General features: G+C 46.2%; 1 protein-coding gene across 1 annotated transcript; it reads right to left on the reverse strand.

Moving 5' to 3' along the window:
• Window positions 1-24,980: 24,980 nt before the first annotated feature.
• LOC137351424 (cystinosin-like) lies at window positions 24,981-85,151 on the reverse strand. Its single transcript, XM_068015870.1, has 11 exons — window positions 85,069-85,151; window positions 82,489-82,567; window positions 65,178-65,256; window positions 64,648-64,732; window positions 63,915-64,024; window positions 50,726-50,863; window positions 40,355-40,454; window positions 37,809-37,928; window positions 33,973-34,143; window positions 32,351-32,468; window positions 24,981-26,512 (listed from the first exon to the last, which is right to left on the reverse strand). Exons 2-11 carry the CDS (start codon window positions 82,550-82,552, stop codon window positions 26,370-26,372), a joined length of 1,128 nt encoding a protein of 375 aa, XP_067871971.1. The 5' UTR covers window positions 82,553-82,567; window positions 85,069-85,151; the 3' UTR covers window positions 24,981-26,369.
• Between the last annotated feature and the right edge of the window lie 45,037 nt (window positions 85,152-130,188).

The raw sequence follows: 130,188 nt of genomic DNA on the forward strand, positions 1-130,188 counted from the left end.
GCTGTCTGAGAGGGAAAATAATTTTTGCCACAGAGTGAGAGTTTTTTAAGAATAAAACTGACATGATGGGCTGAATAGCCTCCTTTTGTGCTGTAACTACTCGACAAGTCAGCCAGCTAGCAAAGTACCACTGGAATGTTAGTTAGTTAGAGATACAGCACTGAAAGAGGCCCTTCGGCCCACCGAGTCTGTGCCGACCATCAACTTATCCTACACTAATTCCATATTCCTACCACATCCCCACCTGTCCCTATATTTCCCTACCACCTACCTATACTAGGGGCAATTTATAATGGCCAATTTACCTATCAACCTGCAAGTCTTTTGGCTGTGGGAGGAAACCGGATCACCCGGAGGAAACCCACGCCGACACAGGGAGAACTTGCAAACTCCACACAGGCAGTACCCAGAATTGCACCCGGGTCGCTGGAGCTGTGAGGCTGCGGTGCTAACCACTGCGCCACTGTTAAAAGGTGCAGGAGACTGCCGGGAGAGAGGTTCTTTCTTGGGTTACAGGACGGAATTCAGAGGGATCATTCTGTTTTAAATCAAGAAAGAAAACCCAAAGATGTGGGAAGATGGGGTAATTATTTTGTATTATTACATGAATATAAATTGTACTAATTGCACTGAGTGATTCTTGATTATATCTGTTGCTGTCTACACTGGAATAAAGCAGCTTAATGATTCAAACCAAATTTCACCTCATCTAGTATTAAGTTGGTCCACATTTTGGAGAGATTGAAGAAACGTGCAAAAGACACATATCCACATAGGTCACAAAAGGGGCCCTGTTGTTACTCCCCCATGTCCCACTATCGTATAGGTGGATGTAGGTACACATAGGTATAGCTCAGTGTTAGTCAACTCCCATAAAAGAAAAGTGCACAGACTGCTTACAAGAGAGTAATTAGTATTTTTTAATTAGAGGGAGTAACTAAGCAATCTAAAGGTAAGTCATGGCAGGAGAGCTCGCATCCGTGATATGCTCCTCCTGCACTATGTGAGAAATCAGGATGCTTCCAGTGTTCCTGACGACCATGTGTGCAGGAAGTGTATCCATCTGCAGCTACTGGCCATCCGCATTACGGAGCTGGAGCTGCGGGTGGATTCACTGTGGAGTATCCGTGATGCTGATGACGTCGTGGATAGCACATTTAGCAAGGTGGTCACACTGCAGGCAAATGCTACAAAGACACAAAGGGAATGGGTGACCATCAGGCAGAGTAGAGGAAGGCAGGTAGTGCAGGAGTCTCCTGTGGCAATCCCCCTCTCTAACAGATATACTGCTTTGGATATTGTTAGGGGAGATGGCTCGGGAAAGCAGCAAGAGCCAAGTTCATGGCACCAGGGATGGCTGCTGCACAGGAGGGGAGGAAGAAGAGTGGCAGGGCTATAGTGATGGGGAATTCAATTGTAAGGGAATGCGGCTGCCAAAGAAACTCCAGGATGGTATGTTGCCTCTCTGGTGCTAGGGCCAAGGATGTCTCCGAGGGGCTGCAGGGCATTTAGTTTAGAAATACAGCACTGAAACAGGCCCTTCGGCCCACCGAGTCTGTGCCGACCATCAACCACCCATTTATACTAATCCTACACTGATCCCATTCTGAGGGGGAAGGGTGAGCATCCAGTTTTCGTGGTACATATCATTACCAACGACATATGTAAAAAAAGGGATGAGGTCTACAAGCTGAATCTAGGGAGTTAAGACATAAATTAAAAAGTAGGATCTCAAAGGTAGTAATCTCAGGATTACTATTCAGTGCCCCGTGCTAGCGAGAGCAGAAATAGCAGGATATATCAGATGAATACGTGTCTAGAGAAATGGTGTGGGGGAGGGATTCAGATTCCTGGGACATTTTGACCAGTTCTGGGGAAGGTGGGACCAGTACAAGCAGGATGGGTTGCATCTGGGCAGGACTGGGAACAATTTCCTCGGTGTGTAGGTGGGTGGTGGTGTTTGCTGGTGCTGTCGGGGAGAGTTTAAACTAGAATGGCAGGGGGTGGGAATCTGAGCAAGGAGACAGAGGAGGAGGAAACAAAGATAGAAATGAAAGACAGAAAGGTAAGAAACAAAAATGAAAGACAGAGAAAACAAGGGCGAGAAACAACTGGGGCCATAGTGCAAAATAAAGCTAAGAAACAGTGTTAAAAAAACGAGTCTAAAGGTTTTGTGTCTTAATGTGTGGAACTTTCGCAATAAGGTAAATGAATTAACAGTGCAAATAGATATACATGGTTATGATATAGTTGCGATTAGAGAGACATGGCTGCAGGGTGACCAAGGATGGGAACTGAATATCCAGGGCTATTCAATATTTAGGAAGGTCAAGCAAAACGGGAAAGGAGGTGGGGTAGCATTGTTAGTAAAGGAGGAAACCCATGCAATAATGAGGAAGGATATTGGCTTGGAAAATCATGATGTGGAATCTGTATAGGTGGAGCTAAGAAACACCAAGGGGCAGAAAATGTTGGGGGTTGCCCAAACAGTAGTGGAGATGTAAGGGATGGCATTAAACAGGAACTTAGAGACGCATGCAATAAGGGTACAACTGTAATCATGGGTGACTCTATCTACATATAGATTGGTCAAACCAAATTAGCAATAATACTGTGGAGGAGGATTTCCTGGAGTGTGTATGTGATGGTTTTTCGACCAAAACGTTGAGGAACCAACTAGAGAACAGGCTATCCTAGACTGGGTATTGTGCAATGAGAAAGGATTAATTAACAATCTTGTTGTGCGGGGCCCCTTGGGGAGGAGCGACCATAACATGATAGAATTCTTCATTAAGATGGAGAGTGAAGTAGTTGAATCCAAAACTAGGATCCTGACTCTAAATAAAGGAAATTATGAAGGTATGAGACGCGAGTTTGCCATGGTAGATTGGGGAACTTTACTAAAAAAGATTGACGTTGGATAGGCAATGGATAATATTTAAAGAACATGTGCATGAAATACAACAATTATTCATTCCTGTCTGGTGCAAAAATAAAACTGGAAAGGTGGCTCAACCATGGCTTACAAACAATATTAGGGATAGTATTAGATCCAAAGAGGAGGCATATAAAATTACCAGAAAAAGCAGCAAGTCTGAGGATTGGGAGCAGTTTAGAATTCAGCAAAGGAGGACAAAGAGGATGATTAAGCAGGGGAAAGAGAGAGAGAGTAAACTTGCGGGGAACATAAAAACTGACCGTAAAAGCTTCTATAAATATGTGAAGAGAAAAAGATTAGTGAAGACAAATGTCTTCATTTGTCTTACAGTCCAAAACGGGGAAAATTATACTGGGGAACAAAGAAATGGCAGAACAATTAAACACATACTTTGGTTCTGTCTTTACAAACGAGGACACAAATAACCTCCCAGAAATGTTAGGAAACCAAGGGTCTACTAAGAGAAAGGAAGTGAAGGAAATCAGTATTAGTTAAAAAAAGTACAAAGGAAATTAATGGGGTTAAAGGCTGACAAATCCCCAGGGCCTGATAATCTACATCCCGGAGTACTAAAGGAAGTGACCCTGGAAATAGTGGATGCATTGGTGGTCATCTTCCAAAATTTTATAGACTCTGGAGCAGTTCCTACAGATTGGAGGATGGCAAATATAACCCCACTATTTAAAAATGGAGGGAGACAAAAAACAGGGAATATCAGACCGGTTAGCCTTACATCAATAGTGGGGAAAATGCTGGAGTCTATTATAAAGTATATGATAGCAGAACACCTGGACAGCATAAATGGGATTGGGCAAAGTCAGCATAGGTTTATGAAAGGGAAATCATGCTTGACAAAACTACCGGAGTTTTTTGAAGACGTAACTAGTAGAATTATAGATAAGGGAGAACCAATGGATGTGATGTAGTTGCATTTTCAGAAGGCTTTTGATAAGATCCCACATAAGAGGTTAGTGTGCAAATTTAAAGCACATGGGATTGCGGGTAATCTCCTGGCATGGATTGAGAATTGGTTGACAGACAGGAAACAGAGAGTGGGAATTAATGAGTCTTCTTCCGGGTGGCATGCAGTGACTAGTGGGGTACCACAGGGATCAGTGCTTGGGCCCCAGCTATTCACAATATGTATTAACGACTTGGGTGAGGGAACTAAATGTAACATTTCCAAGTTTGCAGACGATACAAAGCTGAGGAGAAAAGTGAGCCATGAGGAGGATGCAAAGAGGCTCCAATGTGATTTGGACAAGTTGGGTGAGCAGGCAAATGCATGACAGATGCAGTATAATGTAGATAAATCTGAGGTTATCCACTTTAGTTGTAAAAACAGAAAGGAAGATTGTTATCTGAATGGTGATAGATTGGGAAAGGGGGAGGTGCAACGAGACCTGGGTGTCCTTGTGCACCAGTCACTGAAAGCAAGCATTCAGGTGCAGCAAGCAGTTTGGAAGGCAAATGGTATGTTGGCCTTCATTGCAAGAGGATTTGCATACAGGAGCAAAGATGTCATACTGCAGTTATACAGTGGCCTTGGTGCAACCATATCTGGAGTATTGTGTGCAGTTTTGGTCTCCTTATCTGAGGAAGGATGTTCTTGCCACGGAGGGAGTGCAAAGAAGATTTACTAGGCTGATTCCTGGGATGGCAGGATTGACGTACAAGAGGAGATTGAGTCGACGAGGCCTATATTCACTCGAGTGAATGAGAGGGGATCTCATAGCAACCTATAAAGTTCTAACAGGACTAGACAGGCTAGATGCAGGGAGGATGTTCCTGATGGCTGGGGAGTCCAGAACCAGGGGTCACAGTCTCAGGATACGGGGTATGAAGAGAAATTTCTTCACTCACAGGGTGGTGAACCTGTGGAATTCTCTACCGCAGAAGGCTGTGGAGGCCAAGTCATTAAATTGGACAGGTTTTCTTGAGTTTAAAACCGGATTAAAAATAATTTTTAAAAATACGCTAAGCATTCACACACACATTCACACTAGAATCTCACACACACAAATAGGTTACAAAGTGGAAAGTAGGTTTTTTTGGTTGGATTAAAGTTCAGAATAAATGGAACTTAAATACACAGTCTGTGAAGTGGATGATCCGGCGGTCTTCTGGCTGAAGTTGTATTCTTGAAGTCCGCGGCTGGTCAAAGTGCATTTTGTGGCTGGCACATTTGACTCAAGGCTTTCTTGGAGGCAGACTTGTAGTTGGTTCTCTTCCCCTGGTCACTGTCTGTAGCAATCTGTAGGCTTGGAGGGATTCAGTCGCAGGCAGTTTTCAAACTTGTGTTATCTGGGGAGAGAGAGAGAAAGGTAGACATGCAGTCTTTTCCTGCTGCACAATCTGAGTTACTGCCCATTTCTTTGGCCAAGGAGAAAAGAAACCCAGCTTCCCCCTGAGATGGACAGATGGTCACATGGCTGCTTCAGGTTTTCTGGAACTTTCGAATGAAATTCAAGGTTAGGAATTGGCTCCACAGGCCCCAGGAAGCCAATGTACATGTGGAGGTTGTTTGCTCTTTCAAAGTCAAGGTATCAGGATTGCCTTGACTGTCATGCTAATGAAGCAATTTTAGGTATGTGGGTGGATCTTCAGCTGCAAGTGGCAGTGGCCATCTTGGCTGCCAATTTTTAAAAAGTTAACTGCAAAGTGTTTTCCCATTAAAAGTTTAATGTAAGTTTTCCACCGATGAATTAAAAATTCCTCATTTGGTCTATCGGGTTTTCTTGACACAATAGTGACGGCAGTCCTCAGGAACCTGCAGCCAAGCCAATCCCGATGTGAGGAACTTAAGCAAGGAGTCAGGAGAGCTAAAGAGAGTCATGAAAAGTCATTGGCAAACAGGATTAATGAGAATCCCAAGGCTTTTTATACGTATATAAAGAGCAAAATGGTAGCCAGGGAAAGGGTTGGCCCACTCAAGGACAGAGGAAGGGATCTATGCATGGAGCCAGAGGAAATGGATGACGTACTAAATGAGTACTTTGCATCAGTATTCACCCAAGAGAAGGACTTGGTGGATGATGAGTCTAGGGAAGGGAGTGTAGGTAGTCTGGGTCATGTCGATATCAAAGAGGAGGAGGTGTTGGGCGTCTTGAAAAACATTAAGGTAGATAAGTCCCCAGGGCCTGATGGGATCTACCCCAGAATACTGAGGGAGGCAAGGGAGGAAATTGCTGGGGCCTTGACAGAAATCTTTGTATCCTCATTGGCTACAGGTGAGGTCCCAGAGGACTGGAGAATAGCCAATGTTGTTCCTTTGTTTAAGAAGGGTAGCAAGGATAATCCAGGAAATTATAGGCCAGTGAGCTTTACGTCAGTGGTAGGGAAATTATTGGACAGGATTTACTCCCATTTGGAAACAAATGGACTTATTAGTGAGAGACAGCATGGTTTTGTGAAGGGGAGGTCGTGTCTCACTAATTTGTTTGAGTTTTTTGAGGAAGTGACGAAGATGATTGATGAAGGAAGGGCAGTGGATGTTGTCTATATGGACTTCAGTAAAGCCTTTGACAAAGTCCCTCATGGCAGACTGGTACAAAAGGTGTAGTCACACGGGATCAGAGGTGAGCTGGCAAGATGGATACAGAAGTGGCTTGGTCATAGAAGACAGAGGGTAGCAGTGGAAGGGTGCTTTTCTGAATGGAGGGATGTGACTAGTGGTGTTCTGCAGGAATCAGTGCTGGGACCTTTGCTGTTTGTAGTATATATAAATGATTTGGAGGAAAATGTAGCTGGTCTGATAAGTAAGTTTGCGGACGACACAAAGGTTGGTGGAGTTGCGGATAATGATGAGGATTGTCAGATACAGCAGGATATATATCGGTTGGAGACTTGGGCACAGAAATGGCAGATGGAGTTTAATCCGGACAAATGTGAGGTAATGCATTTTGGAAAGTCTAATACAGGTGGGAGGTATACAGTAAATGGCAGAACCCTGAGGAGTATTGACAGGCAGAGAAATCTGGGCGTACAGGTCCACAGATCACTGAAAGTGGCAACGCAGGTGGATAAGGTAGTCAAGAAGGCATACGGCATGCTTGCCTTCATCCGTCGGGGCATTGAATATAAAAATTGGCAAGTCATGTTGCAGCTGTACAGAACCTGAGGCCACACTTGAAATGTTGCGTACAATTCTGGTCGCCACACTACCAGAAGGCTTTGGAGAGGGTACAGAAGAGGTTTACCAGGATGTTGCCTGGTCTGGAGGGTATTAGCTATGAGAGGACGTTGGATAAACCCGGATTGTTTTCACTGGAACGACGGAGGTGGAGGCACGACATGATAGAGGTTTACAAAGTTATGAGTGGCATGGACAGAGTGGATAGTTTAGTTTAGAGATAGTCAGAAGCTTTTTCCCAGGGTGGAAGAGTCAGTTACTAGGGGACATAGGTTTAAGGTGCGAAGGGCAAAGTTTAGAGGGTGCGTGCAAGGCAAGTTTTTTTTTTTACACAGAGGATGGTGAGTGCCTGGAACTTGTTGCCGGGGGAGGTGGTGGAAGAAGCAGGTACGCTAGCAACGTTTAAGAGGCATCTTGACAAATACATGAATAGGATGGGAATAGAGGGATACGGACCCCGGAAGTGCAGAAGGTTTTAGTTTAGGCAGGCATCAAGATCGGCACAGGCTTGGAGGCCAAATGGACTGTTCCTGTGCTGTACTGTTCTTTGTTCTTTGTATGGAGGGGCAGGTTCTGATTGGTGAGAGGGATGTCAATCTCTTGTTTTAAAGCAGTGGAAGGGGTGGACTCACTGAGGGTCTTTAATTCGTGCAGACATCTCTGGTCGGGTGCATGCGCCATTCCCCTCAAACACCCACAAATCCTCGGATCATACACGGTTTCCCTGTGAAATCCAGTTGAAGAAAAAAATGGCTCTAGCGTAAAAATATCCAATGAAGGGGGTTTGGGAGGGGGGGGGGGACAGGGGGAGTTGCTGGTAATTGGACTGATGAGTGGTGGCTGGAGCCAGGCTGTGTGGATTTCCCAGGAAGCAGATCAGAGCACGTTCCAGAGTCTTGGATGGTGGGCGAGCGTCAGGCAGTGTTTTTTAGATTTGGTTTACAAAATAAACTCATCCTAAAGGAGCGTCTTAAAGGAGGAAAGAAAGAGAGGTGGATAGGTTTACAGTGGATATTCCAGAGCTTAGGGCCTTGGCAGCTGAAGGTGCAGCTGCCAATGATGTCGCAATTAAAATTATGGATGTTCAAGGAGACAGATATCTCTGAGGGTTGTGGAGCTGGAGGAGATTACAGAGATAGGGAGCGGCAAGGACAAGGAAAGATTTGAAAACAGGGATGAGAATTTTAAAATTGAGATGTTACTTAACCAGGAGGCAGTTATCGGTCAGCAAGTGGGATTTGGTGCGAGGCAGCAGAGTTTTGAATATGCTGAAGTTAACGGAGGGTTGAATGTGGGAGGCCAGCCAGGAGTATGTTCGAATAGTCAAGTTCAGAGGTTATGAAGGCATGAATGAAGGTTTCAGCAGCTGATGAGCTGAGACAGGGTGAAATCAGGTGATGGGAATAAGTGGTCTTAGTGATGGCACAGAAATGTGGTTGGAATCTCATCTCAGGGTCAAAAATGGCACCAAGATTAATAACAGTCAGGGGGGTGGAGTCGGTGGGACGGCGTCGGTGGAGTCGGTGGGACGGCGTCAGAGGGATGGAGTCAGTGGATTATCATGTTATTGTAAAATATGTATTTGATTTTCTTTATTTTGTTTAAAGCTTTTTTGGATATTAGGAATTTTCAGTTACTGAGAATAAAATGGTGGTTTAATCTTTTTCCATAAACCATTTTGAGTGATTTGTTGGGTTCACCAACAGCCAGTAAAATGTTCCAGAAGGATTTTTTCAATTTCAAAATTAACAGTTGACGTAAAAATGTTTGATTTAAAATCATGAGATAGGAAGTGAGGTTTGAGGAAGGACCTGTATACTCTGTTTAATAACCTCTCACTCTGTAAATTTGAGTTGCTCTAATCTGATATCAGGGATCATCACCTTTTGAACACACTTGTTGCTTTTTCTGCACTCTCTGATAAACATATATCCTTTTTTCCATAGAAATTTAACAAGCCTCTTCCATATACTATTTTCCACATCAAAGGGATCTGAGGGCAGTAGTTCATGCCCAGTATCTCAAGGCTGTACAAGGCAGCATCTATAATCCTGTGTCCAATTTTGGTCCCCTCACACAGTGGGGGATATTGTGACCCTGGAGAAGGTCCAGAGGGAGGGGAACCAGAATGATATGTCTCCGGGACAGGCTCAGGGAACTAGCCCTTTTTTCAATGGAGAAGTGAACATTAGAACATTACAGCGCAGTACAGGCCCTTCGGCCCTCGATGTTGCGCCGACCATCTGACCTACACTATTCCATTTTCATCCATATGTCTATCCAATGACCACTTAAATGCCCTTAAAGTTGGCGAGTCTACTACTGTTGCAGGCAGGGCGTTCCACGCCCCTACTACTCTCTGCGTAAAGAAACTACCTCTGACATCTGTCCTATATCTTTCACCCCTCAACTTAAAGCTATGTCCCCTCGTGTTTGCCATCACCATCCGAGGAAAAAGACTCTCACTATCCACCCTATCTAACCCTCTGATTATCTTATATGTCTCTATTAAGTCACCTCTCCTCCTCCTTCTCTCTAACGAAAACAACCCCAAGTCCCTCAGCCTTTCCTCGTAAGACCTTCCTTCCATACCAGGCAACATCCTAGTAAATCTCCTCTGCACCCTTTCCAAAGCTTCCACATCCTTCCTAAAATGCGGTGACCAGAACTGCACGCAATACTTAAGGTGCGGCCTCACCAGAGTTTTGTACAGCTGCATCATGACCTCGTGGCTCCGAAACTCGATCCCCCTACTAATAAAAGCTAGCACACCATATGCCTTCTTAACAGCCCTATTAAATCTCTGAAAGTTGCTACCCAGGTTATGTACCTGGACACCAAGATCTCTCTGCTCATCTACACTACCAAGAATCTTCCCATTAGCCCAGTACTCTGCATTGCTGTTACTCCTTCCAAAGTGAATCACCTCACACTTCTCCGCATTAAACTCCATTTGCCATCTCTCAGCCCAGCTCTGCAGCCTATCTATGTCCCTCTGTAACCTACAACACCCTTCGACACTATCCACAACTCCACCGACCTTCGTGTCATCCGCAAATTTACTAACCCACCCTTCTACACCCTCATCCAGGTCATTTATAAAAATGACAACAGCAGTGGCCCCAAAACAGAACCTTGCGGTACACCACTAGTAACTAAACTCCAGGATGAACATTTGCCATCAACCACCACCCTCTGTCTTCTTTCAGCTAGCCAATTTCTGATCCAAAGCTCTAAATCACCTTCAACCCCATACTTCCGTATTTTCTGCAATAGCCTACCGTGGGGAACCTTATCAAACGCCTTACTGAAATCCATATACACCACATCCACGGCTTTACCCTCATCCACCTGTTTGGTCACCTTCTCGTAAAACTCAATAAGGTTTGTGAGGCACGACCTACCTTTCACAAAACCGTGCTGACTATCGCAAATGAACTTATTCTTTTCAAGATGATTATAAATCCTATCTCTTATAACCCTTTCCAACATTTTACCCACAACCGAAGTAAGGCTCACAGGTCTATAATTACCAGGGCTGTCTCTACTCCCCTTCTTGAACAAGGGGACAACATTTGCTATCCTCCAGTCCTCCGGCACTACTCCTGTCGACAATGACGACAAAGATCAACAACAACGGCTCTGCAATCTCCTCCCTGGCTTCCCAGAGAATCCTAGGATAAATCCCATCTGGCCCAGGGGACTTATCTATTTTCACTCTTTCCAAAATTGCTAACACCTCCTCCTTGTGAATCTCAATCCCATCTAGCCTAGTAGGCTGTATCTCAGTAATCTCCTCGGCAACATTTTCTTTCTCTACTGTAAATACTGACGAAAAATATTCATTTAACGCTTCCCCTATCTCCTCTGATTCCGCACACAACTTCCCACTACTATCTGATGAAGAGTTTCATCAGATAGGATTAAATTGCTAAAAGGGATTAGGTAGATTCTGATTGGGTGAATGAGTTATTTGAGCTGGTTAGGGTGATGAGCAAACAAAATGTTTTAGTGATATTGGTTAACGGATAAATATTGGCCAGGATATCAGGGAAAATCCCCTGCCATAGTATTTTTTACATCCACCTGAGGGCAGGAGGGAGTTCAGTTGAACATTGTATCCGAAAGGTAGCCCCTTTCTCACAGTGCAAGACTCCCTCAGTACTTCACTGGGAAAGTCTCTGCAGTGGAACTTTAACCTACAACCTTCTGCCAGAAGCAAGTGTGCTACCAGGACATCTTGTTTGGCCCTTGGTGGGGAAATGTGGAGGCTCCCTGCATACTAATTGTGTTGGTCCCTCTCAGAGCACGTGGGTATGTTACTGCTCTGAGGGGGCAGTTTATGCTGAGTGAGGCCCCAGACAAACTGATATTTCCCCAATTCCAAACATTACCCATTCTGGTTGGAAGATACCCCGCATGGCAATCTCCGAAAGCTTTGCCACTCCACTTCACTTAACACTCAACCTAGGTCTCATTTGTAGGCTTCCTATTGCTGTTGGAGGTAAGAACAGCAGATAAGCAGCCACATAGAGTCATTAATAGTCATTCATAGCTTTTCTGAATGGAGGGATGTGACTAGTGGTGTTCCGCAGGGATCAGTGCTGGGACCTTTGCTGTTTGTAGTATATATAAATGATTTGGAGGAAAATGTAGCTGGTCTGATTAGTAAGTTTGCGGATGACACAAAGGTTGGTGGAGTTGCGGACAATGATGAGGATTGTCAGAGGATACAGCAGGATATAGATCGGTTGGAGACTTGGCGGAGAAATGGCAGATGGAGTTTAATTCGGACAAATGTGAGGTAATGAATTTTGGAAGGTCTAATACAGGTGGGAAGTATACAGTAAATGGCAGAACCCTTAGGAGTGTTGACAGGCAGAGAGATCTGGGCGTACAGGTCCACAGATCACGGAAAGTGGCAACGCAGGTGGATAAGGTAGTCAAGAAGGCATACGGCATGCTTGCCTTCATCGGTCAGGGCATAGAGTATAAAAATAGGCAAGTTATGCTGCAGCTGTACAGAACTTTAGTTAGGCCACACTTAGAATATTGCGTGCAATTCTGGTCGCCACACTACCAGAAGGACGTGGAGGCTTTGGAGAGGGTACAGAAGAGGTTTACCAGGATGTTGCCTGGTCTGGAGGGCATTAGCTATGAGGAGAGGTTGGATAAACTCGGATTGTTTTCACTGGAACGACGGAGGTGGAGGGGCGACATGATAGAGGTTTACAAAGTTACAAGCGGCATGGACAGAGTGGATAGTCAGAAGCTTTTTCCCGGGGTGGAAGAGTCAGTTACTAGGGGTCATAGGTTTAAGATGAGAGGGGCAAAGTTTAGAGGGGATGTGAGAGGCAAGTTCTTTACACAGAGGGTGGTGAATGCCTGGAACTTGTTGCCGGGGGAGGTGGTGGAAGCAGGTACCATAGAGACGTTTACGAGGCATCTTGACAAATACATGAATAGGATGGGAATAGAGGGATATGGACCCCGGAAGTGCAGAAGGTTTTAGTTTCGGCAGGCATCAAGATCGGCGCAGGCTTGGAGGGCCGAATGACCTGTTCCTGTGCTGTACTGTTCTTTGTTCACGGCACAGAAGGTCCATGCCAGCTCTCCATAGAGCTATGCAGTCAGTCCAACTCTCTGGCTCGATCTCTGTAGCCCTGCAAGTCTATTTTTCTCAGGTGACCATCCAACTTCCTCTTGAAGTCATTGATCGTCTCCACCTCCACCACCCTTGTGGGCAGCGAGATCCAAGTTATTACCACCCACTGTGTGAAAAATTGTTTCCTCATATTCCCCCTGCATCTTTTGCTCAAAACTTTCAATCTGTGTCCCCTAGTCCTTGTACCATTTGTTAATGAGAACAGTTTTTCATTGTCGAACTTTTCTAAGCCTGTCATAATGTTGTACACTTCTATTAAATCTCCCCTCAATCTACTTTGTTCTAAGGAAAACAAAGCCAGCTTTTCCAACCTAACCCCGTAACTAAAATCCTCCACCCCGGAACCATTCTGGTAAATCTCCTCTGCACCCACTCAAGGACCCTCACATCCTTCCTGCAGTGTGGTGACCAGAACTGGACACAATACTCCATTTGGGGCCTAATCAGAGCTTTATAAAGATTCAGCATAACTTCCCTGCTTTTGTACTCAATGGCTCGCTTTATGAAGCCCAAGATCCCATATGCTTTACTAACCACTCTCTCTATGTCCTGCCACCTTCAAAGATCTATGCACATGCACCCCCAGGTCCCTCTGTTCCTGCACACTTTTAAGAACAGTGTCATTGAGCATATATTGCCTCTCCCTATTCCTTCTACCAAAATGCATCACTTCACACTTGTCAGTATTAAATTCCATCTGCCCCCTCTCTGCCCATTCTGCTAGCGTATTTATGTCCTGTCGCAGGCAGCTCATATATCATCCTCACCGGTTCTCACCTGATGAGTTCACCTGACATACATCATACAAGAACACAAGAATTCGGAGCAGGAGTAGACCATATGGCCCATCGAGCCTGCTCCGGCATTCCAAACGATCATGGATGATCTTACGATTCAACTCTACTTTCCTGCCCACTCATCCTATCCCTTGATTCCATGAGACACCAAAAATCTATCAATCCCAGCCTTAAATGTATTTGATGATGGAGCATCCACAACCCTCTGGGGTAGAGAATTCAAAAGATTCACAACCCTTTGAGTGAAATAATTTCTCCTCAGCTCAGTCCTAAATGATCAGCCCCTTATCCTGAGACTGTGTCCCCCATGTTTTAGATTCCCCAATCAGCAGAAATAATCTCTCCGTGTCCACCCTTTCCAGCCCCTTTAGAATCTTATATGTTTCAATGAGATTACCTCTCATTCTTCTTAACTCCAGAGAATACAGACCTAATTTACTTAATCTCTCATCATAGGACAACCCCTTTTCCCCCAGGGACCAATCTCGTGAACCTTCACTCCACTGCCTCCAAGGGAAGTATACCCTTTCTTAAATGTGGAGACCAAAACTACACACAATACTTCAGATACGGTCTCACGAAAACCCTGTACAATTGTAGCAATACACTTTATTTTTTTGTTTCATCATCTCTACCTCCCTCGTCAACCAAAGAGCCCTCTTCTTGGTTCCCCTACCTTTTACCCTTGTTGGAATATTCCTAGCCTGTACCTGAAGCATCTCTTCCTGAAGGATAACCCATTGTTCCGATACAGCTCTTCCTGTCTGTCTTTGATCCCAAACTACCCTGGCTAGATCCCTTCTTGTCGAGGTGAAATTAGCCCTCTTCCAATCTAGACTTTCTGCATTATTGGTCTAAACCTTATGATACAATATCACCCAAGTGCTCCCGCACAGACACTTGGTCCACTTGGACCCACCTCATTTCCCAGCACGAGATCCAGCAACGCCTCTTTTCTAGTTGGGCTGAGAACATACTGATCAAGGAAGTTCACCTGAACACATTTTAGAAATTCCTCCCCCTCCTTATCCTTTACTCTAAAATTATCCCAAATGATATTTGGGTAAATAAAATCCCTCAATATCACCATTCTATAGTTCTTGCACATCCCTGATTTCCCTTCGGATTTTTTCCTCTATTTCTCTCGCTCTATTTGGAGGTCTATAGAATACCCCTACTAATGTGATCCTACCCTTTTTGCTCCTCAACTCTAACCAAATGGATTCTGTCCTTGCCCCTTCAAGAACATCCTCCATTTCCAGCACTGCAATGTCTTCACTAATCAGGACTGTCACCCCAACTCCCTTTTTCCTTCTCTATCTTTTCTGAACACTTTATATCCTTGTATATTAAGCGCCCAGTCCTCACCATTTTTAAGCCACGTTTCCGTTATTGCCACCACAGCATATTCCCACACTGCTGTTTGTGCTTGTAGCTCACCAACCTTATTCACCACACTGTGAATTTACACACATGCATTGTAATCCTGTCTTTGCATTCCTCATAGTCCTTCTCAGTTCACTCCCATCTAATACAGAACTACTCCCTTCTCTAGTACTGTCTAACACTCTCACTCTGACCCCACTTAATACTTTGCATTTTCCTACTCTAGTGTTATCTGTCTATTCCAATTCTCTGTGCATCTTGGAGTTCCTCTCTTGTATTATCTCCTGGTTCCCAAACCCCTGCCATGTTAGTTTAAACCCTTCCCATTCGCACTAGCAAATAGCCCCACAAAGAAACTTGTCCCAGCTGTGTTCAGGTGCAACCCATCGGCCTTTACAGGTCCCACCTTCTCCAGAACTGGTCCCAGTGTCCCGGGAATCTAAAGTCTTCCCTCCTGCACCATCTTTCCAGCCACACATTCATCTGCAATATCCTCCTATTTCTAACCTCACTTGCATGTGGTACTGGGAGTAATCTGTACATTACTACTTTTGAGGTCCTGCTTGCTGATTTCTTATCTAGCTCACAAACTCTTTCTGCAGGACCACATCCCTCTTCCTACCTATTTTGTTTGTACCAATGTGGACCACAACTGCAGGCTGTTCACCCTCTCCCCTCAGGGTGCTCTGCAGCCATTCAGTGACATCCTTGACCCTGGCACCAGGGAGGCAACACACCATCCTCAATGCACATCTGCGGCCACGGATACACCTGTCTGTTCTCCTGACTATCGAATCTCCTATCACTATCACTCTTCCAGTCTTCCTTGTATCCCCACCCCCCGTAAAAGTGAGCCACCCATGGTAGAGGCCTGCTACCCGACCTGAACCTGACAACATGTGTACTGCTTTTGGGCTCAGGTCGAGTTGGGTCGGGTCAGGCCGGGCCGGACACACACAGTATGTGCTCTGCTGGTAAGTATTGAAATTAAAAATCTTACCTAAGCTGGGAGTCCGGGACGAAACTGAGTCTGTGCAGTGAGTGAGTGATGTCAGTATGATGTCATTGCGCATGCGCTGCAGCTTCATGGAGCTGCCCGGTCAGAAGGTAAGTAAAGGGATAGTCGGGTTCGGGTAGGTTGGGGCTCGGGGCAAAATTGGAGGTACACGGGCTGGGTCCGCTGTGGTTCAGTCGGGTTCTTTTTTCCTGTCCTGAGCAGGCCTCTAACCCGTGGTGCCATGGCCTTGGCTCGGTCTGCACTCCCCAGATGAACTATCACTTTCCACAGGACGGAATTTTATGCCACCCCAACGAGCCAGATGGTGGCGGTGGGTGGGGGGCGTGACGTAAAATGGAGCGGGACACTCCGCGAAGCTTTCCCAGCCCACTACCACCTCCACCCCCCCCCCCCCCCCAATCGGGCCGGTGGAGAGGGGTGGGGGCAGCAAAAAACAGCCTGCCAGCTCCAGGCCAATTAACGCCCTTAAGTGGCCACTTAACAGCCACTTAAGGGCCTTCGCCTGCCTCCACGTGGATTTTACGCACGGCAAGCAGGATTCCTGGAGCCGGGAAAGCCACTTGGTAAAAGCAGGCGGCTTCCGATCGTCTGGGGTTGAGGGGGCCTGCTCATCAGGCACAGGGTGTCTGATGGATGGCCACCCCCGCTACCCCAACCACTCCCAAGACCCAACACACCCGCACATCCCCCCCCCAAAGACCACCCTTGCCTTGCTGGGGCCCAACCGATTACCGCCAGCGAGGCAACCAAAATTTACCTGCCTTCCGGGCTCCCAGGCATACGAAAATACAAATTAGGAGCAGGAGTAGGCCCCTCAACCCTGCTCTGCCATTCAATAAGTTCATGGCTGAACTGATTACTCCACATTTCCACCCACCCCTTTGCTTATCAAGAATCTATCCACCTCTGCCTTAAAAATATTCAAGCACTCTGCTTCCACTGCCTTTTGAGGACAAGAATTCCAAAGACTCACGACCCTCCAAGAGAAAAATTTCTGTGCACGCTGGGCTGCAGTCCCAGCAGTGGCCAGCGCTTCTGGTGTCGCTGCTGGGACTAAGAGCTGCCGGCCCGCTGATTGGCTGGCAGCTCAATGAGGTGGGACTTCCTCCCTCAAGCGGGTGGAAGTCCCGCCTCGGAACAATTAAAGCCTGGGGACATGTAAATACGGAATCAGGCTAGGCAGAAGCAGATTCACCACTGACTTTTAGGTCGGAGGTCGGCTCCCGTTCGCCCACCATAAAAGTCCGGCCACAGTATTCAGAACTGAATACCTGTTGGAGACCGAGATGCACTCAGCGGTGCCCTGCATGACCTGCCTGTTTCTTCTTGACTGCCTGGTGGTCATCCATTCCCTTTCTGCCTGCGTACTCTTAAGCTGTGGGGTGATACATCTGTAAACGTCCTATCCATGAAACCATCAACCTCATGATGCTCCGCAGTGACACCATCTACTGCTCAAGTTCTGAAACCCAGAGCTCGAGCTGCTACAACTGACGATATTTCCCACACATATGGTTACCCAGGTCCCGAGAAGCGTCCTGGAGTTCCCACATAGCACAGATGTGCACTGCAGAGGTTTGAGCAGCCCTGCCAGTCCTCAATCTATAATAAATCTATAATATAATAAACCTTGATATTACAACTAAAACCTGCTAATAAACCCTGCTGCTGCAAATACTAATAATCCTTCCAAAAGTAATAACGTTACCAATACCAACATACAAATTAGGAGAAGTACGCTATTCAGCCCCTCTAGCCTGCTCCACCATTCAATAAGATCATGGCTGATCTGTTTGTGTCTGGAATTCCACACTTTCATCTACCCCCGATAATCCTGGATTCCCTTGCCTTACAAGAATCTATCTACCTCTGCCTTAAAATTATTCAATGACCCCACCTCCACCAGCTTCTGAGGCATTGAGTTCCAAAGTCGCACAACCCTCAGAGAATAGGTTTCTCCTCATCTCTGTCCCAAAAGGGTGCCCCCTAGCTCAGAACTCATCCACAAGAGGAAATATCCTTTCCACATCCACCTTGTCGAGACCGTTCAGGATCTTATAAAAACTTCAATTAAGTCTCCCCTCACTCTTCTAAACTCCAGTGAAAACAAGCCCAGTCTGTCCAACATTTCCTCACAAGACAACCCGCTCATTCCAGGTGTCAATCTAGTAAACCTCCTCCGAACCGCCTCCAATGCATTTACATCCTTCCTTAAATGAGACCAAAATTGCACACAGTATTCGAGATGTGGTCTCACTAATGCCAACTGAAGCACAACATCCTTACTTGTATTTTCAATTCCTCTCATAATGAAGGATTCCATTAGCCTTTTTGTTACTTGCTGTACCTGCATACTAACCTTTTGTGACTCATGTACTAGAACACCTAGATCCCTCTGCACCTTAGAATTCTGCAGTAGTTCATGTTTAAGTAATACTCTGCTTTTTTATTCTTCCTGCCAAAGTGAACAACTTCACATTTTTCCACATTATATTGCATCTGCCAGATTTTTGCCCACTCACTCAACCTATCTATATCAGTCTGCAATCTCCTTATGCCCTCTTCACAACTTACTTTCCTACTTATCTTTGTGCCATCTGCAAATTTAGCTACTATGCCTTTGCTCTCCTCATCCAAGTCATTGATATAAAACATAAAAAGTTGAGGCCCCAGCACAGACCCCTGTGGGACTTCATTCGTCACATCCTGCCGATCAGAAAAGGACCCATTTAAGCATACTCTGTTTTCTGCTAACCAGCCAGCCAATCTTCTATCCATGTTAATATGTTGCCCCCTACACCATGAGCTCTCACTTTGCACAGTAACCTTTTATGTGGCACCTTGTCAAATGCCTTCTGGAAATCCAAGTACAGTACGTCAACAGGCTCCCCTTTATCCACGGCACATGTTACTCCTTCAGAGAACTCCAATAAATTGGTTAAACATGATCTCCCTTTCACAAAGCTATGCTGACTATTCCCGATTACCTTGAGTTTTTCTAAGTGCCCAGCTATAGCCTCCCTAATGATCGATTCTAACACCTTCCCCATGACAGACATCAAGCTAACTGGCCTATAGTTACCTGTTTTCTGCCTCCCTCCACTTCTTGAATAGAGGGGTTATATTTGCTACTTTCCAGCCTGGTGGAACCTTTCCAGAATCTAGCGTATTTTGAAAAATTAACACCAACGCATCTGCTACCTCATCAGCCACCTCCTTTAAGACCCTAGAATGAAGCCCATCAGGACCCGGGGACTTGTCAGCCCACAGCTCCATCAGTTTAGTCAGTACCACTTTCCTGCTGATTGTAATTTCACTGAGTTCCTCTCTTCCTTCCACCTCCTGATTTACAGCTATTACTGGAATGTTTTTAGTATCCTCTGTAGTGAAGATAGAAGCAAAGTATTTGTTCATTTCATCCATTTCCTTGTTATCTACTATTAACTCCCCATTCTCACTCTCTAGAGAACTAACACTCACTTTATTTACTCTTTTCCTTTTTAAATACTGTAGAAACTCTTGCTATCTGTTTTTACATTTCTAGTTAGCTTCCTCTCATACTCTAATTTCTTTTTCCAGATTAACTTTTTAGTCATTCTCTGCTGTTCTTCATATTCTGACCAATCATGATCTGCCACTCATCTTTGCACAATTATGTGCCTTTTCCTCAAGTTTGATGCTTTCCTTAACTTTTTTAGTTAACCATGGATGATGGGTCCTCCCCTTAGAATTTTTCTCTAGTGTAGGAATATACTTATCCTGAGTATTCTAAAATATCCCCTTGAATATCTGCCACTGCTTCTCTATTGATCTATCTCCTAGCCTAGTAACCCAGTTCACTTCAGCTAGCTCAGCTTTCATGTCCACATAGTTGCCCTTATTTAAGTTTAAAATACTAGTCTTAGACCCACTCTTTTCTCTTTCAAACTGGATGTAAAATTCAATTATATTGTGGTCACTGCTACCTAGGTGGCTTTACTCTGAGGTCATTAATGAATCCTGTCACATTGCACAATACCAAGTCGAATATAACCTGCTCTCTGGTTGGTTCCAGAACGTACTGCTCCAAGAAACTATCTCATTAGCATTCTATGAACTCCTCATCCAGGCTACTATTGTCAATCTGATTTTTCCAATTTATATGTAGATTAAACTCACCCATGATTACTGCCATCCCTTTATCACAAGCACCCAATATTTCTTGTATACTTCGTCCCACATTATGGTTACTGTTAAGGGGCCTGTAGACCACTCCCACTAGTGACTTCTTTCCCCTACTATTCCTCATCTCCACCCAAACTGATTCTACATCCTGATCTCCTGAACCAAGGTCATTGCTAACTATTGCACCAATACCATCCTTGGTGAACAGTGCTACCCCTCCACCTTTACCTAGCTTATTATTCTTATTGAATGTTATATAGTCCTCAATATTCAGGACCCATCCTGGTCATCCTGCAGCCACGTCTCCGTAACGGCGATCACATCATATTTATTTACTTCAGTGTGCGCTATCAGTTTGTCTACTTTGTTACAAATGTGACATGCATTCAGATACAGAGCCTTTAGTTTTGTCTTTTTGCTATCTTTGAACATCTAGTCTTGACTGTTGGTGTATTAGGATTTTTCTGACCCTTCCTGCCACTCTGATCTTCATTTCCCATATTACTATTCTGCTCTCCAGCCTTGACTCTACCCCTTGATTTGCTCCATCAATGCAAGCTCGACCCCTCCCCCCTATTTAGTTTAAAGCCCTCTCTACCAATAGCATTAATAACCTCATAGAACATAGAACAGTACAGCACAGTACAGGCCCTTCGGCCCACGATGTTGTGCCGACCCTTTAACCTACTCGAAGATCAAACTACCTACATACCCTTCATTCTACTATCATCCATGTACCTATCCAAGAGTCGCTTAAATGTCCCTAATGTATCTGCTTCTACTATCACTGCTGGCAGTGCATTCCACGCACCCACCACTCTCTGTTTCTGTAGCAGTATGTTGAAGAACCAATTAGGGATCGGGCTATTTTAGATTTAGTATTATGTAATGAAAAAGGGCTAATTAATAACCTTGCTGTAAAGGAATCATTAGAAAATAGTGACCACAACATGATAGAATTTTACATTAAGTTTAAAAGAGATATAGTTCATTCTGAAATTAGGGTCTTAAATCTGAACAAAGGAAACTATGAAGGTACGAGGAGCAAGTTGGCGATGGTGGATTGGGAAAATATATTAAAAGATTTGATGATACATTCCTCTAAGACACAAAAACCCAACAGGAAAGATGAATCAACCTTGGATAACAAAAGAAGTTAAAGATTGCATTAGATCAAATGAAGTCGCTTATACGGTCACCAGAAAAAGTGGTAAGCCCAAGGATTGGGAGCAATTTAGAATCCAGCAAAGGAGGATCATGAAACTGATAAAGAAAGGGAATGCAAGCTAGCTAGAAATATAAAGCTGGACTGTAAAACCTTCTTTAGTTATTTGGAAAGGAAAAGATTAGCAAGGACAAACGTGGGTCCATTACAGGTGGAGACAGGCGAATTGTGTTAGAGAATGGGGAAATGGCGGAGAGACTAAACAATGACTTTGTGTCTGTCTTTACGGCGGAAGATGCAGAAAATCTCCCAGAAATACTAGGGAACCAAGGGACTTGTAAAAATGAGGAACTGAAAGAAATTAGTATCAATAAAGAGGTAGTACTCGAAAAATTAATTAGATTGAAAGTTGATAAATCTCCTGGACCAGATGAGCTACATCCCAGAGTATTGAAGGAGGTGGCTACAGAGATAGTGGATGCATTGGTGGTTATCTTTCAAAATTCTATAGATTCTGGAAGGGTCCCTGCAGACTGGAAAGTAGCAAATGTAACCCCATTATTTAAGAAGGGAGCAAGAGAGAAAACAGAGAACTACAGACATGTTAGTTTAATGTCAGTAATAGGAAAAATGTTAGAATCTATTATAAAGGATGACATAACTGGACATTTGGAAAATAATGATATGATTGGGCAGAGTCAACATGGATTTATGAAAGGGAAATCATGTTTGATAAACCTGTTGGAGTTTTTGAGGCTGTTACTTGTAGCATAGATAAAGGAGAACCAGTGGATGTGGTGTATTTGGATTTTCAGAAGGCCTTTGATAAGGTCCCACACAGGAAGTTAGCAAACAAGGTTAGAGCACATGGGATTGGGGGTAATATACTGGTATTGATTGAGAATTGGTAAACAGACAGAAAGCAGAGAGTAGGAATAAATGGGCCATTCTCAGGATGACAGGCTGTTACTAGTGGGGTACCGCAAGGACCGGTGCTTCGGCCACAGCTGTTCACAATCTATATAAATGATTTGGATGTGTGGACCAAATGTAGTATTTCCAAATTTACTGATGACACAAAACTAGGTGGGAATGTAAGTTATGAAGAGGTGGCAAGGAAGCTTCAAGGAGATTTGGACAGGCTAAGTGAATGGGCAAGAACATGGCAGATGGAATATAATGTGAATAAATGTGAAGTGATCCACTTTGGTAGAAAAAAACAGAAAGGCAAAGAATTTATTTAATGGTGAGAGGTTGGGAAGTGTTGATGTCCAAAGGGACCTGGGTGTCCTTGTTCAGGAGTCAATAAAAGTGAGTATGCAGGTGCAGCAAGCAATTAGGAAGGCATATGGTATGTTGGCCTTCATTGCAAGGGGATTTGAGTACAGGAGTAAAGATGTCTTACTGCAATTGTATAAAGCCTTGGTTAGACCACACCTGGAGTATTGTGTACTGTTTTGGTCTCCTTATCTAAGGAAGAATATATTTGCCATAGAGGGAGTGCAACAGAGGTTCACCAGACTAATCCCTGGGATGGTGGATTGTCTTATGAGTAAAGTTTGCAGAAGCTGGGCCTGCATTCTCTAGTGTTTCGAAGAATGAGATCTCATTGAAACTTACAAAATTCTTATAGGGTATGACAGGGTAGATGTGGATAGGATGTTTCCTCTGGCTGGTGAGTCTAGAACCAGGGGACACAGTCTCAGAATAAGGGGCAGGTCATTTAAGACTGATATGAGGAGGAATTTCTTTACGCAGGGGGTAGTGAATCTGTGGAATTCTCTACCTCAGAGGGCAGTGGAAGCTCAATCATTGTGCAAATTCAAGACAGAAATCGATAGATTTCAAGATACTAATGACATCAAGGGATATGGGGATAGTGGGGAAAAATTGGCATAGAGGTAGATGATCAGCCATGATTGGTTTGAAAGGCAGAGCAGGCTCGACAGGATGAATGGCTTATTCCTGTTCCTACTTCCTATGCTCCTTACTTAAAAGCTGTTCATCTTGAACATCTTCCACTTCTGATAAAAAGGTGTCCATCTGAAACGTTAATTCCATTTCCCTGTCCACAGATGCTTGCCTGACCTTCTGGTGAGGTGGTGGCATAGTGGTAATGTCACTGGAATAGCAATCCAGAGGCCCAAGCTCTGGGGACATGGATTCAAATTCCACCATGGCAGACGGTGGAATTTAAATTCTATTAATAAATCTGGAATTAGCCTCAGTAATGGTGACCATGAAATCATTGTTAATTGTTGTAAAAACCACCAATAGTAACAGTCATAACTAGGAAATACTCCCAATCTAATAAGGTTTACTATTAGTAAACTTTACTACTGCTATTAAAACCTTACAATTACTAAAATTACCTGAGTTTAGATAGATAAATGAGACCAATCAACTACCTGTATTCCTGTGACATTACACTGCTTTTTCCTCTCAATGCAGTCGGTTTGCTCTAGCACCGGAGACTGGACGGGCTAGGATAACTCTTTTAAACTTCCCACTGGTCCCACTCTCAGCATGGGGCTGGGGAAGAGAGGTTCCAAAGGTTGGCTCCTGCTAAAGCCTTTAAAGTGTAATCAGGTTCTGGAGACTGCTACATCTGGAGTATTTGATGAGCTCATCAAGGTGATTTTTACCCGCTAGCTGGTGGGAGGGTATGATCTGACTTTCCTAAAGGTGAAGCCCTTCTTCTGGGAGCTCCCTGTGGTGCCACATTGGTGGGGTGGATGTGGGTAAGAAGAGGAGGGCTGACAAACCCTTTAGGGAGGCCATGTTGACAACCGTGTAGTGACAATGGGCTACTTCTCAGCTTGTCTTTTAAATGCTGTGAATGGTGGGCTGTGGAGGTCAGTGCAGCAGATCGCAGGGAGGGGGGGGGGGGGGGGGCGGGGGTTCGAGTGTGCTGGGATGAGGATGTGTCGAGGGTGGGGTGGGGGCACCTGCTGTCCATTCTAGTTTATTTGAATTTTAACAGCAATCTACATCCTTTGATGATTTTAACTCAGTGGATGGCCAAGCTGAATGGTGACCCACTTTAAATGACTACCTGTACTTCAGTCATCCTTTAACTTGCTCAACTTCTGTAACCTCCTCTCAAACTATCTTTTTGTATTCAGGTATTACAAACACTGTGGGGATGAGGTAAGTGAATGGGTTTCAGGGGAGAGAAACCACTTTGCCAAGTTAATTTCCCGTTCACTGCAGCTGACCATCGACCTGCCCCCCCCCCCCCCCTTATTTAAATGCTGCTGGTCCACTGCACCCATTCCCCCCCACCTCCCACTCCAAATGGGTGTTGACTGGTCACCAGCCGCCAAAGTATGTGCCTGGGGGCATGGGGGAAGGAAACACTTCTTATGGGACATAAAGATCCCCTGGCTCCACAATGGAAAGTCTGACCTTCTTTGGACCCCAGCTAAGATCCATTGAGGGAGTAACCCCGATTTGCAAGCCCATTTTAGACAGGCACCTCAGCTATTTAGAACTTGACAACTTAAGATAGCAGGCAACAAAGGTCGGGGAAGGTGCGGGGGGGGTTCAGGGTGGGTAACTAACCTGCCTGGTTTTTGATTGAGGAAGAGTTGGAGCCGACAGTGAAAACCTACCATTACAATCTCAAAACAACCATCAAGTTGGTGTGGCTGAGAACAGAGACTGAGGAAACTTCTTACTTGCTGCTCAGGCGAGGAAACAAAGTCAGATTTCATTAAGAAAAAAATTTAACACTTTTCATTTGACAAATGGTTTACATTTTGAATTTACAGATTAGCAAGAGTATAAAAGTTATGAAGCTTTACTGAGCAGCAATCCATAAAAAAGGATTTCCGTTGATGCCATGGATCCAATAGAGACAATGAAACTGTCCAAGTGTGTATCAAACACTTGAGAAGATGTATGAAGTGCAGGAACAATAGCTTCACCAAAATCCAACCCCCAGAGTGAGGGGTAAACTCAAATCCATCAAACCCAAATCCACTCAGCTCCATGGAATCAATTTCAAACCAAATCGTAAGAGACACAGGAGTTCTTTGAACAATGATTCCTGAGTGGAGGGGGTGGACAGTTTAAAATAGGGGCATTTACCCACAATCATCATTGACGAACTGTCTCCAGGCAGTGTAACTGTTAAATTGGTATGTGTTACCTCCTGAAGACAAATCCCAGTATTCTTTTCTAGCTGAATATACATTTGCAGAGTGGGTTGACAAATTTGTACGTGCTGTTTCAGTACTGCATCCAGCAGAGATCACGAAGCATCATGAATCTAATGCAACCCAAACGCGCACTCTGCCAAGACTTTATCACCCTCTCCTAGCACAAATTGGGTAGTACGCAACTAAAGTAATTTTTTTTTATTCATGGGATTTGGGCGTGGCTGGCTAGGCCAGCATTTGTTGCCCATCCCTAATTGCCCTTGAAAAGGAGGTGCTGAGCTACCTTCTTGAACTGCTGCAATCCATGTGGGGTAGGGATACCCACAGTGCTGTTAGTGATTAAAGAGCTAAGATTTTAACCTAAGAATGCTTCAACCATTCCCACTCCCATTAACACCAAAAACCAGTCTAATTGTTGGATTTGAATTCAAAGATACTGAAGACTGCCTCACCTTCAGTGATGGCCTACTCATACTGCAAACCGATTACACTTTCATTTCAACGTCATTCCACTGGGCTTAAGAGAAATCCCACAGATTTTAAAAAGTGTTCTATGGATGTGAGCAATGCTAGCAAGGCTGCAGGTGCGGCTCAGAACTGGTGGGTTCCAGTGAGTCTGAGGGGATGGCGGGCCTGGGCCTTGGAGATGATGGTGATCAAGATCCAACAGACATAAGATTTTTGGAATGAAAAACAACTGCTTCCAAAGGAGAAACTGGAGACTTGTAACAGCTGAACCTCCAGTCATAATGAAAGAAACACTTCTATGTCTTCCATTTTTAAAAAAAGTGCCTCGGTTTTACCGAATGACATACTGCTATTGCTGTTGTTCCATTCACAAGCATTATTGATTATTTTTGCGTGAAGTTCTTGCGAGTTATACTTTGTCCAATGAATGGTTGCCAGAGCCTGTGTTTCTGCTGCGTTGTGCATGAACAGTCTCAGTTCTCTGTATTCAGTGGCCCGTAGTCGGACTTGCGTCTGTACAAACAATAATGCTGCACGATGAAGAAAATATCAAAAATCATCGAGAACAATCCAAGGCCAAATTTGGTTGGGTCTCCAAAAATCAGCAACCATTCATCTGCAACAAAAAACAATAATTTCAGCGTGAGCAGGTCCAATGTCAACCAACAAGCAGTGTTAAAGTGTAGACCAGGACCAGCCTGCATTCCACATCTAGACCCAAGGAAACACCCCCTGGCCAAGAAATAGACCTGTGCTGCCCATTATCCACTTGGCGAACTGTATACAAGGGTCGTCAGTAAACTTCAGGAATTGCTCTGCAAATCTAGAGGAAAGACTTGACATGATATGGTGTACCTTCCTTAGAATAAAGCTTTATTTACCCAATTGATCCACTAGATCACTATCCACTGCCCAGTGTAGCTTTGACTAGCATCATGTTGATAGGTTACTAATCTCGCTCTCTGCCTTTCCCACCCTTTTATCCATTAAATCCTGAGACTGCTCAGCCCAACCCACTCAGCTCCAAAGCCCTTTCTGGCAGCTGGAAATGCCTTGGTAAAAACTCACTAAGTCCAGGTCAATCTTAAGTTAGCCAACAGATGTGTTGGCTCTTAACTACTTATTGCCCATCCCTAGCTGCCCTTAAAAAAAAAAACGGAGGTTGGACATCCTCTTCAATCACTGCTGATAGCATGAACTCAACTGAGTGGCTTGCTGGGCCACTTCAGAGGGCAGTTAAGTGTTGACTATGTTAGAGCCTGGAGTTACATATAGACCAGAACAGGGAATGACAGTATGTTTGCACCCTAAAAGGACAGTGAACCAGCTGGGCTTTTACAACAGTCTGACAACTTTTTTAAAAAAAAACTGATTTCACGTTCTCAAACTATCACAATGCAACTTGAACTCATGTTCTCTGGAGTATTAGTCCAGTAATTTAACCACGACAATAACATGCCCACTGTTACTAAAGAGAGCCAGCAGGTTCCAAAATGAAGCACGGCACTGAACTACTGCACAGTTTGAGGATATTTCAAGATTTTATTAAACCAGTACCAAGAATAATGTGAGCTGATGCTCTAATTCATTGCATGAGGAGATGGAGAGACAATGCTACAAACAGTAGCTTCTCAAGATAGTTCTGGTCTTGAGAGAGTATTTGTCTAGGACAAAAACTCTGGCACGGGCAATGAAATGGAAGAAAAACCTTGTCTGCATGGAGGTAAAGTGTTTTTCGGAATATAGGAGGCCAATCAGCCCCTCAAGCCTGTTCAATCAGATCATGGTTGATCTGTATCAAACCTTTGTTCCTTAGTCGTTAATATACACACCTCACAAACATAGCTTTAAAAAACTGAATAGCGCCAGAGAGCGCCAGCATGGACTCGATGGGCCGAATGGCCTCCTTCTGTGCCATAAATGTCTATAAAAATCTGTCAATCGCTGTTTCTATATTGTTAATTGACTCCCAGCTCAATAGCTTTTTGGGGGAAAAAGGTCCAGATTTCCATTACCCTTTGTGAATGTGCTTCCTGAACAGCCTGGCTCTAATTTTAAGTTTATGTCTCTTGTTCTGGATTCCCCAAGAGGATTAAATTTTCTATCTAAACTTTCAAATTCTTTAATCATTTTCAGCAAATTCAACAAAGGGGGACCAAGGGATTGATTAAGAAGGGGAAAATAGAGTGAGAGAGCAAGCTTGCAGGGAACATAAAAACTGACTGGTATGTGAAGAGAATAAATTAGTGAAAATTAGTACAGACAGAAACAAGGAAATTTATTATGGGGAACAAAGAAATGGCTGACCAACTAAATGCATACTTTGGTTCTGTCTTCACAAAGGAGGACACAAATATCATACCAGAAATGTTGGGGAACACAGGGCTTAGTGAGAGAGAGGAACTGAAGGAAATCAGTATTAGTAGAGAAATAGTGCTGGGGAAATTGATAGGATTGAAGGCCGATAAATCCCCAGAGCCTGATGGTCTGCATCCCAGAGTACTTAAGGAAGTGGCCCTAGAAATAGTGGATGCATTGGTGGTCATCTTCCAAGATTCTATAGACTCTGGAACAGTTCCTACAGATTGGAGGGTAGCTAATATAACACCATTATTTTAAAAGGGAGGTAGAGAGAAAACAGGGAATTATAGACCAGTCAGCCAGACGTTGGTAGTGGGGAAAATTCTAGAGTCCATTATCAAAGATTTTATAGCAGAGCACTTGGAGAACAGTGGTAGAATTGGACAGAGTCAGCATGGATTTACGAAAGGGAAATCATGCTTGACAAATCTACTAGAATTCTTCGAGGATGTAACTAGTAGAGATGATGAGGGGGAGCCAGTGGATGTGGTTTATTTGGACTTTCAAATGGCTTTCGACAAAGTCCCACATAAGAGATTAGCGTGTAAAATTAAAGCGCATGGGATTGGGGGTAGTGTATTGCGATGCATAGAAAATTGGTTGGCAGACAGGAAACAAAGAGTAGGGATAAATGGGTCTTTTTCCGAATGGCAGGCAGTGACTAGTGGGGTACTGCAGGGATCGGTGCTAGGATCCCAGCTATTCACAATACATATTAATGATTTAGATGAAGGAACTAAATGTAATATCTCCAAATTTGCAGATGACACAAAACTGGGTGGGAGGGCGAGTTGTGAGGAGGATGCAGAGAGGCTTCAGGGTGATTTGGACAAGTTGAGTGAGTGGGCAAATGCATGGCAGATGCAGTATAATGTGGATAAATGTGAGGTTATCCACTTTGGTAGCAAAAACAGGAAGGCAGATTATCTGAACGGCTATAAACAGAGAGGGGAATATGCAGTGAGACCTGGGTGTTCGCATACACCGGTCGCTGAATGTAAGCATGCAGGTCCAACAGGCAGTAAAAAAGGCAAATGGTATGTTGGCCTTTATAGCGAGAGGATTCGAGTACAGTGGCGCAGTGGTTAGCACCACAGCCTCACAGCTCCAGCGACCCAGGTTCAATTCTGGGTACAGCCTGTGTGGAGTTTGCAAGTTCTCTCTGTGTCTGCGTGGGTTTCCTCCGGGTGCTCCGGTTTCCTCCCACAGCCAAAAGACTTGCAAGGTTGATAGGTAAATTGGCCATTATAAATTGCCCCTAGTATAGGTAGGTGGTAGGGGAATATAGGGACGGGTGAGGATGTGTTAGGAATATGGGATTAGTGTAGGATTAGTATAAAATGGGTGGTTAATGGTCGGCACAGACTCGGTGGGCCGAAGGGCCTGTTTCAGTGCTGTATCTCTAAATCTAAAGGAGCAGGGATGTCTTGCTGCAATTATACAGGGCCTTGGTGAGGCCACACCTGGAATATTGTGTGCAGTTTTGGTCTCCTTATCTGAGGAAGGATGTTCTTGCTATAGAGGGAGTGCAGTGAAGGTTTACCAGACTGATTCCTGGGATGGCGGGACTGACATATGAGGACAGATTGAGTCGGTTAGGATTATATTCGCTGGAGTTCAGAAAAGTGAAGGGGGGTGTATCTCATAAAAACCTATAAAATCCTAACAGGATAGATGCAGGAAGAATGTTGCCGATGGTGGGGGAGTCCAGAACCAGGGGTCATAGTCTAAGGATACAGGGTAAACCTTTCAGGACTGAGATGAGAAATTTCTTCACCCAGAGAGTGGTGAGCCTGTGGAATTCGCTACCACAGAAAGCAGTTGAGGCCAAAACATTGTACATTTTCAAGGAGTTAAATATAGCTCTTGGGTTTAAAGGGATCAAAGGATATGGGGGGAAAGCGGGAACAGGTTAGTGAGTTGGATGATCAGCCATGATCATAATGAATGGCGGAGCAGGCTCGAAGGGCCGAATGGCCTACTCCTGCTCCTATTTTCTATGTTTCAACACCTTGATTAGATCACACCTCGAACTGCTATATTCAAAGGAATACAAGCCTAGTCTATATTAACCCTTTTAGCCTCAGTATCATTCAACCTGCACAACACTCTCTCCACAACCAAAATATCCTTCCAGAGGTGTAGTTCCCAGAATGGACACAGTATGTCAAATGGAGTTTAACCAGAGCTGTATATAAACAAACATAACATACAGCCCCAACATTCCTTTAGCCTTTAGGGAAAAAATAAAAGAATACGAGAGTAAACTAGCCAGGGTCAAAACAGATTGTAAGAGCTTTTACAAATATATAAAAAGGTGGGTAGCTAAAGTAAATGTTGGTCCTTTAGTGGGAGAGACAGGAAGGAGGTCGGGAAATGACATATTAGATATTGAGAGTAATCAAGGGGCAAGAGACAGGAACTTAAGGTAATTAATATCAGCCAAGAAAACGTATTGGAGAAACCTAACAGATTAAAAGCCAATAAATCCCCAGGACATGACGGCCTACATCCAAGGGTTCTAAAAGAGGCAGCTGCAGAGATAGTGGATGCACTGCTATGGTTTTCTAAAATTCCCTAGATTCTAGAACAGTCCCAGCAGATTGGAATTTAGCAATTCCCCCTCTATTCAAGAAAGGAAGGAGAGAAAACAGGCCAGTTAGCCGGACATCGGTTGTTGGGAAAATTCTTCTTCTTTTGGGCCTCCTTATCTCGAGAGACAATGGATACGCGCCTGGAGGTGGTCAGTGGTTTGTGAAGCAGTGCCTGGAGTGGCTATAAAGGCCAATTCTAGAGTGACAGGCTTTTCCACAGGTGCTGCAGAGAAATTTGTTTGTCGGGGCTGTTGCACAGTTGGCTCTCCCCTTGCGCCTCTGTCTTTTTTCCTGCCAACTGCTAAGTCTCTTCGACTCGCCACATTTTAGCCCCGTCTTTATGGCTGCCCGCCAGCTCTGGCGAACGCTGGCAACTGACTCCCATGACTTGTGATCAATGTCACAGGATTTCATGTCACGTTTGCCGACGTCTTTATAGCGGAGACATGGACGGCCGGTGGGTCTGATACCAGTGGCGAGCTCGCTGTACAATGTGTCAAAATGCTGACATCTATTAAGGAAGTCTTAACAATGCACTTAGAAAATCATAGTATGTTCAGACAGTCAACATGATCCTGCTCCTATTTCTTACAAAAAAAAACTAAGGACATAAGTCCATTGGCTTTTAGTGATGTCAGTACTTGGATCCCGAAATCTTTCTGCTCTTCCAGAATTCTCAGCTTCTCGCCATTTAGAAAATAATGTTTGTGTGGTGGAGGGTGATTGGTCACTGATTGGGTAGCGCGAGTGGCTTTCTGGATCACTACCCCCAACACGGGGAAGCTGCTTCGGGAGCACTTCTTGTACATCAGTGGATTAAATTGCGCAGCAGCATCCAGACGTCAGTTAAGGTGACAGGCGTGGTGGCATCTGCCTCTGCTACAGAGACTGGGGGCAAAACGTGAACAGGGTTTCAAAGCCTTAGAGGGGATGCAGAGAAGTCTAGAATGGGACCAAGGATGAGGGACTTCAGTTATGTGGAGAGGCTGTAGAAGCCAGCTTTATTCCCCTTGGAGGAGAGAAGGAACAGAGGTTTGATACAGGTGTTAAAATCACAAAGGGATTTGATGGAGTAAATAAGGAGAAACTGTTTCCAGTGGCAGAAGGGTCAGTAACCAGAAGTGACAAATTTGAAGTAATTGTTAGAAGAATCAGAGGGAAAATGAGAACTTTTTACACAACGAGTTGTGATCTGACATGCACTGCCTGAAAGGGTGCTGGAAGCAGTTTAAATAAAACATTCAAAAGGAAACTGAACAAATACCGGCAGTGAAAAAAATGACAGGGCTTTGGAGAAAGAGCAGGGGAGTGGGATAGCTACTAATTAGAAGGAGCACGACAGGATTTCTGTTGAGTACGTGGTGTAGAAGAGAGATGGTAACATGAGCAGCCAGTGTTTAAGGGATTCTGATCCCAGCACTCACTCACACAGCACGACTGTTCACAAATTCAGCTATTTCAGAGCAAATATTTCATTCCCAGGTCAGCTCAACCATTACCATTGTTATAAGACTGTAAGAACATCTGCACGATGCTGAAACTGCCTCCAGTAAAATCTAAAAGCACATTCCCAATGGACCAACCAACTGTGCTCTTCCTTCGATAATTCATGTAGGCCTGAAGAGAGAGAATCAAATCAGTAACATCTTGTTCAATCAGTAGATGATGAATCACCACTTAGAAAAACAAACAGGACACACTTCAAACACTTTGCAGTGAGCCTCCAGAAGACGTTGCAGGCTGGTGTGGTGGGCACTGACTCTCTGTATACCCTTAAAATGGATTTGGACCATTTCCTAACTGGGGCAGAGATCAAACCATTTAGAGAGAAGGTGTCTTTAACAAATTTAATCACTTGGTCCAGGTGATTTCCTGGACTGGTTTCCATCATCGGAAGGGGTCAGAGGGGAATTTTCCAGAGCACTTTTTCCCCTTATTGGCCCTGGGTCTTTCTCCTTTTTGCCTCTCCCATGGGATTACATGGACTGAGGGAAAAAGTTTCTAGTTACAAAGCTACAGCTATCATGGTGTGGGACAGGCCTGATAGAGCAGCTGGCCTTTTCCTGTTTGTATGGTTATTAGTGCCCCAACACATTGCAACCTTCTCCCTCGACAACTTGTACGTATATAGCACCTGCATCATAAAACGTCCCAAGGCACTTTACAGGAGCATTATAAAATGAAATATGACATGGAGCCACATAAGGAGATATTAGGTCAGATGACCAAAAGCTCAGTAAAGTGGTAAATTTGAAGGAGTGTCTGAAAGTAAGAAAGCAAAGTGGAGAGGCGGAGAGGTGTAGGGAGGGTATTCCAGAGCTTCGTGCTGAGACAGCTGAAAGCATGGCCACCAATGGTGGAGTGAATAAAAGTGGGGGTGCTCAAGAGGCCAGAATTAGAGGAGCACAGATATCTTGCAGGTTGTGGAGCTGGAGGAGATTACAGAGATGGGGAGGGGCAAGACCACAGAGGGATTTGAAAACAAGGACTAGAATTTAAAATCAAGATGTTGTTTGACTGGGAGCCAATGTAGGTCAGTGAGCACAAGGGTGATAGTGGAAGGGGACTTGGCGCGCGTTAAGACGTGGACAGCAGAGTTTTGGATGAGCACAAGTTGACGGAGAGTAGATGTGGGAGACCAGCCAGGAGTGCACTGGAATGGTCAAGTCTAGAGATAACAAAGCCCAAAGCTTGAAGGCAGCAAAGTAACCAGAATCAGTGAAGCTGATATCAGCACTCTATCCATTTGTAAAGGACATCGAATCCAATTGCTGCTAAACAGGAAACCTTTCAATCATTCTTCAGATTGCTGCTACCTCCCAGAGGTCAGTGTCAGGGTTAAACGCCTCAGCATTCTCATACTGTTATATACCAGAAGCCTCGGAGAAGTTGTAGGTGGGAGAAATCAATGAAAACCTTGATTGGACTGCAGGATTCACCACTTACTGACATCGGGCAACATATCAAAGCAGCAAAGTCACAGCAACCCCGCCACCCCCCCCACCGTGCTGTACCCCGCACTGTGCAGAGACCACCCCCCCTCCCCGTGCAGACACCTTCCCCCCTCCCCCACGCTGCACAGACATCTCCCCACCACCACCACCCCACCCCGGCCACCTACCTGGGGTATATATTTGATGAGCGTGATTACGAGTTTGATGTAGGAGTAGTAGTAGAGATACTGCAGCCACGTGAGTTTGTCAGCTAAGGTCACAAACAAGATGATGAGAGCGAAAAGCCAGGCAGCCACCAGCAGTCCAGTAGCAACCTTCGACACTTTCTGCTCCCCTCTCTGCGTGACGCAAATACAGGAGAGGTAGTCAGAATGCAGCATTACCATAAACCAAGACTAAGAATAAGTCAGCTCGCAAATGCCAAAAGCAAAGATCAAAACATTAAACTAGAAGAGCCCAACCCAAAATTGGGGAGTTATCCACCACCCCCAGCCCCACACAATCAGGGAATGAAGATGACTTGTCAGGTCATTAACTTAAATGAATCTTTTGATCAGAGTGCAGATAGAGGGAACGCAATGGATGTCATACATATGGATTATCAGAAGACATTTAAAAAGGTGCTACATAAGAACTCGTACAAAAATAAAGGCGCATGGTATTAAAGGGAATGCAGCAGCATAGACAAAGTTGCTGAGGAGACATAGCAGAGAGCTGGGGCAAATGGCATTTGTCAAAGGGCTCATGGGTGTACCCCAGGGATGTGCGCTAGGACTACTTATTTTCAGTTGATGTAAACAATTTGGTGACAGATGAATGATACAAATTTTGCTGATACTAATTCAAGGGGTGTGACAAGGTGCGAGGAAGAGTGCAAGAAATTGCAGGAGGGCACTGGCCAGTTAGAGGAGTGGGCTGATTGATGGCAACTGCAGTTCAGAATTAGAATTAGAACATTACAGCGCAGTACAGGCCCTTCGGCCCTCGATGTTGCGCCGACCTGTGAAACCATCTGACCTACACTATTCCATTTTCATCCATATGTCTATCCAATGACCACTTAAATGCCCTTAAAGTTGGCGAGTCTACTACTGTTGCAGGCAGGGCGTTCCACGCCCCTACTACTCTGTGCGTAAAGAAACTACCTCTGACATCTGTCCTATATCTATCACCCCTCAACTTAAAGCTATGTCCCCTCGTGTTTGCCATCATCATCCGAGGAAAAAGACTCTCACTATCCACCCTATCTAACCCTCTGATTATCTTGTATGTCTCTATTAAGTCACCTCTCCTCCTCCTTCTCTCTAACGAAAACAACCCCAAGTCCCTCAGCCTTTCCTCGTAAGACCTTCCCTCCATACCAGGCAACATCCTAGTAAATCTCCTCTGCACCCTTTCCAAAGCTTCCACATCCTTCCTATAATGCGGTGACCAGAACTGCACGCAATACTCAAGGTGCGGCCTCACCAGAGTTTTGTACAGCTGCAGCATGACCTCGTGGCTCCGAAACTCGATCCCCCTACTAATAAAAGCTAACACACCATATGCCTTCTTAACAGCCCTATTAACCTGGGTAGCAACTTTCAGGGATTTATGTACCTGGACACCAAGATCGCTCTGCTCATCTACACTACCAAGAATCTTCCCATTAGCCCAGTACTCTGCATTGCTGTTACTCCTTCCAAAGTGAATCACCTCACACTTCTCCGCATTAAACTCCATTTGCCATCTCTCAGCCCAGCTCTGCAGCCTATCTATGTCCCTCTGTACCCTACAACACCCTTCGGCACTATCCACAACTCTACCGACCTTCGTGTCATCCGCAAATTTACTAACCCACCCTTCTACACCCTCATCCAGGTCATTTATAAAAATGACAAACAGCAGTGGCCCCAAAACAGAACCTTGCGGTACACCACTAGTAACTAAACTCCAGGATGAACATTTGCCATCAACCACCACCCTCTGTCTTCTTTCAGCTAGCCAATTTCTGATCCAAAGCTCTAAATCACCTTCAACCCCATACTTCCGTATTTTCTGCAATAGCCTACCGTGGGGAACCTTATCAAACGCCTTACTGAAATCCATATACACCACATCCACGGCTTTACCCTCATCCACCTGTTTGGTCACCTTCTCGAAAAACTCAATAAGGTTTGTGAGGCACGACCTACCTTTCACAAAACCGTGCTGACTATCGCAAATGAACTTATTCTTTTCAAGATGATTATAAATCCTATCTCTTATAACCTTTTCCAACATTTTACCCACAACCGAAGTAAGGCTCACAGGTCTATAATTACCAGGGCTGTCTCTACTCCCCTTCTTGAACAAGGGGACAACATTTGCTATCCTCCAGTCTTCCGGCACTACTCCTGTCGACAATGACGACATAACGATCAACGACAACGGCTCTGCAATCTCCTCCCTGGCTTCCCAGAGAATCCTAGGATAAATCCCATCTGGCCCAGGGGACTTATCTATTTTCACACTTTCCAAAATTGCTAACACCTCCTCCTTGTGAATCTCAATCCCATCTAGCCTAGTAGGCTGTATCGCAGTAATCTCCTCGACAACATTTTCTTTCTCTACTGTAAATACTGACGAAAAATATTCATTTAACGCTTCCCCTATCTCCTCTGATTCCACACACAACTTCCCACTACTATCCTTGATTGGCCCTATTCTAACTCTAGTCATTCTTTTATTCCTGATATACCTATAGAAAGCCTTCGGGTTTTCTTTGATCCTATCCGCCAATGACTTCTCGTGTCCTCTCCTTGCTCTTCTAAGCTCTCCCTTTAGATCCTTCCTGGCTAGCTTGTAACTCTCAAGCGCCCTAACTGAGCCTTCACGTCTCATCCTAACATAAGCCGCCTTCTTCCTCTTGACAAGAGCTTCAACTTCTTTAGTAAACCACGGCTCCCTCGCTCGACAACTTCCTCCCTGCCCGACAGGTACATACTTATCAAGGACATGCATTAGCTGCTCCTTGAATAAGCTCCACATTTCGTTTGTGCCCATCCCCTGCAGTTTCCTTCCCCATCCTACACATCCTAAATCTTGCCTAATCGCGTCATAATTTCCTTTCCCCCAGCTATAATTCTTGCCCTGCGGTATATACCTGTCCCTGCCCATCGCTAAGGTAAACCTAACCGAATTGTGATCACTATCGCCAAAGTGCTCACCTACATCTAAATCAAACACCTGGCCGGGTTCATTACCCAGTACCAAATCCAATGTGGCATCGCCCCTGGTTGGCCTGTCAACATACTGTGTCAGGAAACCCTCCTGCACAGTACAGAGAAATATGAGCAGTACATTGGGGAAAAAAAAAAGTGAATCAAATTCTGCACTGAACAGTAAAATTTAGTGGAGAAACAGAGACCTGGAAATGCAAACACAGGGGTTTGACAGAAAATGGGATTCTGTGTTTTATAAAGCAGCATATGGAATATAAAACAAGTGCTGAGTTTGTACGGACATTGGTTAGGCCACAAAAAGTTGTGTGCAGTTTTGGATACACCATCATAAAAGGAGCCTTGGAAAGGGGACAGTGAAGATTCACTGGAATGTTACCAGTAATTCAGAGATATGAAGGAACATTGGAATTTTGGAGCTCCTTCCCCAACTGGAACAGAAGTGGCCAAGGGGGCAGGTTAGTGTCTAGTAGAGGGTCACAAAATTCAGAAAGGTTGAGCAGGTAAATCGTATGAGATATCATTGTTTGACCAAGGAGGAAGAGATTCAGCATTTACATATGAATGACAGGGAAATTGGAAGCAAAGTTTTCCGTGCTGTTAGAATAGAGAAGACCTTACCACAAGAGGCTACTGGGCAAGAGACTAACTTTATTTGAAAGGGAATTGGAATAGGATATGACCACACCAGGTAAAACAGACAGGGAAAGGACAGGAGAATGGGATGCGTGCTCCAGCTGATGACCTCACAGTGCTATAAATCCTGAAACCAAAAGTAACAAACCTCTCAGAGGCTGACTGACCTCATACAAACAACACTGACAGATTGTAAGCACAGTTAACAGGATTGCATGGAGACTGAAGAAGACGTCACTGCCTTCCACTGGGTTCACCCCATCTGGGTTGTTCTTCAGGAACTGTTTCTGAAAAAGTAGGTAACAGATTTAGCACATTCATGGCAATGAAATTAACAGTATAATCTGGCATTAAACTGAGGTCTTAATCACATCAGAACTCAGTCAGAGTCAGATATAAAACCACTATGTACAATTCACCAACTGTAAATACACATGATTTGTTGCTCATTACCAAAAGCCTCAACTAGACCAGCACAGAACAGTAAACCCCTTCCAAATGATGCTCACCTTACAATTGGTTGGGCATGCCAGGCCATTGAATCAGCCTCACTAGTCAGCCAATTATCTACATATCTACCCAGAAGGAGAGGAGACCCATTCACACAATCTGGAGCGCACATGGAGCAATTTATCAGGAGGGAGGGTTAAGGTGAGAGGGGCAAGGGTACAGGAGACAATGGTGGAGAGGGGCCGACAGCAGTGCCGGTTCGGGAATTAGTGGAACTCTGGTCTGTAGTGACAGTCATTCTGCCCAGATAGTGCAACCGATGGGGAAAACAATTGTGGTGATGCAGGGCTTGAAAAAAAATCTCAAAAATGGATAGAACAGAAGCAATGAGGAAAATTTATTAGCTTGGATAGAGGATTAGCTAACCAACAGAAAACAGAGAGTCGGGATAAATGGGTCCTTTTCTGGTTGGCAAGGTGTAACTAGTGGGGTGCCACAGGGTTCGGTCCTCGGGCCCCAACTATTTACAATCTATATTAATGACTTGGATGTAGGGATAGAAGGTACTATAGCCAAATTTGCTATTATAGTTGGGATAGTAAGTTGCAATAAAGAAATAAGAAATTTACAAATGGATATGGATAGGTTAGGTGAATTTGCCAAAATTTGGTAGATGGAGTTTAATGTGGATAGGTGTGAGGTTATCCATTTTGGTCGGAAGAATAGAAAGGCAAATGATCTAATTGGAGAGAAACTTCAGAGAGCTTCAGTGCAGAGGGATCTGGGTGTTCTCATGCATGAATCGCAGAAAACTAGTATGCAGGTGTAGCAGGTAATAAGGAAGGCAAATGAATTTTGGCATTTATTGCTAAAGGAATACAGCATAAAAGTATCTCTTGTTATCTCTTGCCCCACCCCCGCTTTACTTGCTTATAACCTTTCACATTTCTAATATTTGCCAGTTCTGAAGAACTGCCCTCCATACCAGGCAACATCCTGGTGAACCTCCTCTGCACCCTCTCCAAAGCATCTACATCCTTTTGGTAATGTGGTGACCAGAACTGCACGCAGTATTCCAAATGTTTCCAGCACTCTTTGTTTTTATTGCAATCTATATTTGCAAAACTTTGCAATACAAAGTTAGGTGGGAAAGCAGGCTCTGAGAAGGATGCAAAGAAGCTGCAAAAGGCTATAGACAGGTTAGGAATAAAAACAAGAAATGCTGGAAATACTCAGGTCTGGCAGCATCTGTGGAGAGAGAAGCAGAGTTAACGTTTCAAGTCACAGACTCTACATTGTATAAAGCTCCTCAACTAGCAGTAGTCTGTTTTGAGCCAATGCTAAACTGGACTCTCATTTTAACAGTCAACCCTTAGGCAGAAAGGAATGAGTGGGATCTTGATGCTTTTGAAGAATGAAGATCAGCTAACTACGTGAGTAACCTACTTATCTTAACTTCTCATAATGGATCCTCTACATACTGTAACGAATAAAGTATAAGTTTAGGAATGAAGACTCCTGCAAAGGAGCCACATCACCAATTGTCCAAGTGATCTGTGCTGCAGTTAAATCTAGACAGTAACATTTCGTAAATGCAAGAGAATTGTTTCACATGACAGTCTTCCACATAACTACCAATTGAAATCTGATAGCAATATACCCAGAATGTGGCTGTGGAAAATCCTTAAGGGGACACTCATTTAAAACTGAGATGCAAAAGAATTTCTTCTGAGGGTAGTGAATGATTGGAATTTGCTACCCCAGAGAGTTGTGGATGCTAGATCACAAAGTATTTAAAGAGGAGGTAGATAGATTTTTGAAATATCAGGGGAGTTGAGGGCTATGAAGAGCTGACACGAAAGAGGAGTTGAGGTCTGGGGCAAATCAGCCATGATCTTACTGAACGGTGGGGCAGGCTTGAGGGGCCGAGTGGCCTATTCCTGATACTTGTTCTTATATTCTTAACCTGCTCAGTATAGTTTCCTCCTGCAAGGTGAGGTACAAACTTACCACCACGGGTAAAGAACAGGGGAGTGGGGCTTCCAAAAGCCAGCATGAAGGGCTGAATGGCCTCCTTCTGTGTTGTATGATTCTATGATTTAAAGAGCTAGGAATCCCACCCTGTTCTTTCTGGTTAAGATTTTGAAAGAGGTTTCTGTTAGTGGTAATACCCCCACTTCAGTAACTTGATCATGTTCTTCACTGCTCCCCAAAGAACAATTCCTGAAATAATCTCAGCACTTGGGAAAAAGTTAAATGTTACCTTAATATATGGAATCCAGAAAAGACCAATGTTAAACACTCCATATGCAATGTGACCTGTCAGATTAAGTGCCAGGAAATCAAAATTCAATCCAACCACACTGAGAAAGAGAGAAAGAAATAAGTCATGGAGTAGCACCCTCCACAATTTTAAAATTAATCTGCTTACAACACAGGTCTAAAGGAGACAATGGGATCACTGATGCAAAAACTGTCAAACATTAAATTCTACATGTTTAATTTTGTATGAAAAACACAAGGTTGCAGGCAGGCTTGGAACAATCTACCTGTGCTATGCATTAGACAATATAATCTATCATATGGAAAATTGCTGGTAGTCAAAAAGATTTCTCACATTGCTTTGTAATTAAATGGTGTTCACATGTCTCCTGCCTGCCCAAATTATCTGGAGTTACGCAACACCCCAACACCACTTGGAACATGAAGACCTCAATTCTTGTGTCCAAGAACTTTGAAAATTATTGGGCAAAGTGTGCAAGATCTGACAACTCCAGTCTGCCTTCAAAACCATCTCAGAGTAGGTTTTAGTTCCAGCTTGGGGTTAGCCTCGTAGCGGGGAGGCAGATGAAAACATATAGTTCAGAGCAGCAGTGGGAGCAGTCCCAGGCCAAACGGCAGCACTTTACACCCACATTGTGTATTGATAAATTTCTAATGGAAATACACAATTATAATGTTCAACCATCTCAAGAAACAAAGTGCTGCTTAGATTCACTTATTCCATTGTTGACCAAATTCACAAACTGTAAGCATGCTTCCCAAGCATCAACTGATGGATTATAAACGACAAATGTATAAGAACAAGAATTCTAGTCACGTGAAGTTACCTTTTTATTCATGGGATTTGACCTTCGCTGGCAAGGTGAACATTTATTGCCCATCCCTAATTGCCCTTGAAAAAGTGGTGGTGAGCTGCCTTCTTGAACCATTACAGTTTATATGATACAGGTACACCATCAGTGCTGTTTAGGCAGGGTGTGCCAGGATTTTGACCCAGTGACAGTGAAGGAACGGCGATATAGTTTCAAGTCAGAATGGTGCGTGGCCTGGAGGGGAACTTGTAGGTGGTGTTTCCACGCATCTGCTGCCCTTGTCCTTCTGATAGAGGTCTTGGGTTTGGGAGGTGCTGCCAGAAAAAAGCTCACATCTGGGACAATTAAAAAAAAAGTTAACCTCACATGGCAGGAACTCTAGTTCTTGTTGTATGTGCGTTTTAGAATCTCAGTGTTGCTTAAAAAGTAGGCCATTCATTTACATACTGGCCAGACTAGATATCTGAAGTTTGAGCTCCAACAAAGCTCACGGCAATAATAAACACCAAGACTGCTATTATTGTAAGCACTGGCCTGGAAAAGTGCTTCACACCATCTCACTCAGGAAATTATGCCGAAGGAGTTTAAAGGAGGGTCTCAGAATAGCGCCGAAAACTTGGAGGGCGTCAAATGCTTGAACCAACCTTTCACAGACACGAAAACAGACTGATGAATTTGCAGACACCAACACAGCATAAATTCAAAGAGCTAATTACAGAACGTTAAGTAAAATGCAGCCCATCAGTCTGAGGTTTATCAGTAGCCATCTACTCACTAAGTTCCTTATCCTACACAAATGGAGGTCAAAGCTCAATGCTGCAACCTTAGTCATTAGTGAACTACAGCTGAGCAGACACTGGGGACAGCCAATAAATGGATGGTTGCCGAGTGAAAACAGGTCTGTCGGAAACAGCAATTCAGCAACTTACACGGGCAGCAGTCACCAAGAGCATTCAGCCATATAACTTTCAGCAGACATGCATTGAACAGCTAAACTGACATTATCTCAGGATAATAAACTTCATAATTTGTGCGAAATTATTATGACCAAACATTTTATAATAGCTTGGCATCAAATTGCCATTTCCTCTCTTTTTCCGATAGCCCAGAATTTGCTGGAGTGGGATAGCTCACAGCAGGCCGGTTAGTGAAACTGGATTCTGTACCCTGCAGCTCAAAATATTTTTGCTGTTCAAATTGCTGGCGGTGAGCCAACATGGCACAGTGAGGACAATGAGGCATCTGGGACCTTGGGGAGCAACAGGTCAAATATACCTCCTTAACCAATGAGATTAAACGATTGAGAACATAGAACATAGAACATAGAAAATACAGCACAGAACAGGCCCTTCGGCCCACGATGTTGTGCCGATCCTTTGTCCTCTGTCAAGGACAATTTAATCTATACCCCATCATTCTCCTTTATCCATATACCTATCTAAAAGCCGTTTGAAAGTCCCTAAAGTTTCTGACTCAACAACTTCCCCAGGCAAGGCATTCCATGCCCCGACCACTCTCTGGGTAAAGAACCTTCCCCTGACATCCCCCTTATATCTCCCACCCTTCACCTTAAAATTATGACCCCTTGTAACGCTTTGCTCCACCCGGGGAAAAAGTTTCTGACTGTCTACCCTATCTATTCCCCTGATCATCTTATAAACCTCTATCATGTCACCCCTCATCCTTCTCCGTTCTAATGAGAAGAGGCCTAGAATGTTCAGCCTTTCCTCGTAAGACTTATTCTCCATTCCAGGCAACATCCTGGTAAATCTCCTCTGCACCCTCTCCAAGGCTTCCACATCCTTCCTAAAATGAGGCGACCAGAACTGCACACAGTACTCCAAATGAGGCCTTACCAAGGTCCTGTACAGCTGCATCATCACCTCACGGCTCTTAAATTCAATCCCTCTGCTAATGAACGCTAACACCCCATATGCCTTCTTCACAGCCCTATCCACTTGAGTTGCAACTTTCAACGATCTGTGCACATAGACCCCAAGGTCTCTCTGCTCCTCCACATGCCCAAGAACCCTACCGTTAACCCAGTATTTTGCATTCGTGTTTGTCCTTCCAAAATGGACGACCTCACACTTTTCAGGGTTAAACTCCATCTGCCACTTTTCAGCCCAGCACTGCAACCTATCCAAGTCCCTTTGCAGACGACAATAGCCCTCCTCGGTATCCACAACTCCACCAACCTTTGTATCATCTGCAAATTTACTGACCCACCCTTCGACTTCCTCATCCAAGTCGTTAATAAAAATCACAAACAGGAGAGGACCCAGAACTGATCCCTGTGGCACGCCACTGGTAACTGGGCTCCAGGCTGAGTATTTACCATCTAAGACCACTCTCTGCCTTCTATCAGTTAGCCAATTCTTAATCCAACTGGCCACATTCCCCACTATCCCATGCCTCCTGACTTTCTCCATAAGTCTACCATGGGGGACCTTATCAAATGCCTTACTAAAATCCATGTACACCACATCCACTGGTTTACCCTCATCCACTTGCTTGGTCACCTGCTCAAAGAATTCAATCAGGCTTGTGAGGCAAGACCTACCCCTCACAAAACCGTGCTGACTGTCCCGAATCAAGCAGTGTCTTTCCAGATGCTCAGAAATCCTATCCCTCAGCACCTTTTCCATCAACTTGCCTACCACCGAAGTAAGACTAACTGGCCTGTAATTCCCAGGGTTGTTCCTATTCCCTTTCTTGAACAGGGGCACAACATTTGCCACCCTCCAATCACCTGGTACCACCCCCGTCAACAGAGAAGATGAAAAGATCATTGCCAGCGGCTCTGCAATTTCATCCCTTGCTTCCCATAACATCCTTGGATATACCCCGTCAGGCCCGGGAGACTTGTCTATCTTCAAGTTATTCAAAAACCCCAACACATCTTCCCTCCTAACGAGCACTTCCTCGAGCTTACCAGTCTGTTTCACACCGTCCTCTTCAGTAATACACCCCTTCTCATTCGTAAATACCGAAGAGAAGTACTCATTCAAAACCTCACTTATCTCTTCCGGCTCAACACACAGTCTCCCGCTATTGTCCTTGACCGGACCTACGGTCCCCCTAGTCATCCTCATATTTCTGACATACGCGTAAAAGGCCTTGGGGTTTTCTTTTATCCTACCCGCCAAGCATTTTTCATGCCCTCTCTTAGCTCTCCTAATCCCTTTCTTCAGATCCTTCCTGGCCATCTTGTATCCCTCCAGAGCTATGCCTGTGCCCTTTTTCTTCAACCTTATATACGCATCCTTCTTCTTCCTAACAAGACTCTCAACCTCTCTTGTCAACCACGGTTCCCTCACATGACCATCCCTTCCCTGTCTGACAGGGACATGCTTATCAATGGCCCCTACTATCTGCTCCTTGAAAAAGTTCCACATTTCGACCGTGCCCTTCCCTGCCAGCATATGCTCCCAACTTATGCTCCTCAGTTCCTGCCTGACAGCATCATATCTACCCTTCCCCCAATTGTAAACCTTGCCCTGTTGCACATACCTATCCCTCTCCATTACCACAGTGAATGCTACAGAATTGTGATCACTATCTCCAAAGTGCTCGCCCACCAAGTTGGAAGTTGGAAGGACTGAGAAGGGTAAATTAGGATCAAGTCAGATACAAAGAGAAATAAAGTATTGCAAAAGAAAGCTTGGATTAAGAGAGAAAGAGACAGAAGGAAAAGTACACAAAAACCCTGAATAACAAATGCCCACACTTTTAACTGTTCTTTGAGCCAGAGAGGTTGATTGGCAGTCATTAACAATTATCACATTAAAAGGGTACTTGCGCTATTGATTTTTTAAAAATTCGTTCCTGGGATGTGGGCGTCACTGGCTAGGCCAGCAATATTGTCCAAACCTAATTGCCTTTGAGAAGATGGTGCTGAGCTGCCTTCTTGAACCGCTGCAGTCCTTGTGGGGTAGGTACACCCACAGTGCCGTTAGGAAGGGAGTTGCAGGATTTTGACCCAGTGACAGCGAAGGAACGGTGATATAGTTTCAAGTCAGGATGGTGTGTGGCTTAGATGGGAACTTGCAGGTGGTGGTGTACCCATGCATCTGCTGCCCTTGTCCTTCTAGGTGGAAGAGTTTGCAGGTTTGGAAGGTGCTGTCGAAGGAGCCTTGGTGCGTTGCTGCAGTGTATCTTGTAGATGGTACACACTGCTGACACTATGCCGGTGGTGGAGGGAGTGAATGTTTGCGGATGGGGCGCTAATCAAATGAGCTGCTTTGTCCTGGATAGTGCTGAGTTTCTTGAGTGTTGTTGGAGCTGTACCCATCCAGGCAATTGGACAGTATTCCATCACACTCCAGACTTGTAGATGATGGACAGGCTTTGGGGAGTCAGGAGGTGAGTTACTCACCATTGAATGTCAAGGGGAGATGGTTTGATTCTCTCTTATTTGAGATGGTCATTGCCTGACACGTGTGGCACGAATGTTACTTGCCACTTATCAGCCCAAACCTGGATATTGTCCAGGTCTTGCTGCATTTCTACACGGAATACTTCAGAACCCGAGTCGTCGAAAACGGTGAACACTGTGCAATCATCAGCGAACAACCCCACTCTGACCTTATGATTGAAGGGAGGTCATTGATGAAACAGCTGAAGATGGTTGGGCCTAGGACACTACCCTGAGGAACTCCTGCAGTGATGTCCGGGAGCTGGGATGATTGACCTCCAACAACCACAACCATCTTCCTTTGCTCTAGGTACGACTCCAGCCAGTGGAGAGTTTTCCCGATTCCCATTGACTCCAGTTTTGCTAGAGCTCCTTGATGCCATACTCGTTCAAATGCTGCCTTGATTTCAAGAGCAGTCACTCTTACCTCACCTCTTGAGTTCAGCTCTTTTGTCCATGTTTAAACCAAGGCTGTAATGAGATCTGGAGCTGAGTGGCCTTGGTAGAACCCAAACTGAGCATCAGTGAGCAGGTTAATGCTGAGCAAGTGCCGCTTGATAGCACAGTCAATGACACATTTCCATCATTTTACTGATGATCGGGAGTAGACTGATGGGGTGGTAATTGGCCGGGTTGGACTTGTCCTGCTTTTTGTGTACAGGACATACTTGGGCAATTTTTCACATTGCAGGGTCGATGCCAGTGTTGTAGCTGTAATGGAACAGCTTGGCTAGGGGTGCTGCAAGTTCTGGAGTACAGGTCTTCAGTACTATTGCCGGAGTATTGTCAGGGCCCATAGCCTTTGCAGTATCCAGTGCCTTCAGTTGTTTTTTGATATCATGTGAAATGAATCGAATTGTCTTGTAGTCTGGCATCTGGGAACTTCAGAAGGAGGCAGAGATGGATCAACAACTCGGCACTTCAGGCTGAAGATTATTGCAAATGCTTCAACCTTATCTTTTGCACTGACTTGCTGGGCTCCCCCATCATTGAGGATGGGAAATATTTGGAACCAGCTCCTTCAGTTAGTTGTTTAATTGTCTACCATTCACAGCTGGATGTGCACAACTGCAAAGCTTAGATTCGATCCGTTGGTTATGTGATCGCTTAGCTCTGCCCATCCATCACATGCTGCTTACGCAGTTTGGCACGCAAGTAGTCCTGGGTTGTAGCCCGCCAAATTGACACCTCATTTTGAGGTATGCCTGGTGCTACGCCTGGCATGCCCTCCTGCACTCTTCATTGAACCAGGTTGATCCCCTGGCTTGATGGTAATGGTAGAGTTGGAGATATGCTGGGCCATGAGGTTACAGATTGTGTTTTGAATACAATTCTGCTGCTGCTGATGGCCCACTGCACCTCATGGTTATTGCTGAGTACAAAGAACAAAGAAAGAACAAAGAAAATTACAGCACAGGAACAGGCCCTTCGGCCCTCCAAGCCTGCGCCGATCCAGATCCTTTATCTAAACATGTCGCCTATTTTCTAAGGGTCTGTATCTCTTTTCTTCCTGCCCATTCATGTATCTGTCTCGATACATCTTAAAAGACGCCATCGTGCCCGCATCTACCACCTCCGCTGGCAACGCGTTCCAGGCACCCACCACCCTCTGTGTAAAGAACTTTCCACGCATATCCCCCCTAAACTTTTCCCCTTTCACTTTGAACTCGTGTCCTCTAGTAATTGAATCCCCCACTCTGGGAAAAAGCCTCTTGCTATCCACCCTGTCTATACCTCTCATGATTTTGTACACCTCAATCAGGTCCCCCCTCAACCTCCGTCTTTCTAATGAAAATAATCCTAATCTAATCAACCTCTCTTCATAGCTAGCGCCCTCCATACCAGGCAACATCCTGGTGAACCTCCTCTGCACCCTCTCCAAAGCATCCACATCCTTTTGGTAATGTGGCGACCAGAACTGCACGCAGTATTCCAAATGTGGCCGAACCAAAGTCCTATACAACTGTAACATGACCTGCCAACTCTTGTACTCAATACCCCGTCCAATGAAGGAAAGCATGCCGTATGCCTTCTTGACCACTCTATTGACCTGCGTTGCCACCTTCAGGGAACAGTGGACCTGAACACCCAAATCTCTCTGGACATCAATTTTCCCCAGTACTTTTCCATTTACTGTATAGTTCACTCTTGAATTGGATCTTCCAAAATGCATCACCTCGCATTTGCCCTGATTGAACTCCATCTGCCATTTCTCTGCCCAACTCTCCAATCTATCTATATTCTGCTGTATTCTCTGACTGTCCCCTTCACTATCTGCTACTCCACCAATCTTCGTGTCGTCTGCAAACTTGCTAATCAGTCCACCTATACTTTCCTCCAAATCATTTATGTATATCACAAACAACAGTGGTCCCAGCACGGATCCCTGTGGAACACCACTGGTCACACGTCTCCATTTTGAGAAACTCCCTTCCACTTCTACTCTCTGTCTCCTGTTGCCCAGCCAGTTCTTTATCCATCTAGCTAGTACACCTTGGACCCCATGCGCCTTCACTTTCTCCGTCAGCCTGCCATGGGGAACCTTATCAAACGCCTTACTGAAGTCCATGTATATGACATCGACAGCCCTTCCCTCATCACTCAACTTTGTCACTTCCTCAAAGAATTCTATTAAGTTGGTAAGACATGACCTTCCCTGCACAAAACCATGTTGCCTATCACTGATAAGCCCATTTTCTTCCAAATGGGAATAGATCCTATCCCTCAGTATCTTCTCCAGCAGCTTCCCTACCACTGACGTCAGGCTCACCGGTCTATAATTACCTGGATTATTCCTGCTACCCTTCTTAAACAAGGGGACAACATTAGCAATTCTCCAGTCCTCCGGGACCTCACCCGTGTTTAAGGATGCTGCAAAGATATCTGTTAAGGCCCCAGCTATTTCCTTTCTCGCTTCCCTCAGTAACCTGGGATAGATCCCATCCGGAGCTGGGGACTTGTCCACCTTAATGCCCTTTAGAATACCCAACACTTCCTCCCTCCTTATGCCGACTTGACCTAGAGTAATCAAACATCTGTTCCTAACCTCAACATCCGTCATGTCCCTCTCCTCGGTGAATACCGATGCAAAGTACTCGTTTAGAATCTCACCCATTTTCTCTGACTCCAAGCATAACATTCCTCCTTTGTCTTTGAGTGGGCCAATCCTTTCTCTCGTTACCCTCTTTCTCCTTATATATGAATAAAAGGCTTTGGGATTTTCCTGAACCCTGTTTGCTAAAGATATTTCATGACCCCTTTTAGCCCTCTTAATTCCTCGTTTCAGATTGGTCCTACATTCCCGATATTCTTTCAAAGCTTCGTCTTTCATCAGCCGCCTAGACCTTATGTATGCTTCCTTTTTCCTCTTAGCTAGTCTCACAATTTCACCTGTCATCCATGGTTCCCTAATCTTGCCATTTCTATCCCTCATTTTCACAGGAACATGTCTCTCCTGCACGCTAATCAACCTCTCTTTAAAAGCCTCCCACATATCAAAAGTGGATTTACCTTCAAACAGCTGCTCCCAATCTACATTCCCCAGCTCCTGCCGAATTTTGGTATAGAAAGAGTAAGTGCCGCTTGATAGCGTGGTCAATGACACATTCCATCCCAGTTTTGCATTGCTAGATCTGTTCGAAATCTATCCCATTTAGCACGATGGTAATGTCTCACAACACGATGGATGATATCCTCAATGTAAAGACGGGACTTTGTCGCCACAAGGACTGTGCAGTAGTCACTCCTACCAATACTGTCATGCATCTGCAACAGGCAGACTGGTGAGGACGAGGTCAAGTATATTTTCCCCTCTTGTTGGTTCCCTCACCACCGGCTGCAGACCTAGTCTAGCAGCAATGTTCTTTAGGACTCGGCCAGCAGTGCTGCTACCGAGCCACACTTGGTGATGGACAATGAAGTCCCAACTGCATTACATTCTGCACCCTTGCCACCCTCAGTGCTTCCTCCAAGTTGTGTTCAATATGGAGGAGTACTGATTCATCAGCTGAGGGGGACAGTAGGTGCTAACCAGCAGGAGGTTTCCTTGCCCTTGTTTGACCTGATGCCATGAGACTTCATGGGGTCTGGAGTCAATGTTGAGGACTCCCAGGGCAACTCCCTCCTGACTGTATGCCACTGTGCTGTCACCTCTGCTGGTTCTGTCCTGCCGGTGGGACTGGACATACCCGGTATAATTCCGTGAGTATGACTATGTCAGGCTGTTGCTTGACTAGTCTGTGAGACAGCTCTCCCAACTTTGGCACAAGTCTCCAGATGTTAGTAAGGAGGACTTTGCAGGGTTGACAGGGCTGGGTTTGCCATTGTCGTTTCCGGTCCCTAGGTCGATGCCAGGTGGTCCGTCAAGTTTCATTCCTGATTGACTTCGTAGTAGTTAGATGCAACTGAGTGGCTTGCCATTTCAGCAGGCATTTAAGAGTCAACATTGCTGTGGGTAAGGACAGCAGATTTCCTTCCCGAAAGGACATTAGTGAACCAGATGGGTTTTTACAACAATTGACAATGGTTTCACGGCCATCATTGGAATGGCTTTTTAATTCCAGATTTTTATTAATTGAAGTCAAATTCCACTTTCTGCCATAGTGGGATTTGAACCCATGTCCCCAGAGCAATACCCTGGATCTCTGGATTACTAGTCCAGCGACAATACCACTGCACCCCCGCCTCCCCATAATGACTAAACTCAACTGTGATGAGTTTAACAGGCAATTAATGTGCAAATTCAGCAGTTTCATGGAAATCACAGGAAGATTAAGCATGAGGCTGTTTTTGCAAAGTTAACAGAGGAAAAGTGTAAATCGTCCAGTAACCTGATGATTCACAATTCACAGGGTCTCTGTCGCCACAAATTGTTGAGCGATTTGCACATTAACAACGAGCATCATTCACACACCATTATTTTTGCAGCAAATGTTTGGATGTTTTCATTGCAGTAAGTTACAGGAATCACAGCAATGAAAATGACCTGCATGAGACACCAGTGAGGCAACTGTTCAATTTTTAATTGTTAATGGGAATCAAACATCTTTCAAACTTCAGCAGAAATTGAAGCTTTTTTGCATGTTGCAGAGGGATGTTCACCTTTGCCACAAGCACCGTTTACCTTTTGCGTCTCCAGTTTTCAATCACTTGAGGATAGAAGGAGATAGACCAAGCCGAGAAGTAAATCCAGCCAATCACCTGAGATATGATGCTCAGAGCATTGCTCCTTACCACCAGGAACTGAATTCTTGCCAGAGTTCTATAAAAACAGTGGAATACAGTCAGATAAACAAGTAGCAGCAGCCACAGGGAAACAAAAACGGGAATTTATACAGCATCTTTAACAGTAAAGGAAGATGCTTCACAGAGGTCTAAGGGGAAAATAAAAGGGTTTATTAGGAGTGATCAAAAGCTCTGACAAAAGATGTGAGTTTTTAAGGAGAATTTTAATGGAGGAGAGGGAGGTGGAAAGGCAGAGGGATTTAGGGAGGAAATTCCAAATTCTGGCCATGGATGACCGAAGACACAGCCGCCAAAGAGTAGGGGGAATGTGAACAAAGCCTGTCAGAACAGAGATCTGGGGGAGCTTGTAGCACTGGAGGCGGTGACAAGGAGGGGGGAGGCCATGAAGGGATTTAAACACAAGGACGAGAGAAGGGCTTACACTTGTTCTAATCAACATTTTGATTAGTGGATGCAAGGATCCTTCGTGTTCAATTGGAAATCTCATGACAGCCTATGAAATGCGCCTGGCCTCATCTCTTCTACTTTGTAACATGTTTGGATTTCAAATGGCTTCAGCCTACATTCTTTCCCTCACCATCACTTCTTTCACAGTTCAGTCTGAAGAGATCCCTCTGTCCCAATGAACTGATGTTTAACAGTCCGATGGTCCCGTATCCAACCAGCTGATAAAGGCTGCTCTGAATCTCACTAGTCTCTGCTTATCGGGAGCATTCAGTTACTAATAAAACAGAAGCAAAGATTTATCTCTGGCACTTGACACTTTTTCATCCTGAAATTCAAATTCAAAGCAAGCAATCTAGATACAGATTAGATGGAAGTTTGCAAGTTTGTTGCAAAATAAGATTGCTATTCCTAAATTGTTCAATTACCTGATCACTTGCCCTAAAATCCATAACATGATCTTGGCAACTTTTAGCTCTGGAAGACTACTCCAAGACTGTCCTACTTGGGAATCAAATACATCCATTCGATCTGCCCTGCTCAAGATTTACCTGCAATTACCAATAAACTGCAGATTATCACCAAGAACTACTGACAGAAGATAACACTGATGCTGCCCCGCACCTTCCCTGCACCCACCCCCCAACACCCAGTCTGCAAGTGATAATCCACCAAGCACAGTTCTCACCCCCTTTCCTGGGATATAGTCTTGCTTCAATGGCCTTCCCCAACAATCCACAGCCCTATTAACCACTGAAAAAAACACCACCGTATTTTCCTTCTTACTTGTTAATTTTAAAGTCTTGCATCACCAATAGATAAACCCTTCCTTATTATGAATTCCATTCATAAGGCTGACAGTTGAAACCCAAGTCTAAAACCCTAGTGCATTTTTGACTTCAGTTATTCCATCTTTCACAGTTAACCCTGTGCTCCATGACCAACATTAGCTCCTGGTGTGGCAAAACTTCAAACTTAAAATTCTCATCCTTCTGTTCATATTTCTCCACGGCCTCACTCCTCCCCATAACGTCCTCCAGCCCAACAACCCCTAGATGTAGATGCACCTCCAATTCAGGCGTTTTTTTATTCTTTCATGGGACGTGGGTGTCACTGACAAGGTCAGCATTTGTTGCCCATCTCTAATTGCCCTTGATAACTGAGTGGCTTGCTAGGCCATGTCATAGGGCAGTTAAGAGTCAACCACATTGCTGTGGATCTGGAGTCACATGTCAGCCAGACCAGATAAGGACAGCAGATTCCCTTCCCTAAAGGACATTAGCGAGCCAGATGTGTTTTTACGACAATTGATGGTAGTTTCATGGCACCATTACTGAGACTAGCTTTCAATTCCAGATTTTTATTAATGAATTGAATTTATCAATTGAATTTAAATTCCACCGGCTGCTGTGGTAGGATTGAACCCCTGTCCCCTGGGCCTCTGGATTACTAATTCAGTGACATTATCACTACACCACGGTGTCCCCTGCACATTCCTGATGTCCTCTGCCCCATCAATGGTGTTGTACCTTCAGCTGCCTAGTCCCCAAGCTCTGGAATTCCCTCCCTAAACCTCCCTCTCTCCATTTAAGCTGCTCCTAAAACCTACCTCTGACCAAGCTTTTGGTCCCATCCTAATATCTCATGCTGCTCAGTGTCAAGTTGAGGGAGAACACGCCTGCAAAGCACCTTGGGATGTCTCACTGTGCAATGCAAGTTGTTGTTGTTCCAAAGATAAGGAGGATTAGATGAGGCGAGGGATTGATTTAGCACCTGAAATAAACCACAAGGGTCCTTTGTTCATTCACTGGGCTCACGATAAAGTTACCTAGATATTAGAGAAGTAAGAGCACCTTTAAGGACACACAACTCAGCTCATCTACCAAAGCAGTCTGGCTAATAGCATGGAAACAATCCTCAACTCCAATATCAAATGCCCACCCATGGCTTTGCTCTGCTGTTTCCTCAGCCAATAAGATGAAATCTCCCATCATTAACATGCTGATCATTTTACAAGCCCCTCATCTGCAAAAACAAGTTCAGTCATTGCACCTCCTGGGCAAGGATCTTGTAATAACTATTATCTACTTACTGTATGATTCGTGACCTCAATCCTTTGCTAAGACATTTATTATTTACTTGTGGAAATGCATTCTTCTCTCCAAAATGGAGTTCCACCTCTCCAGCTATTTTGTTACACCTATCCCTTTATATTCTCATGCTTTAACCAAGTCTCTACATTTAATCTACAACAGGTATTTTTCTAAAGTGGCTCACCAAAGACTTAATATCTCTTTGCCTGGCAAAATGCTTAAACTTGCCTCCTTCATGAGAACTCTCAGATGCACCCTCCAGCTCCTTGTACTAACTTATCCACCATCTCAATCACTCAGCATTTTAGAAAGAACTGTTGACATATTGCACAGCACAATCTCTAACCTGCCTTCCTCCCTGCACCACAGCCATTCCTCTTATTCTCCAGTTGCTCGATTTCCTTTCTATTTCACACTTTCGCTAGTGTTTATAGTACTTTCAGTTCAATATTTCAACTTCCTGCTTTGATCAACCTAGCGTTCTTACGACTCACTACCCACTCACTGGCACCTCTTCCTCTTATTTAGATAACCCATCCCTCATCTCGCTCCTTATGAGTCCAATACCAGAAATCCATCAATTAACTGATGGCAGTCACTGAGTGCTCTGCGCACTGTCCGATACTTCTCTACCCATTGCCTCAGACAACATCCACAGTAAATACCTGGTCAGATCTCCAAAGTACTGACTACAGTAAACCTAGAATGTAGATCACCTCAGACACACCCATATCACTCAGGCTCAAATTTAAAGAATAGGCATTAGTCCAATAACAGCTGGGTTTCACAGCTCCTTTTCAACTAGTGATTGGAAAAAGCAATCCAATAATCAGAGGAATTCACAAGGAGAAAGCAACCCCTCACTCAAGATGCTTTCTGTAAAAGAAAAAGTGCACATTTGACAAAAGCTGACCTGTCAGGTGCAGGGGAGAGACAGGTAGGTGTGACTGTTACATTTTTCCTCATGATCAAATGATAAAGCATTTGGCTCTGAAAGAAATATCCAATTCATTCCATTCCCCTGTTCTTTCCCCAACAGCCCTGAAAATATTTCCCTTCAAGTATTACCATACACAAAATAAAACTTCAGTTCAAAAAACGAGCTACTGCATTTATTAAGTCTACCTTTCTCAGCCATCCTCCAAATGGAAGCAGATTCAGCACAGCATGTTACCCGCCCTGGTGTCAGGGTCAAAGATGTCACTGAGCGAGGGGAGGCTGAACAGCCAGAGGTTGTGGTCCATATTGAAAGAAGGATGAGGTTCTGCAGGCAGATTTTTTTTTATACTTTCATAGGATGTGGGCATCGCTGGCTGGGACAGCATTATTGCCCATCCCTAATTGTCCTTGATCAGGCGGTGGTGAGCTGCCTTCTTGAACCGCTGCAGTCCATGTGGGGTAGGTACACCCACAGTGCTGTTAGGGAGTTCCAGGATTTTGACCTAGTGACAGTGAAGGAATGGCGATACAGTTCCAAGTCAGGATGGTGTGGGGCTTGGAGGGGAACTTGCAGGTGGTGGTGTTCCCATGCATAGAGTCAGAGTTATACAGCACAGAAACAGGCCCATCGTGTCTCTGCTGGCCATCAAGCACTTAACTGCTGCCATTGTCCTTTTATGTCGCAGAGGTCACCGGTTTGGAAGGTGCTGTCTAAGGAGCCTTGGTGAGTTGCTGCAGTGCATCTTGTAGATGGTACACACTGCTGCCACTGTGCATCGGTGGTGGAGGGAGTGAATGTTTGTGGATGGAGTGCCAATCAAGCAGGCTGCTTTGTCCTGGATGGTGTAGAGCTTCCTGAATCAACCACATTGCTGTGGGTCTGGAGTCACTTGTAGACCCAGTAAGGACAGATTTACTTCCCTAAAGGACATTAGTGAACCATAGCTAGGAAGGAAACAAGCAAGCAGGACTTCTGTAGATTACTACCTTTGATCACTCCTGGTGTTACGCGCTAGTAAGTACAGAAATAGGAGGATGGAGCAGATGAATGCATGGCTGGAGGGATTCCTGGGACATTAGGACTGGTTCTAGGGGAGGTGGGATCAAAAGGTTGGATGGGTTGCACTTCAACAGAGCCAGGCCCAATATCCTTGCAGGGCAGTTGACTCTTGCTGTTTGGAAGGGTTTCAACTAAGTTGACAGGGGAATGCGAACCAAGAGGTAACATTAGAAACGAAAAACAAGATGCACAAAGAATTATTAGGAGAGATAGACAGCACTAGTGTAAGAAATAGTAAGGTATTAGGTGGGGTCAGACTAAGAGGGAATTTGGTTTACAGTGCACGTGTGTAAAATCGAATCGTGGTAAATAAGTTTGGTGAGCTACAAACACAGATAGCCACATGGGAATATGATGTTTTGGCAATAATGGGAGACCTGGCTCAAAAAAAAAAGGGCAGGACTAAGTACTGACCTGGATACAACTTGTTCAGGAAAGATAGGGAAAAAAAGGAGGGGCGACAGTATTGATTAAGGAGAACATTAAAGTCCTGGAGAGCGATGATGTTCTGGAGCAGTCAAGCACAGAATCTATTTGGTTAAGAAACAACAGAGGTACCATTACACTACTGGGTGTATTCTGCAGGCCACCAACTAGTGGGAAAGATACAGAGGAACAAAGGAAATTACAGAGGTGCAAAAACTATGCAGTAGTGATAGTGGGGAACTTCAATTATCCTAATATGCCCAGAATTGTAATAGTATAAAGGCAGAGGCAGCAAAGAGTTTCTGAAGTGTGTTCAGAAAATTTTTTTCCTCAGTTTGTTTCTGGCCCAATAAGGAAGGAGGCATTGCTGGATCTGGTTCTGGGGAATGAGATGGGTCAAGTGGATCAAGGGTCAGAAGAACAACAGTGATCATAGTATCAATTTTTAGGTTAGTCACGGAAAAGGACAAGGAGCAATCCAGAGTAAAAACAGTTAATCGGATGGGGGCCAATTTCAGTGGGGTGAAAACAGATCTGTTGCAGGTAAATTGGAATCAAAGATTGGCAGGCAAAACAGTAATGGAACACTTGCAGTGTGCCTTTAAGGCTGTAAGAGATCAGTACTTCTTTAAGGCAGCCAGCTTCAGAAGTTGCCGGAAAGTTCATCTTGGTTGCCCTGGATACAGCCAGCCATACAGAGAGGGAGAAACAGGACATACAATGTTGCTGTTTAATAGTGAAAACGGTTTGTGTCCCAACTGTCTCTGAACAGACTGTACCAGCACGTGAAGGAAAGAGCAGAACTCCCCCTTGGTCTATTTAAACCCTATTTATTATTCCCTCGCAGAGTTCTGAAAAGTCAAGCCAGATTAATTATTTTTAAACAAAAATAGTTATTTGTTGATTTGCTGAGTTCATTGCTGGAAAGAAGAGCAACACTTCAACTGCTGAACTAGACTACTGAATGTCCTCCAGTGGAAGAAACTTTTTTTCCCCATCAGACAACTGCAAAGATTTCAAGCAACAACCTTGGACCGTTTCTACATTGGGAAGATTCCATTTCGTCAGGAACGTAAATCTGCAAAGACTTTGTTATTTCTATTTTTTTTGAGCAGCTAATTAAACAAAAGTCCTGTTAGTTTGAGTATATGTATGTGAATGCAGGAGTTAGATTTTTAAATAAGTTATAAGGTCTTTAGATATTGGTTTATCTTTTTTTTTTATTCATTCATGGGATGTGGGTGTCACTGGCCAGGCCAGTATTTATTGCCCATCCCTAATTGCCCTCGAGAAGGTGGTGATGAGCTGCCTTCTTGAACCGCTGCAGTCCATGTGGGGTAGGTACACCCACAGTGATGTTAGGAAGGGAGTTCCAGGATTTTGACCCAGCGACAGTGAAGGAACGGCGATATAGTTCCAAGTCAGGATGGTGTGAGACTTGGAGGGGAACTTGCAGGTGGTGTTGTTCCCATGTATTTGCTGCCCTTGTCCTTCTAGTTGGTAGAGGTCGCGGGTTTGGAAGATGCTGTCTAAGGAGCCTTGGTGCATTGCTGCTGTGCACCTTGTAGATGGTACACACTGCTGCCACTGTGCGTCGGTGGTGGAGGGAGTGAATGTTTGTAGATGGGGTGCCAATCAAACGGGCTGCTTTGTCCTGGATGATGTAGAGCTTCTTGAGTGTTGTTGGAGCTGCACCCATCCAGGCAAGTGGAGAGTATTCCATCACACTCCTGACTTGTGCCTTGTAGATGGTGGGCAGGCTTTGGGGAGTCAGGAGGTGAGTTACTCGCCTCAGGATTCCTAGCCTCTGACCTGCTCTTGTAGCCACGGTATTTATATGGCTACTCCAGTTCAATTTCTGGTCAATGGTAACCCCTAGGATGTTGATAGTGGGGGATTCAGCGATGGTAATGCTGTTGAATGTCAAGGGGAGATGGTTAGATTCTCCCTTGTTGGAGATGGTCATTGCCTGGCACTTGTGTGGCACGAATGTTACTTGCCACTTATCAGCCCAAGCCTGGATATTGTCCAGGTCTTGCTGCATTTCTACACTGACTGCTCAGTATCTGAGGAGTCACGAATGGTGCTGAACATTGTGCAATCATCTGCGAACATCCCCACTTCTGACCTTATGATTGAAGGAAGGTCATTGATGAAGCAGCTGAAGATGGTTGGGCCTAGGACACTACCCTGAGGAACTCCTGCAGTGATGTCCTGGAGCTCAGATGACTGACCTCAAACAACTACAACCATCTTCTTTTGTGCTAGGTATGACTCCAGCCAGTGGAGGGTTTTCCCCCGGATTCCCATTGAGCTCAGTTTTGCTAGGGCTCCTTGATGCCATACTCGGTCAAATGCTGCCTTGTTGTTAAGGGCAGTCACTCTCACCTCACGAGTTCAGCTCTTTTGTCCATGTTTGAACCAAGGCTGTAATGAGGTCAGGAGCTGAGTGGCCCTGGCGGAACCCAAACTGAGCGTCACTGAGCAGGTTATTGCTAAGCAAGTGCTGCTTGATGGCACTGTTGATGACACCTTCCATCACTTTACTGACGATTGAGAGTAGGCTGATGGGGCGGTAATTGGCCGGGTTGGACTTGTCCTGCTTTTTGTGCACAGGACATACCTGGGCAACTTTCCACATTGCAGGGTAGATGCCAGTGTTGTAGCTGGAGCAGCTTGGCTCGGGGCGCGGCAAGTTCTGGAGCACAGGTCTTCAGTACTATTGCCGGAATATAGTCAGGGCCCATAGCTTTTGCAGCGTCCAGTGCCTTCAGTCGTTTCTTGATATCACGTGGAGTGAATCCAATTGGCTGAAGTCTGGCATCTGTAATGCTGGGGACTTCAGGAGGAGGCTGAGATGGATCATCAACTCGGCACTTCTGGCTTAAGATTGTTGCAAATGCTTCACCCTCATCTTTCGCACTGATGTGCTGGGCTCCCCCATCATTGAGGATGGGGATATTTGTGGAGCCACCTCCTCCAGTTAGTTGTTTAATTGTCCACCATCATTCACGGCTGGATGTGGCAGGACTGCAGAGCTTAGATCTGATCCGATGGTTATGGGATCGCTTAGCTCTATCGATCGCATGCTCCTTATGCAGTTTGGCACGCAGATAGTCCTGTGTTGTAGCTTCACCAGGTTGACAGCTCATTTTGAGGTATGCCTGGTGCTGCTCCTGGCATGCCCTCCTGCACTCTTCATTGAACCAGGGTTGGTCTCCTGGCTTGATGGTAATGGTAGAGTGGGGGATATGCCGGGCCATGAGGTTGCAGATTGTGGTTGAGTACAATTCTGCTGCTGCTGATGGCCCACAGCACCTCATGGATGCCCAGTTTTGCATTGCTAGATCTGTTCGAAATCTAACCCATTTAGCACGGTGATAGTGCCACACAACACGATGGACGGTATCCTCAATGTGAAGGCAGGACTTCGTCTCCACAGGACTGTCCGGTGGTCACTCCTACCAATACAGTCATGGACAGAAGCATCTCCAGCAGGCAGATTGGTGAGGACAAGGTCAAGTATGTTTTTCCCTCGTGTTGGTTCCCCACCACCTGCTGCATACCCAGTCTAGCAGCTATGTCCTTTAGGACTCGGCCAGCTCGGTCAGTAGTGGTGCTACCGACCAACTCTTGGTGATGGACATTGAAGTCCCCCACCCAGAGTACATTTTGTGCCCTTGCCACCCTCAGTGCTTCCTCCAAGTGGTGTTCAACATAGTGGAGTACTGAGTGATCGGCTGAGGGAGGGCAGTAGGTGGTAATCAGTAGGAGGTTACCTTGCCCATGTTTGACCTGATGCCATGAGACTTCATGGGGTCCGGAGTCGATGTTGAGGACTCCCAGGGCAACTCCCTCCCTACTGTATACCACTGTGCCACCATCTCTGGTGGGTCTGTCCTGCCGGTGGGACAGGACATACCCAGGGATGGTGATGGCAGTGTCTGGGACATTGTCTGTAAGGTATGATTCCGTGAATATGACTATGTCAAGCTGTTCTTGACTAGTCTGTGGGACAGCTCTCCCAACTTTGGCACAAGCCCCCAGATGTTAGTAAGGAGGACTTTGCAGGGTCGACAGGGCTGGGTTTGCCGTCGTCGTTTCCGGTGCCTCGGTCGATGCCAGGTGGTCTGTCCGGTTTCATTGCTTTTTTTTTAAATTAACTTCGTAGCGGTTAGGTACAACTGAGTGGCTTGCTAGGCCATTTCAGAGGACATGTAAGAGATAACCACATTGCTGTGGGTCTGGAGTCACATGTAGGCCAGACCAGGCAAGGACAGCAGATTTCCTTCCCTGAAGGACATTAGTGAACCAGATGGGTTTTTACAACAATCGACAATGGTTTCATGGCCATCATTAGACTTGCTTTTAATTCCAGATTTATTAATTAAATTCAAATTCCACCTTCTGCTGTGGTGGGATTCGAACCCATGTCCCCAGAGAAATACCCTGGGTCTCTGGGTTCCTAGTCCAGTGATAATACCACTGCGCCACCGCCTACCCTAGTCGTATTTAAGATTTTAGTTTTTTTTAAACAAACAGTTAATTTGTTGATATCTAAAGATACCTGCCTGGTTTGGTTAAACCACATTTGGGGATTACTAGATTGTTCACTTCAGCCGCTGCTTTCTTTGATTTGGAAAGCTGAAAGATATATGCTGTGTAGCAGCGGGACTGAATTGGCAGTGCGTAACACCTACCGCAATTAGAATCATCTATTCTGATTGGGGGCTTTGTCCTGACCGGTCGTGCCATAACATCAGGCACAGTTGAGGTACATTCCCAGAAGGGGGAAAAGATAAGGCAATCAAAACCGGAGCTCCCCGGATGACAAAAGAGAGAGAGAAAGATGAATAAGAAAGAGAGTATGACAAAAACAGAATTCTGAAATGACAACATCTAATCAACATCTGACATGTGTGAGTCTTTCAAACGTCAGTTGATTAGAATCCAGGACTGGCATGTTCCTGTGAGGATGAAGGATAAGTTTGGCAAGTTTCGAGAACCTTGGATAACGAAGGATATTGTCAGCCTAGTCAAAAAGAAAAACGAAGCATTTGTAAGGGCTAGAAGGCTGGGAACAGACGAAGCCCTTGAGGAATATAAAGAAAGTAGGAAGGAACTTAAGCAAGGAGTCAGGATGGCTAAAATGGGTCATGAAAAGTCATTGGCAAACAGGATTAATGAGAATCCCAAGGCTTTTTATACGTATATAAAGAGCAAGAGGGTAGCCAGGGAAAGGGTTGGCCCACTCAAGGACAGAGGAGGGAATTTATGCGTGGAGCCAGAGGAAAAGGGTGAGGTACTAAATGAGTACTTTGCATCAGTATTTACCAAAGTGAAGGACTTGGTGGATGATGAGTCTAGGGAAGGGAGTGTAGATAGTCTGGGTCATGTCGATATCAAAAGGAGGTGGTGTTGGGCGTCTTGAAAAACATTAAGGTAGTTAAATCCCCAGAGCCTGATGGGATCTACCCCAGGCAAGGGAGGAAATTGCTGGGGCCTTGACAGAAATCTTTGTATCCTCATTGGCTACAGGTGAGGTCCCAGAAGACTGGAGAATAGCCAATGTTGTTCCTTTGTTTCAGAAGGGTAGCAAGGATAATCCAGGAAATTACAGGCCGGTGAGCCTTACGTCAGTGGTAGGGAAATTATTGGAGAGGATTCTTCGGGCAGGATTTACTCCCATTTGGAAACAAATGGACTTATTAGCGAGGGGCAGCATAGTTTTGTGAAGGGGAGGTTGTGTCTTTGAGGAAGTGATAAAGATGACTGATGAAGGAAGGGCAGTGGATGTTGTCTACATGGACTTCAGTAAAGCCTTTGACAAGGTCCCTCATTGCAGACTGGTACAAAAGGTGAAGTCACCCAGGATCAGAGGTGAGCTGGCAAGATGGATACAGAACTGGCTCGGTCACAGAAGACAGAGGGTAGCATGGAAGGGTGCTTTTCTGAATGGAGGGCTGTGACTAGTGGTGTTCCAGAGGGATCAGTGCTGGGACCTTTGCTGTTTGTAGTATATATAAATGATTTGGAGGAAAATGTAGCTGGTCTGATTAGTAAGTTTGCGGATGACACAAAGGTTGGTGGAGTTGTGGATAGTGATGAGGATTGTCAGAGGATACAGCAGGATATAGATCGGTTGGAGACTTGGGCGGAGAAATGGCAGATGGAGTTTAATCCGGACAAATGTGAGGTAATGCATTTTGGAAGGTCTAATACAGCTGGGAAGTATACAGTAAATGGCAGAACGCTTATGAGTATTGACAGGCAGAGAGATCTGGGCGTACAGGTCCACAGGTCACTGAAAGTGGCAACGCAGGTGGATAAGGTAGTCAAGAAGGCATACGGCATTCTTGCCTTTATCGGTTGGGGCATAGAGTATAAAAATTGGCAAGTCATGCTGCAGCTGTACAGAACCTTAGTTAGGCCACACTTGGAATATTGCATACAATTCTGGTCGCCACACTACCAGAAGGACGTGGAGGCTTTGGAGAGGGTACAGAGGAGGTTTACCAGGATGTTGCCTGGTCTGGAGGGTATTAGCCATGAGGAGAGATTGGATAAACTCGGACTGTTTTCACTGGAATGACGGAGGTGGAGGGGCAACATGATAGAGGTTTACAAAGTTATGAGTGGCATGGACAGAGTGGATAGTCAGAAGCTTTTTCCCAGGGTGGAAGAGTCAGTTATTAGGGGACATAGGTTTAAGGTGCGAGGGGCAAAGTTTAGAGGGGATGTGTGAGGCAAGTTTTTTTTTACACAGAGGGTGGTGAGTGCCTGGAACTTTCTGCTGGGGGAGGTGGTGGAAGCAGATACGATAGCGACATTTAAGAGGCATCTTGACAAATACATGAATAGGAAGGGAATAGAGGGATACGGACCCCCGAAGTGCAGAAGGTTTTAGTTGGACAGGCATCAAGATCGGCGCAAACTTGGAGGGCCGAATGGCCTGTTCCTGTGCTGTACTGTTCTTTGTTCTTTTTGATGAAAGCGTTTGATGAGACAGTCTTAGAGAAAATGTTTCCACTTGCAGTCAAGACCAGAACTGGGGTCATAAATATAAGATAAATGGGGAATTCAGGATAACATTCTTTTCCCAAAGAGTGATTAGAATGTGGAATTTACAATCTCAAGGAATAGTTGAGGCAAATAGTATAGATACATTTAAGGGGAAGTGAGATAAACACATGAGGAAGAAAGGAATAGAAGGATATGCTAATGGGGTGAGATGAAGAGGGATGAGAGGAGGCTTGTGTGCAGCATAAACACTGATATGGACCTGTTGGCTGAATGGTCTGTTTCTGTGCTGTACTGTTCTTTATTCTTTTGACACTTTTTGATAGTAAGAACGAGAAGAGGCAATATAAAATAAAGGATACAATTCTAAAGGTGGTACAGGAACGGAGACCAGGTGGTACATGTGCACAAATCATTGAAGGCGGCAGGGCAGGTTGAGAAAGTGTTAAAAAGACATACCGGATTCTGGGCTTAATAAATAGAGGCATAAAGTACAAAAGAAGGGAAGTTATAATGAACTTTCATAAAACACTGGTTCAGCCTGAACTGGAATATTGTGTCCAGTTCTGGACACCACACATCAGGAAGAATGTCAAGGCAATAGAGAGGATGCAAAAAAGATTTATGAGAATGGTTCCAGGGATGAGGGCCTTCAGTCACGTGGATAGATTGGAGAAGCTGGGCTGTTCTCCTTAGAGAAGTGAAAGGTGAGAGGAGATTTGATAGAGATGTTCAAAATTGCGAAGCAGCTGGACAGAGTAGAGAGAGAAACTGCTCTCATTGATGGAAGGGGAACCAGAGGACACCGGTGTAAGGTAAATGGCAAGAGAACCAATGGTGACATGAGGAAAAACGTTTTTTTTTAAAAAACGCAAGTGGTTAGGATCTGGAATGCACTGCCTGAAAGTGTGGCAGAGGCAGGTTCAACTGTGGCATTCAAAAGGGAGGAGATAAGACTACGGGGAAAGGGTGGGGAAGTGGGGTTAGCTCAATTACTTTTGCAGAGAGCTAGCATGGATATGACAGACTGAATGGCCTCCTTCTGTGCTGCAACTATTTTACGACTCTGTTAAACATCAACCCACCTGGTCACATTGCTGCTGCTGTTGTTTTGAAGATACACGGTGGCCTGGCCAACTTCAACTCCTTTGACTGGCAAAAATGTTGAATCCACCGAGTGAGCAGGCAATAAAATCTGTTAGAAGAAAATTAATATTTCTAATGTGCAAAGGGTGAGCAGCAACATGAAAGATCGAAAGGGCGAGTGGTGTGAAGGCACTCGGAAAAGCTGATCAGAAAGCAATAAAGCACAGCTGTATTGTAACCGTACAATTAGACCCATTAAGATGCACACTTTGGAAACTACATGGAATAACTAAGAAGCAATGCATCAAATTCTGGTCTCATGGGCATGTAAAGCCAAGTAATAAGAAGCTGGGTTCTTGACAAGGTGAGCTGGCCCTCAGCCAGTCAGGCAGGAATGCTGCTCACTTGTTAGTTTACTTGAATCTGGGGTGAACAAGGAGGAAATTGTACCCACACTTTCCAAAGCTCACAGGAGTTGCAGAGACAACACACTGGATTGATTCTCCCTGGAACTGGCCGGTGGGGATCGATCGGACTGTCTTACACTCAGCGCAGCGTGCGAGGTGGCAGTGTGGGGAGTGAGGCACCGGCGTGGAGCAGATGAACCACACCTATCTGGTGAGCCAAGTCAGGAATATACATCTCATTTGAAAATCTCCTGGGGAAGGAACAGGATAATTATCTGATCCAATGCAAAGTTAAACAGCATATGAAAATTCTGTCACTACTTACATATTCAGGCAGTGCAACAACTGAAGTGTGTTTGGATGAGAATGTCACATTAAATGTGACAACTACAGTCTCCTGTTGGGGTGCACTGTGAGGGAAAAACAGATCAGCAGGTTTCTACACATTCACAACAATTCCAGGAACAACACTAAAGAAGAAATTGCATTATTTAGAACCTTTCACGTCCTCAGAACAGCAGAAAACACTTTCCAGCCAATTAATTACCTCCGAAGTGCAGTCATTTTTGTTGGAAACATGGCAGCCAAATTGCTCACAGCAAAGTCCCAAAAACAGCAATGAGATAAATGGCCAGATAATTTTAGTTGAGGGGTGCATGTTAAATACCCACTGGTGGTTAGATGGAGTTAAGCTATAGATCAAACTGAAAGGTGGAACAGGTTCGAGGGGCTGAATGGCCTCCTCCTGTTCCTACATTCTTCCCACCTCCCTAGATATAATAAACCCTCCAGTACAATATAACCTGAGACACCCAATTTCAAATCCTGTGCTTTATTTGGCCAAATAGAACCCACCTTGGAGCAACACTAATGTTTCGAAGACCATGGACTTCCAACTCAACAAATTCTGGTGCCTTTAGTGCCACAGCAGTTTCTGAAAACAAACAGTAAGAAAGGGTGAACTTCTACCCACTGCAGTAATGATCAGGAAGCAGACAATTAGAAACATACCCATGACATGGTTGTGTAGGTTTTCAAGGAATGCAGCTAAATAGGAGCAAATGCCAACTAAACCTAAACACGTATGAGAGCACTTGAATGGTCAGTCAATCTGCCCTCCGAGTTGCTGCACTGCACAGATTGAGAAGACCCCCCCAGGTTTAATCTTTGGTTCATACAGAATTATCTCACCAGAGCTGAGTGTTTGTGATCACAGCCCTATGACTAGTCTCACCATCACTTTTTTTTTCTTTTAATCTCTGTTGTCAATTTAGTGCAGAGGGGATGGAAGCTCGGGCAGTTGCATGCTCCTCTTGCAGGATGTGGGAGGTAAGGGTCACTATTTGTGTCCCTGCTGACTTCACCTGTGAGAAGTGCACCCAACTCCAGCTCCTCACAGACCGCGTTAGGGAACTGGAGCTGGATGAACTTCGGATCATTCAGGAGGCTGAGGGGGTGACAGAGAGCAGTTATAGGGAAGTAGTGACACCTAAGTTACAGGATAAAGGTAGCTGGGTGACCGTCAGGGGAGGGAAAGGGAATAGACGCACAGTGCAGGGATCCCCTGTGGCCGTTCCCCTCAATAATAAGTATACCGTTTTGGATACGGTTGGGGGGGGGGGGGAACGACCTAACAGGGGAAAGCCACAGCGGCCAGGTCTCTGGCACTGAGCCTGGCTCTGTGGCTCAGAAGGGAAGGGGGGAGAATAGGAGAGCGATAGTGATAGGAGATTCAATGGTTAGAGGAACAGACAGGAGATACTGTGGTCGCGAACGAGACTCCCGGATGGTATGTTGCCTCCCGGGTGCCAGGGTCAGGGATGTCTCGGATCGAGTCGACAGGATTCTTAAGGGGGAGGGGGAGCAGCCAGAAGTCATGTACACATCGCTACCAATGACATAGCTAGGAAAAGGGATGAGGACCTGAAAAGCGAATATAGGGAGTTAGGTTGGAAGCTAAAAGGCAGGACGAGCAGAGTAGTAATCTCAGGATTGATACCGATGCCACGTGCTAGTGAGGCTAGAAACAGAGAGCGAGTGCAGCTGAACACGTGGCTACAGAGCTGGTGTAGGAGGGAGGGCTTCAGATATGTGGATCATTGGGATACCTTCTGGGGAAGGTGGGACCTGTACAAGAAGGACGGGTTGCATCTGAAATGGAGGGGCACCAATATCCTGGGCGGGAGGTTTGCTAGAGCTCTTCGGGAGGGTTTAAACTAGTTTGGCAGGGGGATGGGGACCGGAGCTACGGATCAGTGGATAGGGTAGCCGTTGAACAGGCAGATACCGAGTGCAGAGAGTCTGTGAGGAAGGTTAGACAGTTGACAGGGCAAAGTTGCAGCCAGTATGATGGGTTGAAGTGTGTGTATTTTAACGCAAGAAGTGTCAGGAATAAGGGTGATGAACTTAGAGCATGGATCAGTACTTGGAGCTACAATGTTGTGGCCATTACGGAGACTTGGATATCACAGGGGCAGGAATGGATGTTGGATGTTCCGGGGTTTAGATGTTTCAAAAGGAATAGGGAGGGAGGTAAAAGAGGTGGGGGAGTGGCATTGCTAATTAGGGATAGTATCACAGCTGCAGAAAGGGAGGCCGTCGAGGAGGGGTTGTCTACGGAGTCATTATGGGTGGAAGTCAGAAACAGGAAAGGAGCAGTCACTTTATTGGGAGTTTTCTATAGACCTCCCAATAGCAACAGAGACACGGAGGAACAGATTGGGAGGCAGATTTTGGAAAGGTGCAGAAGTAACAGGGTTGTTGTCATGGGTGACTTCAACTTCCCTAATATTGATTGGAACCTCCTTAGTGCAAATAGTTTGGATGGAGCAGATTTTGTCAGGTGTGTCCAGGAAGGTTTCCTGACTCAATATGTAGATAGACCGACTAGAGGGGAGGCTATGTTGGATTTGGTGCTTGGCAACGAACCAGGCCAGGGAGAGCATTTCGGTGATAGTGATCACAACTCCCTGACCTTTACTATCGTCATGGAGAGGGATAGGAGCAGACGGGATGGGAAAATATTTAATTGGGGGAGGGGGAATTACAATGCTATTAGGCAGGAACTGGGGAGCTTAAATTGGGAACAGATGTTCTCAGGGAAATGCACGACAGAAATGTGGAGGTTGTTTAGGGAGCACTTGCTGCGACTGCTGGATAGGTTTGTCCCGATGAGGCAAGGAAGGGATGGTAGGGTGAAGGAACCTTGGATGACAAAAGATGTGGAACAGCCAGTCAAGAGGAAGAAGGAAGCTTACTTAAGGTTGAGGAAGCAAGGATCAGACAGGGCTCTAGAGGATTACAAGGTAGCCAGGAAGGAACTGAAGAATGGATTTAGGAGAGCTGGAAGGGGACATGGAAAAGTCTTGGCGGGTAGGATTAAGGAAAATCCCAAGGCGTTCTACACTTATGTGAGAAACAAGAGGATGGCCAGAGTGAGGGTAGGGCCGAACAGGGATAGTGGAGGGAACTTGTGCCTGGAGTCGGAGGAGGTAGGGGAGGTCCTTAATGAATACTTTGCTTCAGTATTCACTAGTGAGGGGGACCTTGTCGTTTGTGAGGACAGCGTGAAACAGGCTGATATGCTCAAACAGGTTGATGTTAAGAAGGAGGATGTGCTGGAAATTTTGAAAGACATGAGGACAGATAAGTCCCCGGGGCCAGACGGGATATACCCAAGGTTATTACGGGAAGCGAGGGAAGAGATTGCAGTGCCTTTGGTGATGATCTTTGCGTCCTCACTGTCCACTGGAGTAGTACCAGATGATTGGAGGGTGGCAAATGTTATTCCTTGTTCAAGAAAGGGAATAGGGATAACCCTGGGAATTACAGACCAGTCAGTCTTACGTCGGTGGTGGGCAAATTATTGGAGAGGATTCTGAGAGACAGGATTTATGATTATTTGGTAAAGCATAGTTTGATTAGAGATAGTCAGCATGGCTTGTGAGGGGCAGGTCATGCCTCACAAGCCTTATTGAATTCTTTGAGGATGTGACAAAACACATTGATGAAGGAAGTGCAGTGGATGTGGTGTATATGGATTTTAGCAAGGCGTTTGATAAGGTTCCCCATGGTAGGCTCGTTCAGAAAGTAAGGAGGCATGGGATACAGGGAAATTTGGCTGTCTGGATACAGAATTGGCTGGCCCATAGAAGACAGAGGGTGGTAGTAGATGGAAAGTATTCAGCCTGGAGCTCGGTGACCAGTGGTGTTCCGCAGGGATCTGTTCTGGGACCTCTGCTCTTTGTGATTTTTATAAATGACTTGGATGAGGAAGTGGAAGGCTGGGTTAGTAAGTTTGCCGATGCCAAAGGTTGCTGGAGTTGTGGATAGTGTGGAAGGCTGTTGTAGGTTGCAACGGGACATTGACAGGATGCAGAGCTGGGCTGAGAAGTGGCAGATGGAGTTCAACCTGGAAAAGTGTGAAGTGATTCATTTTGGAAGGTCGAATTTGAATGCAGAATACAGGTTTAAAGACAGGATTCTTGGCAGTGTGGAGGAACAGAGGGATCTTGGGGTCCACATCCATAGATCCCTCAAAGTTGCCACCCAAGTTGATAGGGTTGTTAAGAAGGCGAATGGGGTGTTGGCTTTCATTAACAGGGGGATTGAGTTTAAGAGCCGCGAGGTTATGCTACAGCTCTATAAAGTCCTGGTTAGACCACACTTGGAATATTGTGTTCAGTTCTGGTCGCCTCATTATAGGAAGGATGTGAAAGCTTTGGAGAGGGTGCAGAGGAGATTTACCAGGATGCTGCCTGGACTGGAGGGCATGTCTTCTGAAGAAAGGTTGAGGGAGCTAGGGACTTTCTCATTGGAGCGAAGAAGGATGAGAGGTGACTAGATAGAGGTGTACAAGATGATGAGAGGCGACTAGATAGAGGTGTACAAGATGATGAGAGGCATAGATAGAGTGGATAGCCAGAGACTTTTTCCCAGGGCGGAAAGGGCTATCACCAAAAGGCATAATTTTAAGGTGATTGGAGGAAGGTTTTGGGGAGATGTCGGAGGTAGGTTCTTTCCACAGAGAGTGGTGGGTACGTGGAATGCACTGCCAGCAGTGGTAGTAGAAGCAGATACATTAGGGACATTTAAGCGACTCTTGGATAGGTACATGGATGATAGTAGTATGAAGGGTATGTAGGTAGATTGATCTTAGAGTAGGTTAAAGGGTCGGCACAACATTGTGGGCCGAAGGGCCTGTACTGTGCTGTACTGTTCTATGTTTATCACTGGCTGAGGGAGAAGGACCAACCAGTGGGATCGGCCTGGCTGCTAAAAGCAGACATTGCATGAGAACAGTATCAGAGGGCTGGAGTGGGTGGATAAGGGAGATGAGGAAGTGGTCAGGGTCTTAAGTGATATCAGTAGATGGAATGACTATGGGTTGTAGACCAAAATCAGTTAAACCAAATACAGTAAAGATGGCAGGGCAGGTGATGTACTACAGCTGTAGCATGTGGGAGCTGGTGGACACCAGTGTGATCCACTGCAACCACATCCGCAGTGTCTGCAGCTCGAGGAACTCAGAATTAATGAGCTGGAGTCCAAGTTTTGGATACTGCGATTCATCAGGGAGGGAAAAAGTTACCTAGACACTTTTTTTCTCAGGAGGCAGTCATACCTCCTAGGTTAAGTACTTCAGATTTGGTCTGTGGTCAGGGGCAGGAGGGTGTGACTGCGAGAGAGGCAGGTATGGGGATCCAGAAGGTAGCACTGGAAGAGCCTCAGTGCTTGCCCAACAGGTTTGAGGTTCTTGCAGCCTGTGTGGATGAGAGCAGGGACTGCAGGGAAGATGAGAAACTGGCCACAGCAACGTGGTGTAGGAAGCCATTCAATTTGAGGGAGTAGAAAGGAATATAGTAGTGCTTGGGGCAGTATACTTAGGGGGACAGATACTGTTCTCTGTACCCAAGAGCGCGAGTCCCAAAGACTGTGTTGCCTGCCCGGTGCTGGGGTTAAGGACATCGAGTGGGAGGGGAAGGATCCAGCTTTCATGGTGCATGTGGGTACCAATGACATAAATAAGACTAAGAAAGAGGTTCTGCTGAGGGAGTATGAGCAACTAGGGGCTAAATTAAAAAACAAAACCACAAAGGTAATTTTTCTTTGGCCTCCTTGTCTCGAGAGACAATGGGGGTGGTCAGTGGTTTGTGAAGCAGCGCCTGGAGTGGCTATAAAGGCCAATTCTGGAGTGACAGGCTCTTCCACAGGTGCTGCAGAGAAATTTGTTTGTCGGGGCTGTTGCACAGTTGGCTCTCCCCTTGTGCCTCTGTCTTTTTTCCTGCCAACTACTAGGTCTCTTCGACTCGCCACAATTTAGCCCTGTCTTTATGGCTGCCTGCCAGCTCTGGCGAATGCTGGCAACTGACTCCCACGACTTGTGATCAATGTCACACGATTTCATGTCGCGTTTGCAGACGTCTTTATAGCGGAGACATGGACGGCCGGTGGGTCTGATACCAGTGGCGAGCTCGCTGTACAATGTGTCTTTGGGGATCCTGCCATCTTCCATGCGGCTCACATGGCCAAGCCATCTCAAGCGCCGCTGACTCAGTAGTGTGTATAAGCTGGGGGTGTTGGCCGCTTCAAGGACTTCTGTGTTGGAGATATAGTCCTGCCACCTGATGCCAAGTATTCTCCGAAGGCAGCGAAGATGGAATGAATTGAGACGTCGCTCTTGGCTGGCATACGTTGTCCAGGCCTCGCTGCCGTAGAGCAAGGTACTGAGGACACAGGCCTGATACACTCGGACTTTTGTGTTCCGTGTCAGTGCGCCATTTTCCCACACTCTCTTGGCCAGTCTGGACATAGCAGTGGAAGCCTTACCCATGCGCTTGTTGATTTCTGCATCCAGAGACAGGTTACTGGTGATAGTTGAGCCTAGGTAGGTGAACTCTTGAACCACTTCCAGAGCGTGGTCGCCAATATTGATGGATGGAGCATTTCTGACGTCCTGCCCCATGATGTTCGTTTTCTTGAGGCTGATGGTTAGGCCAAATTCATTGCAGGCAGACGCAAACCTGTCGATGAGACTCTGCAGGCACTCTTCAGTGTGAGATGTTAATGCAGCATCGTCAGCAAAGAGGAGTTCTCTGATGAGGACTTTCCGTACTTTGGACTTCGCTCTTAGACGGGCAAGGTTGAACAACCTGCCCCCTGATCTTGTGTGGAGGAAAATTCCTTCTTCAGAGGATTTGAACGCATGTGAAAGCAGCAGGGAGAAGAAAATCCCAAAAAGTGTGGGTGCGAGAACACAGCCCTGTTTCACACCACTCAGGATAGGAAAGGGCTCTGATGAGGAGCCACCATGTTGAATTGTGCCTTTCATATTGTCATGGAATGAGGTGATGATACTTAGTAGCTTTGGTGGACATCCGATCTTTTCTAGTAGTCTGAAGAGACCACGTCTGCTGACGAGGTCAAAGGCTTTGGTGAGATCAATGAAAGCAATGTGGAGGGGCATCTGTTGTTCACGGCATTTCTCCTGTATCTGACGAAGGGAGAACAGCATGTCAATGGTCGATCTCTCTGCACGAAAGCCACACTGTGCCTCAGGGTAGACGCGCTCGGCCAGCTTCTGGAGCCTGTTCAGAGCGACTCGAGCAAAGACTTTCCCCACTATGCTGAGCAGGGAGATTCCACGGTAGTTGTTGCAGTCACCGCGGTCACCTTTGTTTTTATAGAGGGTGATGATGTTGGCATCGCGCATGTCCTGGGGTACTGCTCCCTCGTCCCAGCACAGGCAAAGTAGTTCCTGGAGTGCTGAGAGTATAGCAGGCTTAGCACTCTTGATTATTTCAGGGGTAATGCTGTCCTTCCCAGGGGCTTTTCCGCTGGCTAGGGAATCAATGGCATCACGGAGTTCCGATTTGGTTGGCTGTATGTCCAGCTCATCCATGACTGGTAGAGGCTGGGCTGCATTGAGGGCAGTCTCAGTGACAGCATTCTCCCTGGAGTACAGTTCTAGGTAGTGCTCAACCCAGCGGTCCATCTGTTTGCGTTGGTCAGTGATTATGTCCCCCGATTTAGATTTGAGGGGGGCGATCTTCTTGATGGTTGGCCCAAGAGCTCTCTTCATGCCATCATACATTCCTCTGATGTTTCCGGTGTCTGAGGCCAGCTGAATATGACTGCATAGGTGTTGCCAGTAGTCGTTTGCGCAACACCTAGCTGTTCTTTGTGCAGTACTTCAGGCTGCTTTAAGTGCTGCGGATGTTAAATCGCTGGGGGCTTTCTTGTAGTTCAACAGTGCAATGCGCTTAGCGGCTATGACAGGTTCCAGCTCTTCACTATAAGATTGAAACCAGTCTGCATTTCTCTTCGCACTTTTGCCGTAGGTGGTCAAAGCTGACTCATAGATGGCGTCTCTGATGTGGGCCCACTTGGTCTCTGCATCCCCTGTGGGAGTGTTTTGAAGGGCTGTTACAAGTGAATTTAGAAATTTTTGTAACAGCTGTGGATGAGAAATTCTGCTCGTGTTGATGCGCGGGTGGCCCTTCTGCTTGGAATGATGCAACTTCTTTGGTCTGAGTCTAACCTTGCTGCACACCAGGGAGTGGTCGGTGTCGCAGTCCGCACTGTGGAAGCTGCGTGTGATTTGAACACTGTTTAAGGCGGCTCGCCTTGTGACAATGAGGTCTAGCTGGTGCCAACGACGTGATCTTGGGTGCCTCCATGAAACCTGGTGACAGGGTTTAGTGTGAAAGAACGAGTTGGTGATGCAGAGGTTATGATAGGTACACAACTCAAGCAGTCTCTGCCCGTTCTCATTCATCCTTCCAACGCCATAGCGCCCAAGGCAGGAGGGCCATGAGTCATGGTCGGCCCCAACCCTGGCATTAAAGTCCCCCAGCAGGAATAGGTGTTCGGTGTTGGGGATGCTGCTAATGATGTTATGGAGTTGTCCATAGAACTGGTCTTTAGCTTCAGGTGGGGAGCAGAGTGTTGGAGCATAGATGCTGAGTAGGTGTACTGGACCAGAGGTGGTGAGCAGTCGGATGGACAGTATGCGTTCCGAGCCATTTGAGGGAGGCTCTATCATGCTGAGCAAGGAGTTTCTGATGGCGAAGCCCACTCCATGCTGTCTTGGTTCTTCAGGATCCCTGCCCTGCCAGAAGAAGGTGTAGTCTTGCTCTGCTAGAGAGCCACTCGCGGGGAGGCGTGTCTCCTGAAGTGCTGCAATGTCCACATTGAATCTACTGAGCTCGTTGTTAATGATGGCGGTCTTCCGAGAATCGTTGATTTGTGTAAGGTCTTCCGACAGGCCAGGACACATAGTTCTGACGTTCCAGCTTGCAAAGCGAAGGGCTGGTACCTTCTTTCCTTTTTTCGTGTTGTTTGGTGCGGTGTATCAGTCCACCTTTCGGGCAATGACCCTGAGCTCCAAGCACCCATTGAAGCAGGCAGACTGTGGCGGGACAGAACCTTATTGACCGGGGGCTGCCCGGTTTGAGGCGGGCGGTAGCTGTCCAGTGAGGTGCAATGACCTCTCCCACCGACAAAGGCAACCCGTGGCGCCCAGTTTCTACACCAATTTATCTGGACTTATAACCCGTAACTGCTGCCTTCCGTGTTGTCTTAGTCGCTGTGAGGCAACTATGGAATGACCTCTCCATGACGCATGCTGGGCAAATTTATGGAGGTTGAGAGTTGCCCAGTCATCAAAACCCCCCTCTTGGCCTTTCTGGTGGGGTCCAAAGGAGTGCAGGACACGACGTTTGGCACCAGTATGGCTGCAGGAACTGCCGGAAACATGCCAAAGGTGACACATGACCGCCTACGGGGTTCCGCTCCGGATTTTCTGTTAGGGTTTACTCCCTTCGCCTTGGTCTCTCCCGAGACGCCCACAAGGCAGTGGGGTTGTTGGGGCCCCTGCACAGGTGTAGGATGGTGCCGGTGGGAGGAGGGGATGCAAGGGGGAGGGGTAGAGGGAGGGGGTGGGGGGGGGTGCAGGGGAAGGGGGTGCGGGGTGAAGATGGTGCGAGGGGGGGCGCGGGCTGGAACGGGGTTGTGAGGGGGTGAGCTGAGAGGGTGGAGCAGGGAAGGGGACGGGGGGGGTAAGCTGGTGCAGGTAATAAGCCATTTCCTCAGTGCCCACCATCGACGTCCGGAAAGCTCATCCACGTCCTTCGGGAGGTGAAGCATCATTTGGCAGACTTAGAGGTGATTACACTTGCTAAGAGTGTTTTTTTTTTTGCAGTGGTTTAAATAAAGGCATGCAGCATTGCCGACAGTGCGCTGCAGATGCTCTCCGAGCCATCTCCCGCGGGCGCTTTGAAGTTGCGGCCGGGGGGGGCCGTTCGTGGATTTTTTGGGTGTTCAGGGCACCTTTTCTCAGGACTTCTCTTGGGTCCCGCTGCTCCTTCTTCACCTCAATGGACTTACCGCACGCCGTGGCTGCAGACACTCTGGACTGTGAAGACAGCAGGATCGGAGATTGAAGAATCGGCAGCTGTGCTCGTCAGTTTCATCCGGATCAATTTCATTGAGAAAACAAAGAGCAGGTGTGGCTGGGGGAGGGCAGTGGGCCCAGGTAACATACACTAAACTAACTGTTAGCCTTTAGATAGGGCTAAAATGAACTGATTTAAAGAGCCAGCGGAATTTAAACAGTTTAAGAGGGCAGATTGGGGGAGAAAACGTTAGGGATGGGAGCAGATGGCCATGGATAGAGTTGAACAGCAAGGGAGCTTCCTGGGGAGCTTCCAGCCCAGGAGCCATCTTGAACCTTTGTAATCTCTGGATTACTACCTGAGCTACAAGCAAACTGACATAGGGCAAGCAAGATTAGAGTGTTGAAAGTGTGGCTTAAAGATTGGTGTGGGAGAAATGGGTTTTGATTCGTGGGGCACTGGCACCAGTACTGGGGAAAAAGGGATCTGTACCATTGGGACAGCCTTCACCTGAACTGTGCCGGAACCAGTGTCCTGACAAAATAACTAGGGCTGTAGAGAGGGCTTTGAACTAAATAGTGGGGTGGGCGTTGGGAGGGGCAGGGAAGAGGGTTCGAGTGTGGGGAAATTTAGGGTTAAAGAGAAAGGACAAGGCAATAGCATAGGGTAGAAATATGGGTAATGATAACCAGAGTCAGACAGGAAGGGACAGAGCATATAAACACAAGAGTGACCAGCAAATAAGATGGAAATGGTAAATAGACTAAATTGAAGGCTCTTTATCTGAATGCACGCAGCATTCGTAACAAGATGGTTGAAATGATGGCACAAATAGAAATCAATGGGTAAGTTATGATAACCATTGGAGAGAATTGGTTGCAAGGTAACCAAGACTGGGAACTGAATATTTAGGGGTACTGTACATTTTGGAAGGATAGGAAGAAAAAGGAAAAGGAGGTGGGGTAGCTCTGTTAAGGATGAGATCAATACAGTAGCTAGAAATGATCTTGGCTCAGAACACAAGTATTAGGAGCAAGAGTAGACCATATGGCCCACTGAGCTAAAGGCCAGCTTAGGTCAGGAAAAAGAACCCAACCTGAACCCGACCGATCCACAGCGGACCCGAGCCCAACCCAGCCCGAGTCCCTCCAATTTCACCCCGAGCCCGACCCCACTCAACCAGACCCGACCATCACTTTACTTACCTTCTGATTGGGAAGCTCCACGAAGCTGCAGAGCATGCATGATGTCATAATGACATCACTCGCTCAGTGCACAGACTCAGTTTAGTCACGGACTCCCAGCTCAGCTAAGTTTTTTATTTTTAATACTTACCAGCGGAGCACTCAGTGTGTGTGTCCGGCCCGACGTGACCCGTGCCCGAAAGCTGGACCCAGAAGAGGGGCCCGACCTGACCCGAACCCAACACGTCATCAGATCCCGTTGGGTTCGGGTCAAGTAGCAGGCCTCTACACAGCCATTCAGAACGATTATGGCTGACCTTAGAATTCAATTCCACTTTCCCACCCGCTCACCGTATCCATTGATTCCACGAGACCCCAAAGATCTGTCTATCCCAGCCTTAAATGTACTCAATGGTGGAGCATTCATAACCCTCTGGGGTTGAGAATTCCAAAGATACGCAACCCTTTGAGTGTAGTAATTTCTCCTCATCTCAAGTCCTAAATGATGGGCCCCTTACTCTGAGACTGTGCCCCCGTGTTTTAAATTTCCTAGGCAACAGAAATAATCCCTCAGTGTCGACCCTATCCAGTGCCTTTAGAATCTTATGTGTTTCAATGAGATTGCCTCTCATTCTTCTAAAATCAAGAGAATATAGGCCCAATTTACTTAGCCTCTCATCATAGGACAACCCCCTCTTCCCAGGGACCATTCTAGTGAACCTTTACTGTACTGCCTTCAATGCAGGTATATCCTTTCTTAAATCTGGAGACCAAAACTGCACAGTACTCCAGATGTGGTCTCACATCAAGATGTAGAATCAGTTGGGGTGGTGATAAAGCAAAGTCACTGGTGGGAGTAGTTTACAGGACCCCTTATAGGGTGAAGGGGTGTGGGGGGGGGGGGGGGGGAGAAGACTTGTTGAGGGGGTTAAACATGGGCAAGGAAACCTCCTGCTGATTACCATCTACTGCCCTGCAGCAGTTGATGAATCAATAATCCTCCATGTTGAACAACCCTTGGAAGAAGCACTGAGGGCAGCAAGGGCACAGAATGTACTCTGGATGGGGACTTTAATGTCCATCACCAGGAGTGGCTTGGTAGCGCCACTACTGACCAAGCCCTAAAGGACATAGCTGCTAGAATGAATCTGCAGCAGGTGGTGAGGGAACCGTGGGAAAAAGCTACTTGGCCTCAACCTCACCAAACTACCTGTCACAGATGCATCTGTCCATGACAGGAGTGACCACTGCACAGTCCTTGTAGAGACGCAGTCCCGTCTTCATACTGAAGACATGCCCCGTGTTGGGTGGCATGACCATCGTGCTAAATGGGATAGACTCAGAACAGACATAGCAGCTTAAAACTGGGCATCCATGAGGCACTGTGGGCCATCAGCAGCAGCAGAATGGTATTCAAGCACAATCTGTAACTTCATGACCTGGCATATCGCTCACTCTACCATCATCAAGCCAAGGGACCAATCCTGGTTCAATGAGGAGTGCAGGAGGGCATGTCACAAGCCGCACCAGAAATATCTAAAAACGAGATGTCAACCCGGTGAAGCTACGACCCAGGACTACTTGTGTGCCAAATAGCGAAAGAAGCATGCGATAGACAAAGCTAAGCAAGCACTATATCAATGGATCAGATCTTCGCTCTGCAGTCCTGCCACATTTAGTCACGAATGATGTTCGACAATTAAATAACTAACCAGAGGAGGGGCCTCCACAAACATTTCCATCCTCAGTGCAAAAGGCAAGGCTGAAACATTTGCATCCATCTTCAGCCAGAAGTGCCGAGTGGATGATCCATCTCTGTCTCCTCCTGAGGTTACAGATGCCAGTCTTCAGCCAATATGATTCACTCCAGGTGGAATCAACAAACAGCTGAATACACTGGATACTGCAAAGGCTATGGATCCTACACCTTCACGGCTGCAGGATTGAAGACTTGTGCTCCAAAACTGTCCGTGCCCCTACTCAAGCTGTTCCAGGACACCTACAGCACTGGCGTCTACCTGGCAATGTGGAAAATTCCCCAGGTATGTCTGTCTACAAAAAACAAGACACATTATACTGCATCTGCCATGCATTTGCCCACTCACTCAACTTGTCCAAATCACCCTGAAGCCTCTCTGCACCCTCCTCACAACTCACCCCGTGACCCAGTTTTGTATCATCTGCAAATTTGGAGAGATTACATTTAGTTCCCTCATCTAAATCATTAATATATATTGTAAATAGCTGGGGTCTTGGCACCGATCCCTGCAGTACCCCACTAATCACTGCCTGCCATTCGGAAAAAGACCCATATATCCCTACCCTTTGTTTCCTGTCTGCCAACCAATTTTCTATCCATCGTAATACACTACCCCCAATCCCATGTACTTTAATTTTACACGCTCATCACTTGTGGGACTTTGTCAAAAGCCTTCTGAAAGTCCAAATAAACCACATCCACAGGCTTCCCCTCATCAACTCTACTAGTTACATCCTTGAAGAATTCTAGTAGATTTGTCAAGCAAGATTTCTCTTTCGTAAATCCATGCTGACTCTGCCCGATTCTACCACTGTTCTCCAAGTGCTCTGCTATAAAATCTTTGATAATGGACTCTAGAATTTTCCCCACTACCAACGTCAGGCTGACTGGTCTACAATTCCCTGCTTTCTCTCTACCTCCCTTTTTAAATAGTGGGGTTACATTAGCTACCCTCCAATCTTTAGGAACTGTTCCAGAGTCTATAGAATCTTGGATGACCACCAATGCATTCACTATTTCTAGGGCCACTTCCTTAAGTACTCTGGGATGCATTCCATCAGGCCCTGGGGATTTATCAGCCTTCAATCCCATCAATTTCCCCAACACCATTTCTCTACCAATACTGATTACCTTCAGTTCCTCTCTCTCACTAAGCCATGTGTTCCGCAACATTTCCGGTATGATATTTGTGTCCTCCTTTGTGAAGATAGAACCAAAGTATGCATTTAGTTGGTCAGCCATTTCTTTGTTCCCCATAATAAATTCCCCTGTTTCTGACTGTCTTCACCAATCTTTTTCTCTTCATATACCTATAGAAACTTTTACAGTCAGTTTTTATGTTCCCCGTAAGCTTGCTCTCGTACTCTATTTTCCCCTTCTTAATCAATCCCTTGGTCCTCCTTTGCTGAATTCTAAACTGCTCCCAATCCTGAGGTCTGTTGTTTTTTCTGGCAAATTTATATGCCTCTTCCTTTGATCTAATGCTATCTCTAATTTCCCTTGTAAGCCATGGTAAGAAGCTCAACATCATCCAGGATAAAGCAGCCCACTTGAATAGGCACCCCATCCACCACATGAAACACAGTGGCAGGAGTGTGCACTATATGTAAAGCACACTGCAGCAACTTACCAAGGCTCTACCACCTAGAAGTGCAGATGTATGGGAATCACCAGAACCTGCAAATTTCCCCCAAGCTGCACATCATCCTGATATATCACTGTTCCTCGGTCAAAATTCTGGAACTTCCTCCCTACCAGTACTGTGCGTGTACTTACACCACATGGACTGAAGTGGTTTAAAAAGGCGGCCTTGCCAGCGACGCCCACAGCCCATGAAAGAATAATTTTTTTAAAAATCATGTCTGAAGCCCATGTTAGTTTAGAGTGAGAGTGTGTGTGTGTGTGTGTGTGTGTGTGTGTGTGTGTGTGTGTGTGATAAACAAGGCTGCAAACACTCAGCACTCTGACTAGAATCACTGTGAAGAGCTGAACAATACGAAGTTGTTCAGAGGACAAGCAAGATTTGATGAACTGAATCTGAACCATTTGTTTCCAAATAGAAACAGACATCTGTTTTGTCTCAGTGAAACTCAGTGAGCATTTTCAACATTAATTATATCAGTCGCGATACTTCCGGAACAACTTTGTCCTTCCCACCTCTCCCGTGAAGGCATGAATACCTCAAGCTAATTATAAGGAAGCTAAAGACAATGACATACAAGTACTTAGATACTAAAGGAGGGGAGGTCAAAGGGTAATATGAAGAACTTAGGAGAGAAGTTTAAAAAATCATCAGGAAGGCAAAAAGAAATTACAAAACCATTTATCAAGGAATACAAAAATAATAAAGTGCACTGTAGGCACAAATATCAAAAGGAAAATTAAAGTAGGGATAGGGTCACTACTGAATGAGCACAATAAACTCACAGGTAATGACAGACATACTCCAGAGGTGATAGCACCAGAGGACTGGCAGACAGCTACCGTTTCTATACACAAAAGGGAGAGAACAGAACCTGGGAACTATAGACCAGTTTATCAGTGACAGGAAAGCTACAGGAATCAACATTAAAAATGATAGAAGAGCATCTAAAGACAGAAAATAATAAAAACACTAAGCACACATTCTGAAAAGTTAACTCATGGTAGAATTCTTTGAAGAGGCAACACCGCGTGAAAAAAAACTAGTATGCATATGATGCCCTGTACTTGGATTTTTGCAGAAAAGTCTTTAAGGTACCACATAGTAGGCTATAACAAAGGTGACAGCATGTGCAGTCAGGGGTCAAATAGCTGAATGGATAGCAAATTAGCTAGAAAAGAAAAGCAGCAAGCAGAGGTGAAGGGTATTTATTCAGATTGGAGGAAGGTAGACAATGAAATTCTACAAGGATCAGTGCTGGGCCCACTGATCTTCATAACTTACATGAATGATTTAGACGTGGGTACAAATTTGCAGATGATACCAAACAGGGGTGTGAGGATGGGGGTTGGAGTATCGCTAACACTGAGGAAGAATACAACATAATGCAAGACGACACTAGAAAATTTGCAGACTGGGCAGCAGTGGTAAATGAACTTGATTATAGATAGATGTGAGACGATGCACTTTGTTAGGGAAAACAAACTATGTGTACCTTGAAAAATAAGGAACTGAATGGGGTAAAAGAGCAAGGGGATCTAGGAAGACAACTGAATAAATCACTGAAAGCAGCATCGCAGGCCAGCTAAGCAACTAAAAATGCAAATAAAGCACCAGGATTTGTTCCTAGAAGTACAGAATTCAAAAGTGGCGATGTTACGTTAAACTTGTACAGGACCTTGGTAAGGCAGCATTTTGCACAGTTCCAGTCTCCATATTATAAAAAGTACATAGAGCACTGGAGAAAGTGAAAAAGAGATTTACAAGGATGGTACCAGAACTGAGATTATAGCTATTGGGAAATATTGAACAGGTTGGGGCCTTTTTCTTTAAAAACAAGACAACTAAGAGGGGACTTGATTTATGAATTGATTGGACAGGGTAGATATGGGGAGAATGTTTCCACTGTTGAAAGAATACAAAACTAGGGGCCATAAATACAATAATTACTAATAAATCCAACAGGGAAATAAGAAGAAATTCCTTCACTGAGTAGTTCGAATGTGGAACCTGCTACCAGAGTAATGGTTGAAGTAAATAGCTTACATGCTTTCAAAAGGAAAGTAGACATGTACATGGGGAAAAAAAAGATATGCTGAAAAGCTGAGGTAAGGTAGATGGAATAGGAGACTTGTGTGTGGAGCATAACCACCAGCACAGACAGGTTGGGCCAAATGGCCTGTTTCTGCGCTGTATTGTATGTTCTTTGTAATGGCATGGAACTGTAATTATTTTTTCTCCTCGGATTGAAAGTGCGCCTTTAAGACGGAGAGAAGTTTTGGATTTCTGGGCAGTGTGCCACAGCTGCATTTTGTTACCCTAGGCCACAGCAGGCGAGGGGTCACATGGTATAATGTTTCAATTTGACGGCGTGTAAAATTGGCAAAAAACAGTCTGAATCAGTTTGTTGTGACTCTCCCGTGAGGCATGCTACTGAAGAACTGTCTACTTTCTCTCAGCAAAAATTCTACAAGGAGCAACAGGCCAAGTTGATTGCCCAAAGAGGAAATAACCCTTTTAAGAGATGTCTGTATTGCTGAAGGTAGTAAAACTCCTTTTCTTTATTTCCAAGCCAGGAAGTATTTGCTTCAAGATTGAATCCCGCTTGACTGATTGAATTTGCTGGAATTTGAAGTAAAGTTTCAACTAAGAAAGAGACCGTCAGTTTTAAAATTCAAGTTACCTATTGCTGTGCTCATTGTTCAAAGAACTGTTTAATGCCCGCTGTAGCCGAAGGGATTGAATGCCTATCAAAAACAGAACTGTTTCATCAAATCCAAGTGGCATTTGACTATTTCCACATTAGAATACCTCATCCATCAGGAACGCAACCCACAAAGACTTACTTGTTTATTTATTCTTAAGAAACAGCTAATTTTTAAAAACACCACTTTTAAAACCAGTTAACTGTTATTTCTGAGTGTATGTATGTGAATGGGGGACTTAGATTTAAATAAGTTATAAGGTCTTTAGACATAGGTTTATCTTAATAGCGTTTAAGATTTAGTTTTAATAAATTTGTTGCTGTCTAAGGATATCTAGTTTGGTCAGCTTTATTCCAAGGTTAGAGTGTTTAATTTGGCTGTTTTCCAGTTGGGCGAAAACTTTAATATACTGCGACCTTTGGAGTGACGGGACTGAATTGACAGTGCATTGCTCCCGCTGCGGTCGTAACAATAACACTTACCACCTTGTAGTGTGTGACAGAACCAACAGCAGATGGGAAATGACAGCATTAGAGACAGCTTCATGTTTCAGCTTTAAACCTGGGTGAGGACAAAATGAAAGCACTGGTAATTAATTACCCTGGAGTAACTGCAGCAGTTGGGAACTGCTTTGCTCATTTACAGTGTTTACTTCAAATAAAATCTCAATATTGATTTAGCACAATATTGTTCCTGAGCTAAAACTGATTTGTTCCAAACGGCAATCTGAACATTTGCCACAGATGTGGAAAGATCTTGTAACTTCCTCTTTTTGCGTTTTATACAAGATCAGTATTGAGTTTGACTGGGAACCCCTACATGAAGATGATAACATAGGAACAGGAGGCCATTCAGCCCCTCCAGTCTGCCCCATCATTCAACCTATCATGGCTGATAGGTTCAAAACTCTACATTTGCCCGCCTTGGTCCTGTATCCCTTAATGACCTTGCAAAACAAAAATGTATCGCTCCAGTTCTGAAATGTGAAAACAAGAACACAAAAACAGGAGGAGGCCTTTCAGCCTCTCGAGCCTGTCCTGCCATTCAATGAGATCATGGCTGATGTGACCTAACTTGATATACCTTTGGTTAACAAAAATATGTTTTAAAATTAATTGAACTAGCATCAATTTATACTTGAAGAGTGTTCCAAACTTCTACCACCCTTTACAAGAATAAGAAAGTCTTGCCACAATTGTACAAAGCTTTGGTGATACCACACCTGGAGACATGTGCCCAGTTTTGGTCTCCAGATTTAAGGAAGAATATATTTGCATATATTCTTATATTTGCATATAACACAGAAGTCCTTGAAGCGGCCAACACCCCCAGCTTATACACACCGAGTCAACGGCGCTTGAGATGGCTTGGCCATGTGAGCCGCATGGAAGATGGCAGGATCCCCAAAGACACATTGTACAGCGAGCTCGCCACTGGTATCAGACCCACCGGCCGTCCATGTCTCCGCTATAAAGACGTCTGCAAACGCGACATGAAATCGTGTGACATTGATCACAAGTCGTGGGAGTCAGTTGCCAGCATTCGCCAGAGCTGGCAGGCAGCCATAAAGATAGGGCTAAATTGTGGCGAGTCGAAGAGACCTAGTAGTTGTCAGGAAAAAAGACAGAGGCGCAAGGGGAGAGCCAACAGTGCAACAGCCCCGACAAACAAATTTCTCTGCAGCACCTGTGGAAGAGCCTGTCACTCCAGAATTGGCCTTTATAGCCACTCCAGGCGCTGCTTCACAAACCACTGACCACCTCCAGGCGCGTATCCATTGTCTCTCGAGACAAGGAGGCCCAAAAGAAAGAATATTTGCATTGGAGGTGGTACAGTAAAGGTTCACTAAATTTCTCCCTGGGATGAGTGGCGTGTTCTATGATGAGAGGCTGAGTAAATGGGCCAATATCCTCTGGAAATAAGAATGAGTAGTGATCTCGTTGAAACATACAAGACCCTGAAGGGTCTTGACAGGCTAAACAGAGGTTGTTTCCTCTTGCTGGGGAAATCCAGAAGATGGGGCACAACTGCAGGATAAGGGCTGATCATTTCGAATTGAGATTAGAAGAAATTTATTCTTTCAGAGGGTTGTGAATCTTTGGAATTCTCAATCCAGAGGGTTGTGAATGCTCCATCATTGAATATATTTAAGGTTGAAATACAGGGAAATCAAGGAATATGGGGAGCAGGGGGGAGAAGTGGAGCTGCCCAGTTCAGCCATGATCAAAATGAATGGTGGAAAAGCATCGAGGGGCTGAATGGTCTACTCCTAACTCTTATGCTAGTTCTTATCATTTCACTTCTGAAAAGACTGCCTCTAACTTTTAAACTCTGTCCCCAGTCTGAGACTCTCCAACCGGCAGAAATAGTACGTGTTACCCGTGATTACAGCATCCCAGTCAGCGGCCAACGCATCCCCTACACTCCCCGCAGACCCGCTCAGCGGGTAATTCAGCCCCGCTCAGCGGGTAATTCAGACCCGCTCAGGGGGTAATCCAGACCCGCAGACCCGCTCAGGCGGTAATTCAGACCCGCTCAGCGGGTAATTCAGACCCGCTCGGGGTAATCCAGACCCGCAGACCCGCTCAGGCGGTAATTCAGACCCGCTCAGCGGGTAATCCAGACCCGCAGACCCGCTCAGGCGGTAATTCAGACCCGCTCAGCGGGTAATTCAGACCCGCAGACCCGCTCAGCGGGTAATTCAGACCCGCTCAGGGGGTAATTCAGCCCCGCAGACCCGCTCAGCGGGTAATTCAGACCCGCTCAGGGGGTAATTCAGACCCGCTCAGGGGGTAATTCAGACCCGCTCAGGGGGTAATTCAGACCCGCAGACCCGCTCAGCGGGTAATTCAGACCCGCAGACCCGCTCAGGGGGTAATTCAGACCCGCAGACCCGCTCAGGGGGTAATTCAGCCCCGCAGACCCGCTCAGCGGGTAATTCAGCCCCGCTCAGGGGGTAATTCAGCCCCGCAGACCCGCTCAGCGGGTAATTCAGACCCGCTCAGGGGGTAATTCAGCCCCGCAGATCCGCTCAGGGGTTTGAACCCCCCTATATTTATTACCTGAGGAAGCCCCGCTCCCGGTCAATCAGTAAATCAGAAAGCCGCTCGCGCCGCCTTCCCCAACAAAGCCACGGTCATGTGATCCGCCCACGTGATCCGAGAATGATTTCTCTGGGAAACTGAGGCAATGGGCGGGACCAGAGACGGTGATTGGCAGTGGGGCGGGGCCAGAGCCGGTGATTGGCAGTGGGGCGGGGCCTGGGCCACTGATTGGCAGTGGGGCGGGGCCTGAGGTGGTGATTGGCAGTTGGAGCGGGGATAATAAAAACAGAAGTTGCTGGAAATACTTAGCAGGTCATAGAATCATAGAAAGTTTTAGGCACAGAAAGAGGCCACTTGGCCCATCGTGTCTGTGCCAGCCAAAAAACAATCCACCTAGAGTCATAGAGAGCTACAGCACCGAAACAGGCCCTTCGGCCCAACGAGTCCCCGCTACCATGAACCACCCATTTATACTAATCCTACATTAACCCCATTTTCCCTCTCACATCCCCACAATTCTCCTACCACCACTAGGGGCAATTTTTACAATGGCCAATTTACCTATCAACCCACAAATCTTTGGCATGTGGGAGGAAACCAGAGCACCCGGAGGAAACCCACACAGTCACAGGGAGAACTTGCAAACTCCACACAGGCAGTACCCAGAACCAAACCCAGGTCGCTGGAGCTGTGAAGCTGTGGTGCTAACCACTGCACCACCCACCTATTCTAATCCCACCTTCCAGCATTTGGTCCGTAGCCCTGCAGCTTATGGCACTTGCAGTGTATATCCAGACTCCTTTTGAATGAGTTGAGGGTTTCAGGCAGTGAGTTCCACCACCCTCTGGGTGAAAAGGTTTTTCCTCATCTCCCCTCTAATTTTTCTACCAATCACTTTAAATATATGCTTCTTCATCACTGACCTCTCTGCTATGGTGAATAGACCCTGCACCTCCACTCTATCCAGGACCCTCAAAATCTTGCACATTTCAATCAGATCTCCCCTCAGCCTTCTCTGTTCCAAGGAGAACAACCCCAGCTTATTCAATCTTTCCTCATATCTGCATTTTCCAGTCCTGGCAACATCCTCGTAAATCTTCTCTGTACCCTCTCTAGTACAATTACATCCTTTCTGTAATGAGGTGACCAGAACTGCACACAGTACTCAAGTTGTTGCCTAACCAATGAATTATACGGTTGCAGCATAACCTCCCTGCTCTTATATTCTGTACCTTGGCTAATAAAGGAAAAGATTCCATATGCCTTCTTAACCACCTTATCGGCCTGTCCTGCTACCTTCAGGGATCTGTGGACATTCACTCCAAGGTCCCTTACTCCCTCTACACTTCTCAGTATTTTCCCATAAATTCGTGTATTCCTTTGCCTTGTTTGACCTCCCCATATGCATCACCTCACACTTCTCCAAGTTGAATTCCAATTGCCACTTTTCTGCCCATCTGACCAGACCTTCAATATCTTCCTGCAGCCTACAGCTATCCTCCTCGCTATCTACACAGGGCCAATCTTTGTGCCGTCCTCAAACTTCTTGATCATGCCCCCTACATATATGCCCAAATCGTTAATATACACCTAGAAGCAACAGATGAGGCCAAAGAGGAATTCTACTCCAGCCCTGATCACTTGCTGTCCCATGTTCCCAAGGAAGACAAGCAGATCCTCCTCGGGGACTTCAATGCCAGAGTTGGGAGAGACACAAACCTTTGGAAAGGTGTGATTGGCAAGGAAGATGTTGGAAGGGCCAACATCAATGGAGCCCTTCTTCTGACGAAATGCCTGATCATAAAGAACACTCTTGGAGTACTGTGAGCAGTTCTGGGCACCACACCTTAGGAAGGATATATTGGCCTTGGAGGGAGTGCAACGTAGGTTTACAAGAATGATACCTGGACTCCCGGGGTTAAGTTACGAGGAGAGATTACACAAATTAGGCCTGTTTTCGCTGGAATTTAGAAGGTTAAGGGGTGATCTGATTGAAGTCTTCAAGATATTAACAGGAAAAGACAGGCTAGATAAAGATAAACTATTTCCATTGGTTGGAGATTCTAAAACTAAGGGGCATAGTCTAAAAATTCAGGCCAGACCGTTCAGGAGAGATGTTAGGAAGCACTTCTTCGCACAAAGGGTGGTAGAACAGATGCATCGGAGATGGAGAAACTGGGAGAATGGAATGGAATCCGTACAGGAGGCAGGGTGTGAGAAATGCAGTCGAAGTAGCTCTGGGAGTTGGTGAGCTTATAATAAATATTAGTTTTTTATTAATTCATTCATGGGATGTGGGCATCGCTGGCTAGGCCAGCATTTATTACCCATCCTTAATTGTCCTCAGTTTGATACAACTGAACGTCTTGTTAGGCCATTTCAGAGGGCAGTTAAGAGTTAACCACATTGCTGTGGGTCTGGACTCACATGTGGACCAGACCAGGTAAGGACAGCAGATTTCCTTCCCTAAAGGACATTAGTGAACCAGATGAGTTTTTACCACAATCGACAATGGTTTCATGGTCACCACTAGACTAGCTTTATTTTTAATTCCAGATTTATTAATTGAATTCAAATTTCACCATCTGCATTGGTGGATTTAAACCCATATCTCCAGAGTATTAGCCTGGGCCGCTGGGATTACTAGTCCAATGACAAAACCACTATGTGTTCCCCAAGCTTATCCTCAGAGTTGGAGACGGATCATGTGAAGGTGAGAGAAGGGAAATTGGAAGCAAAGTTGATAAAGTTTTCCAGTTCGAGGTGAGAGCAGGAAATGGCACCAATACAGTCATCAATGTATCGGAGCAAGGGTTGGGGAAGGGGCCCTGAGTAGGACTGGAACAAGGAATGTTTGACATACTCCACAAAAAGACAGGCATAACTAGGATCCATGTGGGTACCCAGAGAAAACCTGAGGTTTGGAGCTGGGGGCCTGGGACTTGGAGCTGGGGCCTGGGGATTGGAGCCGGGGCCTGGGGATTGGAGCCGGGGCCTGGGGATTGGAGCCGGGCCCTGGGGAATGGAGCCGGGCCCTGGGGATTGGAGCCGAGGCCTGGGAATGGAGCCGGGGACTGGGAATGGAGCCGGAGTCTGGGGAATGGAGCCGGGGATTGTGCATTGGAGCCGGGGATTGTGGATTGGAGCCGGGGGCCTGGGAATGGAGCCAGGGACTGTGGATTGGAGCCGGGGCCTGGGGATTGGAGCCGGGGCCTGGGGATTGTGGATTGGAGCCAGGACCTGGGGATTGGAACCGGGGCCTGGGGAATGGAGCCGGGGCCTGGGGAATGGAGCCGGGGCCTGGGGAATGGAGCCGGGGCCTGGGGATTGGAGCCGGAGATTGTGGATTGGAGCCGGGGCATGGGGATTGGAGCTGGGGCTTGGGAATGGAGCCGGGGCCTGGGATTGGAGCCGGGGCCTGGGGATTGGAGCCGGGGCCTGGGGATTGGAGCCGGGGCCTGGGGATTGGAGCCGGGGCCTGGGGATTGCAGCCGGGGCCTGGGGATTGCAGCCGGGGCCTGGGGATTGCAGCCGGGGCCTGGGGATTGCAGCCGGGGCCTGGGGATTGCAGCCGGGGACTGGGGAATGCAGCCGGGGACTGGGGAATGCAGCCGGGGACTGGGGAATGCAGCCGGGGACTGGGGAATGCAGCCGGGGACTGTGGATTGGAGCCGGGGGCTGGGGATTGGAGTCAGGGCCTGGGGGATTGGAGCCGGGGCCTGGGGGATTGAAACCGGGGCCTGGGGGATTGGAACCGGGTCCTGGGGGATTGGAACCGGGGACTGGGGGATTGGAACCGGGGCCTGGGGTTTGGTGCCAGGCCTTGGGCTTGGAGCCGGGGCTTGGAGTTTGAAGCCTGGGGTTATTGGGTTACACCGGCACAGGGTGCTGGGCTAGCCGGACCTGCCACTCTGGGTGGGTTTGGTTCAATCCCCATCATTGTCCTGCCCCAGTATGCTTTGTCATTCAGTGGTCATTCAACAATGTGAGCCCTCACTAATGTGAATAGCAGATAGATGGACAGTGCATTTCACATTAAATGTATGAATTCTTTGTCATAATTCTAAGCATTGACACAGGCCCTCACTCGCTCTATAATCTGTTTGCAGTGGGCACTGCCCACTGGCTAGATGAGTACGTGGTGCCAGACCTAGCCTTTCAGCCGCTTTACAATAGAAATGGACATCTGCCCTCAGGAAAGTGTGAATAGATGACACCAGGGTTATGGTCAGGTCAGGATGACCTGTCAACAGTAGCTGTGGTTCACTTAAAAACAACAAAGAACAAAGAACAGTACAGCACAGGAACAGGCCATTTGGACCTCCAAGCCTGCACCGATCATGATGCCTGTCTAAACTAACTTAGGATGAGATCAACAGTCCTGCCTACACATGGAGGGTGTTACAAATTTCAGGTGCACCTTAAATCCTCCCTCATATATAGTGGTCACTACTTGTCGTTACCAATACAGGGAGAACCATTGAGGCCTGGTTCAGTGGCCCGTACAGAGTCATAAAGAGAATTAGCAAGGTGAATTATACAATTGACAACCAGATCGTAGGAAAAAGCAAAGGCTGTGCCACATCAGTATGTGAAAACAGTATCACAGCCGGGAAGGAGACAAACAAGCACAGGTCTGTCAGACAGTCAAGAAAGAGGAGGGCGAAAGGGACAGTGAGGATGAGTTAGAGGGAGGCCCGGAGGATTCCCAGATAGAACCCTCTACTGTCCAGTTAGCTAACACTGAAATATTAGGGAAATTAGACACCGTACCCTCCTATGTAAACACATAACAGAGAGGAAACCTAACAAGGCTGCCAACAGTGTTTAAAGGGACCTGCAGGGACAAACCAGGGGGCACAACTCTAACCCTACACCATGTGGATGTAGGAGAGACCCCTCCCATAAAACAAATTCCCTATCGCTTAGGTCCCAGGAAACTGACCCAGGTTTGTGAAGAAATTCAGACTCAAAAACCTAGAAATTAAAGATTTAAAATCTGAAGGGAGGCACAGAAAAGTTCATAAGCCAAAGGAAAACCCAAGCCCAAAAAGGATTTTGTGGCTGATTTGGAGGGTGGTGATGGTGGTGGTGACTGCAAATCAAGTATCCAAACTGAGGAGGAATTGTGGGACTGGCTGGATCAGCTGGAAAAACAGGAAGAGATTCAGGATGAAATTGGTAGGAGATCTCAAAATGCAAGGGAAAAAAATCCAGCACTGGGTTAAAGTACAAATGACTATGAAGCAATTCAAAACAGGATTAAAACTTTGCCTGACAAAGTATCTTATGATGGAATGGTGCTATTTTGCCCATTTGCATTTATGCCAGGACAGCTGATCCACACAAATGAAGTCACTGTTTTGCTGGGTGCTTTGCAAAGCAAGTTGTTGGCCCGATGATCTCCACAAAGTTATGAACAACTTTGAATCCAGTGTTGAGTTCACTGATATAGAGAAACTGGAAAAGGAAGGTATTGTAGAAATACATGAGGAAATTCAGTGTCTGCTGGAGCAGATTGAGCTCAGTCACAGCAGTTGGAGTTCCCCAGTTGTGCTTGTGCACAATCCCTATAAAAAAATCTGAACCAGAGCATGGCTATGACAGTGAGACTGATGAGTGTGTGTCCAATTTCTTTTTAATTTGTAACCTCATAGTGAAAAGTTCCTGTTGTAATATTTCATTTTACATGGTGAGGAGGTGTCATCTCAGCTTGCTTTGTTGACTGATAATTTTCTTTAATCCACTAACTGGAGATCTGAATTTATATGTTTTGAAGAAATTTAAAAATGAACAAATTAAAAAGAGACGACTTTGTTAGCAACTTGGATGGTCACCAAGTTTACAACTCATTATCCTTTGTTGCAAGGCCTGTGAGGAGGGGGCAAAAATGTCAGCTCATTTCCCAGCAAGCACCAAGACCCAGGAGGTTCTTTTAGCAAGAAGAAATACTGCTAACTTTTATATTTGAACCACCGAGTGACTGTCATGTGACAAGCCCCTCCCATCTGTTGTTTTAAGCCTGTGTTTCTCTTCAGCCAAAGGGGAAGATTCTGGACTCTGACACATGCAGACCCAAGTTGGGGGGGCGCGGGCAGTCCCACTCTCTGTCTCTCTCTCTCCAACTCCGGCTGCAATCAGAAATTCTGTTGGAGGACATCAACTGCATCGCTGTCTTCAAGAGACACACCGAACCGGTCATCTACCTTTTCAAACTAAAAGCCTCAGGTCTGAATTCAGCTGGAAACCTGTCAAATTGCCAAACACCGCAGACTGTATACCCCTTTTCTCTATGGGCTCTAACTCCACCAATCTACCTATCCCCACTCTTTAGCCTATTTCTTTGTGTGTGTGTAAACCTTTGTGTGTGTTTGTGCGTGTCTGTGAAAGGTAGCCCGTAACTTATTATTCCAGTTCAGTTTAGATACAATAAAGTTTACCTCTTTCTTTGTTAAACTCAAGAAAGCCTGTCTGATTGGTTCTTGATATGATCATAGCAAGTAAGTAATCAAACTAAAGCCTGGCTACCCGACCTGAACCCAACCAAACCCGACTAGATGTGTGTGGTTTGGGTCGGGCCTGTATTCTGCACCAGCATTCTGGCTCGGCTCGGCTCGGGCTGGACTGCACTGTTTTGTTGAGCCAGGCTTTAAATCAAACACCTATTGAATTGGCCAGTACATCCACTTTCAAAAAAGAATTAAACCTGTTGTGGTCAAACAAGGAGAGGGAATCGAGGGAATCCCTTCGAGCCCTCCTCACTTGACCGTAACATGCAGAATGAGGATGGTTTATTTTGTACCGCAATTACAGAATTAACATGGGCACAGATTTGAAATGGTTACAGAAAATGATCACATACTTACCTGGCATGGGAGGACTGTCGATGATGTTGTGGCTCTCCCAGGCTGCAAGGGGAGAAGTCTTGATACACTCCCAGGGCCGATTGTCAGTGCTCAGTGTGAAGATTTTCGTCGACATCAGTGGATCGAAGGCGTCAGAGGGGGCGACACCAACAAACTTTGAACTATGGCTGCAAAGTCCAGGTCAAGGGGTGGGAAACACTATCAGGGTGACAGTAAAGACGTCAGCCCAAGGAGCCCCCGTGGACTGCACCTTCTTTGTGAAGTGGCTCCTGTTGGAATGCTGTGGGTTAGAAGCCTCAGATGTTTTCTGCCTGCAAGATTTCCCCAGCGCTAGATACTTCGATGTGACATTTAAAAATGTCTCAGATGCATCAGACTCCTGAACATCTTCAAGGAGAAAGGAAGCCAGGCACGTTGTTAATCCTTACTGTGGAACCTTTGTTTACTCTGCCAACGTAATGAAACCGGGTGGTGAACATTCACATGTACAACCTCCTGTGATCATAGAGTCATAGAGTTATACAGCACAGAAAGAGGCCCTTCGGCCCATCCTGTCTGTGCTGGCCATCAAGCACCTAACTATTCCAATCCCATTTTCCAGCACTTGGCCCGTAGCCTTGTATGCTATGACGTGGTGGATGTGCTCACCTTCCTCAGCAGGTACGTTGAGGTGGCTGCAAACAGCACGGAGGTCAAGGACACTTTTGGCATCTGGAAAAGCAAAAGGCAGCTCAGGGTAACTTTGAAAGTTGATGCCAATGGAGCCATCCTCCACCCTCCTTCCAGCTTTGCCATTGGTGGATGTCGTGGATGTTGGGGCAGCCCAAAGTCTGTCACGTCTGCGGCAAAACTGGTCACTTGGCCGTCAACTGCAGTGCAACGTTTTGCTGGAACTGCAAGCAGGAAGGGCATTTGACAAAGGACTGCAAAGAAAGTAATTGCTGCAACCTGTGTGGGGAGGGTGGCCATCTCTACAAGGCCTACTCAAAACACTCTGCCACCGATGTGCAGGCCATCAAAGCAGGGGCAACAACCAGGCCTGCTGCAAAGGAGATTCCCCCACCCCACCGGCAGACAGAGAGAGAGAAAAAGAGAGATAGAGTTCACCCAGACAGGGGAAACAGCGAGAGCGGAGCCGGAGTATAAAGAGACCGGGAGAGAGTTCACTCAGACAGTGGGAAACAGCGAGAGCGGAGCCGGAGTATAAAGAAACTGGGAGAGAGTTCACTCAGACAGTGGGAAACAGTGAGAGCGGAGCCGGAGTATAAAGAGACCGGGAGAGAGTTCACTCAGACAGTGGGAAACAGTGAGAGCGGAGCCGGAGTATAAAGAGACCGGGAGAGAGTTCACTCAGACAGTGGGAAACAGTGAGAGCGGAGCCGGAGTATAAAGAAACTGGGAGAGAGTTCACTCAGACAGTGGGAAACAGTGAGAGCGGAGCCGGAGTATAAAGAGACCGGGAGAGAGTTCACTCAGACAGTGGGAAACAGTGAGAGCGGAGCCGGAGTATAAAGAGACCGGGAGAGAGTTCACTCAGACAGTGGGAAACAGTGAGAGCGGAGCCGGAGTATAAAGAGACCGGGAGAGAGTTCACTCAGACAGTGGGAAACAGTGAGAGCGGAGCCGGAGTATAAAGAGACCGGGAGAGAGTTCACTCAGACAGTGGGAAACAGTGAGAGCGGAGCCGGAGTATAAAGAGACCGGGAGAGAGTTCACTCAGACAGTGGGAAACAGTGAGAGCGGAGCCGGAGTATAAAGAGACCGGGAGAGAGTTCACTCAGACAGTGGGAAACAGCGAGAGCGGAGCCGGAGTATAAAGAGACCGGGAGAGAGTTCACTCAGACAGTGGGAAACAGTGAGAGCGGAGCCGGAGTATAAAGAAACTGGGAGAGAGTTCACTCAGACAGTGGGAAACAGTGAGAGCGGAGCCGGAGTATAAAGAGACCGGGAGAGAGTTCACTCAGACAGTGGGAAACAGTGAGAGCGGAGCCGGAGTATAAAGAGACCGGGAGAGAGTTCACTCAGACAGTGGGAAACAGTGAGAGCGGAGCCGGAGTATAAAGAAACTGGGAGAGAGTTCACTCAGACAGTGGGAAACAGTGAGAGCGGAGCCGGAGTATAAAGAGACCGGGAGAGAGTTCACTCAGACAGTGGGAAACAGTGAGAGCGGAGCCGGAGTATAAAGAGACCGGGAGAGAGTTCACTCAGACAGTGGGAAACAGTGAGAGCGGAGCCGGAGTATAAAGAGACCGGGAGAGAGTTCACTCAGACAGTGGGAAACAGTGAGAGCGGAGCCGGAGTATAAAGAGACCGGGAGAGAGTTCACTCAGACAGTGGGAAACAGTGAGAGCGGAGCCGGAGTATAAAGAAACTGGGAGAGAGAGAGAGAGTTCACTCAGACAGTGGGAAACAGTGAGAGCGGAGCCGGAGTATAAAGAGACCGGGAGAGAGTTCACTCAGACAGTGGGAAACAGTGAGAGCGGAGCCGGAGTATAAAGAGACCGGGAGAGAGTTCACTCAGACAGTGGGAAACAGTGAGAGCGGAGCCGGAGTATAAAGAGACCGGGAGAGAGTTCACTCAGACAGTGGGAAACAGTGAGAGCGGAGCCGGAGTATAAAGAGACCGGGAGAGAGTTCACTCAGACAGTGGGAAACAGTGAGAGCGGAGCCGGAGTATAAAGAGACCGGGAGAGAGTTCACTCAGACAGTGGGAAACAGTGAGAGCGGAGCCGGAGTATAAAGAAACTGGGAGAGAGTTCACTCAGACAGTGGGAAACAGTGAGAGCGGAGCCGGAGTATAAAGAGACCGGGAGAGAGTTCACTCAGACAGTGGGAAACAGTGAGAGCGGAGCCGGAGTATAAAGAGACCGGGAGAGAGTTCACTCAGACAGTGGGAAACAGTGAGAGCGGAGCCGGAGTATAAAGAAACTGGGAGAGAGTTCACTCAGACAGTGGGAAACAGTGAGAGCGGAGCCGGAGTATAAAGAGACCGGGAGAGAGTTCACTCAGACAATGGGAAACAGTGAGAGCGGAGCCGGAGTATAAAGAGACCGGGAGAGAGTTCACTCAGACAGTGGGAAACAGCGAGAGCGGAGCCGGAGTATAAAGAGACCGGGAGAGAGTTCACTCAGACAGTGGGAAACAGTGAGAGCGGAGCCGGAGTATAAAGAAACTGGGAGAGAGAGAGAGAGTTCACTCAGACAGTGGGAAACAGTGAGAGCGGAGCCGGAGTATAAAGAGACCGGGAGAGAGTTCACTCAGACAGTGGGAAACAGTGAGAGCGGAGCCGGAGTATAAAGAAACTGGGAGAGAGAGAGAGAGTTCACTCAGACAGTGGGAAACAGTGAGAGCGGAGCCGGAGTATAAAGAAACTGGGAGAGAGTTCACTCAGACAGTGGGAAACAGTGAGAGCGGAGCCGGAGTATAAAGAAACTGGGAGAGAGTTCACTCAGACAGTGGGAAACAGTGAGAGCGGAGCCGGAGTATAAAGAGACCGGGAGAGAGTTCACTCAGACAGTGGGAAACAGTGAGAGCGGAGCCGGAGTATAAAGAGACCGGGAGAGAGTTCACTCAGACAGTGGGAAACAGTGAGAGCGGAGCCGGAGTATAAAGAGACCGGGAGAGAGTTCACTCAGACAGTGGGAAACAGTGAGAGCGGAGCCGGAGTATAAAGAGACCGGGAGAGAGTTCACTCAGACAGTGGGAAACAGCGAGAGCGGAGCCGGAGTATAAAGAGACCGGGAGAGAGTTCACTCAGACAGTGGGAAACAGTGAGAGCGGAGCCGGAGTATAAAGAAACTGGGAGAGAGTTCACTCAGACAGTGGGAAACAGTGAGAGCGGAGCCGGAGTATAAAGAGACCGGGAGAGAGTTCACTCAGACAGTGGGAAACAGTGAGAGCGGAGCCGGAGTATAAAGAGACCGGGAGAGAGTTCACTCAGACAGTGGGAAACAGTGAGAGCGGAGCCGGAGTATAAAGAAACTGGGAGAGAGTTCACTCAGACAGTGGGAAACAGTGAGAGCGGAGCCGGAGTATAAAGAGACCGGGAGAGAGTTCACTCAGACAGTGGGAAACAGTGAGAGCGGAGCCGGAGTATAAAGAGACCGGGAGAGAGTTCACTCAGACAGTGGGAAACAGTGAGAGCGGAGCCGGAGTATAAAGAGACCGGGAGAGAGTTCACTCAGACAGTGGGAAACAGTGAGAGCGGAGCCGGAGTATAAAGAGACCGGGAGAGAGTTCACTCAGACAGTGGGAAACAGTGAGAGCGGAGCCGGAGTATAAAGAAACTGGGAGAGAGAGAGAGAGTTCACTCAGACAGTGGGAAACAGTGAGAGCGGAGCCGGAGTATAAAGAGACCGGGAGAGAGTTCACTCAGACAGTGGGAAACAGTGAGAGCGGAGCCGGAGTATAAAGAGACCGGGAGAGAGTTCACTCAGACAGTGGGAAACAGTGAGAGCGGAGCCGGAGTATAAAGAGACCGGGAGAGAGTTCACTCAGACAGTGGGAAACAGTGAGAGCGGAGCCGGAGTATAAAGAAACTGGGAGAGAGTTCACTCAGACAGTGGGAAACAGTGAGAGCGGAGCCGGAGTATAAAGAGACCGGGAGAGAGTTCACTCAGACAGTGGGAAACAGTGAGAGCGGAGCCGGAGTATAAAGAGACCGGGAGAGAGTTCACTCAGACAGTGGGAAACAGTGAGAGCGGAGCCGGAGTATAAAGAAACTGGGAGAGAGTTCACTCAGACAGTGGGAAACAGTGAGAGCGGAGCCGGAGTATAAAGAGACCGGGAGAGAGTTCACTCAGACAGTGGGAAACAGTGAGAGCGGAGCCGGAGTATAAAGAGACCGGGAGAGAGTTCACTCAGACAGTGGGAAACAGCGAGAGCGGAGCCGGAGCATAAAGAGACCGGGAGAGAGTTCACTCAGACAGTGGGAAACAGTGAGAGCGGAGCCGGAGTATAAAGAGACCGGGAGAGAGTTCACTCAGACAGTGGGAAACAGTGAGAGCGGAGCCGGAGTATAAAGAAACTGGGAGAGAGTTCACTCAGACAGTGGGAAACAGTGAGAGCGGAGCCGGAGTATAAAGAGACCGGGAGAGAGTTCACTCAGACAGTGGGAAACAGTGAGAGCGGAGCCGGAGTATAAAGAGACCGGGAGAGAGTTCACTCAGACAGTGGGAAACAGTGAGAGCGGAGCCGGAGTATAAAGAGACCGGGAGAGAGTTCACTCAGACAGTGGGAAACAGTGAGAGCGGAGCCGGAGTATAAAGAGACCGGGAGAGAGTTCACTCAGACAGCGCCGGAGGTTTGAATAATAGTCAACAGTGACATCACAGGAAAGCTGCAAGGTGATTGGTTGGTGAGTAACTGCTGTTAGGGAGTAACTTTAAATAGCTGTGTTCATAACTACAGTAAAGAGAAAGTTCTACAGTTTTTTTATTATATTAGGTAGTTTTTTTTAGGGGATCAAGGTGCCTAGTGTAAATAATCTAATTTTTGGGTAATTTAAGGGAGTAAAAACAGTGAAAAACAAACAAAGAGTGACATCACAGGAAAACCGTAAGTTCATTGGTTGGCAGGTAACTGCTAATTTGAATTACCTATTCTAAATTGATTTCAGATTAAAGGTGAATAGGAGAAATATTTTACAGATTATAAACTAAAGACCAGCTGGAAATTAAAATCTAATTAAATACAATAGAAATGCAGGGCCAGGTGATGTGTTGTACCTGCATGATGTGGGAGCTGGTGGATTCCATCGTGGTTCCTGGTGAACACATCTGTAGCAAGTGTTGGCTGCTCGAGGAACTCCGGCTCAGAGATGATGAGCTGGAGTCTGAGCTTCGGACACTGCGACACATCAGGGAGGGGGAGAGTTACCTGGACGCTGTGTTTCAGGAGGCAGTCACACCCCTTAGATTAACTACCGTGAATTCGGCCAGTGGTCAGGGACAGGAGGGTATGACTGAGTGAGGCAGGTAGAGGGATCCAGGAGGTAGTGCTGCAGGAGCCTCAGCCATTGTCCTTGTCCAACAGGTTCAAGATTCTTACTCCCTGTGTGGACAAGATGAGGGAGTGTAGGGATGATGAGCAAACTGACCACAGCAGGGTGGTACAGGGAGCCATTTAAGTTGGGGGAGAAAAGAGAAATGTAGTCATAATCAGGGATAGTATAGTTAGGGCATAGACACTGTTCTCTGTGGCCAGGATCGAGAGTCCAGAAGGCTCTGTTGCCTACCTGGAGCCAGGGTTCAGGATATCTCATCTGGGCTGCAGAGGAACTTGGAGTGTGAGGGGAAAGATCCAGTTGTCGTGATCCACATAGGCACCAACGATATTGGTAGAATGAGGTGAGAGGTTCTGCTGAGGGAATATGAGCAGCTAGGGGCTAAATTAAAAAGCAGAACCAAAAAGGTGGTAATCTCCGGATTACTACCTGAGCCACAAGCAAGTTGGCAAAGGGTCAATAAGATTAAAGAGGTAAATGCGTGGTTCAAAGATTGGTGTGGGAGAAATGGGTTCGAATTCGTGGGACATTGGCACCAGTACTGGGGAAGGAGGGAGCTGTTACGATGGGACGGGCTCCACCTGAATCATACTGGGACCAGAGTCCTGGCGAATCGTATAACTGGGGCTGTAGATTGGGCTTTAAACTAAATAGTGAGGGGGAGGGTTCAGTTACATAGAAAAACAGGAAGTTAAAGGAGAAGGTAGGAGTGCAGGTTAGTGGTGAGGCTGATTGTTACCAAACTGCAAGAAGTATACTGGTTAAACTAGAAGAGAGAAGTAATAAACAGGTGAATAAAGCATCAGTGCTGAGGGACAGGTTACGGGGTAAAGCCCAAATAAGAGTTCTATATACAAATGCACAGAGTGTAAGGAATAAACTAGATGAGCTGCAGGCGCAAATTCACATGGAAGATTATGATGCGGTGGCCATTGCGGAAATGTGGCTGCAGGATGGTCAGGACTGGGAACTAAATATACCTGGTTATAAAGTTTACAGGAGGGACAGAGGGAGTGGAGTAGCCTTACTGATCAGAAATAATATCACCTGATTGGTGAGGGAGGATATAATGAGGAGAAAGCATCCAGTGGAGACCTTATGGGTGGAATTGAGGAACAGAAAAGGATCTAAAACTGTAATAGGTGTTGTGTATAGACCCCCTGGTAGCAGTTCTGAGGTGTTAGATTGTATAAAGACACAAATTAGGCAAGTGTGTAACAAAGGCAGAGTAGTATTAATGGGGGATTTTAACTGACACATAGATTGGGAGAGGCAGAATAGCACCTGTCAGAAAGACAGTGATTTTCTGGAATGTGTCCGGGATAGTTCCTTACGGCAATATGTCCTAGATGTAACAAGGGGACAGGCAATATTAGATTTAGTTATGAGTAATGAACCAAATTTAATTAGTAGCCTAACTGTACATGAACATTTATCAAATAGTGATCACAACATGATCGAATTCAAGATAGCGTTTTAAAGTGAAAAGCACGAATCAGCTACTAGAATTTTAGACTTGGGTAAGGCTGACTTTACCGGGATGAGACAGAGACCGTCCACGGTAAACTGGGTAGATCTGTTAATGGGTCAAACGACTGAAGAACAGTGGAGAATATTTAAAGAAACATTTAACGAAATACAGAGCGAGTATATACCCCTGAGAGGAAAAAGCTCCACTTGACAGAAAAAACAGCCATGGACAACTAAAGATATTAGGGATTAGCATAAAACAAAAAGAAATGGCTTACAAAAATGCAAAAAGCATCACAGATCCGGTCGAATGGGATCGATACAAAGACCAGCAAAGGGTCACAAAGCAGCTTATAAGAGCTACTAAAAGAGATTATGAATGGAAACTTACAAGGGACATCAAAATCAATAAGAAGAAATTTTATAGTTATATAAAAGGGAAAACGGGTGGTCAAGAGCAATGTAGCCCACTAAAAACTGAAAATGGAGATATTGTCAGTGATAATGGGGAAATGGCAGACATGTTGAACAATTACTTTGCCTCAGTATTTACAGTTGAAAAGGAGGATAACTTGCCGGAAGTCCGAAAAAATTAATTGCTGATAGGGGACAGGGACTTAATACAATTAACGTAAGTTAACACATCAGTAACAAGGAAATTAATGGAACTAAAGAGTGAGAAATCCCCAGGACCTGATGGTTTCCATCCGAGGGTGTTAAAGGAAGTAGGGGAGCACATTGTAGATGCCCTAACTATAGTCTTTCAGAGTTCCCTAGAATCAGGAGTGGTCCCTCTGGATTGGAAAGTTGCACATGTCACTCCGCTTTTTAAGAAGGGTGAAAGGGGGAACCAAGGAAATTACAGACCAGTTAGTCTGACATCTGTGGTGGGCAAGTTGCTGGAGTCTATAATCAAGGATACGGTGACTGAACACCTAGAAAAAATTCAGTTAATCAGGGACAGCCAGCATGGATTCATGACGGGAAGGTCATGCCTGACAAATCTCATTGAATTTTTTAAAGAGGTGACTAAGGTAGTGGACAGGAGAATGTCTATGGATGTTATTTATATGGACTTCCAGAAGGCATTTGATAAAGTCCCACATAAGAGCCTGTTAACTAAGGTAGAAGCCCATGGAGTTGAGGGCAAATTATTGACATGGTTAGGAGGTTGGTTGAGTGGTAGGCGACAGAGAGTGGGGATAATGGGTAAGTACTCCGATTGGCAGGATGTGACTAGTGGTGTCCCGCAGGGATCTGTGTTGAGGCCTCAATTATTCACATTATTCATTAATGACTTGGATGATGGCAGAGTAAGTTATATATCCAAATTTGCTGATCATACAAAGTTAGGAGGTATTGTAGACAGTCTAGATGATAGCATAAAATTGCAAAGAGATATTGACAGACTAGGTGAGTGGGCAAAACTGTGGCAGATGGATTTCAATGCGGGCAAATGTGAGATTATCCATTTTGGACCAAAAAAGGATAGAGCAGGGTACTTACTAAATGGGAAGTGGTTAAGTACAGTGGATGTCCAAAGAGACTTGGGGGTTCAGGTGCATAGATCTTTAAAATGCCATGAGCAAGTGCAGAAAATAATCAAAAAGGCTAATGGAATGCTAGCATTTATATCTAAAGGATTGGAGTATAAAGACACAGAGGTTATACTGCAGCTGTACAAAACCCTGGTTAGACCCCACTTGGAGTACTGTGAGCAGTTCTGGGCACCACACCTTAGGAAGGATATATTGGCCTTGGAGGGATTGCAATGTAGGTTTACAAGAATGATACCTGGACTAAAGGGGTTAAGTTAGGAGGAGAGATGACACAAATTAGGCTTGTTTTCGCTAGAATTTAGAAGGTTAAGGGGTGATCTGATTGAATTCTTCAAGATATTAACAGGAAAAGACAAGCTAGATAAAGATAAACTATTTCCACTGGTTGGAGATTCTAAAACTAGGGGGCATAGTCTAAAAATTAGGACCAGACCATTCAGGAGAGAAGCACTTCTTCACTCAAAGGGTGGTAGAGGTTTGGAACTCGCTCCCACAAACAGCAGTTGAAGCTAGAACAGTTGTTAATTTTAACTCTGAGATAGATTTTTGTTAAGCAAAGATATTAAGGGATATGGGCCAAAGGCAGGTATATGGAATTAGGCCGCGGATCAGCCATGATCTCATTGAATGGCGGGACAGGCTTGAGGGGCTGAATGGCCTACTCCTGTTCTTATCTTCCTATGTTCCTATGTTCACTCAAGAACAAGAACACATGGGAAATCAGAGAGCAGTGATGGAGGTCTGACAGGGCGCGCAGCGAGTGAGGGAGGAAAGGCAGAGACTGATAATTGGGAGTTTCCAGAATCTGTGAACTTCAATAAATATGTTTGCGAACACAACTCACCATCATGCATGTCGTCTGAAATCCTCTGCCTCGATAACATCCATCTTTCCAGCATGACCGGCAGCAACAAACAGAGCCATTGCACATGTGATTTCATCCGTGCAGATACATGTCATGCATGTTGGCATGGTAATGCTGTCAGTGTTCACATTGGCCTGTCTATAAGGTTTATGATGTAGTTGAAAGTCACGTAATCACTCCATGGTGGAATGAGGTTTTCAGACAATAAAAGCTGATGATTGGCAGGAGAACACATTTACTTAAAGTAAACATGACATATCTGTCTCACTCGTGAATGCCCATATGTGTCAAGTGTCGTTTTAATACCTTTGTGGGTGCTCTTTTGCGATGCTACCTTTGCGCTAGCAATTGGACTGGTGGCAGGCTGCTGATTAGGATGCCCCTTGGCCTGGGGTGACTTCAGTGGTCGTCCTCTGGATGCCTGAGGCCTGGAGGGCCCCGGCTTCCTGAAGGCTTCCGACACCAGTGCAGGACTGTCCTCGGGCATCACGGGTGCTGGAGCTGGACTCACAGGCGGAGGGGCCGAGGAGCCGGTGTCAACCCTCGAATCACCCTGAGGGAGACCCCAGTTGTGGAGTGCAGCCTCTCCTCCTCCCTCTCAATGCTTGTTGGAAGTTCCCTGCTCTCTGAAGTAGGACCAGGCGTGGGAACACTCTCCATGCTCCTGGTCCTTCTCTCGCCTTGTCACTGCTGAATTGAAGTCATGGCCAAGGCAAGGGTTGGCAGATCACAGAATCACAGAATGGTTACAGTGCAGAAGGAGGCCATTTTTCATATAACTGTCTAATTCCCTTTTGAATGCTTCATTTGAACCTGCCTCCACCACGTTCTCAGGCATCACATTCCAGACCTTAACCACTCGCTGCGTGAAAAAGATTTTCCTCATGTCACTTTTGCTTCTCTTACTTTAAATCTGTGCCCTCTCGTTCTCGATCCTTCCACAAGTGGGAACAGTTTCTCCCTATCTACTCTGTCCAGACCCCTCATGATTTTGAATACCTCTATCAAATCACCTCTCAGCCTTCCCTTCTCCAAGGAAAACAGTCCTAACTTCTCCAATCTATCTTCATAACTGAAATTCCTCATCCCTGGAACCATTCTCGTGAATCTCTCCTGTACTCTCTCCAATGTCCTCACGTCTTTCTTAAAGTGTGGCGTCCAGAACTGGACACAATACTCCAGCTGAGGACAAACTAGTGTCTTATTCAAGTTCAACATAACTTCCTTGCTCTTGTACCTCTAAGCCCCTATTAATAAAGCCCAGGACACTGTATGCTTTATTAACCGCTCTCTCAACCTGTCCTACCACCTCCAATGACTTATGCACATATACACCCAGGTCCCTCTGCTCCTGCACCCCTGTCAGAATTGTGCCCTTTATTTTATATTGTCTCTCCATGTTCTTCCTACCAAAATGAATCACTTCACATTTCTCTGCATTGAACTTCATCTGCCACCTGTCTGCCCATTCCACCAACATGTCTATATCCTTTTGGAGTTCTACACTATCTGCCTCACAATTCACAATGCTTCCATGAGGCGCTGTGGGCCATCAGCAGCAGCAGAGTTGTATTCAACCGCAATCTGTAACCTCATGGCCCATCATATCCCCCACTCTACCTTACCATCAAGATGGGGGACCAACCCTGGTTCAATGAAGAGTGCAGGAGGGCATGCCAGGAGCAGCACCAGGCATACCTCAAAATGAGGTGTCAACCTGGTGAAGCTACAACACAGAACTATCTGCGTGCCAAACTGCATAAGCAGCATGCGATAGACAGAGCTAAGCGATCCCATAACCAACGGATCAGATCTAAGCTCTGCAGTCCTGCCACATCCAGCTGTGAATGGTGGTGAACAATTAAACAGCTAACTGGAGGAAGTGGCTCCACAAATATCCCCAATTCAATGATGGGGGAGCCCAGCACATCAGTGCGAAAGGTAAGGCTGAAGCATTTGCAACAATCTTCAGCCAGAAGTGCCGAGTTGATGATCCATCTCGGCCTCCTCCTGAAGTCCCCAGCATTACAGATGCCAGACTTCAGCCAATTCGATTCACTCCGCGTGATATCAAGAAACGACTGAAGGCACTGGATACTGCAAAAGCTATGGGCGCTGACAATATTCCTGCAATAGTACTGAAGACCTGTGCTCCAGAACTTGCCACGTCCCTAGCCAAGCTGTTCCAGCTACAACACTGGCATCTACCCTGCAATGTGGAAAATTGCCCAGGTATGTCCTGTGCACAAAAAGCAGGACAAGTCCAACCCGGCCAATTACCGCCCCATCAGTCTACTCTCAATCATCAGTAAAGTGATGGAAGATGTCATCAACAGTGCCATCAAGCAGCACTTGCTTCGCAATAACCTGCTCAGTGACGCTCAGTTTGGGTTCCGCCAGGGCCACTCAGCTCTTGACCTCATTACAGCCTTGGTTCAAACATGGACAAAAGAGCTGAACTCGAGGTGAGGTGAGAGTGACTGCCCTTGACATCAAGGCAGCATTTAACTGAGTATGGCATCAATGAGCCCTAGCAAAACTGAAGTCAATGGGAATCGGGGGAAAACCCTCCGCTGGCTGGAGTCACACCTAACGCAAAGGAAGATGGTTGTGGTTGTTGGAGGTCAATCATCTGAGCTCCAGGACATCACTGCAGGAGTTCCTCAGGGTAGTGTCCTAGGCCCAACCATCTTCAGCTGCTTCATCAATGACCTACCTTCAATCATAAGGTCAGAAGTGGGGATGTTCGCTGATGATTGCACAATGTTCAGCACCATTCGTGATTCCTCAGATACTAAAGCAGTCCGTGTGGAAATGCAGCAAGACCTGGACAATATCCAAAGTGACAAGTAACATTCACACCACAAGTGCCGGGCAATGACCATCTCCAACAAGAGAAAATCTAACCATCTCCCCTTGACATTCAACGGCATTACCATCACTGAATTCCCCACTACCAACATCCTAGGGGCTGCCATTGACCAGAAACGGAACTGGAGTAGCCATATAAATACCGTGGCTACAAAAACAGGTCAGAGGCGAGGAATCCTGCGGCGAGTAACTCACCTCCTGACTCCCCAAAGCCTGTCCACCATCTACAAGGCACAAGTCAGGAGTGTGATGGAATACTCTCCACTTGCCTGGATGGATCCAAAAACACTCAAGACGCTCGACACCATCCAGGACAAAGCAGCGCGCTTGATTGGCACCCCATCTACAAACATTCACTCCCTCCACCACCGACGCACAGTTGCAGCAGTGTGTACCATCTACAAGAAGCAATGCACCAAGGCTCCTCAGACAGCACCTTCCAAACCCGTAACCTCTACCAACTAGAAGGACAAGGGCAGCAAATGCATGGGAACACCACCACCTGCAAGTTCCCCTCCAAGTCACACATATTCTGACTTGGAATTATATCGCCATTCCTTCACTGTCACTGGGTCAGAATCCTGGAACTCCCTTCCTAACAGCACTGTGGGTGTACCTACCCTACATGGACTGCAGCGGTTCAAGAAAGCAACTCACCACCACCTTCTCAAGGACAATTAGGGATGGATGACAAATGCTGGCCTAGCCAGCGACGCCCACATCCCATGAATGAATTTTTTAAAAAACACAATATTCATCCCTTCCGGGTCGTGATCTTACTGGGTATTGCTCTCCTGAGATTACCTAATTGGTACCACTCCATTCAGTATGGTTCCATTTAACTCCACAGGCAGAGGCAGTATGTTTTGTCACAGGGCCAAACAAATGGCACTGATGTCTCACTGGGTATATCTGTACCAGGCCTCTAACCAGACACATAGTCAAATAAAATTGGCAAGTGGACATAGCCATTAAGTGTTGGTACGATCCCAAGAGGGAAATCTTCCTTCAGCAATACACAATAAATTCTCTCTGGCTTGTTCCACCAACTAGGAACCATGCATTATACACACATCATTTTTTCATCTAAAATAGGTTTACCCTCTTTGATCTTTTCTGCATGAGATTCTCGATACCGTCCTGCCAACTTGCTTTGTTGATTAACTTTTTTTAATCCACTGACTGGAGATCTGAATTTATATTTTTTTTAAGAAATTTTGCAGATGACACAAAAATTGGCTGTGTAGTTGATAGTGAAGAGGATACGTGTAGACTCCAAAATGATATCAATGGTTTGGTTGAGTGGGCGGAAAAGTGGCAAATGGAATTCAATCCAGAGAAGTGTGAAGTCATGCATTTGGGGAGGGCAAATAAAGCAAGGGAATACACAATAAACTGGAGGATATTGAGAGGGGTAGAAGAGGTGAGAGACCATGGAGTGCATGTCCATAGGTCCCTGAAAGTGGCAGGACAGGTAGATAGACTGGTGAAGAAGGCATATGGAATGCTTTCCTCTATTGGCTGAGGTATAGAATACAAAAGCAGGGATGTAATGCTGGACAGTATAAAATACTGGTTAGACCATGGCTGGAGCATTGTGAACAGTTCTGGTCACCACATTACAGGAAGGACATAATTGCTCTGGAGAGAGTACAGAGGAGATTTACAAGAATGTTGCCAGGGCTTGAAAGTTGCAGCTATGAGGAAAGATTGGATTGCCTAGGATTGTTTTCCTTAGAACAAAGGGAACTGAGGGGTAACTTAATTGAGGTATACAAAATTATGAGGGGCCTAGAGAGAATAGACAGGAAGGACCTGTTTCCTCTAGCGGAGAGGTCAATTACCAGGAGGCACAGATTTAAGGTGATTGGTAGAAGGATTAGAGGGGACATGGGGAAAAACCTTTTCACCCATAGGGTGGTGGGTGTCTGGAATTCACTGCCCAGATCGGTGGTGGAGGCAGAAACCCTCGACTCATTTAAAAGGTATCTGGACCTGACCCTGAAGTGCTGTAACCTGCAAGGCTACGGACCAGGTGCTGGATGGTGGGATTAGAATGGACGGCTAGTTTTTTCAGCTGGTGCTGACACGATGGGCTGAATGGTCTCCTTCTGTGCCATAACCTTTCTATGGTTTCTAAGATGACTTTGCTAGCAGCTTAAGATGGTTACCTAGTTTGCAATCTGTATCCTACATTGCAAGTCCTGTGAGGAGGGAGACAAAATGTCCCAGCAAGAATCAAGACCCAGGAAGTTAAAGGGAACTGCTTGATCTTTTTCTTGTAGTAAAAGAAATACTGCTAACTACCACGCTTGAATCACTGTGACTGTCATGTGACAAGCCCCTCCCCTTGTGTTTCTTTGCAGCAGCAAGGAGAAGCATCTGGACTCTGACACCTGCAGATCCAAGTGGGGATCCCTCTCTCCCTCTCCCTCTCCCTCTCCATTCCAGCTTGCAAGCTTTAAATCCTGCTTGCCGACTGACCACCTTTGCATACTCCGGCTACAATCCGAAACCCCTTTGGAGGAAATCATCCGCCTCACTGTCTCCAAGAGACCCACTGAACCAGTTATCTACCTCTTCAAAGTAAAAGCCTCAGGACCACAGAATTCAGCTAGAAACCAGCTGAATCACCAAACCCCACAGACTGTATACCCTTTTTCCAATGGACTTTAACTCAGCCAATCTACCTTTCCCCACTCTGTAACCTATTTGTATGTGTGTGTAAACCTCTAGTGTGTGTGTGTGAGTGAAAGTTGGCACGTAGCTATTATGTTCATTAGTTCAATTTAGGTACAATAGAGTTCACCTCTTTTCTTGTTAAACTCAAGAAAACCTGTCCAATTGGTTCTTGTTATGTTCATAGCAAGTAAGTAATCAAACAGCTACTGAATCGGCCAGTACATCCACTTTAAAAAAGAATTAAATCTGTTGTGATTAAACAAGGAGAGGGAAAAGCGGGAAGCCCTTTGACCCCTCCTCACTTGACTGTAACAATACCTGCCTATATCTTGTAAATGTATGGTTAAGATTCCATCCTCTTTTAATTCACTATTCTCCAAATTATTCATTTTGTCCAGAATGTTCCTTAAGTGGTTTTTAACTGATTTCACAGACCCTTCTAGATAGGCGAAGCCAATGGTATTGACAAAAGCTGTCACAACATCATTCATTGCACCCCGTCGCCTTCTGACATTTTGTGTATAATTATCACCCTTTTTGATAGGGTTCTATCAGAGGGACTGAATTTATCTGGGGTTTTCTCTGTCGCGTAGAAGCATGTTGAGATTGGGGTTCTGGACAATTATGTCCTGATGAAGATGCTGAGGGGACTGATCTTCCTCATTACCAACATCCTGACACAATACCTGTGATACGGTGCACTTTGCGCTTCTTCTTCTTTGTCCATGATCCGCACCATACTCCTCACCATACATATAATGGTCCCAGTCCTTCTCGGCTTCTTCACCTGTCATTCTGTGGGTCTAAGCTTCACTTGGCTAATAAGAAACTATTTGACTTTTCTCGGCAATTGAACTGCATACATCATAGGACTTGTCTTATCAACTATACTGTATGGTGTCTTTGACAGGGGTTCAGATGCACATACTCTTGCATAGTTTCTTATCATCACTTGGTGTCTGATATTCCACTCCTGTGGTGTGGATGGGGCTAATTGGAGCCTGTTACCTTGATGCATCTTGCCAATTTTGGTTGATACTACCATGAGAAGCTTTGTCAGTGTTTACCACAAATCTTTCAGGAACTTATCCCTGGTTACTTCTCCAACTTGCTTTTCAGTAAGTGTGGAAACCAACAAACATGTGAGGGTTCACACGGGTCTCCCTGTTACTAACTCATGAGGGCAATATCCCATCCCATTCGATTTTCTACTCCTGATAACTCACGAGAATGAGGGGAAGTACTTCATCTCACTTCCTGTGCTGTTCGTCTAGTTCTTTTCTAAGGGCTAGCTTTAATGTGTGGTTCATTCTTTCTACAATTCCCCATGGTGTGAGATACCTGCCATCTCCCTTCAACTCCCAACATCTTCAGGGTGGCTTTCATTACCTTGCCTGTAAAGTGGCTTCATTAATCTAATTCTACTACTTTTGGTAATCCCCACCTCGAGAATACTTCTGTGACCAGTATTTTTGTTGTTCCCAATGCTGTCGCTAATCTACGTGGAAAATCTTCCACCTACTTAGTGAAATTGTCTACTAGAACTAAACAATATTTCCTTTCTTCGTAATAAAAGCAAAATACTGCGGATGCTGGAAATCTGAAACAAAAACAAGAAATGCTGGAATCACTCAGCAGGTCTGGCAGCATCTGTGGAAAGAGAAGCAGAGTTAACGTTTCGGGTCAGTGACCCTTCTTCGGAACTGACAAATATTAGAAAAGTCACAGATTATTAACAAGTGAGGTGGGGGTTGGGCAAGAGATAACAAAGGAGGAGGTGCAGATTGGACCAGGCCACATAGCTGACCAAAAGGTCACGGAGCAAAGGCAAACAATATGTTAATGGTGTGTTGAAAGACAAAGCATTAGTACAGATTAGGTGTGAATATACTGAATATTGAACATCAGCAAATGCAAACCTGAAGAAAAACAACCTGAAAAAAACAGTGGGTAAGCAAACTGAACAAACTAAGATGAAATGAAATAAATGCAAAAAAAGATTGTAAAAAATGTAAAAAGGAATGCAAAAAAAAGGAAGAAAAAATAACTAAAAATGACTAAAAATGAAAGTAAAGTGGGGGGCTGTCATGCTCTGAAATTATTGAACTCAATGTTCAATCCGGCAGGCTGTAGTGTGCCTAATCGGTAGATGAGATGCTGTTCCTCGAGCTTGTGTTGATGTTCACTGGAACACTGCAGCAATCCCAGGACAGAGATGTGAGCATGAGAGCAGGGGGGAGTGTTGAAATGGCAAGCAACCGGAAGCTCAGGGTCCTGCTTGCGGACTGAGCGGAGATGTTCCGCAAAGCGGTCACCCAGTCTGCGCTTCATCTCCCCAGTGTAGAGGAGACCACACTGTGAGCAGCGAATACAGTATATTACATTGAAAGAAGTACAAGTAAATCGCTGCTTCACCTGAAAGGAGTGTTTGGGGCCTGGGATAGTGAGGAGAGAGGAGGTAAATGGGCAGGTATTACACCTCCTGCGATTGCAAGGGAAGGTGCCCTGGGACGGGGACGAGGTGGTGGGGGTAATGGAGGAGTGGACCAGGGTGTCGCGGAGGGAACGATCCCTTCGGAATGCTGACAGGGGAAGGGAGGGGAAGATGCGACTGGTAGTGGCATCACGCTGGAGGTGGCGAAAATGGCGGAGGATGATCCTTTGGATATGGAGGCTGGTGGGATGAAAAGTGAGGACAAGGGGAACCCTGTCACGGTTCTGGGAGGGAGGGGAAGGGGTGAGGGTAGAGGTGCGGGGAATGGGTCGGACACGGTTGACAGGGCCCTCAACCGTGTCCGACCCATTCCCCGCACCTCTACCCTCACCCCTTCCCCTCCCTCCAGAACCGTGACAGGGTTCCCCTTGTCCTCACTTTTCATCCCACCAGCCTCCATATCCAAAGGATCATCCTCCGCCATTTTCGCCACCTCCAGCGTGATGCCACTACCAGTCGCATCTTCCCCTCCCTTCCCCTGTCAGCATTCCGAAGGGATCGTTCCCTCCGCGACACCCTGGTCCACTCCTCCATTACCCCCACCACCTCGTCCCCGTCCCAGGGCACCTTCCCTTGCAATCGCAGGAGGTGTAATACCTGCCCATTTACCTCCTCTCTCCTCACTATCCCAGGCCCCAAACACTCCTTTCAGGTGAAGCAGCGATTTACTTGTACTTCTTTCAATGTAGTATACTGTATTCGCTGCTCACAGTGTGGTCTCCTCTACATTGGGGAGACCAAGCGCAGACTGGGTGACCGCTTTGCGGAACATCTCCGCTCAGTCCGCAAGCAGGACCCTGAGCTTCCGGTTGCTTGCCATTTCAACACTCCCCCCTGCTCTCATGCTCACATCTCTGTCCTGGGATTGCTGCAGTGTTCCAGTGAACATCAACGCAAGCTCGAGGAACAGCATCTCATCTACCGATTAGGCACACTACAGCCTGCCGGACTGAACATTGAGTTCAATAATTTCAGAGCATGACAGCCCCCCACTTTACTTTCATTTTTAGTCATTTTTAGTTATTTTTTCTTCCTTTTTTTTGCATTCCTTTTTACATTTTTTACAATCTTTTTTTGCATTTATTTCATTTCATCTTAGTTTGTTCAGTTTGCTTACCCACTGTTTTTTTCAGGTTGTTTTTCTTCAGGTTTGCACTTGCTGATGTTCAATATTCAGTATATTCACACCTAATCTGTACTAATGCTTTGTCTTTCAACACACCATTAACATATTGTTTGCCTTTGCTCCGTGACTTTTTGGTCAGCTATGTGGCCTGGTCCAATCTGCACCTTCTCCCTTGTTATCTCTTGCCCCACCCCCACCTCACTTGTTAATAATCTGTGACTTTTCTAATATTTGTCAGTTCCGAAGAAGGGTCACTGACCCGAAACGTTAACTCTGCTTCTCTTTCCACAGATGCTGCCAGACCTGCTGAGTGATTCCAGCATTTCTTGTTTTTGTTTCCTTTCTTCGTGGTAGGTAGCGGTCTGATAAAATCTATTTGGATACACTGCCACAGTCTTTCAATACACCATGTGTGTCCCAAAGGAACCCTTTTCTGGTTAGGGTCAAGATTGTTGACTGCACATAGTAGACAACTCTTACAAAATTCCTTTACATCCTCTCTTAGGTTCTGCCACCACCCCACTTCCTCTATCCCCTTCCAGATATTCTCAGGTCCCGGTGACCTGCTTCTGGACCTACATGTGCTTATTGAATAAACTCCTCCCAGTATCTTTCAGGAACTATCCACTTATCTCCTTTAAATAACATCCCCACTTTAATTTTTAAATTTTTTGCCCTGTCTGCTTCTTCTATCTCTGACCCTTCCTCTTGCACTTTCTTGATTGCTTTTAGCGCCACGTCTTTCAATTGAATGTCCTTAAGGTCTGGTGGGAGAGGCACCCCCTTTTGGGTAGGGTCACAGTATTCACTACTCCTGACTGATAGGGGTCTCAGAAAGTTCCTTTCTCTGCACCCTTCTTCACTAATTCATCTTCCTTATGATCACCCTCCTATCTAGTTTCTGTTTTTGAATGGGCCTTTGCCTTGTGGATATAATACACATGCCCCATATCTTTTATGGACTCTAAAATTGTTGCTAACATAGCAGCTGTGTTCAGGAGTTTTCCGTCTGCGGACGTAAATCTCTTCTAGCCCATATGGTTAGATACTCTGTACAGGAATTACAGGTGAACATAGAGTTGGAGCAGATAGTATATGGAAGGGGAAACTCGGTGGGGTCAGTGACTACATAAGTTACTGCAGCAAACTGCTGGGCAGCCATATTGAAGGGAGAGATATTACTAGTTCAATCTCTCTTTGCAGATCATAAGTCCCACTGCCTGTTTTCCTTCTTTTACAAAGCTACAGCCATCCACATCGATACCCTTCTGGGTGAATACCTGACTTAAATTTTCCTTCTGTTTCCCAAACACCTTCCACAGTGATGGTTTGTGGCTTCCCTTGATAGTTAAGGTTTGCTGCTAGTTTTGGATCACTTATTCTTTCAGTTAATAAATTCCTTCTTTGCAATAGCATGGTCCAGTTGGCTATTCTTGCACTAGACATGGTCCCTTCTTTAATCCTACCATTCAGTAACAGCTGATTGGAGTATACAGTAAATGGCAGAACCCTTTGGAGTATTGATAGGCAGAGAGATCTGGGCGTACAGGTCCACGGATCACTGAAAGTGGCAACGCAGGTGGATAAAGTAGTCAAGAAGGCATACGGCATGCTTGCCTTCATCGGTAGGGGCATAGAGTATAAAAATTGGCAAGTCATGCTGCAGCCGTACAGAACCTTACTTAGGCCACACTTGGAATATTGCATACAATTCTGGTCGCCACACTACCAGAAGGATGTGGAGGCTTTGGAGAGGGTACAGAAGACGTTTACCAGGATGTTGCCTGGTCTGGAGGGTATTAGCTATGAGGAGAGGTTGGATAAACTAGGATTGTTTTCACTGGAACGACGGAGGTGTAGGGGCGACATGATAGAGGTTTACAAAGTTATGAGTGGCATGGACAGGGTGGATAGTCAGAAGCTTTTTCCCAGGGTGAAAGAGTCAGTTACTAGGGGACATAGGTTTAAGGTGCGAGGGGCAAAGTTTAGAGGGGTTGTGCGAGGCAAGTTTTTTTACACAGAGGGTGGTGAGTGCCTGGAACTTGCTGCCAGGGGAGGTGGTGGAAGCAGGTACAATAGCGACGTTTAAGAGACATCTTGACAAATACATGAATAGGAAGGGAATAGGGATACGGAGGATCCCGGAAGTGCAGAAGGTTTTAGTTTAGACAGGCATCAAGATCGGCACAGGCTTAGAGGGCCGAATGGCCTGTTCCTGTGCTGTACTGTTCTTTGTTCTTTGATAAGTGGGCATTTTGAGAGGTTGAATGCTGGTGAATACAGCAAAATGTTTTACTGCCCAGAAAGTGGCTAATAGGTGGTGTACACAGGGTGAGAATGCTTTCTCTGACCCTGTCATAACTTTTTTTTATTTCCAAAATATACTTTATTCATAAAAATCTGTAAAAAAAATACATGACAAAACAGTTCTAAACAGCACCAGGTCAAACATTACAAACAGTGCAAAGGAGGTCAGTTTCCTTCAATAGAGGAGTGAGTTGTCTCACAACGCTTCTGTTGTAGGGTATTCCCAAGCGCAGAGGCACCTGCAGTAAATATCATACTGTTTAAATGTTATTTGAGTAACCAGTAACGTATAATCTTAGTGAACAATGAAGAGGTTGCAAGGCATCATGGGGCTTAGACAACTTGACCACATTCCACACAGGAGCTGAGTAACATAAATTCAAACAAAGACTTATTCAATGGAGAGCAGATGGCCTTGTGGAATGCTGACAAAGATACCAGCCCGTAACAAGGTTAAGATAAGGTAGTGTGCGTACATGAGAACCAAGGATGGGGACTAGAAAGGAATGGAAAACATCATGAGTAATCCCCTATCTGTCCGTGGGTTGGTCATGCAGCCCCTTTCACACCTGGTAACCATTTCTATTGGTCTTTAATAATCAATGTATATAATCTGTAATCATTATGATTGGACCATGTCCAGCCAGGATGGGCTGAGTAACTGTTTGAAAATGTATAAATATTGATGATTTTCCTTTGTTCGGTGGAGAGGCATCTGGACAGCCCAGTGACCTGCTCCCCGCTGGCGTAACTAAATAAACTGTTTGACATTGGAGCAGACCTGAGTGTCGAGTGATTCTTCTAGATTCATTCCCGCTAACACTTCCATTTCATTTGTCATGCCAGATACATTTTTACATTTCACAGCAAACGAAAATTTTCCCGATACAGTTCGAGGGGTTTTCCATGGATCCAGCCCCTCAGTTCAGCTTGGTGGGGGGACCTTACACTGTGGTCTTTCCCCACTGAGCCTTTGCTGCGGCTGCCCCAAGCTTTAGTGCGTCCCTCAGCACGTAGTCCTGGACCTTGGAATGTGCCAGTCTGCAACATTCCATCGTGGACAACTCTTTGCGCTGGAAGACCAGCAAGTTTCGGGCAGACCAAAGGGCGTCTTTCACCAAATTGATAGTCCTCCAGCAGCAGTTGATGTTTATCTCGGTGTGCGTCGCTGGGAACAGCCTGTAGAGCACAGACTCCTGTGTTACAGAGCTGCTTGGGATGAACCTTGACAAAAACCACTGCATCTCTTTCCACACCTGCTTTGCAAAGACACATTCCAGGAGGAGGTGGGCGACCGTCGCTTCCCCACCACAGCCGCCGCAAGGGCATTGTGCGGAGGGGGTGAGACTTCGGGCGTGCAGGAAGGATCTGACGGGGAGCGCCCTTCTCACCACCAGCCAAGCTACATCTTGGTGCTTGTTTGAAAGTTCTGGTGATGAGGCATTCCACCAAATGACTTTGACGGTCTGCTCAGGGAACCATCCGAAAGGATCCACCATCTCCTTTTCCCGTAGGGCCTTGAGGACATTCCGTGCAGACCACTGCCTGATGGATCGGTGGTCAAAGGTGTTTTTCCGCAGAAACTGTTCCACGAAGGATAGGTGGTACGGCACGGCCCAACTGCATGGAGCGTTCTGCGGCAATGTGACCAGGCCCATCCTTTGCAACACCGGGGACAGATAGAACCTCAGCACGTACTTGGAGTTTGCGTACTGGAGGTCTACACACAGCTTGATGCAGCCGCACACGAAGGTAGTCATCAGGATGAGGGCGATGTTGGGTACATTTTTCCCGCCCTTATCCAGAGGTTTGAACATCGTGTCCCTCTGGACCCGGTCCATTTTGGATCCCCAGATGAAGCAGAAAATGGCTCGGGTGACAGCCACCACGCAGGGGTGGGGTATGGGCCAGACCTGCGCTACGTACAGCAACAACGTGAGCGCCTCGCACCTGATGACCAGATTCTTACCCACAATGGAGAGAGAACGCTGTCCCCACATGCTCAACTTGTGTTGTACCCTGGCTACTCGCTCCTCCCAGGTTTTGGTGCACGCCCCAGCCCTTCCGAACCATATCCCCAGCACCTTCAGGTAATCTGACCTGACGGTGAAGGGGACAAAGGATCGGTCAGCCCAGTTCCCAAAGAACATGGCCTCGCTCTTGCCGTGGTTAACTTTGGCTCCCAAGGCCAGTTCGAACTGGTGGCAGATGCTCATCAGTCTGCGCACGGACAGCGGATCCAAGCAGAAGATGGCGACGTCATCCATGTACAGGGAGGTTTTATCCTCCACTGCCTCCACTGCCTGGGATTGTCACCCCTCTTATGCTCGCATCCTTCCTAATAGACTCAGCAAAGGGTTCAATACAGCAAACAAACAAGACCGGGGAGAGAGGACAGCCCTGTTTGACTCCAGATTGGATCGGGAAACTTTCCGATTCCCACCCATTGATTGAGACTGCGCTACTGATGTTTGTGTAGAGCAGTTTGATTCAATTGCAGATTCCCTTCCCAAACCCGTTTAGGAAATCACGTCCATCATGTAGGTGTGCGATATCCTGTCAAAGGCCTTCTCCTGGTCCAGGCTGATGAGGCAGGTGTCCACCCTCCTGTCCCGTACATAAGTGATCGTATCCCCGAGTAGCGCGAGACTATCAGAGATCTTCCTGCCCGGTACAGTACAGGTCTGATCAGGGTGGATCACCAACTCCAGAGCAGACTTGATTCGACTGGCTATGACTTTGGACAGAATCTTGTAGTCAACATTAAGCAGTGAGATGGGCTGCCAATTTCTGATTTCTGCCCTCTCCCCCTTCCTCTTGTAGATTAGGGCGATGATGCCTTTCCTCATGGATTCTGACATGCTGCCGGCCAGGAGCATACTCTCGTATACTTCCAGCAGGTCCGGGCCGACCCAGTCCCACAGGGCCGAATACAACTCAACCGGTAAGCCGTCGCTTCCGGGAGTTTTACTCGTCTCGAAGGACTCGACGGCCTGTGTCAGCTCGTCCAGAGTTAGCGGCTTGTCCAGTCTCTCCCTCATGCTGTCATCTAAGACCTCTGTGATAGATGGCAGGAAGGACTGGGAGGCTCTGCTGTCTGTGGGCTTTGCGTCATACAGCCCAGTATAAAAGGATTTGCTGATCCTTAGTATGTCGGACTGCGAAGACGTTACCGAGCCATCCTCTTCCTTCAGGCTGCTGATAACAGAGCTCTCTGTGTGTACCTTTTGGAAGAAGTAACGCGAGCACGTCTCATCCTGCTCAATGGAGTGGACTCTGGACCGGAAGATGATGTTGGAGGCCTCCGTGTCAAAGAACAAGGCCTGCTGGCTCTTCACCTCATGGAAGTCCTCCTTGACCTCGACCCCCATCGACTGCAGCCGGAGCAGATTTTGCATACTTTTCTGGAGTCGGGACATTTCTCTCTGTCTCTCTCTCACCCCCTGAACACCTTTGAGGATAAAGAACCTCTTGATGTTCTCCTTGATCGCCTCCCACCAGTGAACTGGAGACTCAAAGACGGGTTTCACGGTTCTCCAACCTTTGTAATCCTTTTGAGTTCTCTGGGGTTAGCAGTGTAGCATTGAGCTTCTATATCCCCCTGCCAACCCGCTGGTCGTCCTGTAAGTGACAGTCGGCCAGTAAGAGGCAGTGGTCAGAGAAAAACACTGGCTTGACGTCGGTGGATCTGACTGTGACAGCAGGGGACACAAACAGGAAGTCAATCCTGGAACGGGCAGACCCGTCCGATCTTGACCAGGTGTATCTACGCTGTGCTCTGTCTGCAGGTTTGCTGAAGACGTCGTGCAGTTTGGCATCTTTAACTGTTTCTATTAGGAATCTGGACGTAGCGTCCAGTTTGCTGTCGTCTCTGCTGGATCGTCCAGCTGCATCGAAGATGCAGTTGAAGTCACCACCTAGGATGACCGGCCTGGACGTCGCCAGCAGCAGTGGGAGCTGCTGGAAGACGGTCAGCCGCTCGCTGCGTTGTACCGGGGCGTACACGTTGATCAACCGGAGCGGAGCGTTGTTGTACATCACGTCTGCTACGAGGAGGCGGCCGCCCACCACCTCCTTAACTTCGGAGATGGTGAAGTTACCTCCCCACAGCAGAACACCCAGGCCGGAGGAACGGCAATCATTACCCCCTGACCAGATCGATGGCCCGTGGGACCACCATCGCGACCACTGCCTGTAGGTGCTGAGGTGTGGTATTCCACACTCCTGCAGAAACAGTAGGTCAGCTTTGACCTTGGCGAGGTAATCCAAGGTTGAAACACATCGCGTAGTGGATTTAATGCTACGCACATTAATGGAAGCAATCCTTATACTCATTTTTTTAAAGTTAGTTGTTGCTTCCCATACCATTAGTCCTTGCTACTCCCAGTCCTTCGGGATGTTCCTGCATATTCATACAGTGTACGCAAGCCGTTTCATGTTCGTTGGGCTCAGAAACCCATCCTGGTTTTTCATGCAGGGTTTGTTCCGCTGGGGTGACATCGTGGGGGGGGGGATTTTGTAGGTAGCAAGGATTGGGCTGTCCTCTGCTGTTCCCCTCTGTTCCTCCTCGAAAACATCACTGCTCCCGGCTTCCCGGAACCGAGGTGCGCAAGACGTGTTTTTGCTCTTGGTGTCCCGGTGTCTTGGCTGACCCTGTCATAACTCTGGAAGCAAAAGCTACTGGTTGTAACTACCCATTTGTTTCTTGCATAAGGGCTGCACTCAGACTAGCATCAGTTGCTGCCACCTCCAGGTAAAACTCTTTATCAGGAGCACTTGCTCCTAAGGCCAGGCAATCTGTAGGTTTGTCTTAAGTTTTACAAATGCTTCTTCACATTTATTATCCCACTCCCACTTAACATCCTTTTTCAAAGTCTCAGAAGGGGTCTGCGGTTGCAGCATATCCCTCTATGAATTCCCTACATTATCCTGTCACAGGGAATCTAAAATGACCTGAGCGCAGTTAGTGATCCTGGACGGGGTAGCTCTTGGACTGTTTTCCTTTATGCCTCATCTATTGTTCGCTCCTCAGGCCCAATAGTGAGTCCCAGGAATTGCACTTCCTTCTGACCTACTTGTACCTTTTTGGGAATTACCTTAAGACCAGCTCCTGCAAGTATCCCCAATAATTCCTTCAGTACTTTCTGATGCTCTTGCTCACTCTCTGAAATACGAGTAGATCACACACATTACTAATTGGTCACGACAGCTGAAGGTCTTTAAACTCTCTCTCACACTCTTGGTGAAAAATGGAGGGACTGTTATGAAAGCCCTGTTGGAGGCATGTCCAGGTGTACTGCTGGCCCTTAAAAGTGAAGCCAACATGTACTAATCCTCTGGAGGAAGGGAGATGGACCAGAATCTGTTTGAAATATCCAACACGTTAAAGACCATTGCTGATCTCGGTTTATTGCCAATTATGTCCCCTACTGCATCTAGATTAGATTAGAGATACAGCACTGAAACAGGCCCTTCGGCCCACCGAGTCTGTGCCGAACATCAACCACCCATTTATACTAATCCTACACTAATCCCATATTCCTACCAAACATCCCCACCTGTCCCTATATTTCCCTACCACCTACCTATACTAGTGACAATTTATAATGGCCAATTTACCTATCAACCTGCAAGTCTTTTGGCTTGTGGGAGGAAACCGGAGCACCCGGAGAAAACCCACGCAGACACAGGGAGAACTTGCAAACTCCACACTACTGCTCGGGAAAGTTGTACTTTGTATGTGTATCAATGCGTTACATCAGGATTAAATTGTGTACTTCCATGTCTGGAATCATATTGTTATGTGAAGTGTATATTCGTTTGCTGTACTGGAACGATGGTGAAAGTGTTACAAGCTCACAGGATACCAGTCTGGTGTATACTGAGTCTTATTGAAACTGTTTGTATTGGCTGCCTGCAATCAGAGTGCCTCATGGTAGAGGTCACATGACTACGGCAAGCCAGGAGGCACATTGGTACAGTAGTGCATTTCTATCCCAAACATCCCGCTTTTCATACAAAAAAAATTGCATGTATTATCATTGACACTGTGAGTTGCCCAAGTTACCCACTATGCACACAACTGTTCTCATGCATTAATAGTTTATCATTTTTGTCAGTCTCTGCACATTCATTGCACACATAGCTATTAAATCATGCTGGTCTCTTAATGGTGCGCGTTGTCGTTGGTTGCTCATCTGGTTGATTTTCCTTCTCCGGTGCGAGTCACTTGTTGCCGCGGTAACTGTCGTTGTTCCATTTCTATTGTTGGGGTGCTGTGGACCGCTGGGGCTGATGGTTGTTCTGTGGTCTGTGCAGTTGGAGAGTTCTCATCTCCCCGATTGGCCACCTGTCATGAAGGAACAGTTTCTCCAGTTGTGTGTGTGTGTCTGTGGTTGTGACGGTATCTCTGGTCCTTCACTGCCACTGCATACGATCGAGGTGACAACTGCTCTATGCAGGTCCCAAGTTGCCACTTGGGCTGACTCTTGTTGAGCGCATTGAATGTTTGTACCCTGACTGGCTCTCCAATGCTCAATTCTGGCAATGGTTCGACAGTTTTGTCAAAATGAAATCTGGCTTTCTGCCATTTCACCTTGATTTTATCTGCCTGCTCTGCGGAATCTGGGCGCTCCTTCCCCACAGCCTCCACCTTGGACACCTGAGCAGATGACTGACAGATCTTCCCCATCCTCACCGCCTGTATGATTCACATCACCTTGCGACTGGCAGAGACGTTCTCATTTTAGTGCCGGCGCCCGCTCCTGTAGGCCATCCTATAGGTTTTCTCGTTTTGCATGTTGAGGGTTGCCAGTCCAAGCTTTAGACTTGCTTCTGCTGAGATGAGTGGTTTGCCGTCTATGATTTGGAACTCCAGGTCTACATTCTTGTCATTGCAATGGGCTCTCAGAGTAACTTGTCCTCTTGGCACTAGTATGGTGCCATTATATAGTCTAACCTTACTTTTGAGGGCTTCACTTTTGGATCGCCATGTTGAGCCACTTCGCACAGGTCTGTGCGTCATGCTATCTATCTGGCACTTTCTGTTGACTTGATATTCTCCAATGGTAACAAGCTATTTATCACCGATCGACCTGTCTGAACCAACCTGTTGTATGTTGTCTAGTGATTTGTCAGAATCGTCAGCTGATTTCTCTCCAGCGGCCATCTGTACCTGCTTGTTGTGCTGCCTTCTAGCCAAACACTTGTGTGCAAAATGATTCAGCTTCGTGCAGTGAGAACACTGCTCTCCCCACGCTGGACCTGCCTTCTTTTCCTGTGTGTGATGTCCTCCGCAGTATTTGTATCCTGCCCTTTGTCTGTGATCTTTCTGCCCTTTCGACCTGGAATGTCTATCAGTATAATACAAGGCCTGGTCTGTTCTGCCATGAATATGCTCTAGCTGCTGATTTACAACCTCAGCACTTCTGCACATGTCAATCGCTTTCCTGAGAGTCAGTTTCTCCTCTCTCAGTAGACGTGCTCTCACTATGGAATCTCTTATGCCTAATACAATCCAGTCTTTAATTTGACCGTCTTTCAGTTGTGCAAATTCACAGGAATCTGCAAGCTGTGTTAATACAGTCACATATTGATCAATGGGCACTTTTACTTTTTCACCTTGGGCCCTAATATTGAACACATACCTTTTGTAGGTTACGTTCACTTGGGGTTCAAAGTGCGCCTTCAAGGCTTTCAAAATTTCTGCTGTCCATTTTTTTTGTTCTTCAGAGAGATATAGGGGGAATACACTTTGTAACAGTCTCTCCCCAACAGTGATAAAAGTGTAGCTACTCACAGCTGCTCTAGTTTGTTAATTAAATATGTTGATATTTCCTAATTTTGCCATTGCGAGTGGAAAATTGCCAGTTCTGTTTCATATCACCTTTCATTTCGACTGGAGCATGCAAAGGAAAATGTGCAGCCATTGTCTTATCCTGTGCTTTGAACTGTTTCCCCTTGTTCCTTTTCTGTGGCTTCCTGTGGCTTTTAACAGCTGTTAGCAGTTCTGTCTATTCCTGTGGCCTTAGTTCCATAGCTGTGCTTGTAAACAGGTCTTACACTCTGACACCATATTACAAGCTCACAGGACACCAGTCTGGTGTATATTGAGTCTTTATTGAAATTGCTGGTAATGGCTGCCTGCAGTCAGAGTACCTCATGGTAGAGGTCACATGACTACAGCAAGCCAGGAGGCACATTGGTACAGTATTTCATTTCTATCCCAAACAGACAGGGTGTTTACAATAGCAACAATAGCAGAAGTGGTTTTTGAGATAAGGCAGGATATCTAATGACCGCCCCTTTCCATTTCGATGAAGGGAGACTCAAAGTCACAATAACTGATAGACTTGCAGGCCTTATGAGGGTGGAAATGTAAATAAAGATTCGGAGGCCATTCACAACTGGAATGTTAATGGGAAGATCAATATTCTCCATTGTGAGGCAATTACTTAGGCCATCAAACTATTTGTAGAGACAATGGGCTGAATTTTGTCCTCTCCCAGGCGTCAGGTTCCGTGGCGGGGGAGCCTGAAGATGGCTCTGGATGAGGCCCGCCATGGACCTCGACACCGGGAGGGCCCGGCCCAATCCTCCCAGCGATGGCGATGCATCATGGCAACCTCCCCGCCGCTGGGCGACGGGACCACCATTTTAATAAACAAATCAATTTAAATAATTAATTTAAATAAACTTACATTGGCTCCTGATGCTCCGCTGAGATCTTCAGCCGGGGCCGGTACTCCTGCGCCTTCGGATCCCCATCTGGGGAAATGAGGTGCCACACTGGTGGTGGCGGGGGGGGGGGGGGGGGGTGGTGGTTGGGGGAGATGAGTTTATCAGTGTGGGTGGGGGGAGGTCAAATTAATGTCATGAATGTGGGGGATGGTGGGAAGGGTTATAGTTTAATGTTTGTGCAGTTTGGGGGAAGGTCAGATGGTAAAGGTAAGTGTTTTAGGGGGGAAGGGCAAATAATTAATTTAATTGATAGTGGAGGGTGGCGGAGGGGGCAAAAGAAATGTATTTATTTAATTTAATGAAATCTATCTTTAAATATTTAAATATGCCGGTAGGGCTAACAGCCCTTTAAAAATGGCGTCAACACCTGCGCTGAGGCAGCTGACACCATTGCCGGAGACTGACAACCCACCCCAGCTATTTAAATGAGCTGCCAAGCTTAGGATCATGGAGGCTTCGCAACATGCTGGCCACCATATTTTCGCCTGCCACGGAAATCAGCGGCGGACACATAAAATTCAGCCCAATGTATGGAAGGTGAGGTTATACCTCACCAATCTAATTAGATTGGTAGAAAAAATCCAGAGGAGATGAGGAAAAACTTTTTCACCCAGAGGGTGGTGGGGTCTGGAACTCACTGCCTGAAAGGGTAGTTGAGGCAGAGACCCTCAACTCTTCAAAAGGAGTCTGGATATGCACCTCAAGTGCCGTAATCTGCAGGGCTACGGACCAAATGCTGGAAGGTGGGATCAGAATAGGTGGATCGTTTTTCGGCTGGCGTGGACACAATGGGCCAAATGGCCTCTTTCTGTGCCTTAAACTTTCTATGATTATAAACTAATCAAGAAGAGACAATTTATAGGTGTAGTCATACCTGACCAATTGAAATGTTGAAATATGATCTAATATGGAATGAAGAATCCTCAGAGGGGGATCAAAGGAAGGTGCTGAGAGACATCAGTGCACACAGCTTTGAAGAAGAGACCATACAACAGTCAACAGAACACTGAGAGAAGACTGCGCCACAGCGGCTCAGGAGGCAAGAGCCGAGGGCACTCTGCACTCTGCTGTATAACTACTGCTGTTGGTTAGATATTGCATTGTAAATCCTTGCTGTACTTAATAAACTCTCTATCTTGATTTTAAAATACTAGTGTCTGTACCTTGTGGGTCAAAGACTGGACAACGCCTCCCCTCAAACATCATGACCCATCTGTTTTCCTAACAGGCCAAATAGGTGAATTTACATGAGTGGCCAAAGGTCTGAAGACTCCTTGATCTACCAACGATGTTACTGCCCTCTCCAGGTCCTTTTCTGCCTCCCTCCAGAAGGGTCATTGTTTCTGAGGTCAGGACAGAGGATCTCTGCCTACTCTAACCTGCAGCCCCATCACCCTTCCACAAGCATGTTTAATGGGTGGCGAAAGCTTCTCTGCTATCTTCCACTATTTGCTTGTACCTTTCTGGGATCCTATTCTTTCAGGTTTCCAGATCATAGGGTGCTGTTGAACTCACAATCCATCCTCCCCATGAAATAGGTGGAATATTGGTTAGTTTTGTCCACTCCTCCCCACAGACAGTTGGGGTTGGATTTGATGCAGGAGGCGGGGCTCCCGGCACCGGGCTGAAAAGATGGGGAGGACTCCTTCCCTGCATTTTTCCTGACCTCCGGAACGATTCTCCGGTCTTTTGGGGTCAAAGTTGAAGGAGGTGGGATTCCTGTCCCTTTAAACGGTAAAAGGGACGGGGATCCCGCCCCCAAGAGCTATTGGCCAATCACAGAGCCCACAGTGCAACAGTATCGGCAGTTCCACTGGGAGTGGTGGCCACTGCCGGTATTGCAGAGGCCTTGGACCCAGGCCCAGCTCTGAAACCCCAGACCCGAGGTAGATGAGGCGGTGTCACCGTGGCCAGTCCTGAAGGGGGTGTGGGGGGGATGGACATTTGGTCTGGGGGGAGGGGTGTCCCGGGGGTGGGGTACAGTGGTTCCGGGGGGTGGGGGGGGGGGTGTCCTCCATGGGCCACGAATTGTTCATGAATGAGGGACCCCTCCCCCCCACCCCCACCCCACTGCTGGTAAGATCCCAGCGGTGGCAGAAAGAGGCCCTTATTTGGCCTTTGGGCGGGAAGGCCGAAATCAGCCTATCCTGCCACTGGGAAGATTGGTCCGGCAATCCCGGCATCGGGTTCCGTGGCAGCCACTACTGCTCCGATTCTCCAGCCCCCCACCCCCTCCCAGTCCCTGCCACGGAACCCAACGTCAGACTGAGAACAAAGTCCTGCCCTTGTTGTGCATGTTTATGACTATGTTACGTGCCAGCATCCAGTCAGAACCCAGTATCCCCATTTCAGGTTGGTCCCATTGTGTTCAAATACAAGTCCACTTAGTTTGCAAGAATCACAGAATAATACAGTGCAGAAAAGGCCCTACGGCCCATCGAGTCTGCACCAATGCATTAAAACACCTGACCTGTCTACCTAATCCCATTTGCCAGCACTTGGCCCATAGCCTTGAATGTTATGACATGCCAAGTGCTCATCCAGGTACTTTTTAAAGGATGTGAGGCAACCTGCCTCTACCACCCTCCCAGACAGGGCATTCCAGACCGTCAACACCCTCTGGGTAAAAAAGGTCTTCCTCAAATCCCCCTTAAACCTCCTGTCCCTCACCTTAAACTTGTGACCCCTCATAACTGACCCTTCAACTAAGGGGAACAGCTGCTTCCTATCCACCCTGTCCATGCCCCTCATAATCTTGTACACCTCGATCAGGTCACCCCTCAGTCTTCTCTGCTCCAGCGAAAACAACCCAAGCCTATCCAACCTCTCTTCATAGCTTAAATGTTCCATCCCAGGCAACATCCTGGTGAATCGTCTCTGCACCCCCTCCAGTGCAATCACATCCTCCCAAAAATGTGGCGACCAGAATTGCAAGCGTTTAAATATTGCCCCAGCCACTGAGTTGCCTGAAAATCTCTTGAGTGCATAAGATTTTCCACTAGACCATGGAGACTTTTAGAGGTGTTTTTGTGTCAATTATTGTCAGAATTCTGGTGTTGATTAGATAATTGCCTTCCTTTCCTTCTATTATAATGTCTATACATATTCTATCACATTCATCATAACTGAGTGAGCACAGGTACTTGGGCAGTAGATGTGGTGTATTTGGACTTTTAGAAGACTTTTGATATGGTAAATGCAGGTGGTTAGTAAACAAATTTAGTGCACATGGGGTTGGGGGTAATATACTGGTATGGACTGAGAACTGGGTAACAGACAGAAAGCAGAGAGTAGGAATATATGGGTCATTCTCAGCACAGCAGGCTGTTACTAGTGGGGTACCGCAAGGATCAGTGCTTGGGCCCCAGCTGTTCACAATCTATATAAATTATTTGGATGTGGGGATCAATTGTAATATTTCCAAAACTAGGAGGGAATGTAAGTTGTGCGGAGGATGCAAGGAGGCTTCAATGGGATTTGGACAGGCTCAGTGAAGGGGCAAGAACATGGCAGATGGAATAAGTGTGAAGTGCTCCACTTTGGTAGAAAAAACACAAAGGCAGAGTATTTCTTAAATGGTGAGAGGTTGGGAAGTGTTGATGTCCAAAGGGACCTGGGTATCCTTGATGAGTCACTAAAAGCTAGCATGTAAGTGCAGCAATCAATTAGGAACGCAAATAGTATGTTGGCCTTCATTGCGAAGGATTTGATCACAGGAGTAAAGATGTCTCGCTGCAATTGTATGGAACCTTGGTGAGACTGCACCTGGAGTGTTGTGTACAATTTTGATCTTATCTAAGAAAGGATATACATCCCATAGAGGGAGTGCAATGGAGGTTCACCAGACTAATCCCTGGGATGGCAGAATTGTCTTATGAGAAGAGATTGCAGAAACTGGGCCTGTATTCTCTAGAGTTTCAAAGTAAGAGAGGTGATCTCATTGAAACTTACAGAATTCTTACAGGGCATGACAGGCTAGATGTGGATAGAATGTTTCCTCTGGCTGGGGAGTCTAGAACCAGGGGACACAGTCTCAGAATAAGGGGCAGGCCATTTAAGACTGAAATGAGGAGAAATTTCATTACTCAGAGGGTGGTGAATCTCTACCCCAGAGGGCTGTGGAAGCTCAATCATTGAGTATGTTCAAGACAGAAATTGAAAGATTTCTGGATACTAATGACATCAAGGGATATGGGGATAGTGGGGGGAAATTGCGTAGAGGTAGATGATCAGTCATGATCTGTTTGAATGGTGCAGCAGGCTCAACAGGCCGAATGGCTTTCTCCTGCTCCTATTTCCTATGATCCTTTGACCCTTGCTACAGCTTTCAAGTCCTCATTCTGTTTTTTGCCTTTGTCTACTTTCTCTTTCTGCTTATAGGCTTCCTCCTCCTCTTTGTCATTTAATTTCTGTTTCTCCAATACCTGTTTTTTTTAGGTATTGAATCTCAGTGAGATTGTGCGACCTTTTCTCTTTCTTCATTTAGTTCTTTCAACAATCAGCTGACTACAGCCTCCCGATCACTAGCTTTTGAGTTCTTTTCCTCAATTTCTTTTCATAACTGTGTCTTTTCACATTCATCATTTTTAAACTGTCTCTGGTATGCCACAAGCCAAATTGCTTTTAGCAAACCAGGGAGACAGGTATTAACTTGCATCCACTGTTCTGACTCACACATCAGGTTATTTCCACTTAGGGTCATTTGTACCCATCCTTCATTTCAAGGTAACTTTCCTGCTTTTACTTAGTTACTATTTCATCTAAGGTTTTCCCCTTTAAATTTGAGTCTGTCATTTTATTCTTCTTAATACAAGACCAGCCAAAAATGCCAATTCGATGTAGGGGTTTCCATCTTTTATAAAACACCCTACTTATTGTTCGTTTGACCAGTGAATTACAAGAGAACAGGCTGACTCACTGTAAAGCTTGTTATGCTTAATGGGATTAGTTTATTTTGTACCCACATTTACAGATTGAACATGGGCACAGATTTGAACTGGCCATGTCCTTCACCAAGCTGTTCCACTACAGCAACAACACTGGCATCTACCCGGCAAAATAGAAACATAGAAAATAGGAGCAGGAGTAGGCCATTCAGCCCTTCGAGCCTGCTCCGCCATTCATTATGATCATGGCTGATCATCCAACTCAGTAACCTGTTCCCGATTTCCCCCCCATATCTTTTGATCCCTTTAAACCCAAGAGCTATATCTAACTCCTTTTTGTAAACATACAATGTTTTGGCCTCAACTGCTTTCTGTGGTAGCAAAATTCACAGGTTCACCACTCTCTGGGTGAAGAAATTTCTCCTCATCTCAGTCCTGAAAGGTTTACCCTGTATCCTTAGACTATGACCCCTGGTTCTGGACTCCCCCACCATCGGCAACATCCTTCCTGCATCTACCCTGTCAAGTCCTGTTAGAATTTTATAGGTTTCTATGACATCCCCCTCATTCTTCTGAACTCCAGCGAATATAATCCTAACCGACTCAATCTCTCCTCATATGTTAGTCCCGCCATCCCAGGAATCAGTCTGGTAAACCTTCGTTGCACTCCCTCTATAGCAAGAACATCCTTCCTATGATAAGAAAACCAAAACTGCACACAATATTCCAGGTGTGGCCTCACCAAGGCTCTGTATAATTGCAGCAAGACATCCCTACTCCTGTACTCGAATCCTCTCGCTATGAAGGTCAACATACTGTTGGATCCCGTAAGTTGCACAAAGTGAGACGAAGTCCGACTGTAGTTTTAAGAAACTTTATTGCAGTACGAAATGGTTACATCATCAGCAAAGCGAACATACACACACCTCTGCCTCCACCTTCCTGCTTGTGCAGGGAAATCAAGCCTTTCTTATAGGTCTTCATACAAATCAGTGACACCCCCTTTATGTTCCCAATTGGTTTACAAACTTTGCAGTTTCTTGGTGTCCTGGCCTGATTGGGGTATTGCCTTGTTACCTTCCCCTCTAGCAGTTTCTCATCCCCCTATCTCCTTGGACCATTAGGCTGATTGCGATACAATAGGCTACTGTTAAACAGTCTGCAGCGTTCCTGTTAGTTTCTGCTCGTTAGTCTGCTTCTACTGATAAGCTATCTGTGCAGCACTGAAGTTAGTTTGTTAGTAGTAAATGATTGATTAATTATTTCACCTTAAATGTCCCCATTATTCTGTTCCCACAGTCTCCCCTTTGATTCTTCAAACACTTTTAAGAATCATTCCCTTGATCCCACCTCGGTGCCTTTCGTGATCTCTACTTGTCTAGAAACAGCCTTCAACACCCGGAGGGGTCACACTCAATACGTTGCCTGCTTGTGCCACAAGAGGGATCCGCGGGAGCTCTGTAAAGGCATAAGTTTTGCAGGGGCTTCAGTTACTTGTTTACAACAACACTTAATAAGCAAAAACGTCAAATACAGAATTACAATCATCACCCCTGTACCACCGAGGTCCCAATCGAGCCCAACCAACTGGCCGCCCAACACCATAAGGTGAGGGTGGGGGGTTGTTTTAGCTTCTCCACTTCCTTTCGGATGTGCTCTGCCAGATTAGAAATTTCTTCGGAGCTATCTGGAATGTAAGTACAGCACTCGGGTCCTAACAGGGCACATTTTTTTTTTAGAGATACAGCACTGAAACAGGCCCTTCAGCCCACCAAGTCTGTGCCGAACAACAACCACCCATTTATACTAACCCTGCAGTAATCCCATATTCCCTAACACCTACCTACACTGGGGGCAATTTACAATGACCAGTTTACCCATCAACCGACAAGTCTTTGGCTGTGGGAGGAAACCGGAGCACCCGGCGAAAACCCACACGGTCACAGGGAGAACTTGCAAACTCCACACAGGCAGTACCCAGAATCGAACCCGGGTCCCTAGAGCTATGAGGCTGCAGTGCTAACCACTGCGCTGCAGTACCGCACCATGTACCCCACTTTTCTGCTAGGACAAAATCTAAGGCCATTTGGTTCTGGAGTGCCAGTGTGCGGATAGCTACCATTTCTGCATTTATTTTAACGAGGGCTTCGGCGGTGTCATTGGCCACTTTTTCTAGGACCGAAGCCAGGTTGATTGATTCCCTAGCTACCTTAGCTGTCCCATACCACGGGAACATGATTGAGAAAAACCTCTCCGTCTCAGTGGTAGCTCGTCTCGTCCTTTGTCCCTGAGGTGGCTCAGGCAGGGAGGTCAAACCAATGTACCCTAGTAACTGACTCTTCCACCCTGGGAAAAAGCTTCTGACTATCCACTCTGTCCATGCCACTCATAACTTTGTAAACCTCTATCATGTCGCCCCTCCACCTCCGTCGTTCCAGTGAAAACAATCCGAGTTTATCCAACCTCGCCTCATAGCTAATGCCCTCCAGACCAGGCAACATCCTGGTAAACCTCTTCTGTACCCTCTCCAAAGCTTCCACATCCTTCTGGTAGTGTGGCGACTAGAATTGTAGGCAATATTCCAAGTGTGGCCTAACTAAAGTTCTGTACAACTGCAGCATGACTTGCCAATTTTTATACTCTATGCCCCAACCGATGAAGGCAAGCATGCTGTATGCCTTCTTGACTACCTTATCCACCTGCGTTGCCACTTTCAGTGACCTGTGGACCTGTACGCCCAGATCTCTCTGCCTGTCAATACTCCTAAGGAACCTCTCAAAGTGCCTGTCAATTTTTTCCCTGATTATTGTTTTGAAAACCGTACCCACTACTGATGTTTAACTTACCAGCCTGGACTTACTAGGAATGTCCTTATACCTTTTCTTGAACAAATGTGTCACATTTGCCTCTCTCCAATCCTTTGGCACATCCCCAGTATCTAGGGAATATTGGAAGATTATGGCAAGCCCTTCCGCTATCTCCATCCCCATTGACTTTAGCAACCTGGGATGCAAGCCATCCGGACCAGGCAACTTATCCACTCTAAGCACAACCAGCCTTTCCAGTACATCCTGACTATCAATTTTCATCCTGTCCATTACCTCTGCCAGCTCTGCTTCTACTGGTATTTTGTCAGCATCATCTTCCTTTGTAAACACTGATACAAAGTAAACATTAAGTATTCTAGCCTTGTCCTGTGCCTCTAAGCATATATCACCCTTTGTCCCAAATAGGCCTTACCCTGACTCTTACTACCCGTTTACTATCGA

Source organism: Heterodontus francisci, chromosome 36 (genome assembly GCF_036365525.1).
Source record: "Heterodontus francisci isolate sHetFra1 chromosome 36, sHetFra1.hap1, whole genome shotgun sequence".
NCBI lineage: Eukaryota > Metazoa > Chordata > Chondrichthyes > Heterodontiformes > Heterodontidae > Heterodontus > Heterodontus francisci.

What these genes read in the sequence shown, in the direction of transcription:
- LOC137351424 (XM_068015870.1), bottom strand. Translation starts at nt 82,552, where the DNA reads ATGAAGCTGTCTCTAATGCTGTCATTTCCCATCTGCTGTTGGTTCTGT. An exon ending in GAAAACTGGAGACGCAAAAG is followed by an intron (nt 40,455 to 50,725) that starts GTAAACGGTGCT and finishes TCTCTTTCTCAG; the next exon opens with TGTGGTTGGATTGAATTTTG. An exon ending in CTTACAGTCTTATAACAATG is followed by an intron (nt 26,513 to 32,350) that starts GTAATGGTTGAG and finishes TTTTTGTTGCAG; the next exon opens with ATGAATGGTTGCTGATTTTT.